Source organism: Diadema antillarum, unplaced genomic scaffold (assembly GCF_040938485.1).
Source record: "Diadema antillarum isolate AM-2024a unplaced genomic scaffold, OU_Dant_1.0 seq00000484_RagTag, whole genome shotgun sequence".
NCBI lineage: Eukaryota > Metazoa > Echinodermata > Echinoidea > Diadematoida > Diadematidae > Diadema > Diadema antillarum.
Genome location: NW_027271447.1, coordinates 314,175 through 436,070, shown reverse-complemented (window position 1 = coordinate 436,070; position 121,896 = coordinate 314,175). Strand labels below are relative to the sequence as shown.

General features: G+C 39.7%; 4 protein-coding genes across 4 annotated transcripts; 1 reads left to right on the top strand and 3 right to left on the bottom strand.

Annotated features, from left to right (window-relative positions):
- Positions 1-1,404: 1,404 nt before the first annotated feature.
- Positions 1,405-84,079, top strand: LOC139733615 (zinc finger ZZ-type and EF-hand domain-containing protein 1-like). The gene is made up of 71 exons (XM_071644425.1): positions 1,405-1,581; positions 8,846-8,888; positions 10,304-10,382; positions 13,101-13,254; positions 13,971-14,180; positions 14,959-15,085; positions 15,305-15,404; positions 17,544-17,756; positions 18,492-18,623; positions 19,440-19,571; positions 20,190-20,306; positions 21,036-21,142; positions 21,796-21,879; positions 22,714-22,812; positions 23,285-23,367; positions 23,923-23,978; positions 25,608-25,697; positions 26,547-26,609; positions 27,506-27,665; positions 28,686-28,787; positions 29,464-29,573; positions 30,556-30,673; positions 32,876-33,251; positions 33,926-33,996; positions 34,682-34,786; positions 35,322-35,562; positions 36,071-36,192; positions 37,057-37,179; positions 37,740-37,912; positions 38,414-38,579; positions 39,464-39,575; positions 40,529-40,674; positions 41,157-41,451; positions 43,071-43,159; positions 45,340-45,430; positions 46,996-47,069; positions 48,467-48,535; positions 49,470-49,561; positions 50,015-50,188; positions 50,887-51,012; positions 52,141-52,271; positions 53,731-53,903; positions 54,556-54,697; positions 55,983-56,034; positions 56,741-56,854; positions 57,710-57,753; positions 58,962-59,081; positions 59,673-59,762; positions 60,782-60,895; positions 61,739-61,814; positions 63,712-63,793; positions 64,617-65,038; positions 66,021-66,192; positions 66,829-66,960; positions 67,808-67,919; positions 67,955-67,960; positions 69,537-69,607; positions 70,791-70,895; positions 71,258-71,421; positions 72,516-72,759; positions 73,247-73,347; positions 74,278-74,430; positions 75,458-75,542; positions 76,230-76,325; positions 78,299-78,478; positions 79,031-79,174; positions 79,592-79,760; positions 80,641-80,728; positions 81,157-81,330; positions 82,199-82,577; positions 83,331-84,079. Exons 1-71 carry the CDS (start codon positions 1,513-1,515, stop codon positions 83,532-83,534), a joined length of 9,432 nt encoding a protein of 3,143 aa, XP_071500526.1. The 5' UTR covers positions 1,405-1,512; the 3' UTR covers positions 83,535-84,079.
- A 2,381-nt stretch (positions 84,080-86,460) lies between these two features.
- Positions 86,461-89,781, bottom strand: LOC139733614 (uncharacterized). The gene has a single exon (XM_071644424.1). It carries the CDS (start codon positions 87,868-87,870, stop codon positions 86,860-86,862), a length of 1,011 nt encoding a protein of 336 aa, XP_071500525.1. The 5' UTR covers positions 87,871-89,781; the 3' UTR covers positions 86,461-86,859.
- On the bottom strand, positions 87,749-91,315 carry LOC139733613 (uncharacterized). Its single transcript, XM_071644423.1, has 2 exons — positions 89,781-91,315; positions 87,749-87,861 (listed from the first exon to the last, which is right to left on the bottom strand). Exon 1 carries the CDS (start codon positions 91,115-91,117, stop codon positions 89,786-89,788), a length of 1,332 nt encoding a protein of 443 aa, XP_071500524.1. The 5' UTR covers positions 91,118-91,315; the 3' UTR covers positions 87,749-87,861; positions 89,781-89,785.
- A 4,776-nt stretch (positions 91,316-96,091) lies between these two features.
- On the bottom strand, positions 96,092-121,084 carry LOC139733602 (uncharacterized). The gene is made up of 25 exons (XM_071644416.1): positions 120,892-121,084; positions 118,432-118,462; positions 116,282-116,398; positions 115,541-115,658; positions 114,969-115,034; positions 114,711-114,776; positions 114,217-114,358; positions 113,592-113,631; positions 111,632-111,782; positions 110,868-110,978; positions 110,114-110,160; positions 109,319-109,523; positions 108,534-108,595; positions 107,595-107,654; positions 106,889-107,000; positions 105,505-105,663; positions 105,108-105,152; positions 103,763-104,824; positions 102,765-102,887; positions 102,203-102,320; positions 99,993-100,146; positions 98,712-98,774; positions 97,563-97,635; positions 96,718-96,771; positions 96,092-96,277 (listed from the first exon to the last, which is right to left on the bottom strand). The coding sequence occupies exons 1-25, from the start codon at positions 121,082-121,084 to the stop codon at positions 96,092-96,094; spliced, it is 3,558 nt and encodes a 1,185-aa protein (XP_071500517.1).
- Positions 121,085-121,896: the final 812 nt, after the last annotated feature.

Genomic DNA, 121,896 nt, shown 5'->3' with positions numbered 1-121,896 from the left:
ATAGAATTACATGCTCTTTCATATTTCATAAGAGGTTTCTCATTATCTCACTTAGAAATGTTCAAAACATGAATCCCCACCTCTACCAGTACTGTACAGTCCCTTTAATGTGGGGTATTTGCAATTAAAACTGTTTAAAAACATGAACTATTAAAAAACAACTGATATGCTGTATTTTTACTCATAACTTTGAATGTACTTCTTGTTATGTAACAAGTGAGGTATCGCTGGAAAGGTTTTATTTTGCTTTATCGTCTTGAAGGACTTTATAATTTATGTATATATATATATATATATATATATATATATATATATATATATACAGTACAGAAATGTACTAATTCTACTAATTCTTTTACTTTTATATATATATATATATATATATATATATATATATATATATATATGTATATATATATATACATACATGTTATCATTTTGCTTGTTCAAAAAAAAAATACAGCCACTGAACTAGATAAGTGAGTATAACCAGTAATGTTGTTAGTTGTTATTGTACAAGTACCGGTAAATGCAAAAACAAAACTAAAACTAAAAAGATGTCTTATTCATCAAGACAGCTTTGCACACTTATGATCGAGGAAACTGAAGATCAAAGAGGGGATGTGTGAGTACATCAAAAATGTTTATAGAGGAGGACATGGGAGTAGAATGATGGTTCATTCACTTGCAGAAGAAAAATTATACATTTTATTGTAAATGTCTGCTGATAAAAATTTATGTTTGCTATCATTTCATTTGAACTGATTGACAAATTGCCCTTCGATGATGTACTAATGAAGGGCAATTTGTCCGTATCAGTTGCAATAATTCAAAACAATCAATGTAAGAATTTAATCAATTTGACTGCTTAGCTAGTATTCTTTTTTAATTGTACAGTATTTCGTCTTTCTGTATAGACCTATCTGCCTCTCCCCTCTCACACACACCTCTCTTACACGCATGACTAGTATAGATTATATGTTGTAAATGAAATCATGTACACACACACACACAACACAAACATATAATGTGTACACATAACAGCTACGGGTATAGTCATATGACAAATTAATGTGATATGATGACACTATCACCTTGCCCCTCATGCCTTGTAGGAATACTAGTAGCATGTGGTATAGCGCCCTCTCAGCTCTGAGACGGGTTTTGGTGGTTTTAATAAGTATGGATGTTCCATTTGTTGAAAGGGGACATAAGCATAGAAAAGCCCTGAAAGCATTTTAATACCGAATCTCAAATGCCATCGGTTTATACAAATTATGAACATGTAATAAAAAAATTTCAAATGTGTTGTTTCAGTGAAAAACTGTTGCCTGCTATCACGCTCAATGACAGTTTTACTCCCAAGAATTTTGCTGATTCACCTCAGCCATTTCTTCATCGCCCAAAATGTCTGCGCCCTTGTAGCTGAACAGATAGGGAAAGACATTAGCAGAATCCCTTGTTTACAAAAAGAAGTATAAACTGATTAGTGATATTATCAGTTGTAATATCATGGGAAGCAGTGCCAGTAGTAGCGCAAGTGGAAGCGAAAGCGATGAAGAAAACAGTGACTTCGAGACAGTAAGTTATCTCGGGAATTTGCACCATGACTACAGAAAATATTCATTGCTTTGTATGCATTACCATTAGAGGTCTACATAAGACAGCTGGCGAGGTAGGCTACCTTATATTCTACTCTACTCGTACAGTGCAGTGCAGTGCATGATGCATGTGCAGTGCAAGTGGGCCGTGGGTGGGTGGCCAGTGTAACGTTAGTCAGTGAGCGTGAGTGTTAAGGGTAGTCGCTCGTCGTTCCTCAGTGTGAAAGTGAAACAATGTTCCACACTGTCTGGTAATTTATTCCCCAATTTTATAGATTTTTGGATACCCTTGTGTCTGTACTATGAAAGATGAAGCCTATGTAATCACAACACTGCATTACTAGTGGACAAAAAATGTATTCTAATTGGTCTTCTAGAAAATCTAGACCTTTTTATGTGTAACACTAACAGCTACAGCCGTCAGACTTGAGGTAAATTACGGCGCTAACGTTAGACTGGGGTTAGACAGAAAGATCCGTCTGTCAGGAGGAGTCTTTTATTTTATTGACGTTGTCGCTCTCCTCCGTAGACAGACGGAAGCTGGTATAGTGAGGTGCCTGCACCTCGTCAGGGGCCCGAATACCGTCACCCCACTTAAAATTGTTTTGAGCGCACTAAACAAAAATGTATGCCCGGGACTGTGTTCAGTACGCTTGAAACTTGGCAGGGCTACCACAACCAAGCAAATTGTGGTGAAAACCGAACAGTTTTTCGCGAAAATCTGAAATTTTCATAGGGCTCTAGCCAGTATAGGAATACGTGTTATAAGTCACCCGCACGCATCTTTTACGTGTATGTCTGTGGGAACATCACTGTCACCCGCACACGTCTTTTACATGCTAAGTCTATGGGAGAGTGGGTGACGAGTTGCGGGCCCCTTCCTCAGCGCGCAACTTTTTCGCATCGTTCGCATTCGACGATGATAGATGCAAATTTTCAATATCAATCAGTGAACTTGTGATTCCATTGGAATTTTCAGAATTTTTCCTGTATGTGAGTTGGATTTCAAAGAATTTCAGTAGCGAAATGTGATTCAAATATGGGCAATCATTAACTATGACGAGGTGCGGGTCACCCAAGTATACTCTGAGTCTATACATTGCTGTGTGGAAGCTCTACTACCACTGTCTCTATGGAGAATTGGGTTAGGTATCTCACCCTTCTTGATTGCGTCTAATTCACAGCCCTAGATTGGCAAATTTAAACTTGTATAGCAAAATCAACATTTCAAGAATGCATTGCACTCACCAGATTAATGAATAATTCAATATTTTGGTAGAATTTTCATGAAAAAAGATGCAACTTCCAGCCCGTCGCGTCGGTACGGTTGTAACAGCTCGTCAGCATATGAATCCGTTAGCCAATTACATGCGAGGTAGATTTTCCTAGTGTTTTTTATTAAAACACGTACCTCGCACGTGATTGGCTAACGGATTTAAAATGGAGACTTACTGCTAGCGAATGGTGATGTTGCGATATGGAAACAAATTTTTGCGATCCAACCTAGTTACTGTGAGTATTTCGATTGCACAATGTGAGAAAATTACCCCAAATATTACTGCATAATGTGTCATGTCATGTCAAACTTGTTTGAATGTTAAAAAGCGGTATGAAATTGGGTTTATCAATAACGTTTGGTCTGTGCGCGACTGCTGGCAGAACAGCCCTATAGGAGCGAGCATCAGAGCCTTCGGTCTGTATAGGAGGGGATCCGTGAAGCCAGACGCAGTCTCTGTGGAACATATCCCCGACGACCAGATACAGACCGATCTTTCGGTCAAGAGTGGGGTGTACTTCCACACCTCGTCAGAATGATTTTGAAACATGCACAAACTCACCCCAGTTTGTCAGTAAAGCAAGTTACCCATTTTTCGACCGCCTAAATTGCGGAAGCAAAATAACGAGCATGATTCGAACGCCTGCGCTCATTGTTCGACCCCATATGTCCATGCTTCGAATTCGCGATGTACCACCGTGCGCCGCCTATGAATGGATTAGTGCACGTGCCAGGCGTAGACGAAACTGTATACATCGCGCTATGAGATCTTGATACTCGATATACTCCACGCTGTGCGAGAGATTCAATGCATACACGTTGCGGTCGAACCTTGGCGATATCACAAATTCTGGCACAGTGGCATGCAAAATATAAATAGCACGTAAATGCACAAGTTGTCTCAGAAACTGCTGCCACCGTGGCTGTAGGTGTACACACCATACAGATTCATTGCAGATAAGCGGACTAGTAACCTTGAAACTTGGAATGAAATAAGTCTATATGTGTTGCTTAGATGCAACTTTACTTACCCCTTACTTACCCATTGAACTGCTTATGCGAGCTGACCTGGGAGGGTCGCGACAATGATTTCAGGGGTCCGGTGACGTGGCCCACTGTTGTGCTCTTCGGAACACGTGTGGAGGTAGATGCATAGTTTGAATTTCGCACTCGATTTGTGCCATTTTTTATTCATGAATGTCAGGGAATTTATATTCGTAAGAGTGGTCTATTCATGGAAATGGTCAAATCAAGGGTAACATATTGCATTTGAGTCTCCAAAGTTGAATAGATTGTAGAAGTTGAGTTTTAACACTTTTACAAGTGTCGGAAAATCTCAATCACTTGAAATGCTCTGTATATACTCAAGTGATCGACACAGTATGAATATGTTCAGCACATGCAGTAAGCCTTAAGGGGCAATCGTTTGTTCTGAATGCAGTGATCACAGCAGCTTTTTCTATGGTGACTTTGAAAAGCTAAAATTAGTTTTTCTCTTTTCCTCAGCCAAGTCTCGCAATAGCACTTTTGCTCCAATACAATGCAAGAGTGCGCGCATGTGCTGCCCCTTCTATCTTTCTCTTTTTTGTCCTATCTTCTCTTCTTTCATTTTCAGGCATTCCTAACTTTCCCTTTCCTTCCTATCAATCATTTCTTTGTGGCTTTCCTCTAGCCTAACTTTCTCAATTTCCTCAGTCTTACTTTCTGCCTTGACCATCTAACGCGTCATTTGTTCTTTGTTTCCAGTCTTTTGTTTGCATTCCAGTCATCGAAATTGATCATTGAAAAGAAAGAGAGAGAGAGAGGGTGCGTTCGAGCGCTCTAAAGCGAACCAAAGCGAACTGAACTAAAGCGTACCGTACCGTACTGTGCCAGTTTGGGAGCGTTCGAATGCTCTGTTGAGAAAGCGTACCTCTCGAGTTATTTTTAGAAAAGTTCACGCTTGTTTGTAGCAAGAAGGTCATTCACCTTGCGCTTGACCTACTTACAGCTGTCCCGAACAAAGAGAATGATGTTTTGCATTGTGACGTATGCGCATGATACGCGCATGGTTTACAACGAACTTTTGGTACGCTTTGGTACGCTTTTGGAGCACATCGGGAAGTGATCCACTTTTGGCTCGGTACAGTACGGTACGGTACACTTTAGGAGCGTTCGAACGCTCCTGTAGCGCGGTACGGTACGGTACAGTTCACTTTAGGAGAGCGCTCGAACGCACCCAGAGAGAACCCCCCCAACACATTTGTACAGTGAAACGGAATGCCATCATCTTGTAAATTGCCCAATGAAATCCACTCTCCCCACAGCTCTCCGCAGCTGCCCTTCCTAACCCAGTAATGTTTTTTTGTTTTTTTTTTCCCAGTCCCCATCTCCTCTCTTCCCCTCCCCTGCACCTGTCGACCTCTCCCCTCTTGCTATCTATACACTTGCTTTAACATCCGACACACACACACACACCCACACACACACAACACGAACAACAACTCCAAACCTCAATCAGTCACTACTGCAAGACGCGGTACACGCTGAGGAAAAGGCGGGGAAAAAAACAACAGGTTTACACGTATCTTTTTAAAGATACCATCAAAGAACTTGCTGTGATCACTCTGACATTGCTACATTCAGATCAATCGCTGTGCTCGCTGCTGTGCCGTGAAGGTGTTGTGAATACCATGCTGCGCCGTCTGCTCCTGTGCAACGCAGTTATCGCAGAGCGAACTAGCTGCGATCGACATATTCCAACAAGTGTAAAAGTGTCAAAAAAGTCAGATACAAATATTCGTGGCTGTTGGATTTTTAGAGTGAGTTTGTGCATGTTTGGAGATCAATTGACGAGGAGGTGCGAAAGTACATTAGCGCCTAAATTTACAGTAAATAGAATCCTAGATAGGCCTAGACTTTAGTTTTAGAATAGAACTAAATTTACACAGCAAATTCACAAACAGTTCGAACATATATCATTACAGATAGACTACTACATCTACGGGTTTATAATAGATCTAGGCCTAGATCTAGACTAGATATACAGTATAGGCCTACCTGTATTCACTGTAATTAAAATTTTCATGTTATGCTGTTTGTAAACATCTAAGTTAGTAAAGTAAGCATGGTAAGAAATCAAATAGATTTTACCTTGTAGTACCTATTACTACCAATCACATCTTGCTCAGTACTACATGACTATCTTGCACCCCTTAGGGCATAAACTTGCACCATTGGTACATGTGGCATGTAAATGTGTTCAGCTGAAAATGGCCAGCTAATTGTTGTGATGAGTTGTCAAGGTTAGCTACCCTTGGGTGCTCCACTGTCTCCACTGTGGGAGCGCCCTTAGTGAACAGCATAGTATTTGCATATGCTGGGAGAAAACAAATTCAGGCACTTACTAAAAGTGCTATTTTTCCAGCAAAACTCCAGTGGCTGGCATTATGTTTTACATATACCTGACATTAATCCAATATATCCAAACTGTTCTCATGGTTTTGAAAAGACGTTTTTCTTCCTTCATTTTCTTTCCGTAATTCACAACAGAGAGAGTGGTCGGGGGTTATGTCTTTGATGCCTATGTACAGGCGGTGATTGGTTAGCCCATGCGCATAGGTTCCAAATCTTCAATTTCACACAGTGAAAGTGTAGAGATATCATGGCAGTTTACATTGTAATCTATACTTGGCCAAATCAAGAAAATTCATAAATTTTGACAGTAAAGGGCTATTGGAGGAACCAAATTTCACCCATCACAAGTTATCAACAATTAACCTACATTCGAATAAAAAATGAGTCAACTTTTAAAGTATAATTTCATGTCCAAATACCACCATGGATGATATATGAAATGCTAACGTCCGCTGCCTGAACGCTACCAGGCTGGTCGCAGTTGAGGGTTAGCTGGCTCCTACTATGTTTTTGAACTGTGGGAGTAATACAGCAATTTCCTATAAGTGGGTTTGTTTTTTGTTTGTACATACCTCTGAGCTCCACTAAGAGATTTCTCAGGTGATGGTTTCAATATGTGTGCAGTTACAACCACCACTGTCCCTATTCTGTTAAAGGTGCATAGTCCCGGTAGTGTAGAGGGTGCTGTTGATGATACTGCCGATCACCGTTAGCATTGATACGAAGATTACCGAAGTTGAGCTGTCATCAAGAGTAAAGTGCGTAGGTGTTGCTAAGTAACGTTGCCTTCGTTGTCTTCTCTGCGCATCGCGCAGTCTGTAGTAATGCCAGGATGCGTGCATATGTGCTTCTTATTATGACATCACAAAAGAAGTTTGCTGAAGCTGCCATCCCCCTCAGCCGAATCATGAGCCGAACTATGATCGGACCATTGACTACAGTGAATCGAACTTCTTCGGACTCGGGGAAGTGGGCCACAGCGTAAGCGCTAAAGAGGAGTCGGTAGCGTAGGTCTCTATAGGAAACTTGTGCCGTGCGCCTGTTTACTCATTTGACTAAAACATCAGGACCATGCACCTTTAAAACTTGAGAAATATCATAACTCCATTTCTCTTCATACAAATTGTATGTCGTGGATGTTGATGAAAGATTTTACAGTGATTCTGTTTGTTGCATTTTATTTCTTGCTATACAAGTAGAGTCAACATCAATGTGACATGAAACTGCACTATGCACATGTGTATATAATGTTAGAGGTCATCAAATATACAGAAATAATGCTGTGTTAATGAACTGTAAAAAATTGTAGTTTTTGGAGTTTAGCCAGCACCTTAAGACTAGTGATGAAACACTTCATGTACCCGTAAAAGGGATTCTGGTTTATCGTATATGGGGAAACATGCCAGCGGAAGTCGATGCCTCCAGAGTGTGGAATGAAAATGTATTTTTGCAAATGCTAATGTCCTTTTTAGGCAATGGCATCCAGTTTAAAAGTTGATACTTAGAGAAAAAAGAACGAAAGGGAAATGTTGCTTAATGATGTATCTAGCAACAGCTTTCACTTTCAGATTACTTCTGAGCGACTGGTTGATATTATGGTAGCTCAATTTAAGTAATGGTCATTAGTGAGATTAGTGATGATACAGTAAATGCAAGGGAAAAAAAGAAAACATTCCAGCATATATGCAGAAGTACTGTCGCTATCAAGAGGTCTCCAGACAAATGTTATCATAATGCTGATAAACCATTTACTATTACAGTAAATGGTTTATTCTTGCATTACTCTCTACATGTGAGTGTGTATGAAGAGAGAGAGAGAGAGTGAGTGAGTAAGGGAAATCTACATAGTCACACACAGATTTGTACTTTTTTGAAGCGTTTAGGACTTATTTTCAGCACTCGGCCATTAAAAAAAAACCCAGATTCATATATGTATACAATACCAGAGACTCTGACTCTAGCGTGCAGGGTCATAGTTAACTCAATTTCTGTTTTTTGAACTGGATGCAATGTTGATAGGGGCCTTAAACACAATAATCTGTTATTGGTGTATGAGGGACAACTTAACATATTGTGTCAGCAAAGAGAGCTCTTGAAATCAGCAAGCTGCATACATGTTCATTATGTTTAGATTAATGCTGTAATCGGCACAAGTGCTGTGCAACCATAATAAGGCTAAATTTGTTGTCATTTTTCAAACTTGACACTCGGTGATCACACTCAATACTGAAAAAAAGATGTCTGGTGCATACTACAGAGTGTGACGTATGGGGAACATGCTAAACTGTTACAAGTATTATCCTTTAAATAAGAACCTGCAATATGATAATGTTTATTATGCCTTTTTAATAGAGCTGTTAAGGAAATTGTGAGATAAATCTTTTCATAGATGATCATACTTAATAATTTCCGTTGAGTTCTACATTATAAAACTTTGTACAATTCCCAATAATAAGGCAGAAAGGTCGCCTCAAACTTGCAGATTTAATACTTCATAGCACCTTGAAAGTTATGATTTCATTTCAAATGTAACATGTTTGTTTGTTTGTTCTCTTTGTTTTTTCTGCATCAGCAGGTCGATGAGAACAAACCAGTGCTAGTGGCACACCCTCCTGGTGAGTCTTGATGTACAAAGAAAGAGATGTACTGAACATACCATTCTCAATGTGCTTGTTGAACTCCTAGCCATAATGGGTTTACTGAAATTAGTTACTGTAAAACATGATATATTCGCGGCATGAATTTTTCGCGAATTTGAGCCGACAGCTTTTTTTGCGGCATGAAATTTTCGCGAAATGCCACTGGCACTCAATGCATATAGTGTAGACAAGAATTTTCGCGTGCATTTTAATTTCTCGAATCTTGGCGCTCGCGAAATTCGTGAAATTAAAATGCACGCGAACATTCCTCGTTTTACAGTATAGTGTGAACTCATTATATAACAGTCATTAGTATACTCTGAACAGAGAAATTAGCGAACATTCTGTTACAGTCATTGATGATCCCAGTAATGATATTGGATCTGCAAAATGGTTATATGATTATATGGACATAATCTGAACCAAGCACAATCCTGTATTTTGAAATGCATTTGTCTGGATGCGTACATTTTCGTACAGCCTTCAGTAATGAATGTCGACAGGATCCTAGAAATGAATTTTTTACATGATTGATATCACACTGAAATGGCACTCCATGGTCAAATTGAATCTGGCCATTGGAGTGCGATCAAACACAGATAAATGAGAAGGGAAGCAAATAAAATCAGACATAGAATAAATGAGTGAGAGCTTTTCAAAGTTCCTCCTGCTTTCACATGATGATGACTTGACATAAATATACATGTATGGTACTGTAGTTTATTGTAGATTGTGATCTTGAGTATCCCCATTAATTTACATGTACTGATCCAGTGTAATATTCTACCTGCCCTCTCATCTAGTGAAAGATAGGAAAAACAAGAAGTAAAGCTGTTATGCTCTTTCACTGTATCAGTGTAATCGTCTAAGCAAAAAACAAATCAAAACAAAACACAACACAACAACCCAACAACTACAACAAACAAAACAGAAACAAAAATAAAAAAGGCACCTAATTAGTTGCAAAAATTTAAAATATTTCAATGTAAAAGAAAATTGATTTTTTTAGTCAGTTACTGGTACTCTTGTTCTTGTGGCCGAGATATTTGAATACATTTCAAGTTGCATGAAATCTTTATTTAAGAATGTTTGTTCCTTGCTTAGTCATTTATGCAGTAAGTACTCTCATTTGAAAAGAGGAAAGGATCAGTCTGTTGTAAAATTGTTCAAAGCTGTGAATGACTGTAAACAACAAATAATGTATGAGAAGTGGGGGAAACTGAATGCTTTGTTTAGAATACTGCTTTAAGTTGCAGATTTACTTTTCTCAGATTTTTTAGAGTCGTTGATATGCAAGGGTACTTGTATGATGCATTTTGTATTAAGTTGAGTGGTTTATTTATTTCTTTTTTTGTGTCTTTATTTTGAAACGAAATTTCTGTCTTTAGCAGAATTGGACAACCTTAGTGACCTGGATCTAAACCAACTATTTGATCATGTGACCCTCCGAGAAGCAGCCTCCAAAATAAGGTACACAATAGATATGCATTGCTTATTTTATGTTTGTGAGCGTGTGTGCATGTGTGAGCGTATCTGTGCATATCTTTAAACAGGCATTGATGTTGTTTGGCAAGAATGCAGTACTTCAGTTTAGTGTAGTTCTGCGTGATTAATAGCAGGCATAAAGTGTCTCTGATGCCAGGATGATTCATGGTTTCCTTTCCAACCCACTGCTCAGTTCTTTTTGATGTAAAGAGTATTTATAGTTTCAATTATCAAACATTGCTTGTGAAAATATTCAGTGCAAGCACTGAATTTGAATCTTTGTGTATCTTTAACATTGAAATATTTTGCGCTGTCATTTTGGACTTGGCATTTCTCACGTTCCTGTCAGTAAAATGTGCTTGAGGTATGCTTTTCAGAAAATGCTCTCTCATGTGCCAGCAGAAATACACAAACATAGTTAAAGATATGTGAGTGTAAACTCTGTGGGAGTATGACCTGGTTACACATAGCAGGATGTGATGGCCTTCATGCTGATTTTAGTGAGCAATGTGCTTTTTATGACTGAAAGATGTGTTCTTGTTTTTTTCTTCAATTTATTTATTTTATTTATTTATTATTATCATTGTTATTGTTATTCGTCTTCTTCTTCTTCTTCTTCTTCTTCTTCTTCTTCTTCTACTTCTTCTTCTTCTTCTTCTTCTTCTTCTTCTTCTTCTTCTTCTTCTTCTTCTTCTTCTTCTTCTTATTATTATTATTATTATTATTATTATTATTATTATTATTATTATTATTATTATTATTATTATTATTATTATTATATACATGAAATACCAAAACATTGGCCAAAATAAATGGCGACACCCCGACAGGAGTTAGCCAAAAAAAACCAACTGAAATTGAAAAGCAGGTTAGTCCCAAAAACACCGCTCTCTTCATCAGTTGCCGGGGAGCGGAGGGTGAAAAGGGTAGAAAAGAATCGTTTCAGAATCGGGCATGCTTTTGCAAACATGACCGATCCCGGCAAGACGACTCTTCTCACTAACCTGTTTGATTCGAAATGATGCACGCAGCTCACAGTACCGTCTCCATGGTGAAAGATCGCGTATCACTATTGGCAACACAAGCGGTATATATATATATATATATATATATATATATATATATTTCTTTTTTTTTTTTGCTGTTGATAAAGTGCGCTTGATGAGTTATCTACAAGCGGGCTGGAAACCAAATGTATGTGATCGCCTGGACTGAGATGATAGTGATTGTTCAGTATGTGTTTTTGTGCCTGTGAACAAATAACAAAACTTGGTTTATGTATCTGCCACATGTTATCTTCATCAGTTCAGATAGTTTCACACAGCTTTACCACAGGCACGCTTCCCATATGTGTAGTCTTGTCAGAAACGTGTAGACAGAGGCCCTAAGTTGCAAACTTTTATATGTGTAGTCTCCAACCAAGCCTGATAAAATTTGCTGTGTCATGGTGATAAAATCTTTGTTAACATCATGAGACACACGTTGATATTGATATCATGAGACTCACAGAACACCTACACTTTGTACCCTCAGATTGTTGAAATAGAATTGTGTGAGAAAAGACAATTCTCTATGTGCATCACTACTTTAACTTTTTATGTGCCATGGTGTAAAGCCCCTGTGTGCGACATTATTCTGAGACAGCAACGTAGGCGTGCTTTGGGAAAATATTCTATTTTTCAAATCTATGTAACTTTAATGAATTTTTGTTACCCTGGACATTTAATGAGCAAAGCTGTAGAGAAAATGCCAAGCTTTGCTTTAATGTAAATTGTATAAAGAAGCAATGATTGTTTTTCTTTCAAATGACCGGCAGCTACATTATTGTAGAGGTATGACTTTTGCACACAAAATAGTGACAGATACTTAGAATTTACTCTAAAATCCTGTAGGGAACACCGCTTGATAGCCAATCACTGCTTAAAATGCAAGTTACGTGTGACAGGAATGGGAATGCAAGAAATGCTTTCATTGTACTGTGGCATTTGGTGATTTATCATTCGGTTTGGACGGGTTTGTGTGTTTGAGCAGAATGTGCAAACTTGGCACACCGACGACTGAGTCAGGTGTGCGAATGTGGTGCCCACATAAAGAGTTAAGTAGCATTATGAACAGGTATATGGTGCATTCCATTTCCAGGTACATTCTGACCTCGTTGACTGATTCTTCCTTCCCAAATATTGTATCAAACTTTGCAGAATAATTTGTGTAAGAGCTGATAGTTTTGTCAAACATTCTTTATGATTGTTATCATTTTATTCGTTATGAGGATTATTATTTTGATGATAATTTCTATTACTGCTACCGATCTTGCTGCTTCTACTGCTACTGCTCAGCTACTACTACCACCATAATTACAATGATAATTGTGATAATAATGCACATTTAGTGTGCTTCAGGCATGAAACCTATGCATGTGCTGAAAACTTATCGTCATTATCTTCATTAATATTTATAATTATTATTGTTGTTTTCTGGTATTTCTACAATCTTTGTTTTGTAATTACTGCCTTTTTCTCTTGCTAGTCAATACCTTAATATTGCCAATGTCATGGAGTATATGATTGTGCACCCACTATGCAGAAATATATAAATTGCTTCAATGGCAGTTGTAGCATTTTGATGTTAATGAGCTGAAAGTATGTTTAACATTGTGCCATTGATTCTGTCTGTCTTTCTCATTCCATTCTATCTTGTTCCAAGGGATGACATCCCAGAGACCGTTGTCCAGCAGCATCACGGCCACCTGCTGCGGTGGCTGGAGGAGCGGTTCCAGCGGAATGAGGAGACAGTTTCCCTCACCCAGTTCTGCGATGTCCTCATGAACAGGGGCGTCAGCCGGGAGGAGTGCACAATAGTCAGTATCTAAAGCTCAAAGTTGGTTTCCTTTTACTTCTTGTTTTTATATTGCTGGAATTATACAAATGTTCCGCAGGTTTCAGTTTGTGATGTCAGTGGAGATGTCAGGCACTCAAGGGTGATTATGATGGTGCATATTGCATGACAATGTGAATACAGGACAGTGTGTTGCATCTCCACCAACATCACAAACTTAAACCTGTGCATTATTTGTTTTATAAAATGGGTACATTAACTATGATATCAGCTGATAAAACTCATCATTGCAACACAATTTTGAGGCTCTTTGATCAGCTTTGCAGGTGACCGTGTGAATCAAAATAATTTTTTTTTTGGGGGGGTTTGTCCCAAGCACACAGCTGCACACAAAGCAATTGGTAATCTGCTACAGGATAACACTCTGTGCAATGTGTTCTGCTGCGCACTTTTTGCACTCTTTTGCATAAGTACAAAAAAAGAGCACATTTGACTAATTTCAGATTTCTGATTGGCTGCAGTACATTCATAAACTCATTCTATGATAGTTTTTTATATGTCCCAGTCATGTCTATCTTTGTGAACTGAGTAGATATCCCCATCTGATGATATCTCCATCAGCTTTGTGGACATGCTGTATGATATGTTCGGTATGTACATTGTATGTAACCAATGTCAATATTTCTTCAAGGGTGTAAGATTTTGACCTTTGTTGTCTGAATTTTACTGACCACTCAGGCGTTTGACCAGTTTGATGTGGATGGCGAGGGTCAGGCGTATGTGGAGTCCATGCTGGATGCGCTGCGATCGTCCAACGGTGCAAACCTGCGGGGAGAGCTCTCCCACGCCATACGGATACTGACGGCGTGCACCCTCATGCCGGGCCTCATCGATGTCTTCTCGGCAGAGAGGGAGAGCGTCGGGCAGCATGGTCAGAGACTGCTAAAGGTATCCTCCAGATATTTGATTGTGAAGTCAAGTGAATATCTGTGTGCAAAATGTGGCACCATTTTTGTTGTGTCCCATCAGGTACAACTGTTGTATTTTGCCCAGGGTATCACTGCTGTCAGTCTTTCAGGGGAATGACCGGAATGCAGGAAAAGGCAACGTTTCACTCATATTTTCTTTCAAGGGGAATTTACCTCAGATATACATTGTTGATGTGCAGATTCAGTGAATGCAGAAGTATTAGTAGTTTTGGTACGAAAATTGGACAATCCATTTAGGTTAAATTCATGTTCTGTCATTGCTAGATGAGAAGAATACAACAATATGTGATGTCACAGTATTTAAAGTCAATGATATGAAAAAAATATTCTGCAAATTTCATGAAATTCCACACAGTCCTTAGACTTGTTATTATTCCCTCTGCCTTCTAAAAGAAGCAAGTCAAGTGCTCATACATTATGCCAGAAATATGAAAATATCTTGACTTTGTTGTAACTGAATGTTGGTTAATCATCAATTAAGGCATTACATGGACATGTCATGTGTGTGACACAAGTACAGTGTAAATGTCTGTGGGCGATTATGGCTTGTAATTTCTGAGTGTTGGTTAATAATCAATTAAAGCATTACGTGGGCATGTAATGCATGTGACAAGAGGGGAATATCAATGAGCAAATATGGCATTAAGATCAGCTTGAAGCAAGAGATTAGGAGCTTATTGTTTACATCACTGTGATGATACATCTGACCTCTGACCTCTGAAACTCTTCTTTGCTAGTATCTGCTGCGGAACAGAGCCCCAAGCAGCGCCCTGCCTTACCCATCCCTAGACGGCTTCACTCACACCACCACCATGAGGCTCTCTGTGCTGGACCAGCACCTCCAGGAGAGGCAGAGACAGTCAGGTGAGTGGAAGGATGCGGTCTCTGTCACAGTTGCCATGGAAACCAGAAACTCCCCAGCAGCATCTGAGGGTTAGAGAAAATGATACCAATATTCAACAGCATGTTCTCTATCATGAGAGTCAAAAACTTTCTTGAACGCAGAAATGTTTATCTTGTGCATATTTCAGACTAACAAAAGATGTATATTTCTGTTTTTCTGCCACAAAATGTCTGTTTTAGCCTTGAGGGAGAGCTTTGAAGTGGGAGGAGGGGAGGTGAAGCTGACCACCAAGTGTTTCAAGAGTCTACAAGTGTCTACCAACCCCAAAGATGCATCCAGGTAAGCCCTAGACTGATAGTGATCAAACAATTTGCTGCTCATTTAGACAAAGGCAGATATTGATGTCATATGATATGTAAGGCTAAGGATGAGTATGCTGCTAGTGATGATGGTACTTGAATATATATTGTATCAAATCTCTTCTAGAAACCTCTTTTAAAATAAAGTTATTGTTGTTTTGGAAAAGACTCGGCCTATAACAGTAAAGGTTATAGTGTGACAAACATGCACATATTTTAATACCAAACTCACAAGTTATGATCAGTTGAAAATGCATACTGGTTCAAAGTCCACAACCCTCAATATCCAGTTAAAGTCAACATTAAGAAGAGAGGAGAGGGGGTTTTCCCCTCTTAACCCTAACTAGGCCGGGGGGGGGGGCCTCCGAGGCCCCCCCTCGACGTTTCACGCTATGTATCGCTATCACAAGAAGCTATTGCCGCGACGTTTCATGACTTTTTTCTTTCAAGTCTCCCGCATCTTTTGACACCAAATTTGCGATGCCCGGGCGCGCTTCCGAAGTTGCGCATAAATATGCACGTGCATGTCCGACCAAAAATTGCTCAAAAACGTGAATTCGTGTACAATTTCAATGCTAACTGTATTTACAGGCAAATTTCATAAAAGCATGATTATTTTGGGGTTTTATTGATTAAAATCAATTAATAACATATTTTTGTTCGGAACGATGTCGCGGACAAATTTTATTGAAAAAAACAATGAAAAACATAAAGTCGCAAAAACAAGGAAATACATAAGAAATTCAAAAAATAGTAAAATACTTAGGAAATTTTTTTCTCTTACATTTGCTAAGGACACTAAAAAGAATATTTACACAAAAAATGTGCCTGTTTTGAGCTTTATTTAGTGATTTATACCAAATTGTCTGATTTCATGCATCATTATGCATAAATTAGCATAATTTAGTGTAAGTGATAATTTTTGAAAAAATTAACTTCATGGTACTTTAGATTACATCATAGGCAATGTGTGTGCCAATTTTCGTCGCGATAGCGCGGTTGACGGCCGAGATCTGGAGGGGGGCCTGGGAGGCCCCCCCCCCCGGCTCTATCATCTACCTAAATAGCCCGGCCTAGTTAGGGTTAAGATTATGTTAACCCATATCGGGCCAACTACGGGATATTCCGTAGTTCGTCCGAACGCTGCAGAGGCCACATACGGAATATCCCGTAGCAAATGAAATGACATATAAACAACGTCATTCCAAAGTTCTTTCACCTTCTAACCTTTGACAACGTATCCCAGAATGCTTTGCTACACTGTCTGCGATAATTCAAGGAGGTTTTGTAAGTCGAATGCCAACAATATCATAAAATTCATCGAAAAAAATGTGTGTTTACACGGAATAACGTGAATAACCACGAAGCGTCAGTGGGTGCTATCTACAGCTGTACGGAGTGCTCGATTTTGGATTTTCTGCCGCAGTTTTTGAGGAGGTTTGGACACTTGCAGGGTGATGATTTGACTGTGATAATAGTCCCACATGTACATCCAAATGTATGTACAATATTTGTATAGTTCAGTCGAAACTGAAAAGCTGTAAAGTTTATCTATCGTGACGAGTTTCGCTTCAACAAACTATAGGATGCACACATTATACTATCGATTTCCAGTGCACTCGCAATGGCTTCATCGTCATAAACATAAACGTAAACCTGCAATTATTGTATCAATGGTCATGATATCTATATGTCCAGAAAGCTGACACTCCGATGATTTAATTTCCGGTACTGGATGTGTAAAATTACAACATTTGCTATTTTTAATCCATGAATGAAAGCAAACGAACTAATTGATTTCGTAACTTTTGGATTACTGTACTTCAATTCTGCCGAGTACTATGACTGCACTGTGCATTGAATGGCAGCATGTCATATACCATTTTAAAGGGAATTTATCCTCTTTCAAATGACATCTAACTTGTCTATGCTTTTTTCATTGTTTGCTAATGAAGAGCGATTGTTTGGAGAGTTGTCTGCCTGTCCGCGTGCGTGTGCAAACGGTGCTGGGGCAATGCGGTGTTTGTTTACGCAAGTGTATTGGCCCGATATGGGTTAAAGATGACGTTGTCTCACTGCAGATTTTTTATTATCATTTTTTTTAATGTTGTATGCACAGGTTAACGGACGGTGATCCCAGCACTCACTGGCAGTCAGATGGCCCCGCCCACACCCACTGGATCCGCTTCAAGCTGCGGCCGGGGGTGTGCCTGAAGCACCTCTCCATCCAGGTCGCCCGTAGCGACCAGAGCTACATGCCCCAGCACGTGGCCGTCCTTACAGGCCACTCCCCCGTTTCCCTCCAGGAGGTCACCGAAGTCAGGATAGCAAGGTATTGTCCCCCTGCCCCCCCCCCCTCCCCCAATTGTTGTTTTTTTTCTCTCTCTAGGGAGGTGCTTTTAAGCAAAGGATCATGAAAGTTTCTTCTCTGGCAAAGACTAGATGTATAGAACTTGTCATGTGGTCTAAACTAGCTAGATAAAAACATTTGTCCGCAATATATGTTGTGTGGCAAACTTTCGTAATTGATGCAAAGGAGGAAAGATGCAGCATAGCGGTAAAGATTTGTCCTTTATTTCATTTCACAAAATATTCATCATATCTCTATATTTGCTCGGATGCATACTTGAAATGTGCTCAGAACTACAGGGGTGTAGCATTCATGTGATTGGAGTAGATCTTAATGCACTGAAATTTAATTATTTGTACAAGCTTTTGGCACTTTCTATCGATTATAGAGTGAGTTTACATTCACAGAAAGTTGCAAAATGTTTGTATCCTATTGTTTTTGCATTGGTATCACATTGTAAGGAATGGATGATAATTTCTGCAGTGAGAACTATTTATGCCACATGTAGGGTAGACTGTTAATTCGTTGTGCAGATGAAGTGGACTACATTTACAGAAATGGGAAAATATTGTCGCTGAACTGTGTAGATGTTCACATATATCTAAGAAACATTTACCAAAAATGTACGGGAAAGAAAAACAAAATCCCACCAATGAATATCCCACACTCTAGTTACGATGTTGACATGCCTTGTCCCATCGGTTTACCGCCCTCTAGCCACATCACTGGAGATGTTACCCTTCTGGAGAATGCCAGGGTGATTCGGCCGTACGTCCAGATTAGCATCAAGAGGTGCCAATTTGAGGGCTGTGATGTCAGGATACACGGCATCAGAGCTTTGGGCTACAGGTAGGAAGAGTAGACAAATTGCTTTGTCTTTCATCCAGTTTAAATCACATGTATATGGGTTAAATTTTCAAATGTATAGATTTACTATTACTGAAAATGAAGAAAACAAATTGAAGTTTGTATTTTGTTAGTACCTTTGGCAGAAGTATACGTAGAATATTTTGTATTCTCAGTTGTTTTGAATGTTACAATGTCACTTGAATGTTTGGGATTATGTTTGATGATTTGTTCAAATAGATTAGAAACTTCATGATGGTTATTACAGTCATGTTTAACTCTTGAGGATCTGACTCATGAGCTGTAGAAAGATAAAGGTGATGAAGCTGTTTTGAAGTGTAGTGAGAATGATAAGGTACAGTGATATGGAAGAAGATTTGATCTCTGTTCAGTAAAGTCTAGAAAGGAACACACCCAAGGCCACTCATACCATTTTGAAATTTGATTGTTGAAATAATTGCTATCCATAGCTCACTCCAATGAAGGATGTGGCCATTCATTTGTACAGACTGTGTCAATCCTATGCTTGGAAAGCAAGCCGTTTCAAGTGTTTGTAGTGCTCTTTGCAACATTTGCTTCTGTGAGAATGAGGAAAATGGGTTGTTGAGATAATTATCCAATAGTCAACTTCAATGAGGATGTGGCTATTCAACTGAACAGACTGTGTTAATCCTTTGCTTGCAAAGCAAGCCCTTTGAAGTGTTTGTAGTGCTCTTTGCAACATTTGTTTCTGTCAGAATGAGAAAAAGTTATCCGTCAAAATACATCTTGCTTTATGCATCCATAATTTTGTTTTTTGTTTACTTGTACTACCCATAGGATGGTGCAGAAGTCGGAGGTCAGTGTCAAGGATGCGTCAGCCATGTGGTACTTCTCTGTCTTGGCGTCCACGGCAACCGCTGCCATACCGACGGCTCCCCATCTGCGCAGCGCCATTCTCAACCACACAAAGTATGTGCTGTTTTTATTTCAGAATGCTCAAATGGCTGTTATGCACATGCATTCATGCTCTAAATGTGTTTGGTAATTCAAAGTTAGAGTCATAAAGTGGCATAAACCATTGTGTAAACAGCATCCCTCAAATATTTCATTTTGTTCAATTTATTTGGTTTTGTCAGTGTGTTATATTTTTTGAGGGCCATCAAATATTGTGCCAGATATAATACCTTACAATTTGTTTGCGAAACAAAGAGAAACTACCCCATAGCTGCATTCACATCACCCTTAAAATTTCTTCAGAGATAAAATTCACAATGACACTCTTATGGCATGAGCTTCTGAGTAATTGAACTGATTTAGCCAAGCTTTGAACAAAAAGAATTATAACATCAGGACAAGTTTTCAAATTTTTATAAATCAGAAGCTGGACATGAAACTTATGTCGCGGGGCGTCTCAAGTCCAGTTTCTGATTTATAAGAATTAGGCGGTTACACTTCGACTAGATGAGCAATAATCTACATCAGGTCATGGCAAGTCATCAGGTAGAGCTTGGCCTTGACATGACAAAAGTGAGAGGTTTGAAATAAAGCCTGTTTTTTCCCCTCGTGCCCTGTCCCTTTTCCCTCCAGGATGGCGCTGTCCCACATGCCCCCTCTCTCCCTGATGCCGCAGCAGCTCTCCAAGGCCAGCTTCCTCAGCCCCCATGTCTTGGACCAGGTGGCAGAATTCCTGCACAACATTGCCAGGTACTATAAAACTAAAAACGTTCGAGTGCATTTTAATTTCAGAAGAGCCAAGATGGCTAGATATGCGAAATTAAAATGCACACGAAAGTTCGTGTCTACACTATATGCATTGAATGCCAGTGACAATTTGCAAAATTTTCATGCTGTGCAAAAGGCCGTTGGCTCCAGTCCGAAATAATTTGATGCCATGAAAATATCTTGCATAACAATGTACTTCGGGGATTTGCTCTTAACTCTGTGCCCTTCTGTAAAATTGCACATTTCAGTGGCTGCTTTGTTTTAATGTGATACTTTGCATAGCTTGATGTGAGGCCCAAATCTGCCCACAGGTGACTTGAGGAAAGCAAGTGAAACTTAGCAGGGCCATGAAAGCTGATTTTTTGCCGAATTTCTTTTTGGTATGCTCAGATTTAGATGACAAGGAATGGAGCAATTTAGGGAATGTCATACCCTCCCAACAACACGGGATGTCTTCTTTTCTTTGGATTCATCATCTGTAAGGCTAGCCATGTCATGTGGATTAAATTTAGTTGAACTGAATCACAATTTGTGAGGTTGTTGCAGGCAATCTCAGCTTTGTGATGTGTATTGTGAAGTAGCAAATAACTTGAGGCAAGAATGTGTTCTGGTAAAAAAAAAGAGAGGAAATGGTAGCCTGATATGTTCTGTGAGTTGGTTGATATTTGTCAGCACATGTTGCTACTAATTGCTGTTGTTTTTTCCCCTCAGAAATGATGACGGTGAGATGGAAATAGAGGGACTGAAAATCCTGCTGGAATTTGCCCTGGCACGAGGGAACATGGCAAGCATCTTGAAGGCTCTGAAAGATCTGTTAGGTAAGAGCAACACTGCCCTCACAATCTTGCTGTTTGGACCCAGGAGTCTTGGAAAGTGTTTGGAACATACGGATTGTCCAAGTAGTCGACAGGTTCTGTGAATGTTAAACTTCTCGGAAGGGAATTGTACGTAGCAGTTCTGATGGCTAGCAATCTTTGTACATTGATTGTCATTATAGAAGGTTTGATTGTAGGAGAGTTTTCCAAATGCAGGAAAATTGTCTGACAGAGACTGCATGTTATTCATTGAATAAAAGAGTTCCCTTTCACCATTTGTCCTAAGCAAGGAAGTCATCACTGTAAGTGAGCTCAAGATGTCAATGTAACAAAATAATTGTAGGCCAAGCTGTTTAATACTTAACAACTTGAATATATGTATCGTGTGCTTCAACCTTTTGTTTTGTCTTCCCTGATGTACAGGGGAAAAGAACAGAATAAAACACATAAACCTGTCATCTATTAAGTTTATTCTGTTTTCAGGACTTGAGCACAAATAATGATCCATACACTTCCATTTGATCTTTCTTGTGGTATTCAGGCAAGAATGAAATTAGATACACAAACTGTCAGACTTACGCTGTCTGTGAGTTATTTGCTTTGTCGTGTAGTCTGTGTGATACTAATGGATGTGTGTGTATGTTGTTTTCAAACAGATCACAAAGACAGAGAGATAAGTGGAGCTGTGAAGATGCTGAGGAATCTGAACACAGTGCGAGATTCCATCCTCAAGAAACATGGTAAGTGGTCATCCTGGGCAATGTTTAGGTCTGTGTTTTATATGTATCACCTAAAAGTGAGAGCAAATTGGAATGAAACAAGAAACATACCTAAGTCCACAAATAACATGATCAGAAGTACACAGGGTGTCATGTTTTTTTCTCCATTAACCTGTTGAAGACTAGTCCCAAGTATACCTGGGTAGATGGCTATGGGAAATGCATGTAGCAACAAAATCAGCTCACCCTCAATGATTTAAGACTTAGTGGGGTAGATGTTGGTAGCATTCTTCTGCGTTTACTGGTATTTTTATGTAATTGCAACTTATGACTTTGCTGCTTTAGATATCATTAAACAATTTTTTCCCCTCAAGGTAGAAATTTTTCCTTCATTCCCTTTTAATATTTGCTTGTCAGTGGCAATGTATACAAAGTACAGTGTATGGAGAGTATCTATTGATTCAGGCATTCTGTTGTAGCAAACACCCAACATGTAAAAATATTGCCATTACTCATATTATTGGTTATCTTTCTTTCTACGTGATTAACACAATTGAGAATGTGTACACTTTCAGTCATGATGGAAAAAAGACCCTTAACAAACAAGATTGAATGATCAAAAAGATGGATGAAATTAGGTATGCTTTTCAAAAATAGTAGGAGGGTTTTGGAAATTTTTACACAACCAGTGAGGAGTGTTGGAATCAGACTGGTCAGCATTCTGTGTGTCACACTTTGAAGGCCCTATGCCTAGCATACTGTAGCATTGCATCTCTGATTATCTCTGTCACACACCCCTCCCCCCCCCCACTCCATCCCTCCTTAACTTACCCCTTTTGTCATCATGATGTATAGGGACTCAAATCAGCATGACATTGGAGGGCTGCGACGGCGGTCAGAAGGACTCCACCACGGGACCCAGCAACGTCCTCGGGGGAAACTGGTCATCGACAGGTGAGAATGACCACTGAAAGAATGTCAAGTAGTGATCTGAAGAGCTTAGGCAGGACATTTCAAAGGAAATTGAAACCCAAACATCACTACTGTATATGCCGAATATTTTGCAAGATTTGTATTTTCGCGAACTTTGTGAGTTGGGTGCTATTTGCGAATTTAAAAACACACAAAAATATTAACTCTGAACCGACATGAATGTGAAGTGCACGCTTACATTTCTCCGTTCAGTACTGTACTCCACAATTGCGAATTTAACCACTAACAAAATTGTCGGCAATATTAGTAGAACACATCACTGAAAGTTTTAGGAAAAGCAGACAATCTGTTAGGGTAATGGTGTAATCATTAACCTGCTTCCATTAAGCAAGCACCACAGAAAGCTCAAAAGTCATCTCATTGATGTCAATAGACCAATGTCCAAATGGAAGACACCTCCACTATTAAATTCTGTTTTGTTCTGTGTCCACAGGCTATGTGTCTTCGGTTACGTCACGGGTAAACATGTTCTTCACAAAGGACACGCCCTTCCAGATCACAAAGGTCCAAATAAAGGTAAATAAAAGAAAAAAGAACAAAGCGCAAGAGAGCATAGTGACTGGTCAGTGAAAAAATATCCTTTTAATGTCCTAATATCGGTGAAATGTGACAGATTATTTAGTGCTTATATAGTTGAATGTGAAAATAGCAAGATTTCTGTGTTTATAGTGTGCCACTTAACGGACCCTGAACTAACCTATTAAGATGTACAGAACCTTTTACCAGGCTCACATTTATACACCTCACTGGAAAGAAGCATGTGTTACTGTGCACAAAGGCCAGTATTAAAAAAGGGATTGTTAATCTAGTCCGTGGATAATGCAAATGTTGATTGCGTAGATGCACGTGACACAGTGCGTGAAGACAGATAAACCTCCATTATTGAATGCAAGGCCTTGGATTGATTTAAACTGCCTGAGCAAATTCAAGCTAAAATGTTGCACTCATGTGCTGTGGCAAGGCTTTGAACCCTGGACCCACTCGTTGATGATACACTTTGCCATCCACAAGGCCACGATGCATCCTGATGCAGTAAACTTCTCATGTGCATGTTTCACTTTCCCCATCCAGGTTGCCAAGGGAGCCACTGGAGCCAAGTGTGGTCTAATCTTTGTCTACAATGATCCGTAAGTTGGTGTATTTTCTTATTTATTTTATTTTTATGCCTCCGCCAACGAAGTGGCCGGAGGCATTATGTTTTTCGGGTCGTCCGTCCGTCTGTACGTCCGTCCGTCTGTCCGTACGTAGTACGTACGTCCGGCCCATTTTGTTTTTGTCAATATCTTAAGAACCGTGTGGTGGTTTTACATCAAACTTGATATGAGGGTATATCCTGGGGGGATAATACTTTGTGTGGATTTTAGGGTCACGGGGTCATAGGTCAAAGGTCACAGGTTATTTTGTGAAAAAAAAGGTTGAAAATTCATGTTTTTCTCCATATCTCGCAAATGGTTCAAGGTATCTTCATGGAACTTAGTATATATGCTTGTTCCAACGGGCAGTGATTATCTAGGGAAGTTGGGGGTCATGGTTCAAAGGTCAGGGGGTCAAAGGTCAAGGTCAACTCCTCAAAATATCACTACTTTCCTTATATTTATGCAATGCCTGAAGGTTGTTGTTTTTTTTTTAAACTTGATGTATACATGTATTACCCAATATATATTCTGTGGGAAGTTTCTTGCCAAAAGGTCAAAGGTCAAGTGAAAGTGCTGAATTGCACTTTTTCCTCCATATCTTAAAAGTAACTCAAGGTATCATCATGAAACTTACATATTTATGCATGTTCAACCTAACAGTGATTCTCTTTGGAACTGTGAGGTCAAAGGTCAAAGGCCAGGTTTAGATAATGCTATTTTCCCATTTGATACTGAAATTATACTTTTTCTCAATACCTTGAAAATTACTCAATGCATAAACTTATAAAAGGGTCAAAAGTCAAGTAAAAATCATCAGTTCCCCAAATACCTGCACTCTGACATTTTAATCATTCATCCAGTTGAACCTACACTGTAGTTCTAGGAAAGTGAACATTCAGCACATTTGTGTCAAACCTGACATTTTAATATTTTGCCAATTGTGTGAAACTGTCATCACACATTGTCAAGACATTGTACTATAGACCTATTAGGAGAACCATGCATTATGGCGGAGGCATATCAGTCGCCGTAGCGATATATCTAGTTTTTTTTAAATCCCGGCACATCTCCCATGCCTCAACCAGAGAAAATTAGAAATATCTAGGGGGAGGAGATAAAAGCAACAACACTCCTCTTTACCAGCAGAGTCTACTTCTAGGCATTGGATTGGCACACGGAGCAGCAAATGATGTATGCAGAGTGGATTTTGACAACTGAAATGTTAGGAAGAGGAGGAAAGGGTGAAGGTGCTGGGTCCTCAGAGAAAATTTGCAAATATTAAAATACAGTGGTAAACTGACCAATTTACAGACTATAGCACTAAAGTGATTTTATTGCCCTGTTTCATGTAATGATGCCACATGTCATAGTGTTTTGGTTTTATTGCTGTATTGTCTCCTTATTAAATTATGGAAGAACAGAATATTTCTTATCAGTATCCTCCAAGTGTCTGATGAATTAAATCATATATGAATTCATATTGTAGCTTGCTGTTGTTTTACATATTTATCATATGGTTTCTGTGGAATATTTATCAAATTTTGCCCTATCAGTCAATATTTCTTATTAATTGATTATTTGATATGCATATTTGTGTATTTGTTGATTTTATAATTACAGGAAAGGCTTTGACCTTGACCGCCATATATCCATCTTTGAGAAGTACGACACTTGGTCCTCATCAGACTACAGGTTGTTCCAGGGTCTCAGGTTGGTTTCCTTTTGTCGACTTCAGTAGATCCTTGTTATGTGACAGGTCAAGACTTATTAAACTATACAACAGTATTCCCCCTTTTTTAAATTCCCTCTTGGTCAAAAGGGAAAGATTTTAACCCCACGTGACCATCTGCCCCAGACAGTTGAAGAAGTTTAGGCTTAGGGTAATGGGGGAAAAAAAATGATTTAATTCCAGTGTGATTTTTCATATAGGTGTCGAGTGATTGGTTTAGAATGTTTCTCTTCGGTCTCATATTATAGATAACTTTGGTCTTGATATTGTGATTACATGAGGTATAAAAGAGGCACCCGCACCGCGCCAAGGGGCTTAAAACTGCCACTCTGCGTAAAATGGCTACAAGCGCACTGACCATAAATGTATGCATTAGACTGTATGAAGTATGCTTGGAACTTGTACACAGTTACCACAAGCAAGCAAACTGAGGCAAAAACAGGCCAGTTTTTTTTTATAGCCTATAGGTGTGATCATTGCCCCCAACACACTTTTCCTTTTACATGCTTTGTCTATGGGAGTGCAGGGTGGTGTGGGGGGGGGGGGGGGGGATGTGGACACTTTTTTTTAGCACGCAACAAAAAAATTGCGTCTATCGCGTTTCACAATGATAGCTACAAAATTTGGCATCGATCACTGAACTTGTGATTCCATTAGAGAGCATTTTTCCTTGATGTGAGTAGAATGTCGTAGAATTTTAGTGATGTATTGTGTACAAAATATAAACAAAAAAATAAACTATGGCTATGTGCGGGTTACCCAAATATACATCGTGCCGCACCATTCTTTTTATTTGTAGTAATAACCTCTTGTTTCTTTCGTCTTCCCAGGGCTGCTTCAATAGGTGGGAAGCCAGATAACCCAGTCGCCTACTTCAGTCTAGACAATGACTGGTAAGAAGTTGTGTTAGTGATTCATCATGATTATTACATAAAGATTGTGTCCAGTTAGCAGAGTAATTACATCACTCCAGTTCATGAAGAGCTTAGAATGTTTTGAAGTAACATGTCAAATCTTACCACTCTGTATTTGCAATCTGAAACTCAGAGCAAGAGAACAATCGCATGAACTGAATTATAGAATGATAGTCCCAGTAGGTAGGAACTTCTCCATTTGACAAAGACAAAACGAAACAAGAAAATGAAAACAGAGGACCAATATCAATTGTTCACAAAAACTCCAAAAACAAAGCAGTGTGTGCCATTTATTGTAGGCCTAAGCACATCCATGCATTCTTCTTGTTCAAAGAATTGCATTGGTTACTCGTCAGAAAAGAGATGCAGTTTGAATCACTTACATAAATGTACAAATATCTCAACAGATAAGCCCCACACCCCTCATGACTGCATGACCTCCTTATCCCCAGTCAGTCTAGTTACAATGCAAGATCTTGACAGCAACTACTTCTTTACATCCCTAGAACACACAAATCTGCTGGTGATCATCCATTTTTCTCATGTGCCCCCAAATTATGAAATAATCTACCACACCATCTCCAGAAATCCTCAAAATCTGATTTGTTTTAGTCAGTGACGTTTGCTCTGTCCAGGAAACTGTGCTCCCATTGCTTTACCGTAATCTTAATGTCAGAGTACAAATCATAGGTCAAAATACATTTCGCTCTTTGTACTAGTATTTCAATTCTTTGTAATGCACTTTGTAATATGAGATAAAAGTGCTATGTAAATGAATTATTATGTTATGTAACATTACATTATGTTGTGTTGTGTTGTGTTTTGTTGAGTTATGTTACAAATGTTAATGCACTTTCTCTCTCCTGCCATCCCAGGGATGAGGTTGAGGTCTTGTTGGACCAGTGCTTTGTGGGCCAGTATGCCCTCATCAAGTTCCTGGGTCCGCGAGGGGAATCGGCAGAGAGGATAGGGATAGTAGGAGTCCAGTTCTATGGATTCACCCGCAGCTCATCAGTACTAGATAATGTGGACATCGTAAGTCAAGTCAAAATTCATCATCATGGAAACAGCTAGTAGGGTTTGTTACCTCCGCCAAGGGAGGAGGTCATGTTTTCATTACCGTTTGTTTGTTTGTTCGTGTGCAAAATAACTCAAAAAGTTGTGAACAGATTTGGATGAAACTTGCAGGAAAGGTTGAGAATGACACAAGGAACAGATGATTAAATTTTGGTAGTGATCTGGAAATTTTATGGATTTTATGAAAGATTTTTGATATTTTGGCAGGTAGGGTCAATGAACTTGGGAGTTCAAGCTGCACATTTTTGAGGTTTTCATACGCGCACTGAAGTGCGTGCTCTAGTCTCTGCTAGGGCAAGGCGCGCCATGCAGCTGTAAGTTGATGACGTAACAAAAGGCTTCTATATTGGGAAATCGGACAATTTTCAACGTGCATACGTATGGGGGAAATCACAGATCTCTATGGAAGAACAAGATCATTGGTGGAATAACTAGGGCCTACTGCTTGGCGGAGGTCTGCGCTCTCAGAGTGCTCCTCTAGTTTTGTTTTGTTTTTCTTTTTAGTTAGCTCTGTTATATAAGAGATTCAATTTAAGCAGAGAAATGTGAATGTACACAGGAGCAGTTACGCATATTATGAGGAATATTATTAGAAATTAGTCTCATGCTTTGTTGAAGACATACCATGGACCTATTTTCTGTAGGTGATATTTTGTGGATGTCTCCCTTGGAGAGTGTGGGACCATGAATGTGTGACAACGTATTGAAGTCAATTTGTAGAATTTCCCTTCATTCCTTGCATCATGACATTTAAGAAAATTTGAAATATTAGTATTTTATATTTTGCCTGTAGAGCTTGATTGAATGATTTGCTAAAAGGAGGAAAGAATGAAGACAAATACAGGGAATAAATCGTCCTACAATGGATCCACATGAACATATAGTTATGAAAAATTATGATGGCATTGTGAAGATAACATGAAGGCATTGTGAAGATAACATGTCTTTTATGTTCAATGATGCCATCTTGACTCACAGTCCAGCGTGGCCCCTCTGCCGTATGACATCAATGCCCCCATCAGGACAGTGGTTCTGTTCACTCAGGTCATCAGCTTCATCGTACGCATCTGTCAGGATCTGGTGAGTTCTGGAAATACTGTTAACTACGCTTCCTTGCTGTGTCATCTTCTGACATTACCTACTACAGTGGACTCCTGTTATAACAAAGTCTTCGGGACCGGCAGTTCCCTTTCGTTATATCGAAATTTCGTTATAACCGAACAAATAAACAATAAAAATACATAGAGTGAATGGTGTTGCAGCCTGAATTTTTACTTTGTTGTAACCGGAATTTCGTTATATCCATGTTTGTTATAACAGGAGTGCACTGTATAATGATATGTGGACAAACATCACAACGTGTGTGTGATTAGGGTTTTTTTTGTTGGTAATATAAAAAGAAAGAGGGGTGATTGATGAGTGTGATGGTAAGTGAACTTGCTGTGAAAGGCTGATATTATGTATGTCCTCACCAGAGTTATTCTTATAGACCAATCCAAGAATCGATTTGTGTATGACATAACTGCGGTGTCCTGTGAGCTAGCTGCAATATCTATCATGCATCCACCATCCATGTACATGCGTGGGACAAGGCAGTGAAGGCAGATTGTGCTGCCAAATCATATTGGTGTGTAGGCCCAGTATACTTTTGGTTAGAAAAATAAGAATAATGCACATCAATGTTTAAATCATTCGGTTGTCATAATCAATGAAGAGATGGTTTAATTTCTCTCTCAAAAAAATCATCTGAATATAGGAAGTGATGAAGAAACGGAAGGAGGGCAGCGTGAGTCGCATCCCGGTACCAGACATGCAACATCTCAGCCTCAACATCATCAGCCAGCTCTACAACACCATCCCACAGAAGTGAGTGCTGGTATTGGTGCTGCTAATCACTGGCACACAATTTTCATACTCGCAAGCAAGGCACATCACCCCTCACACTTCTTATTCACTGAAGTTGATCAGAAACTAAGGGCTTCATAGATTTGTGGATAAGATAGCCCCCTGACTTTGGGGAATGAATGTGGGGGTAGCAAAAATCAATGTACTTGATTTCAACAGTAATGGCACCAGCAAACTGAAATGCTTTGAGATAAGTTGTTGCTTTCTGGGTGTTGCAAAGCCCACTTTGGTTAGCAGACATTGGGTATCCAACAATGACCACTGCATCTTGAAAGAGAGAAGGGGGGGGGGGGTGGACAGGAAGATAGGAAAAGATGATTAGAGCAAGCAGCATTGGAGAACATTCTACTTAATTATAATAAATTATTTATGATTATAATAATGCTGAGAATTATCCTCATGATAACAGTGATAATGATGATGAAAACAGTATCAGCAGCAACAAAACCAGCATCAGTATCAGCATCAACTTATCAGCATTGACATCAACACCAACACCAACATCAACATCAACATCAACATCAACATCAACATCAACATCAACATCAACATCAACATCACCATCAACATCAACATCAACATCAACATCAACATCAACATCACCATCAACATCAACATCAACATCAACATCAACATCAACATCAACATCAACATCACCATCAACATCAACATCAACATCAACATCAACATCAACATCAACATCAACATCAACATCAACATCAACATCAACATCAACATCAACATCAACATCAACATCAACATCAACATCAACATCAACATCAACATCAACATCAACATCAACATCAACATCAACATCAACATCAACATCAACAGCTTTAGCATAAGCATCAAGATGTATTTGTCAATATTGGTAGGCATGGTCACCGGAAGAAGGAGTTAAAATCATAGACGTTGCCTTCTCTTTCTCTCTTTCTTGTCTCAGTGCTCCTGAATGGATCCACGCCAGAATCCTGTGCCTGGCCCTCCTTCACATCAGCCTCCCCAACCTGGCCAAGCACAGGGAAAGAGAAGCCCCTCAGTCCGGGGACCAATCCCAGGAGGTGAGTCAAGTCTTGATCCAAGAGGCTGCCGAGTCTCACTGGTTTAGTGGTAGGCTCCCTGAAACTTCTGTCTCTTCATATCCTGGCAAGTGAATACACAAAAACCATTCCGATACAGGAATTATTTTTGCCTGTTGAGATACTGATGACATGCAAGCATTTCCGTGATTGCTGTTTGGAATTACCCTGACTATGATTTGTGAATGTTGGCAGCCCCTTGGACAGATGTGATTGTATCGTGGCAAGAATTGTTGGGTTCATCGTGGGATGACACCAGTTGCTGTTAAGACCCAAGAAGATATATCTTTGCCATTGTGACCATCAATCCTATGATTTGTGGTGCAGGCGGGAGGGGGGACCTTTCAGTATCTTTTCATGAAGCTTTTAACTCTAAGACCCGAATTCACGAAGGTGGTACAAATGAAACCATGGTTTAAACCATGGACAAAAACCATGGAGCGCCAAGTGTCGCACGGAATACTTCGTTACAAAATGGTCATTTCGTTGACAAAATGATCGTTTCGTTAACGAAATTATGATTTCGTCGACAAAATGTTCATTTATTTACAAAATGTTGTCATTTCGTTACAAAATAATAATTTCATCGATAAAATGACTGATTTCGTAACGAAATATTCCATGCGACACTTGGTGCTCCATGGTTTTTGTCCATGGTTTAAACCATGGTTTCATTTGTACCACCTTCGTGAATTCGGGCCTTTATATATATGTGCCACGTTCGCACGCCCGACTCAGTCAACGGCGTGCCAACTTCACATATTCTGCTCTAATGCACAAACTCGCCCAAACCGATCGATAAATCACGTAATGCCACAATACGATAAAAGTGTTTCTCGCAATTCAATTTCTGTCACATGTACAAATACTGTATACGCTATAATTTTCGCGTACATAAATTTTCGCGAATTGCCGCTGTCACACAATTTCACGAGTGGTAAAATTCGCGATTGGGGGACTAGAGAAAATATAAAGTGGCAAAGAAAGTGTGAATTTTTAACTTACTAGCAAATAAAAATGATACTAGTTATACACTGCTTGAAAAAAACTTACCAAACTCAGCGAACTAGTAAGTTAGAATTCAACATTTTTGAAGTTGCTAAGTCCATCGCGCTAGATTCCTGACAAGTCCCCTTGCGATAATGGATTGGCTCTCTACATTCGTAAGTAGATGTGGACATGCTATATGTACGTAAACAAGCTTAGCCAGTATGGTCTGTTCGGTAAGCCGTGACATGGTATACTAGTACTGAAATGTTCGTATCATCAAGGCAAGGGATTCATTTTGGAAGGTAATATTTTCGCGTGTTGTTAATTTCGCGAATAGCTCCCGACTCGCGAAATTCGCGAAAATAAACCCCCCGCGAAATATATAGCGTATACAGTAGCTTGCATTTTATGCGATGATTGACTATCAAGTGGTGTTTCCTGTTGGATTTGCGAGTAAATTCTAAGTTTCTGTTATTATTTTGCATGCAAAAGTTATGCCTCTACAATAATGTAGCTACTGGTCATTTAAAAGAAATACAATCATAGATTTGCCATGCAATTTGCATCAAAGCAAAGCTTGGCATTTTCTCTAAATCTTTGTGCATTACATGTCCAGGGTAATAAAATCTATAAAAGTTATATTGATTTTAAAAACAGAATGTTTTCTCATAGCATGGTTGGGTTGCTGTCTCAGTATAATGTGGCACACAGGGGGTTTACACCATGGCACATAAAGAGTTAACAATGATGTGACTGTGCCAATTGTCAGAAAGAGTTTCGCAGTTGGCACGGTCTGGTTGAAATTGCATTGGATCCATGCTTTGTCTTTCTGCGTTCTAGTGAATGTCAAAACTGCCAAATCTCCCAGAATTTTGCAGGAGGCTTCCTGAAAATATTCAATATCTCTTCATGTTTGTACAGGAGAGTATAAAACTTCCCCCTGATTTTGAAATTATCAAAATGCATGTAACACATGAGAATCTCTCTTGATTGTTCTTTGGAATTTCCATGATTTTGATGTGGGAATTTTAGTAGCCGTGGATTGTGTTTTCTCATGTCCCTTTCACTGAGTAGCAGGATGTCACTATGTAGATTACTTGCATGAATTTCTTACGGTATACATTGTACCTTCATCTGGACAAGATTTCAGTTTGCTAGGTATAACTGTTGGAGAAGTCTTCCTTGACGTTTCAGGATCATGCCAAGCTTGAAAAGGTAAAGCAGGAGACACAACTTCAGGTGACAGTGACCCAAGCAGACGATCTCCCCAGTCTGCAGGCTGAAACAACGATTGGCCCGCAGCAACCTGAGACCTCCCGCGAGCAGAGTGACAAAGTGATGGCGGCAGCGGGGTCTGCAACCCCGGTGAGTGATGCCGCATCGGCATCATCGGCATCACGAGAAAGCGCTCCGCCGGCGGACGAGGCCGACTCTCCGGCAGTCAGGGAGCACCGACAAGCGAGGGAGCTGTTCAACCACTTGTGCAAACTGGCCAGCGACGACTTGGGGGAGAGTCAAGACGATCCCAAGGTGCTGCTCAAAATAGCCGCGCAAACATGCATCTTGGATGGTAGGTTGACATTCAAATTACAGTCAGGATTTCTTTTAACACCACATTTGAAGTCCTATTTTTATTTCCTTGTTAAACCTTATATCTTACTGCCCTAAACAGTTGTGATACATTAATAAGTGTGTATTTATGTATTGCTGATGATGATTAATGTTTTTGTTTATGTTCATTCCACATATGACAGTGTTAAGCAAAGGAAAGCTATTTTTTCTTGAAGGGAATTTTGTAAAATTAATCGTTTTGGTCATGTAGGAGCAAGGGTGCAGTACTGTCTAATGTGGAAAAACTGATATGCTTCATGAGAGTCTCAAAATATTTTCAGTGTAGGTAGCAACACAACCTTGTTGTGTCAGTATGTTAGATCATAATTTGACTCTGAATAAAAAAGTAGGAACTTTTCTTAAGAAATTTTGACATTTTTATTTTTTGACAGTCATTTTATGTTGTTCAAATCTGCAGCCGTAGCAAATCTGGGAAAGCTACCAAAAAAAAAAAAAAAAAAAAAAAATCCACTCTTCGATATTCTGTAGAATTACATGCATGTAAATCAGATTATGCTAAAACTTAGATATTATCATCTTTCCATCTTTTTGCACATTTGATAGAGTGCTTTAATACTCATGACAGTGCTAGTTTTGTTGAATTGAGTTTTCTTTTATTCCCCTCACTTTAAGGTGCTGCTGTGTTCTTCCCTGGAAAAGAAACAAGAAGAGAAGAACTCTTCAACATGATGAACTCAATGGTTGTAAGTAGAATAAGCTCATACACTGTATGTGACTGAATTATCAAATTTCAGTTTGTCATGAATAGTGTACGTTGTGCTATTTTCTGTGCTATCTCATACCTGTTCAGACCAAGTTTACTTGCTCACATTATCTGTTTAACATTCAGTGAGTCGACAAGAAGCATTCTGCACATCATCAGGAATTTGTGTAGGAGAATGTCCAAAGTTAAAGTCTCCATGTGCCTTTGAGACCATGAAATCAAACTGAAATCTTTCAAGGATGCCAAACAGAATCACCTTGTTGGCTTACACTGTATCTCTTTTCTAACTTTACCCATGTCACTTGCAAATGCATCATCATTTCTGTGATAGTATACAACTGTAGTTCAGACAAGAGTCTTGTGACGTACTGATCTTGAAACATCAAGCAACACCTAGTTCAATGGGTTTGGTGTGAGGAAGGTATCTTGTAATGTTAATATTCATCAGTTTTAATCAGTAATTCTGTGGACGCTCATCGATCAAAAATTTCAGATTGAAGAACTTCACTTGGTACTCTTTTTGATAGTTGCTCAGTCTGAAAAGGTGTTGTACATTGTACATTGCAGTCTATGAGTTGTCGCTATAGCAGCATATTTAATCTGTTCATTCTGCCTCTCATTGTTTGTTCACTTGTGGACCTTTCTTTTCATTGTTCACCATGCAGACGGGAGAGGACACAGCAGTTGGTCTCGTGTTCCAGTCTCTTTGTCGTTTCTTCAGTACTGTCGACCCAAGCGGCCTGCTGGAACTGCCTTCAAACTCTCAGGAGGTAAGTCTAAGTGGTCTCTGTAGGAATTTGGTTGATATGATGTTTTCATCTATTTGAGATTGACACAGAAGTCTGCCTTACACTTATGATAAGATCAATTTTAATTGTGCCTTTATGGTATATATGATACATAGAATTAGCCTTTTGTGAGGTACAGTAAATGGAATGAAAATGTCAAATTGTGGACAGCATTGTAGCCTACTGTAATTGATGTTATAACTTTTCATTATCATGTGTCATCATTATCATTTTCATAGACATATTCATAATTTTCATGGACCTCAGTATCAACATTCTCATCACCTACATTTTTAAATTCACCATTGATTAGCAACAGTGATGTCACTATGGTTATCACCATTATCCATTACTGTTGTTTTCATCAACATGGTCACGCTCACCACCATCAGGATTGTTATTTAGTTGTGGTGCATCATCACCATGATGACTATTTATTACTTGGTACCTGTTCGATATCTCATTCTAGTGTTTTTTGTTTTGTTTTGTTTTGTTTTATTTTTGCTGTATTTGTCAGGAGTTCAACGCCGGCTCCGTGCTGATGGTCTTCGACACCCTGCTGTCGGTCTCCTACAAGGAGTTTGCCGAGCTGGTGGACGAGGACGGACCGGAGAGTGCCACACCCTCAGGCCCCTCCCACGTCTGCAGCCTGCTGGGGGCCCTGCAGACCAGCCTCCTGGGCTGGGCCAAGCACTCTCTCACCGACTGCAAGGGAGACGCCAAGCTCAAGGCCATGGCCGGAGACGTCCTAAGGGACTGTGAGTTTGGAGAACTCCTCCGGTTGTGGGGAAGGGGATGGGGAATGTTATGACTGGTCTGTTCAGGTTATAGACTAAGAATAAGGGAAGGGCATAAATAGGAGAAGAAGTTTGAAGGAAAAGAAAGATCATTACTTTTACCAGTACTGTGCTTCGTTTATCATTTGGCATATGAGTTTAAATCATAGTTTCTTTGCCACGCGGCACAATTGTCCCCAAAGCAAATATTAATGGACGGGGATTTCTAATCTTTGTCATACCTATTGATTCATATTAGCATTGTTTAACATTAAAGCATTTTTTTTTTTGGGGGGGGGGGGAGAGGATTAAAGAATGGTTAAGTTTTAATGTTTATACCTACTTTTTAGTTTGCTTCACTTAAAAAACAAAAAGAATCTCTATCTGGTTATTGGTAACATTGTTTTAAAAATTTTATGTGACTATTTGTTCTGTGAAATCAGCCAGTCCTCAACGGGTTAATGTCCACATTCAATTCATTTTTGTACAGATTGCAGCATGCAGTGCTCCTGGGCGCGCAATGCCCTGTGCCTTCTTCGGAACCAGAGAGGGGCGAGCGGTAGAATCAAGGACCTTACGCACACCTTCATTGCTACTTCCTTCAGGCAGCTGGTAAGCACAACTCACTCTGCCGAGACTGTTGTTGGCAGCAAACCTTCCAAAGCGATGGAGAGTATCACCCTTGCCTCTGCTTACTGAATAATTTGAAAGGTCAAAGAGAGTGAATGGAGAATCAATAGAGGAAGATGTCATATCTTTGGTCATTTCGTTGAGAAATATGAGCATTTAAGTTGGCATTGGTTTTTTTTTTCATCTTTTTATCATTAATGCTTTTTCTAATACATGAATGACACTGAAGATTCATAATCCAGAGTACCAGTTAGTGTACCGTTATCTCATTTGTTTTAAAGTTGCATTTTGTTTGTGCAGGATTGTGACTTTAGACTCTTGCTCTAGTGCTGTTTGTTTGTTATTGAATTGACTAAAGGTACATTGTACAGACATGTTAAAAATTATCCGCTACTCTTGTAGTAGCATGTTATGTACTCTGTATTTCTTGCAGTGCCACATGGTAGACTAGTAAGATTTAGATCGTTCATTTTCTCAGATTTCAACCAATCAGACATTGGCTAGTGAGGTGGTGATTATTCAAATGTCAAAATAGGCCATTTTGCCAATGCATGACTTCTGTATGCCTCTCCGTCCAAAGTTGCTCATGGCAACTGGAACACTTTCCCCAGGTGTGCTCAGCGACTGAAGAAATGCCTACTGGGTGACAATTATCAAAATGCATTAAAGTAGCAATGGATGTCGTAGGTTGCTACTAGGTCGTTATTGGGACACCAAAAGGTTGTAAAAAAATAGCACTAAATATGAATGCTTCAAGGAAGTGCCAGTGGCCCGCTCAAGTGATAAAAAGATATCAGTTCAATGAAGATGTGACCCAAGGAAACAATTTGATGGCTACTTCCACAGGTTCTGTGCATCACCCTCCTGGCTGACATGGACCTTCCCTACTTGCATCTGGCCCAGAGACTGCTGAGCGTTGCTGTGGCGATTAGGGAACTCCAGATCAAGCTCAACATCCGCTTTTCAAAGGTTGGCTATCATGCCTTATTTTGAAAATATAGCTTTGTGAATAACTGTTAAAGTCTGTCTGTATGTATATATGTATGTATGTATATATGTATGTATGTATGTATGTATGTGTCTGTGTGTGTGTGTGTGTGTGTGTGTGTGTGTGTGTGTGTGTGTGTGTCTGTCTCTCCCTCTGTAAAGCAGAAGGATTGCTTGTTACTTACAAGAAACTTTAAAACAATGTGCCAGTCTCATCAAGATATTTCTTGCAATGACCTTTTGGGAGCATTGGAATTTACAATGGTGTGTTGATTATTATTACCTCCAACAAGGAAGGAGAGAGTTAATGTGATCATCAGTGTTGATTTGTCTGTTTGCAAAGAACTCAAAAGTGGTGAATGGATATGAAAGAAACTTGCAGGAAAAGTTGATAATGACACAAAGAACAGATGATTTAATTTTGATAGTAATCCAGGAATTTTTATAGATTTTTGAAGGATTTTTTTCAATGAGCTGCTTGGCAGAGGTCTGCACTTTACGAGTGCTTTTCCTTCACTATTGTTTATTTTTCACCCATCCAGGAGGGAACCCCAGTCCAAGGGAGTGCCAAGGAGGAGGTGGTAGTCCTCCGTCGGTGGCACGTGGAGTCAGCTCACAACTATGACAACAACCAACACGTGACCCAGATATTCACCTGCCCTGGAGCAGACCTCTTTGAAGTGACCTTTGACCCCAAGTGTGAAACAGAAAGAAGGTATGGGTATTCAATTTTTTTTTCTTTCTTAATATTATCAATTTGAAGTGGGGAGGAAAACTGATAGATGTTTTCCTGGCTTTGACTCTCAGATGAAAGAATGTATTAAGAGCAATATTAAATGAATCAAAATACTTGACTGTTCTCTAACTACTTTTTTTTTCTTTGCTTATTATGTCTGCCCACATCATGACCATACACAACAAAAGAGTTTAACTGTTTCAAATGTCACTGAAAGTTGTCTTTGGGGTAAAGTAACAGCTGCTAATGCATCATTGATGTTGACATGTCCTGTTCTTGTATGAGGCACAAAATACTAGGAAACCCCCCCTAAAACATTGCTTGAGATACAGTATAGTTCATCGTAAGCTAACTATGAGTCCTAACATCAATGACAAGCACCGTGTAGACATAACTGGTAGTTAGGAACTACTATGCCTATCATAGATAAAGCATGACCGTGTGAACATGCCTGTCTTTTTTTTTTATCATCTCGTGCAGGTATGACTACCTAGAGTTCACCGACTCCAAGGGAGTCAAGACGCGGTACGATCAGAAAGTTGGCAGCGAGAAGTGGCCGACCAACGTCACCTTCAACAGCGGACATCGTCTCCAGTTCCTCTTCCACTCCGACAGCAGCAACAATTTCTGGGGCTACAGCTTCTCAGTGAGTTGTGATCATTTTGTTGTGTTGTGTTTTCATTTTCTCAGAACACATTTGTCACGGTGCTTTATATGATGTAGTGTGTTCAGGCCTGGAAAAGAACAAGTCTGTTCTCCCCCTTTTTTTAATGATTATATAATTCTGTGTATCTTTTAACCCGTTAAGGATGATTTGATTTTTCTACAACACACACTTCCCATAGACACCTGCCCGAGTACACTCGGAACTTGTCCTCAACGGGTTAAGGCGAGGAGTGTAGCTGGTGTCATTCAATTTGACAAGATTCAGACTGGGTGCAAAGCACAAATGAAAGATTCTGCGTTCCTTAGAGTAATTCAATCAGACATATATTGTCACCACCACAGCCCTTGCGTCTTATTCGTGCAGTGCATACCCTATAATATTGCACACTGCTTCCCGACTTAATCATTTCTAGATGTATCACAACTAATCACTCTGTTCTCAGCATTGTACAGATACACAAACATTCGTTCCATCGATTGTGCGAAAAGTATCATTGTTGTATCAGACGGTATCATATACCATTTCTTGATGTGAAAATGTCCTCCTATAAGGAAAACATAACAAATGATCCATAATCACATGATCATGTTAGCTCTACTGTATTTCTGATTGCAGTATGACTCACCCTAATGATATCATGTTATGGTATGCTCCAATATTGTAACATGCGTGATATCATTTATTTAATCAATATTGTCTGTTTTCAATGAATATCAAACATAATGATTATAAGAAATGAAATGCTATCAATCTGTGCAAAAGACACTATCATTGTTTGTTTCATCTTTTTAATGATGAGCTCATCCCCAGTCCCGTCTCTGCTAATGGTCGTTGATGGCTGCACTTGTTTCTTGCCCCTGTAGGTGGTGGCCAAGGGAAAACCGGATGTATCCCTGCCCTGGCTCTTTGACCTCCAGCTAGGCCTAGCCAAGCTGATCGGGACTCTCGGCTCCCAGGTCCTGTCGCTGAAATCTGGTAAGGTCTTACCCGCCACTTGCATCGTAGTCTCACCGAGGCTTTTAGTGACCTTGTACTCCATGACCTTTGACCCCTCCAACTCTTTGAACCTCTGAAATAAGAGTTCAAGGTTCTAGTTGAATTTCAAGTGGGCAGAGTGTGTTCACCCGTTGAGGACGGTTTGATTTTGCTACAACACGCATTTCCCATAGACACCTGCCCGAGTGTATTCGAAACTCATCCAGTCCAGACTCAACAGTCCAGTTTGGGATGGGCTTATTTGTGGATTGCAGTGTTACATTGCAAACTCAGCTGAGACCCCGACACAGTGTAGATTTGGAATTAGTTACTATGTACTCGATATTTACCTTGCTCTCACTGTCCATGATATAGAATACCATTCCAGTCAGATTGTTTACTCAGACATAAATCAATGTTTTGATTGATTATAGGTTAGATATCATGCTGACTGTGTGTTCCTTACATTTTGCTGCCTTTCAATTTGAGGATGAATTGAATTTCATATCAATGATGTAATTGACTCTCAACTTGATCATAAACTGAATTTAGAATTCATAAATAGCCAAGCCCTAAAATGGACTCGACTTTCATTTGAAATCAGATGTGGATGTTGAGGTACTCATTATTTGAGTTGTAACAGGTTTTGATATTACAATGACTTGAATCTAGGGATAACCTTCAACCATGATATGAAATGGATCTCATGATTGGGTTGTCATTGTTTAATAGTTAATTATTATTATTGTTATTATTATTGTTATTATTATTATTGTTATTATTATTATTATTATTATTATTATTATTATTGTTGTTGTTGTTGTTATTATTATTATTATTATTATTATTATTATTATTATTATTATTATTATTATTATTATTATTATTATTATTATTATTATTATTATTATTATTATTATTAATTTTTATTTTGTGTTGTTTTGGTTTGACAGAGAGACAGATGTGTGAGGAGTTTTGGGAGAGTGAAGAGGAGAAGCACCAGGCACTGGAGGCCCTCTCCTCCCAAAACTTCTTCCAGACCCTCTTCCGTGGTGGCCACTGTGTGGGAAAGCCCCTTCGGTCACTCTCAGGGACTAAGGTGAGTCTGTCTTTTTGACCTTTGGACCCTTTTCCACTTTTCTTGAAGGCGGTGTGTACTCTGAAATTGTGTTGATGGTGGTTTTTTTTTTTTTTTTTTTTTGCTTTGACACTTACCTAGCATAATGTAGTATTACTATTCATTCATTGAACGTCTTTTTAGATCTGTATAGAGTTGTTTCAAAGTGAATGACAAGATCATGTCTTTTGAATCACTACCTCAATCTGATATCATTGCCCTGTTGGATGCTAAAATGTACAGTTTATGCGAACATTTTGAGAATGTGTGTATATGTGTGTGTGTGAGAAGAGAGTAAGAGATAGATTAATAGAGAGATGAAAACACGAATACATGCATTGCATTTGTGAGAAGAGAGCGAGAGATGGATTGATTTGTAGACAGATGATGAGATGGAGGAAGGGAATATGACAAGACTAGCACTACTGTATGAACTTGTAATTCTCCCTCACGATCTTTGACAGAGTCTGGTTCCTGTTGGAAGCAAAGTGCATGCATTCTTGCAGCGCGTCGCTGAGGGTTCGCAGGTAGAGGAGAATGGTGGAGCGAAGGATACCTCCGGGGGCAACCGAGACCAGGAGGAGGAGGACGACGAGGACGTGGCCCTGAGGGAGACAGCGCGCCTGTTTGTAGAGGAGTGCCGCAGCAAGGGCCAGACCCCCAGCATGGGTGGACCGGTCATCACCCGGGCGGTCCAGGCTGTCTTCGGTGCCCTGCTCTGGCACTCTCATTCCCTCAGGGAGTTCATTGACTCCCACGGTGAGCATTTATATCACCATCAAAGCTTTACATTTGCTTGCTATTTTCATTCCATTCATTCACCATCCAAGGGAGGAAAAGATACACACAGACATATTTGCAAACAAATGTGTATTTGCAAACAAACATACATGTATTAATCACAGAGATATAAACAATAGTGAAGTTTTGATAGCCCCACTGAGATGTGTCATATGTATTTTTTTGTGTGTGAAAAGACAGAGAGGTGCAAGTATGAATATGGTTGCACAATAAGCCCTTCTGTTGATGCTCCCTTGTCTTAAAATCATGTAGTTGACTTTAGAGAAGCAATTATCATCTAGGAGACAAGCTGAATAAAGAGCAAAAGACAGAAAGAATGTCTGTGCTAAATGTAGCTCTGAGAGCACACTTTTCTTATCGTACTGTTCATGGTATGGAGCGATGAAAGCATGCATCATTTATTGTATGCATTGAGAATCAAGAGAGCCAATATTTATATGATATTGGATGGCCTTGAGATTAATACAAGGAAATATTGGACGAGCTATGCACAAATATTGGACGAGTCGAAGACGAGTCCAATATTTTGCTTAGCGAGTCCAATATTTCCTTGTATTAATCGAAAATAGGACATTCAATATCATCATTATTATCCTACAGAGGATTTTAGCAAAGGAAGTTTTCACTTAGGCCTACCCTTTCTGTCTCCGACTCCGAGTGCTGTTCCTACTGTGTAGTGATCCTGACATGGGGTATGGTACATGTACACTCTTCAGTGCAAGTTAATCCACTTCAGTCTCTGATAAAACAGTGATCTATTATCCAAGGTAGCCGTCATGTTACTGTTAGACCGATATCTAGCTAATTTAGACCAGAATTAGATGTATTTGTATCCGAGATCTGAGAAACAATTCACGTCACATCTACCGTAGATCGTGAAAGATCGAATTAGGCTACTACTACCACAACTAGTCCTACTGTGCTGTATATAACGTACAATAATTGTACTTGTACACACGTACGTAAATGTACAGTAACTGTAATATGCATATCGCGCATGCAAATGCAAGCGCAGCGGCGGCGGCCGGCTACATTATATCGCGCGCGGGCTATCTAGCAGTAGCGCTGAGCATGCAGAGCTGCAGATCAATCGTCGCCTTGCGCCTGCATGCACAAAAAAAAAAATGCAACTTGTTTTCATCAAACCTAAATTTAACTTCCTGTTATGAAAGTGATATTTTGAAAAATTGTGTGAAAAACAATTTCAACTAATTGATATAGGAAATTTGTTTGTATAAACACAGAATTTTAGAAGAAACGATACTCTAGTTAATTCATGATTGACCAATCACAGACGTTTTTACTTCATATTTCAGGTCATCTCGTATATATCTCAACCAATCACGGTGCAGTTTATAAAAAACTTTGGGGAATCCCCTCTTGCCCTCCAATATTTTAAATATTGGTCGCCTCGGCCAAAATTATTGGTCGAGTACAACAAACCTTCTAAGTGGGTCGGAGGTTATGAGGTGCGTCGACAAAATAACACTTGTATTTGGGCTCTAAAAATCCTCTGTATGGATAATAATCTGTTTTATCTATATTCTATGTGTATTTTTATTTATTTATTTTTACAGTTGGTGGTGAGGACAATATTAAACCCATCCCAGTAACCGATGAGATACTGTATGCGTTCCGCACGGCTGAGGGACTGCGTCCTTTTCTGGTAAGACTCTCTCTCTTTTTCCCATCGATGTGTTTTGTCCAGATGTTTGTCTTGAAGGGATTTCTACTTTTATTTTCACATGGTCCTCCTCGATTGGGTCATGTGGGACAGCAGATAACGGTGAAAATTTCAGCAATATTGAACTGAAGAAATAATTTATACTCATTAAGTTTTATAGGTTCCCTGGTACATACAACTGTGTCAAGCATTGATATGCCTCATCTCAAGACCTTTCTCTTTTGTTTTGTCTTTTCAGATCTTATTTTTTTTCTGACATTTCCCCTCTCTACTTGTGTGATAGTGACTACCAAGAGAAGTGAGTTTTTTTTTCAGAATGTGAAAGTGGAAGTCCCAAAGTGTAAACCACATACATTTGTATGCTTGCTAAGAATTGTCCTGTACTAGGATTGTATGATGTTTTCGAATTTGATTACCGTAAAGTTCCGTGTATAGGACGCACCCGTGTATAAGACGCACCCCTAATTTCGGACCTAAAATTAAAAAAAAAAACAAAAACACGAAAATGTCCACGCAAATATTGCGTGTGTCATACATATTATTTCAGCTCAAAATTTCCCTAGAATGCAGCATGTATTTGCTCTATTTTTCGTTTCCTTTTATATTTTCTTTTAACTGTATTCATCGGACATCAACACAATATGGAAGACGCAAAATGCGAGACTTGTCTCGGTACTCACTTGCTATTGTTTCGCCTTTCAATCGTGGTACATATGTCATGCATATCGTACTCATGAGTGTACAGTACGATCTTTGCTGTCATACATAGCAGAGGGTGTCTCGCATATTGACGCATGTCAGACTGGAAGGTTCATTTCGAAAAATAAGAAAAACATCAACAAGTGTAGCAGAGGGATCATACGGCAAGACATACGGTGCGTACGGTAATTACACTCATGCACTGTTACCAGTAACATGTGTGTCTCTTGTACCATGCTTGTATGCACAGTGCTAGCCTTTTGCAAAAGGCAGCTCGCTATAATTTCAGCACACGCACACAGAGAGCAATGGACTTGCACACACAGCGCGCAACGGGCAAGCGCGCTTCGATCCGATCGCTGTGTGCACGCGAGTCCATTGCAAAAGCCTCTCTGCAGCTGCTGCCTTTGCCAAAGGCTTGCATGCTAGCTACAGTGTAGCTATGCTATCCTAGCTGGCCGGCCGGCCTTGCACTCGTGAAATGAAGAGCAAACGAACGACATGGATATGCATGCATGCTTCACACATCTTTCATATTTACGGTGACATAGTGTCGATCCTACTCCGTATTTTACAGCTTTTGTCTATGGCCATATCGATACTAGTACATTGATAAGTTTTACGGTATCGGTAATTTAGTAATGATACCTGTACATCGCGTATTCCAGCTACGTAGGTTGGCTGTTGGTAGCTTGGTAGACTGACATCGGTAGCATGTACAGCAGTGCTGTTAGTGTTACAGCTGTTGTCTATGGCCAGATTGATACATCGTTACTGCACAAGGCCGATGTAAGTTTATCTCGTATTTGCAGCTTTTGTGTGTGTCCAGATTGAAAGATCGCTCTTTTATCCGTAAGTTTTAGTGATTGCTTACCTTCCAAACGTCGATGGGCATACATGGCCCCAAGTTGGCCTTATAAAATTGGGTGTACATGACAGATTTTTTTCCGTGATTCGACTGTACCCGTGTATACGACGCACCCCCGATTTTCAACGTTTTCCGACGAAAAAATAGTGCGTCTTATACACGGAACTTTACGGTATTCAGATATTTTGCAATGATTATTTTACTAGATCGATATACTGTAAAACATGATATATTCGCGGCATGAATTTTTCGCGAATTGGAGCCGACGGCCTTTTTGGCGGCATGAAATTTTCGCAAACTGCCACTGGCATTCAATGCATATAGTGTAGACAAGAACTTTCGCGTGCATTTTAATTTCGCGAATCTTGGCGCTCGCGAAATTCGCGAAATTAAAATGCACGCGAAAATTCCTCGTTTTACAGTACTTCATATATATGTCATTATCTCACTTTTGATGTGCAATGTATCATGATTTGTGTACTGCAATCATGTCTCCAATGCAGAAACAAAATCATTCACAAAAAAGTACTATCTATTAATCACAATGTTCTATCTATTCAAGTGATAATTTCCTGTCTTTGTTTTCCTCCCCAAGGCTAATTTACGACAGTTGTATGTCTGTGAGGAGGAGAAGAAGAAAGCTTCCTCCCCCACCCCCAGCAGCAATTTTAACCCGGATCATCCAGGTAAGAGAGAGAGACTTAAAAGATATAAACCTCCAAAGCAGGGATAGAGGGATATGCTTCAAGAAATATTTCTCGTAAATAGAGATAGAATGAGATGCCCCAAGTTATATATGTCCAAAACAGGGATAGTGAGAGATGTCCCAAGATATATGTACCCCCAGAGTTGGGATAGAGAGAGATGTCTCAAGAAATATAGCTTCAAAACAGGGATAGCAAGATGCCCCTAGTTATATATTTCTAAATCAGGGATAGAGGAAGATGCCCAAATATATATGTATATCTCCAAAACAGAGAGAGGGAAAGATGCCCCAATGTATGTTCCTTCAGAACAGGGATGGACAGAGATACCTCAAAAATATACCTCGATAGCTGGGATAGTGTGAAATACTCTAAGATTAATACCTCGTAAATGGCAATAGTGAAAGATACTCCAAGATTAATACCTCCAAAATGCAATTAGAGATGCCCCAAGTTCTTAATCTACAAAACAGGTGAGTTGTAGTAAGAGATGCGCCAAGATATATATTCCAAGGGCAGGAACAGAGAGAGGTGCATCAAGAAATATACCTCCAAGACAGGGATAGAAAGAGATACCTGTAGTTATTTACCTTAAAAACAGGGACAGGGGAGAGAAATGCCCCAATACTTTCAGAGTAGGACTACAGAGAGAGAGAGATGCTTCAAGAAATATGCCTTCAATACAGGGATAGATCTTGTATGTTCCTGCTGATATATTTTGCTATAAATCATTTTTCCGTGGATTGTGCTTTATTTCTTTGTTATATCGTGATTAATAAAAACACAGCAGAAAATAAACTTTTAAGTAATTGGATGTACATGTATAAAGATAGAATAAAATGCAAACATGAAAACAGGTCTTCACTAAGTGTGAAGAACAAAATTGAGAATTTGAAGTAAGGCTCAAAAGTTCATTTTATTGATCATGCAAAGTAGATTGTGGTAATGTATGTGTGTTTGCGTAAACTATAATGTCAGAGCAAATTTCAGATGTATGATGTGTGCAGCTATGTATGTGAGTATATACATCAAAGATTGTAGATGAACAGCAGTTGATTATCATCCAGACACAGTTAAGTTTGAGAACCTTTCTAACAATGTCAACTGCCTTAAGTTCGTCAGTTGATGATACATAGCATATATTGATGAATAATAAGAAGGTTCTGCTTGCCCACTGGCAAAGAGTGTGATGCAAATACAATGTCATGTTTCATCTCATTCCCCGTTGGAAAACTAGCCTGATTTACACCGACCCCACACAGCCAACAAAAGTCAGTAAGAGGGAATCAACCAGCCGCATCCAGCGGTAGGAAGAAGAACTGAAGGAATTGGGGAGGGAGGAGGAGGAGGAGGAGGAGATGTTGAAGAAGATTCGCATATGGTAGACAGGTTGGAGAAGTTGATACACACAAAATTTCAAACATTCTAGGAGCATCTACCATTGTTTTTATACTTGAGGTTTTGCAACTAAGTTGAGAGGCAGTGACCCTTGTGAATATTTATTTGAATCTATTGTTTAATTCCTTCTCTTTCTTTTCTTGTGACAGTCAATGTGTGCAGAGAAAAGGCTCTCTTTCTCCTCCAGTTTCCACCTCTGACCAGACGTGAGCAAAAATCCAAGGTACGAACCTCACTCATTAATGAGCTGTTGTGGTTCAGTGGATGAGGAAATGAACCATCAGTCTTGAGGTTTGTGGTTCAAGTCCCCTCTCTGGCTGTGGTGATCTGAGCCCCTCGTCCCCATTGCCTTGTCCTTCAGAGGCATTTGAAAGCTGTTGGTTCTGTGGTTGCTTGCTTTCAAGCATTCACTTACCTCCTTAAAGGACAAGTTCACCTTCATATACAATTTTGTACATGTGGATTGAGTGAGAGCAACAATATTAGTAGAACACATCAGTGAAAGTTTGGGGAAAATCCTACAATCCGTTCAAAAGTTATGAATTTTTAAAGTATCTGTGCAATCACTGCTGGAGGAGAAGACTACTACAGTGCATGATGTCACATGCGTACAACAATATAAGGAAAATAAAAAGAGAATTTCACAAAACTTGACTTTTTGAATAAAGTGCACATTTCTTCGACATGTTACTGACTTATGTTAGGGGTAATATTATTTCCCCTGACTTCTGAAAGAGAGAAGTCGAGTGTTCTTTTATTATGTGAGAAAAGTGAGAATATCTTGAATTTTCTTTATACTTTCTTTATATAGTTATACTCATATGACATCACAAGCTATAGTAGTCTTCTCATCCAGCCGTGACTGAGCAGAAACTTCAGAAATTCATAACTTTTGAACGGATTGTCCGATTTTCCTCAAACTCTCATTGATGTGTTCTACTAATATTGCTGCATTCACTCAACCCACATGTCTATGAAGGTGAACTTGTCCTTTAACTGCCACAAAAAGCAAATTCTATTACAAGATACAACTTCAGTACCTTTTCCGTATATGCAGGCAATGATCACGTGTGCAGTGTGCAGTCACATTCAGTAAGTTTCCAGCACTCAAAACTTAAGTTATTGCATAAGAACAGCAGTGAAAGTAGTTTTAATGGAAAGAGATGTGTTCTTTTTTGTGTACAATTTGATCAAATTTTATGGTGCTGTGCTCCATGACTTTGTAAAGATGAGCTTTTGAGATGATTTCAGTACATTTCCTGTTTTGTGGATATAAGCAGATATATTTTTCTCTATATGCCAATTTGCAATTCACAAACTCCTCTTAGGTGCTCAAAATGTAATGAGGAATTATCAAGATTTCAATGTGAGAATACAACATAAAGAAGGAAAAAAAAAAACGTGAGAGAATAATGGTTTATGCCGATATAAAGTCCCATGTTCAATATATGTTTATTGTAAAAAAAACGATCTGGGTTAATTTCACTTGAATATGCAGAAGTCACACTGTACTCTAATTTTTTTTTATTTTTTTTTATGTACGCAAATGTCATATTGTAATGTATACTTTTGTTGGAAATTAAATAAAATGAAATGAAATGAAATTTTTCATTTGAATAGCCAAACAAAGGCCTGGTGCTGAGGAGCCTGTCCACAGCTAGCGTCACCACGGACCACGAGGGCTTTCCGGTGAGAATTTGTCTTTAGTCCTGTGTCCAGTCCATTTGCCGTCATTCATTGATGTCTTTTCAGGCACGACCAGAATGGTCTGCCATGTGGAGAAGCCACAACAGTACAGTGATTGTGCTTAAAGGGATCGTATAGTTTTGGTTGAGACCTAATTTCAGGTTTCCAAAAAATTTTTGGTGAGATAATGAGAAACTCTTTACGAAATAAGAAAGAACATGTAATTCCAAGAGGAATTCAACTTTTATTTGATAAAAATTGGCTTTGAAATGGCTGAGATATCCAAAACATAGCAATCCTAATAAAAGGTGGGACCCACCTTTCATTACGATCGCTTTGATATCCTTCCTTTTTTGATGTCTCAGCCATTCCAAAACCGATTTTCATCAAATTAACTTTGAATTTCTCTGAGAATGGTATGTCCTATACTATTTCATAAGTGGTTTCTTGGTATCTCGCAAAAAGTTGAAAGCCCAATCCTCATCTCCACCAGTACTATACCATCACTTAACAGTGTCTCTCTGTCAAATTGGCTCAAAGTCTGGACGGCTGGTTTGGATAGTTACTGACCAGCAGAGACGTTGATCAATATGACAAGTTAATCAGGCTAGAAATAATCAGGCTTAAAATACATATTGGTCTTTTTTAGGAATGGTGTTGTGTACCCTCTTGCAAAATTATGGCCAATAGTGCAAGATAATAATTATGTTTTCATCCCACCCTGCTACATGTACTAGTACTTGATTTGGGATGCATCTCGTTCATTATTGAAAACACAAAAGCAAAAAAGCGGTAGAAATGTTGTTTTATTTTACATTTTGGTTAGCAAGGAAGAGTGGAATGAAATGAAAGGAGGTAGCTGTTGGTTCGAGGTGACTTTGAGCACTTTTAGAGAGTATGATTCTTATACCAGATGTCCATATCTTGTTGAAAGCAGGGCCCTGTTGAAGAGGAGACTGTTCTCAGCAACTACCCAGAGTTCAAGCTGGTGCTAGACTTCATCAAGAACCCCCATCTTGACCATAAAAGGTAAGTTCATGCATTTTGTCAACTTAGAATGTAACGTCAGTGGGATGACGTGACCTCATATCTCAACCAGCATATAGTCAAAAACCTTACTCGATGTAAAATATCAAACATGCTGATTTGAGTTTTAAAACATTGCAATTATTAATGTATTCCAAAACAATTTTTTTTACTTTATTTGACGTCAACGCTGATGTTAATTTGCGAAAGAGTTTCTGAAATTAAAAAGTTGTTTGCCTCTCCTGAAAATTCATGATCTTTTAGGTATGAGGTCTTGTTACCCTAGGGACAGTACATGTATATGTGTGGCTTTTTTTTCCATCAAGAATCACTACCTTTCTAGATATGTTTATGCACAACATTGAGGATGCTTTCCAGGGGCTGTCCTTTAGATTATTAAAACCTCTGCTCTGTCATTCCATAATCTTTCTTTCTTGGTTTATGTCTTACCTCCAGGGTGCAAGCTATTCTCCAGACCAGGGTTCAGAGTGCCCGCAGGGTGTCCGAGGTCTACCAACTCGCCAGCGACTTCCTGACGGCACACAACCACCCAAACATCTTCCACGTCCTCTGCGTCCTCTTCCTCAAGGACATGCTGCTCCAGCGCCAAGTCGGCGGGGCGCCCCCAACGTGAGTTTTAAGTCCCGAGGCTGCATGCAGCTATGCCCTGCACACAGGTAGACTTTAGGGGCATCCGGTCCAAAAGTGTGATATTTTGACAAGCACTTGCATCCATACAAGCCGTATCTTGTGGTGCTAGTTTTTATCCTTACATAGGTACATGTACAACTGTGTTGTGATCATATATACATAATGTACATACCATAATGACACAGAGGGAGATTACTGTGTGTTCTGTTTTGATATTTTGATCAGGACTAAAACCTTGTGGTAATGTAATGCACTGATGGAAAGGTATTTGCCACAATTGTATGTTTACCATTAATGAGTGAATAACAGGATTAATGAAAGGAAAGCTGAGATGAATGAATAAATGAACTAGTAGATGACTGTCTTAATTGGCTTGTTGATGAATATGCAAAAGTAGTATATTGTCATAACATTAAGATGACCTGAAGATGGTTGATGGAGTGTATCCATACGCATATACGGATGAATATCATCCTTTTATTGAGTGAATAAGGGAAGTATGAATTCTTCGATGAATAAATGAGGATCAAATAGTATAAAAAGGGGACTTTTGATAAGGGGTACATTTTTAAAAGAGTTTGTGTGTGTGGTATCCGTTCCATTTAGCATACCTCTTCTAATGGGCTTGATGTTGAATGAGATACATTGTGTAAGTTCACCATTTTTTACTCTTCTAGGCACTATGCCTCCAGGCTTGAGGGTTGTGGCTTGGAGCTGGAGAACAAGGTCCGCTCAGCTTACTACCAATTTGTCAGGCAGCTCGTCACAGAAGTCAGGGCGGAAAATGCCGACCTTTCAACCGAGTAAGTAATTTTGTGATCCAAATGAGTGTATATCGGAGGAGTATCATTTCTTGCCCACTCATTGTCTTCTTTTTTTTTCTCCCTTCATTTTAATGTTAGCAGTGACAGTTATGACTGGGAGAAAACCTAACCTGTGCACGACTTCTACTTAAATACTTCAGTACATGAGTAATCTAGTTAGTCACTTCAGCCAGTGCGAAACATGGACACATGAGCTTCCTCGGAAGGCGCTTTGCTAGGTGGCTGTGATTTTTGCTGCCAAATGCTGGTAGCTAAATTTGGTAATTCTTGTTCTGGGCAGAAAGTTTACGAGTACAAGAGAATGAAAATTAAAAATTTGTTCATATTCAATATCTATTTCATTGTAGATACCAGCAATGGCAATGGACACAGTGGCCTAAGGTTATATTTCAAAAGAGAGATCCAGTTACTGTGGCAGTACTTTATTTGTTACCCAGCAGCTACAATTTGTACCATGGAAACTGAAATTTATCGTTGTTTTTTGTGTGACTCTGTAAACTGCTCCTTTGAAATGGAATCCAGATCAGAGCAGTCTTTGTAGAGGATTAGACCTTAAAGGGATCGTATAGTTTTGGTTGAGACCAAATTCCAGGTTTCTAACATTGTTGGGTTAGATAATGACAAACCTCTTATGAAATATGAAAGAGCATGTAATTCCAAGAGGAATTCAGGGTTTATTTGATGAAAATTGCTCTTGAAATGGCTGAGATACGCAAAATAGAGCGATTATAATGAATGGTGGGACCCACCTTTTATTGTGATCACTTTATTTTACTTTGTTCTTGAATGTCTCAGCCATTTGAAAACTGATTTTCATCAAATAAACTTTGAATTTGTCTTAGAATGGTATGCTTTGTACTACTGTATTTCCTAAGTGGTTTCTTGGAATCGTACAAAAAGTTAAAAGCCTAATCCTCGCCTCCACCATTGCTGTACCATCCCTTTAAGGAGAGTGTTTTTCATATCCCCTTCTCCTTCCCTATTCCTTCTTTGTGGTTACTCATGCTCTCCCTGTCCCCATCTCCTGTAAGTTTTGAGCCCCACACTTGTCAGTCACTTGACAACTCCTCTTCCTGTTTTTTTGCTCTCATGGTAACTCACACACAGGGAGAGCAAAGCCGCCTTCAGCTGCATCCTGAACCTCTTGCTGCAGCTCCTGGACGTGTCGTGGGACCCCAGCGACTGGCAGTTTGTGGCAAGCATCAGTGCTCCCAGTCTCCTCATGGACACAGCAAGGAGTAAGCCGACATTCAAAACGTTAAATTTTATTTCATCTGAGGTGTGAGGATTCCAGTCAGTTGTTGACTGTCTGTTGACCGTCGTGCGTCATCCCAAGGCCATTTTTCATGTTACATGTAGTTTTCTTTTTTTGGAAACGCATAGTGGCATTTTGACCAAACCTGTGAGGAAACTTTGTAAAGGGGGAAGGGAACACACAAAGTTGAGTTGTTATGTACAAACTGCTTCAGGTACATACCTCATCATCAGGTATTCACCAAACTGCATGAATCATTCTTAGAGACAGGTCAAGACAAAAGTTTGTTTTTTTTTTTTTTTCAAAATGTGCAGGTTGCCCCTGTGGGGGCCCCAGTGCCAAAAAGTGTGTGAATTTCAAATGTCATCTCTGTTTGTTTGTTTGTTTGTGTGTTTGTTTGTTTGTTTGTTTTCAATGTCCTGAAGGAAATACAACCAATTAGTATTGTACATACAGTACATATTGTTATATGTTCAGAATTGCTTCATACAGTGCTCCTAGTGACCCACCATTTGCACTCTACATTTTAAACATGTTAGGGAGAGGGTAAACCCTTCCATTCTCAACCTTAAGACTCATTATATCTTTGGACCTTTCTTCTTGTTAACCCCTCCATTCTCAACCTTTAAACTCATTATTTCTTAGGAACTTTCTTTTATCAACCCCTCCATTCTTGACCTTTAGAGTGATTTTTTTTTTTCTTTGGACTTTTCTTTTGTGAACCCCTCCATTTTCAACCCTTAAACTCATTGTTCTTTGGACCTTTGTTTTGTTAACCCTGTAAAGCTCTCCTTTAAAATCCTTATTCCTTTGGACCTTTCATGTGTTAAGCCTTCCGGTCTCATTTAATTTTGTTTGTTTTTTCTTTTTCTTTTCTTAGTTACCAGGCAGTTATCCAATTTTCAATTGTCCTACAGGGGCCGTAGAGAAAAGTGCTTTTTTGATGTAGTTGTTCTGCATCAGCCATCAAATTTGACATCTTCTTTGTTTATTAAAGGTTACTTGGTGTTTGGTTTTGATGTTGGGCATCCAACATTCATTCAGCATTGCGAACCTTTAGTCAGCCGTGGGAGGACATTACATTGAACTACTTCCAGCATAACAAAACCCAAACAATTATGATGATATAACTGGCGATATTTACACCTTCGTGTAGCTTAGATTTAGATGTAATGACATCACATTGTGACATATTTGATTCCACACTGCATTAACATCTTATTTCTTATTACCTTGAACTATTTGCTGCCTAAAAAAAGAAAAAAGAAATATCAAACAAAACAAACATGGTGATAGGGCTGGTGACATTCACACCTGTATGAAGATTAGATTGTAAAGTAATGACATAATATTGTGATATTATTTTTTTCATTTCTTGCCCCTCCCTGGATTCCCCTTCCCCACTTATCTCTCTGCCCCCCCCCCCCAATACCTCCCCATAGCCTGTGGCAACGTGACCCTACGAGACAGCACGGCCCACGACAGGCTGAACTACACCCAGCAGATGGTGGCCTATAGGCAGTGTGAGAAGTGGATGAAGGAGCTGGAGGGTGACAGTGTCTTCACTGCGTGGTTCGCCGACATCAGCCGCAATCCCGACAAAGAGGAGAGGAGGGTAGGGTGGCTTGTTCTTGGTCGTGTTTTAGGTGTATCCAAAACCTCGGGGACATTTCGCTTAGCATGATGCTGAGAAGGCCAGTTGACATGATGCATTGTAAGGAAAAAAGCCCTCAATGCATGTTCCATTGTATGACTGATTCATTGGTTGATCATTTGTCACATGATTATCAGCACCCATCAAGTTGCCAAAAAGTATTTTGCTATGCTGCATTTTACTTATAATGATTGTTACCTTTGTGTGTGTGTGTGTGTGTGTGTGTGTGTGTGTGTGTGTGTGTGTGTGTGTGTGTGTGTGCTTGTGTGTGCATGTGTGTTTGTTGCAATGTCTTATCATACATTGTATGTCTGGTAAGAAAACAATGAGCATTCTGTAAATGCAGGTGTGACTGTGATAGATATATTTGAAGGATACTGTCTTTTGTAGTCCAGTGCATCATTTCTTGACGATCTTTGCATTAAAATCAGAGGGACTGTTTATTCTAAAGGGCCTATTGGAGGAGAGGGTAATATAACACACTGCATCCCAGAGGCAAGACTATTTTGTGCACTAGCAATGTAAGTTTGACACATTGGTTTCTGGGAGGGTTAAATATTACTTGCTGAAGATCTGAATCTTTTCTCTCATCTATCTTTCTTCTCGTCTGCAGGCGATGCACATGTTTGTGGCGCGCTTCTGTGACCGGCTGGACATTGATGTGAAGTGTGACGGGTGCGAGGTGCAGCTCCTCGGCCAGAGATACAGATGCTTGGTCTGTGAGGACATTGACTTCTGCTACAACTGTTGCCAAGGTAACCGTCTCCATGACACAGCATCACTTCCGTGGATGTGTTATTGGCATACCAGAGTTTTGTGGTGTTGTGTCATCACTATGTTAACAAAAGAAGAAATAAAAGTGAATGTGTCCTAATACCATCTCAGTTTTAGAGCATCAAAGGTATGACAGTGGATATGAGAGAAACACTGTCTTAAGTGGACGTGTTCTGTCACTTCTGGTCAGTAGGTTCCAGAAGTTTTTGGATCTCCCACACCCCCCCCCCCAAAAAAAAAAAAAAAATATATATATATATAGAGAGAGAGAGAGAGAGCTGATGCTGCAATGTATTGTGCTGACTAGCATGTGAATGTACTCTGGGTGTTCCACTTGCTACAATTTAAAGCCAAGTATTTTTAGCTGAGACTAGCATTTTTATCTTTGCCAAGGGAGGAGGTTATGTTTTTGTTACCGTTGGTTTGTTTGTTTGTTTGTTTGTTAGTTTGTCCCTGAGCAAAATAACTCAAAAAGTTGTGCACGGATTTGGATGAAACTTGCAGGAAAGGTTGAGAATGACACAAGTAACAAATAATTAAATTTTGGTAGTGATCTGGAAATTTTTATGGATTTTATGAAGGATTTTCGGTATTTTGCCAGGTAGGGTCAATGAACTTGGGAGTTCAAGCTGCGCATATTTGAGGTTTTCATGCGCGCACTAAAGTGCGTGCTCTAGTTTCTGCTGGGGAAAGGCGCGCTGCGCATCTGAGGGTTTATGACGTAACAAAGGCTTCTATATTGGGAAATCGGGCGATTTTTCAGTGGGTGGAAATCACTGATCTCTATGGAAGAGCAAGATCACAGTGGGAAGTAGCTGCTTGGCGGAGGTCTGCACTCTCAGAGTGCTCTTCTAGTTTTTATTTGTTTTTCTTTATTCAAATTGTGTAGGTCATTGATCTTTTACCTGTATGAATTATTTTAGTCAATTTTACCAAAAATTGTTTATGTGGAATCAAATTTAGTTTCTAAATAGAGTTGGCATACCTATTCTTTTTCAATGATAATTGCCATTTTAATACCAAATCAATCAGTAACAACAACAACAACAACAACACTGTTTGTTTGTGGATATGGTAGCCCTCCACAAATTGACCATCGAGAGTAAATGGTGAGTGAGACATCTTTAGTCAGAGAGATGAGGGTAAAGATGAATACTTGCTCCATAGCTTAGCTAGTGCACAGATTTAAGAAACCTGGAGATTAGATTATGTAATCATAATTAGATTATCATTCCATTTGTTTGTTTGTTTGTTTGTTTTTTGTAGGAGGAGCAAAGCCTGAGGGACACACTGATGACCACCCCCTTGTCCATCTCATGTAAGTTTCCTTGCCAATGACATGACTGCCAAGTTACCAAGACACCTCATGCCATCCAGTTTGGTCAAGACATTAGCTGCTGAGTTGTGAATACTGCTTCTCAGAAATGCAAATTATTGTAACATTATGGTCAGCCCAAAGTCAGTTCATGAGAGATGTAGATTTCAATATGATTGCTAAAATCGAAAACCCCCAATCATTGTAATTATGAATCATGTTGGGGCATGTCTATATGTATATCTATAGTATGTATAGCAATGTTTATCAAGCTGTTTATCTAGCCATCTTTCAATCTATCTAGTATATATCTATCTATCCATCCATCAGTCAATCTATCTATGTCTGTATCTATCTATCTGTCTGTCTGTCTGTCTATCTATCTATGACTCTGTCTATCTTTATATCAATCGCTCTGTTATCTATCTGTCTATTTATCTACCAATTTATCAGTCTATCTATCTGTCTATCTATCTATCTATCTATCTATCTATCTATATATCTGCCTGTCTATTTACATTTATCTATCTATCTGTCTATCTATCAATCTGTCTGTTCATGGATCTATCTTTCCAGCCATCCATATAAATATGATGTATTTCATATGTGTATGTGTCTTGTGAAATAGGTGTATGTAAACAAAAATCACAGTTCTCTTGATGTTGCTGCTTTGTTATTTCCTCTCTCTTTTCATGGGCTTGCATTAAAGGTACAAGTGTGATGGCTGCCATGGACTGATTGTCGGGACTCGCTACCACTGTAATGTCTGCGAGGACTTTGACCTCTGCTATGGTTGCCTGGAGACAGGCCAGTATCCATCGAGGTGAGGTCACATCTGTGAACTTATGTCTTGTGTGTGGAGAATGACATAATACCTGTCAACTAGATAAGATTTCACCAGGGATTGCTCTGTATTCAGGCCTTTGCAATTTTCAATTGTGGTCTTATTGCAAGGGGAGAACTTTGGCACACACACACACGCACACACATACAGACTTTATAGCTAAGTGTTTAAAGCCCTTGCCTGAGCTCTTCTTTTTTTTTTTTAAATCCCAGTATGTTTTGTTTCAGTTGGACAGTCTTTGTGATGAACAGTCATACTCATAGCAGAGAACTCATTCAGGTCAATTTAATGCTCTTTATCAAAATGTATACAGGCTGTAAATCCCCATTTCAATGACTGTGTTCCTTTCAAAACTATCAACTTTGCTACTTTTTGATGTACAAGAATGATAGTTGGTTGAATAATTATGTGAAGAAATTTGTGGATAATGTTACTTTTGTTTCATCTCCTTTGCAGCATACCCCCTGTACATAGGTGAGCATTTAGATATTGTTGACACAAACATTGGCAATTCAGACCAAAAAAAAAAAGAAAAAGAAAAGAAAGATGATAAACCAGTGTCTGAATTGACCCTGCCGATTGAAGATTTCATCATACTGCATTGTGAATATGAAATGACTGACCACAACCAAACAATATTACATACCATTGTAAGTCAAACTGGTGGAACTGTTACGGCATCATGTTGCGTCCGAGGTATCTCTTACAAACATAATTATGTTTAGGTACAATTGCACGTGTTACCACGTTTGATCAGTTGTTGATATGTGTTCCTGACTTATCTAAAGTGCTGTTAATCTATTTCTTGACTTTATTTTCCATTCATTTTGACAGCCACAATGAATTTCACGACACAACTGAAATAATGATGAGAGTGTGTAAGTATTTTCTCTCTCAATTCTATGGTCTTCGTAAATGTTTCACTTTATATCTCTCATTAATGAAATCCTGGTCTGTACCCCTCAGAAAATAGTGCTATTCCTGCCTCTCTGGAATCCATAATTTCAACTAAAGCTCTCCTTGTGCTTGGTTTATTTGTTTAACATTCTTGTAATATTCTTCTGAATGCTTATAGACCGATCTGACCTGGCAGAAAATCATCCATTACTGCAGTATCCTAAGCATGTGTGCATGTGCTCGATGCACATATTTTGCGGCAGGCGCGAGCTGGTCGCAATATGAATCATACATTTGCATATGTGTGCACACATGGGACACCACTGTAATGGCAGGTTGGATCTGTCTATATGCTGATGTGTCCCTAAATACGCAAGTCTCCTTCTCTCTGTGCTTTTTTTGTGATGAGTTTATGACAGACGTCCTCAGAAGCCTTACCGAGATAGCTTTCATCTTGGTGTTTCTGTCAGCACTCATACATGCAATGCTAATGGGGATATATAACCTAACTTGGTAGCTAAGTTAAAGAGATGTGTCATGAAATTATGAAAGTGTTCATCAATCTGTCATTCAAAGTTGTGATAGTAGGCTTTCATTGATTAGTATTTATATTGATCCTTCATGCTTACCAAGTTTTTTTCCCCTGCTCGATTTTTGATAATTCTGTCTTTGTTTTGATGGTTTTTGCAACTTCGTTACATAGAAGAGCTTCGATAACCATATTCCTGTCATGGATAGAATCTTTGTGATGTGAATTTGTAGGTGTCCATTTTGAAGTATTTGTTTGATGGCTGTGGTGATGGGGATGAAGATGGTGGCAGCGAAGATGACGATGGTGTCCTTGCTGCTGCCTCTGATATTAATGATGATGGTGGTGATGATGATGATGATGATAGTGACAGAAGTTGTGTTGATGTTGATAGTGGTGGTGGTGATAATGACTATGATGATGTTGAAGGTGATTAAACATTTTTGGTGATGATAGGGTAATGACAGTTTTAGCAGCAGCAACTGTAAAGAGTACGCTCACAATTTACTGGTAAATATTTTCGTCCTCTGAATAGATGTGGTGTTTTCTCCTGATGTTTATACTGTGCCTACATCTGTAAACAAGCGTACAAGTATTTAAAATTTAGATCACCATCTATCACTTGTTTTTTTCCCCCTCTTTTTCCATGTTGTATTCCAGTGTATACAGGAAGTCAGTACTCAGCTCAACTCAACAACTACACACACCTCCACTCCTGGCTGCAGTTTGCCTTTCTCACTCTCTCCTTGGCCCAAGCTATCTACGACCAACAGGACAGAGGTAAACACTGCCAAATTCATTCAGCTCCAGATCTAAGCTTTTCCCTTATATGGCAGGAGATTTTGTGATACCCCATTAATCATCTGACCTCTCAGCAAGAGATTCAAATCCTACTGAAAATTATCATTTTTATCATTGTTGTCTTTAATGTGATGATTTAGTGTGTAGTGTGAGGTGAGCATTACTAAACTTTACTCAAGTTCATTGTGCTGGTGCTGATCATACAAAAATTACTCGTAATGTTTCATATGGGTGATCTTATGACCTTTTAAACATCTTAAAGTTCAGGATTATGTTGAGGCTACACTAAAAGGGTGCAAAGGTAGGCTCTGTAGTTCAAGACCACCCCTTCCCCCCTCGTGATCTCCTTTTGCATAAAGGATCTCCCTGACTACATGGTAAAGAGGAATAGAACATAGTGGCTGAAACTTCAAATAAATAGGTCCTTTTCAGGACATGCAGGAACGAAACTTTGTGTGTTGCATTAAAAACCGATGGAAATGGAACCCCTCACCATGCGCACCTTCAGAGAACATTGGGTGCGAAAACATTGGCAGGTCCATTATGTGGTGTCTTTTTTCACCCCATCAGGAGGCCTAACCCAATCCCAGTATGAAGTGGGCAAGACTTTGCTGAGGAGCTGTGTGGAGATGGCCATGGAGAGCCTGGAATTGACATGCTGTGAGTAGTGTTGGTGCGAGGGCACCATTTCGCATTAGAAATCTTGTCTCACAATGAAATGCATTCTGCAGCCTGTGTTTGTAGTCAGTACTCTCTTGTGAACACTACCATATGCATGTGTAGAGCACTGCATTTTTTTGTGTGTCAGGATTTGTCTTTGTGATGTGGGTCGGAATTACTCTCAACCTACAACTTTACATTAGTGCCCACTTATGAAATACAAGAGTGGTATCAGTAGATGCCTATGAGGAGTTAGAATGAATTCTTATTCTACTGCATTGAGTGGAGTATGATGAAAGTGTTCATTCTAAAAATGCCATTCCCACCATCTGAATGTTCGAATGATGAACGCCACTGGTACTGTCGTGGTTATTCAGATATTGATAGCTTTTGAAAAAATGATGAACAAGATTTTTTTTGCAGTGTATTTCTTTGGAGTGACAAATTTGTCGAAGTGTGTGATTTTGGGTAGTTTCAATTTCTCCCCACCCCCCCCCCCCCCCCCACATGTCAGAGTGGTACATGTCACATACAGCACTTGCATTGATTGAAGTAGCAATATTGAAAATGTATACTACTGTGTAAATGCATTGTGTTACATATGACATGTATGACAAGAAGAAGTAGGTTTTTGTATATCAGTATGTATATTATGTATGAGTCTGTGTGTTTGTGTTCAAGAAAAAAAACCAAATTTGCTCAGTTCCTCTTTAGTCAAAAGATCAAGCCCTACAAAGAATTTCAAAATTGAAAAGAGACAGTTGCTTCATCAAGTTAGTCTGAAGTGGCATTGTTTTTCTTGTGAGTTGAAGTGATGTGTATGAAGTAATGGCAACCAGAATTCTTTTTAGGCAGGGGTGCTTGGTAGGAATATGAGCTTGCCTCTATGCTGGATGAGTTTGTGAGATAGGCTGAGCATTGTGCCAGTAACATACATTGTAGGAGATACCATTGATCGTGCAGACCCAGGTGAAAGTGATAATGCATCCGCTGCTCTTATTTTGTTTCCATGACAACAGCAGCTGAAGATGGGGAGGAGGGTTCCATGAGCATCCACGAGAGAGTCTTTGCCGAGCAGTCACAGGAGAGGATGTTGGGATTGCTGGCGGCCATGTTGCCAGCTGGAAAGGTAAGCCAGACTTTACACTGCTTGCACTCCCTCCTTTAATAGAGTATGGTGTGAAAGTAGCTATTTTGAAGATGCATCTCCAGAAATGATGTCATCCTTTAATGTTGGAAGGCATAATAATGTTTGCCTTCACCACAAGTTTCTCTTATTATCCTCATGCACAGTAGATTCTACCTTAGAATTCTTTTGTATGTGAAGGATTTCTTGAACTTGCCTTTATTTTCATCTATTTCAGTTCATTCTACAAAGCCTGATTTCAACTGAATATTGGTAAAATTGTGTTTCAGCGTTCAGAGTGTTTGCAGGGCTAACTCTGTGTGTACTGCCCACTTGCCAAAAGCCACACTATAAATTTGACATGATTGTTGGTGTTGTTGACTATGTTTTGGAATGAAACCTGCCACTGTCTAAATCCAACATTTAAACTCCATTCTTGCCATGCCATCGCAGGTTGCACACCCTGTGCAATATTCATTTACATGGACTACAACGTGTAGGTTATATTCATGAAAAGCGGATGCCTTGCCTTGCTCAAACGAAAAGAGTCTTGTGTGGTTTGATGTAGGGTATTACATCTATGCAAAAAGGATGAGGCTGGAGATTAGCGTGTAAAATTTGGATCTGTTGCAACATTTGATACCTAGTACATATTCAAAGTTATATTACAATGATAAATTATCTTGAAAGGTGCTGACACAAAGTAATGACATTCAAGTTAATAAACCCAAAATGGGACAGGTGGGTATATTAGTCATTATAATTGATTGCAAAGAGAGACGGAGCGAGAGTTGAAAGGAATTCATCACCACATATGTCTCATTATTTGTTTTCTTCTGACAGAGCCGAGGAGACCCCTCCTTCCAGACTGCCATGGAGCTGCTCAACATTCACAAGTTCCTGCCGCTACTCTTCACCATCGCACAGTGAGTGATATTTCAGGGACTGGTTCACATACTTCTTGTCCTCCTGCCAGATTTAATGCCTCCCAATTCACCCCTGCCTGCCCCTTCTCTTCCCCAAGGTCTTCTTCCTCCTACCCCCTTCTTCCCATCCTTTCCCTCATGTCCTTTGCTTGGTTTAGAATGATTTCTAGCTTCGTTTCCCTCATCCTCCTGCCTCTTTCCCCTCCATCACAAAAGTGAGGACTATGGGACCAGCTCTCACACTTGCTTACCCTCTCGAAAGATAGTCTTTGTCCCTCACTTTACTATTTTTTTTTTTTTTGTCCTCAATTTGAGGGACTTTATTCAAATCAATTATTCAGAATCATACATAAGTCAATACAAGCATAAGACAATTGTAGTCATAGTTCAATTTACATCAAATGAAAATTCTGTATATAACGGATTTTATCATTGATTTCTCGAATACTTCTTTTTTTAGAGATATCATTACAGTATAACAGAAACTCATATTTGAATTCTTTTACAATAAAGGATACAGTAAATCGCTGATTTCTGTATTCTTCCATGAGATATACCTTATGAATTGCATATTCCATGAAATTGATAATTGCGTTGGTAAAGAAATAATCTTTCTCACAAATTTCATACCCAATTACTATGATGATTTTCTCATCTATGATAATGTTTTCTCTTGAACATTCAAAAATAAGGTCACTGGTCCTTGCCCAGATGTTTCTTATTCTCGGACAATATAACAAATTATGCATTAATGATTCATTTTCATTACAGAATTTGCACTGTGCATTTGTGGTAATTTTCCATTTCAATAGATTATCCTTAAAAGGTACAATATTGTTTATCACTTTGAAATTAAACTGTTTTATCTTGTTGAGTTTCACTTTCGACAGTTTAAAAGCAAATACTGACTCCCAATCAAATGTATAAAGCAGGTCGAGTTTACGTTGCCAAATGATGATCATATTTGGTTCTGAAACCTTCTTTTCTTTTAAACTGGTATAATACATTTTAGCTTTTTTGCTAAGGATATCAGAAACATTACTTCTTGACACTTCAAACATCTGTTGACTATTCATTTCATGTTCAATTTTTTGATTACGTAGTTTATGCAACCAAAAATGAGGGAAGGCGTGTTTCAATTTTTGATACTGAAAAGAAACAAGTAAATTATCAGTCTGCAGACTATTATTAACTTGGGTTTGATCAACCCAATCAACTTTACTATGAAACCCCCTTCCCTCTCCTCCTCCATTCCCCTTCCCCAACCCATCTCTTCTTCTCCCCCAAAAATCTCCTCCCCCTTATTCTCCTTCCCATGTCCCCCCTTGTCTCCCATGTTTATGTGACTTAGAACAGTTCCTTGTTCCCCATTGCTTTTCTTCTTGCCTCTATTCCTATGATTAGGACCACCTCAAGTCTGGAAATACTTTCCCTGCCAATGATCACTGAACAAACAAAATGTGAAAGAGCTTTTGATTTCATAGCAATAGCTATAAAAATAGCTATTGAAATAGCAATTGAATTGAATTGAATTGAATTTGTAATGTATTCTGCTGCCCTCGTATAGCTGTGTTTACCTCAACCATTGAGAAGCACCTGTGTTTGTTTTGTATGAAGACTGACTTGTTGTAAATGTGTGGAGACATGAATAGGTACAACCTAGATAGTCATTGTCATTTGACTATTAAAGCTAAATGAAAGATACCAGGTAGATAGATATGACAAACTCAAAAGAGTGTACTCTATTTATTCAGTCTTGACTGTTTGTCTCCTTTAAATCTTTGCTGTTGTCTCTAATAAATTCCAGCACTGCTTTGAAAACAGTCTGCTACATAGGTGATATTGCTCGTCATTTCATCGCTACATTGTCACTATTTTGCTCTGTATTTGAATTCAGGAAAGGTAGCGGTCACTACGTCCCCACCCAACATCTCTCCATGGGCCTCCTTGGGCAGCTACTACCCAGCATAGAACCGGAGGTAATCTAATTACATTTGATCCAGAATTTTTTAATCGTTTTTTTTTTTTTTCATGACTTGTCAAAATAGAAAGAATCTAATTGAACTGATGAGAAAGCTGATGCTGTGTACTGTAGGCAAGTGGCATGGAAAGTGGTTGTATAAAATGTTCAGGGTTAGGTGAACATACATGTATATCTCTGCTTCACAGCCTTTGATACAGCTTTGCAGTTTTAGTCACATTTTGTGGATTGTGGTTTGTTTGTTTGTGTTTTGTGTTTTGTGGGTTTTTTTTTTGTTATTTGTTGTTGTTGTTGTTGTTGTTGTTTTGTGTTTTTTTTTTTTTTGGGGGGGGGGCAATTTTGTTGTGTGACATACTGTTTTTGCTCAGGAGTGAATCTACCCACACTGATTTGATTTCAATCTCTCATTCTGTGTGTGTATGTCTCTGTGATAGTGTGTGTATGTGTTGTGTGTGTGTTCATTCAAAGATGCTGTGATTTTATTGGATGTGCCTGTAGAATGGTTGGTAGTTTGATGAGAAGTTATCGGCATGGAACTTCTTGGTCTATCTTGATGGATGTTAATGTTATGATCACAATATCATGCAGTTGTCAGACATTCAATGTGTGGCTCATTTCGTGCAGTTTACATCGATGGTACAATGTATGTGGCAAATGTTCTGAACTGGAGGTGTGCGAAAGACTCAGTTTATTAGCATATAAACAATGATATTCAATGTACTGTCATATTATAATACTTACTTTAAATTGTTCCTTGTATTTTGGGGTATCTGATTTGTACATTACTCATATTCTTGTAAATGATATCCTTGATATTCCAGATATCTGACCTGGCTCTGAAGTCAGTAACTCCACGCTCCACACCCGAGCCCCCGGATTCTTGGGAGGAGAGGGCAGAAGGCTCCTCCAAGGAAGCCTCGGCCGAAAACAAAGAGGATCAGTCAGAAAGTAACAGTACTATGAACAAAGAGGATGATGGTAACCAGTGGGATACTGACTCTGGAAACGTAGGAGAGACTGAGAGGACGGACGGAGAGGTAAAAGAGATGGAAGGAGCTCCCGGGAAGAGTGCCGAGGAACGGAGCGGGGGAGCATCGGATGCCCAGGATTGTGGGTCAGTGGAAGATGAAGAGGTGAAAGGGACGACTTTGTCGGTGGAAGGTACGGCAGTGATGGAAGCGCCGCTTGATGGGACCGGGACGATCCAGTTCCTCTTCTCGTTCGGTGCCTCCTGTCTGGAGAAGTGAGTTTGGTACCCAACTTTGAGGAGATGTAGAAAAAGACTGATCTCTGCCTTTATTCACACACACACTTACACATAAACACACACACACACATACACACACACACACACACACACACACAGAAAATCTGCCCGTATAACAAGATGAAATCAAAGGAAGGTGCATACCAGTAATACAGAATCTGAATCAATCATGTAGTCTTGTGTTTATCTGCACAGTAATCGAGTCAGATAACAATGAGCTAATCATACGAGAACTTCCTTCGTGACAGCCTCCTGGTTTCAGTCTCATACTGTATAAGCTGTTATTTTCGCGAGGGTTTAATTTACGCGAATTTCGCAAATCACAGTTGGATCGCGAATGTAACAACACGCGAAAATGTCTCCATGCGCCCTGTTGATAATGCATTAACGTAAGCATTGGCATCAATTCGCGTAAACAACATCTCGCGAAAATGTCTATGGCCTCGTCATTCGCGAAAATAGCTGTACGCGAAAATAACAGCGTATACAGTACCAGCCATCTTCTTGAGGCATGACGAGCTCATGTCTAGCATTCCAGTAAATTAAAGGGCTTTGAATTTATTTTCACATTTCACAACAAAACACAGTACTAATTCGTACTGGGCGAAAGCATGTGAAAATCATTGAAATACTGTCCAAATATAGACTTGTAATAATTTTTGAAAAGTAGAATAAATGCAGTAATGATAGGTTAATAACAAGAGGCTTTTTTCGAAATGTGTAATAGAACCAAAGCATTTAGTCTGTTTACAAGAAAGAGTGTGAAATATGACAGAACCAACTGCAAGCAATGCCTGAAATTCTAGATTCTTGATGGTGTAAATGAATCTCACACTGGCCCACCTTTGCACAAAAAAGGAAGAAGAGGAATGTGGTAAGTTGAAAGGTCGGCAGTTGTCAAGACGACAGGAATTTTTAATTGGCAGTTTTATGTAGTGTTGCTTTGTTGTTTTTCCAGGAGTAGACTGGAGTGGGCAGCACTGCTACCCACAATGCTTCAGAAGCTGTGCCGCCACCCCGACTGGAAGTCCAGCATTGCTCAGCAGATCAGCCACAGCATCGAGAGGCTGCCTGAAGACTCCTCACTTCGGTCTGTCTTCGCCCTCTTTGTAGTGGCAGGATTCCCTGAAGTAAGTAGCCAGTTTTACTACCCATTAGTGAAGCATGAACTTCATTCAAAGAGAATGTTAGTTCAGACATGAAAAACAACAAATTAACAAACTATGTACATAGTATGAGACAAAAAGCTTTCAATGCGATCCCGATCTTCATCTAAATTTGCAAAAGCTGGAATTCGTTGTTGTTTTGATGTAAAGTAGGTTTAATGGTAATTTGAAAAATGAAAAGGTAGTGTAAAGATTTTGCTGAATTTAGGCATATTGCTTAGAATTTCCTTGGATGTAAACAGCCCCAATATGTTGGCATAATGATAGATGATTTTTATGCTGAGTTACTCTTACATACCCACATCATCTTGATATGTGAATTTAATTTTGAATAATCTTCTGCTGTTGGAGTCTTCCTTCTAATATGATTTCACAAGAGTTTGGGATGATTCTGCCGTATGATGACACATATTAGTTGATGGTAAGAGTTGCAAGTCCAAGAATGATGGACAGTCTTTTAGCAGATGGTGACAGACAAACCAGTGATTTCAGAGCAATCTTCATGTAACTTGAATTCTCTCTTACTTTGTGATGTTGATATTGTGAATGCTATCAACTGTTATTTACGGCACTATGACATTTGTTTTGTTGCATTGGCAGGTCCTGGGCCACGGGAGCACGGCATGGTACCAAGATGCCAATCGGGAACTGAACCCGGTCCTGGTCCTGAAGCACTTCTTTGAGAAGGGGCGGGTCTGCGTGGTGGACATCAAAACACGCAAGATGAAGCATGTGAGTGTCCTATTCCATCTTGGGGAAAAACAAAGCTAAAGCAAAGCTTCCCTACCAACATGTATGAGAGAATGTAGCTGACCAGAAGCTTACATCATACCAGATTAGGATAAGGAGTATGTTTCGTGTGAAGAATTTCTCTGCTTGGATCAGGGGGAAGGGGTTGATGGTGATGGGGGTGGTGGCGAATGGTGGGAGTGGTTTGTTGGGAATGTCTGCAGCTGTACTTGATAAGATCCATTTTCATTTCCTGTGCAAGACTGGGTGTCGTGCTGATGAAATTGTTAGCAAAATTGACAATGATTAGACTCCTCTAAATGAGATTACTTGATTTCCACAGGCACCAAGAATCCATTTCCAAACTCATATCAACCAGGTGCACCTTATTTTGTGAAATCAAAATTACCCGGCACAGTGCATTAGGATCACTCTTAATGGTCACGTATAGAGGAGTGATGCTTGTTCATGGATTTCTATATCCATTGTAAACACTGCAGCTTTCTGTCTTCGATGTGGAGATTGTGCACTTTGTATGCAATAGAGTTGGTACTGTTATGACACAGTGTCATAGTTTTCATGTCAAGGAAATGATAATAAAAAAGGTATGGTTTATGTATATATGCTAGTTTGTAATACTTTCCCCAATGTTTCATATATTTAATAATGTACAGAGTAGGTGCTTGATAAATGTAGATAAAACCTAAATGAGAAATTTACCCATACTGTGATAACTCCTGACAGAGTATGACGATCCACAAGTGATGTTAATGACTGCATGACTAACAAACACCCGATTACGGGATCTTTAAATCAGATATTCTTCTGTGTTTTTTAAATGTCACCCCAGGTGCCTGAGTACCAGCTGCAGCTGAGGGGGTCAGGAGGCCAGGTCCTGGACGGAGAACGATTCACAGCCTTCACGTCCATTGCCAGACTCATCATGTTACAACTCAAGGATGGTAGGCTGTCATCCAGACACTTTTATGTCTGCAAGAGACTTGTGGCTGTCTTCACAAGTTCTGTCACACATTCTTAGAAGTGGAGGAGATGCAGCTTTTGCAACAAAATAACAACAGTTGGCTGACAGACAGCAGCCAAACTACAGGAAAATAATTTGCTCTCTACTCATTGCTACTCTCTTGTATGCCTTTAGCATATGTTGTATCTACTTCTGTATAAAATTCATCCACGGTAGCCTAACTAATAAAGTCACTGGTTCACTGCCACATATATGAGACTTGGCTGCTGTGATCGTGAGATGCGAAATGTTTTGAATATCAAATCACTGCCTTATCAAAGTCCTTGTTATGAAAATTTCTTGAGAGATGCATTCTTGCAGGAACAATCTTGAACCTTTTGTGTCAAGTTAAAAATTAATTGTTGTTGAATAGTGTTTCAAAGGGTGACCCTTTTCAGTGCAAAAAATCTAAAATACATATACACTTGTAAGCACACTACCCTGTTTCCTACTTTCATTTAAGTATTTAATGAAGGGAAACCTTTTTATGCCTCCGCAACGAAGTGGCCGGAGGCATTATGTTTTCGGGTCGTCCGTCCGTCCGTCCGTACGTCCGTCCGTCCCGTTTTGTTTTTGTCGATATCTCAAGAACCGTGTGGTGGTTTTACATCAAACTTGGTATGAGGGTATATCCTTGGGGGATAATACTTTGTGTGGATTTTAGGGTCACAGGGTCAAAGGTCAAAGGTCACAGGTTATTTTGTGAAAAAAAAATTGAAATTTCATGTTTTTCTCCATATCTCGCAAATGGTTTAAGGTATCTTCATGGAACTTAGTATATATGCTTGTACTGATGGGCAGTGATTATCTAGAGAAGTTGGGGTCGTGGGTCAAAGGTCAGGGGGTCAAAGGTCAAGGTCAACTCCTCAAAATATCACTACTTTCCTTAGAATGCAATATGCCTGAAGGTTTTTTTTTTTAAAACTTGATGTATGGCATGTATTACCCAATATATATTTTTGGGGAAGTTTCTTGCCAAAAGGTCAAAGGTCAAAAGGTCAAAGGTCAAGTGAAAGTGCTAAATTGCACTTTTTCCTCCATATCTCGAAAGTAACTCCAGGTATCATCATGAAACTTACATATTTATGCATGTTCAACCTAACAGTGATTCTCTTTGGAACTGTGAGGTCAAAGGTCAAAGGCCAGGTTTAGATAATGCTATTTTCCCATTTGATACTGAAATTATACTTTTCCTCAATACCTTGAAAATTACTCAATGCATAAACTTATAAAAGGGTCAAAAGTCAAGTAAAAGTCATCAGTTCCCCAAATACCTGCACTCTGACATTTTAATCATTCATCCAATTGAACCTAGTTCTAGGAAAGTGAACATTCAGCACATTTGTGTCAAACCTGTCCTTTTAATATTTTGCCAATTGTGTGAAACTGTCATCACACATTGTCAAGACATTGTACGATAGACCTATTAGGAGAACCATGCATTATGGCGGAGGCATATCAGTAGCCGTAGCGATATGTCTAGTTGGATGATGATGTTGAGTTATGAAAGTCAGCATCATCTTGAATGCCTCCCTCTCTCTCTCTCTCTCTGAAACAGGTGCATCACTCACTGTGGAGAATCTCTGGGTCCTGTATCTCGTCCTCAAGGCAATGTTGGCCAGTCTCAAGGTATGCTCACCTACACTGTATCTTGAGAAAAACCTTTCCAAACATTCACTTCCATCAAGGCAGATGTATACAAAAAATGCCATATGCTGGCTGTCTCTTTATACTCGTGTTCATGCATGCACTACTGCCATTAATGCGGAGAGGATACTGTATACAGATAATGGACGTAGGCGAGTGCATTCAGGGCCAAATAATGCACAAAGAGCAAGAGGAGCCCCCGGATATACCGCACGAGGTCTGCGGGACCAAGTGCGGTATATCGAGCACAGAGTGCATTATTTCGGCATGTGAATGCAAAAGCAAAAACTGAATGCAAAAACTTCCCCCTCCAAACTGAGCTATACTCCTTAAAAGAATATACTCCTTAAAAGAACAAACAAATAATATGTTGAGAATTGAATTGCATAAATGTACTATACTGCACTCACTGGAGTGCAGTATAGTGCATTTGGTATACTGTAAAAGGGATTTCTTTCGCGGTGGTTTTATTTTCACGCTTTTCGCGCTTTGAGGTTGAACCGCAAATTTAACATCACGTGAAAATGTTTTGAAAAGTCGCGCGAAATTAACCACGCAAGGAAATGTTTTGAACTCGCCGCTTGTTACAAGCTATCGCGCACATGCACACACAAAGATTCTGCGCATTGAGTGTATTGATGGTCAACACACACACAGCGATACCGTGCAATGTAGGTACAAGCATGTTATAAAGTACTCGAGAGACGGGATTTCAGGTAAGCCTGCATTTGATTTTAATTTGTATTTAACAAATAAGAGAATGATTTGATTATAGTTTGGGTTTTCATGTGCAGAATAAAACAGTTTTTGCCAACTGTGAATTCACAGATTTTGCTGACCGCGAATTTAAACACACGCAAAAAAAGTCGGCACCGATGGAAACCGCGAAAGTATCTGTACGCGAAAGAAACCACTTTTACAGTAGTGCGTTTCCAGCACTCCAATACAACTGCTTGCTCTCATAGTGCAGTCCACTGAATGTCATGTGACCCGAATTGAACCAATTAGATTACAGAACTTTCTTGAAGTTGTATGATTTCGTATGACATTCTACCAGCCATGATTATACAATATGTTAACCTCTCAGAGGAAATGTTTCCATTGCATGTGCAGATTCATCTTGATGAATGAAGACATTTGACATGGATTTTTGCCTCTCTTGCAGGTCAACTATGCCCAGCTGCTGAACAGTGACCTACCTCCCCTGTTGGTCCACCTTGCGGGCCAGCCGACCAGGCTCAGCAAGAGATGGCTTCTCAAGGACTTGGAGGTGGGTGACCCCTAGAGAAATTATAGCAATCATGTCTATTTGATAGCAATATTTCCTCTTTTTTTTTTCAGGCATAAAGAAGATGAAGTCATCCTTGTGTGCCCCTTTAGTCAACACCTGTTAGTACGGATGTATGGGAGATTGGTGATAATTCCTATAGTTGCAACATTTTCTCCCGCTTGAATATTTCTGTAAATTAAACTTCAGGGTTGCTGGTATGGCATACGTGTATATGAATAAGATGAATGTATGCTCCCTCAAAAATGAAAATATTTCCTCTACACCATCCCGAGTAATCCCCATAATATTCGTCACATCCATTATCTTCCCACCTTCCACCTTCCCTCCTACCACCTACCCAGATCCTGTCCATCAAGTTGTACACAAGGGGGAGAGCCAAATCAGGCAGCTCCATCCAGCTCCCCTCCGTACCCCTCGGGGTGAGCACGCTGGCGGGACCGGAGTACAAGGAGCCCATCCCTTCCAAGATGTCCCTTAGATACAGCTCGGACAATGGCGACTCCAGGTTTGTCCAGCTACCAGCATCAAGATTACTATAATTTGACAGTTTTATGGCTTGACATGTACATACAAGTTTCCTTCCTTCCTGCAAAGCTCCTGCTGATACTCTACAGAGATAGACATGGTAGTATGTGGTGAAAACCAGAATACTTTGTGCATAACCAGGCATTTGTAATGATGGACATGTAAATGATTGGGATTACTGGGGATGTGTTTTTTACATATCATTGCCTAGTTTGTGATAGTTCTATATGTATGAAGTTTGCTTGTTAAACTTGAAGAGAGCTGAAGTCAACATGCTTGAAGTCACAGACATTTTGATATAGAGCAGCATTTGATTTGGCACGCCGTACACCAGGTTTCATCGTAACCCTGGATATGGCGTTGTGTAGCGCCATCTCGTGTCCATTATCATGCAGTTGGGCAATATTGTCATGGCGACTATTTTCTCATCATCAGCGCTGGCATAAATTGGCTCAGCAATAATGATCCAAGTGCCGATTTTCCTACCATGTCAACTTTTTAACAGTGAAGATTTCAACAGAGCATGTAAACGAGGAAAAAAAGTTATTTGCATCCATTTATTGTTGCATACTGTAAAACGAGGAATTTTCGCGTGCACTTTAATTTCGCGAATTTTGCGAGCACCAAAATTCGCGAAATTAAAATGCACGCGAAAGCTTTTTTCTACACTGCATGCATTGAATGCCAGTAGCAATTCGCGAAAATTTCATGCCATGAAAAAGGCTGTTGGCTCCAATTCGCGAAAATTTCATGCCGCGAATATATCATGTTTTACAGTAATCACAAACAAGAGAATATTTTTGTGCAACATAATGCTAAAAATTATCTTTACACATTTTTTGGTAACTCAGGGTACAATGCTGACAACAACAAAAATAATTCAACAAAATTGTGAATTTTTATTTGGTACCCCAGGGTACCAAATATTGCATCATTTGTTCAGTGTGAAGAATCTTCCCGCGTAAAGGTTGGGGGGGGGGGGGGGAGGGAGGAAAATTGAAGACACTTCATACTGCAAAATTTAATGTAAGCTGTGGCTAAATACTCTGCTTTGTTTGTGGCATGCCTTGACAGCGAGGAGAGTGAGGATATTTTCCTGAACGACGCCCTCATGGACAGCGAAGACTTCAGCAGCGATTCGGGCGACAGCGAGAGCGGCCACTCCTACCTGACGGCTGACTCCCTGCCACAGTACATGTTTATGGACGATATTGCGGGCGGGGGAGGTGGAGTAGGAGGCAGCGCCGAGGCCGTTGGGGCGTCGGGGAGCGCCGACCCCATGGGAGGACTGGATGACAAGGCTAAGGCGTGCCTCCAGGTTCGTGTGTACCCTTCCCCATAACCCCCTCCCATCCTCTGCCTACCATGCCACACCCACATTTTAGTCTATGCATCTTCTTTTTCTTTTCTTTTTTGTTGTTGTTGTTGATATCATTAAACTTTCTCCTGTTTCTCAAAAGCTATCGTAGGAGTTGCTTTATTCTCTAAAGTGAAATTGTTTTACAAAATTGTGATTGCAGCGGTTGTTCTGTTCGGTGGTACTTTCATGATGTGCAGTCAGCAAAACGGTTCATGGCTACAAATTTTTACATCTGCCAAACCGACATGTATATCTCCATCATCGCCATCTAACAGTTATAGCGCCTATTTCTCTATTAGTCGTGATATATTATTATATATGTGCCAAGGTTAGCATATACAGTATACACACATATGCACTGAAAAATTCACATAAATATTATTGTTGTCACATAAATATTATTGTTGTCATCAGGATTATAATGAGTTTTTTTCTTGGTACACAGGCAACCCATGAGGCCATTTTGGCTCCAATGTCCATTCTAAGGGCCATGTATGAAAAGTGTGGACAGAACATCAAGGATCTTGTGGAGGAGGTGCAGAAATGGTAAGGACTTGACCCACAGCAATCAACTATATACATGTATAGTGAGCTAGAGACTTCATAGAACAATGTTGAGAGTCATCTTCTTTGACTTGACGCTAATTGTAGACATTTTTTTTGTGTGTGTGCGGAGATGCTGTTGTCCCAAAGTGAGATGACAAGAAAAAAAGATATGAAATGATCAGTTTGTGTAAGTTGCTTTTCCCTAACCTTATGTGATAATGCTACAACTGGATTATCAAGACCAATGTGATATTTGCATATCAATATCCTGTGTTTCTGCTTGTCAGTTTGTGTGTTTACTTTACTCTTTTGCAATTAACTCCATACCAGGATGAAAAAAAGCATCATTGAAAAAATAAAAGATATAGATGAGAAGGATATGATGAACAATGCACATAGCATGAAAAGTGGTCAGAGTGAACGTCATGAGAGGGCGATTTAAAAAAGAAGCATGAAAAACTGCAATGAAAGCAAAGTTTGTCTTCAGTAGAGTAGTCATTGAGATGCAATTAAATGTGCAGTAAATTTCTTGATGTACACTGGTGTATATTAGACCCTTTGCCAGACTAAGAGAGACATTGGTGCTAATTCAGGTATTGCAGGCAAACCGCTCAAAACAGTCATTCATGAGCAACATATTGATTGACATCTTGAACAATTGTATAACCAAACATTTCTTTCCCACTCACGATTGCTCCATAATTGGTAAAAACACTATACCTGTCCATGTAAAGAGGCTGTTTTGTATGTGTATTGATTTTGCCTCATTTCTTAGATACGGGCTTATCCTTTTCAGCTGCCGCTAATTCTGTCTTAAACTCATCACGCAAATGCAAGTAGTGTGCTTTTTCCCATCTAAGCAACATAAACTACTTATTATATTTCTGTCTAAACAAACAAAAACAAACAAAAAATTCACACCCAAAACAGTTTCCAAGGGGAGGAGCTAATCGTCGGGGATGAGATCAAGCAGCTGGCCAAACGTTGGGAGCCCAAGCCGTCGGGGGAGGGGCGAGAGGCGGCTGAATTCAAGTCCATGGATGCTGGTGCTGTCACCTACACACCTGTGGCTTCCCCTCCCAGGTCAGACGATGCTCTGTGTGATTGGGCTGGGTACTGTTTATGCCATATACTTAGCAAGTCCAATTTTTCACGAATTGGGGACTTTCCAACAATTTCGCGAGTGGATAAATTTGTCATTGTGGAGTACAGTACTTGAACAGAGAAGTGTATGCGTGCATGTCACATGTATTATTTTCGCTTGTTCTTGAAATTCATTGATACCATCAGGCTCACAAAATTTGTTAAAATAAAAAACCTTGTGAACATTTACCGTATTCATACTTTGTTGAATCTCATATCTTGTTCATGTGTAGAGCTGTATGTGTGTGTGTGTAACTGTGTGTGCATACTTACATTGTATGTTCAACTATTGTGATTACTTACACAGGCAATATGTTTTTAACAGCCACCTGTTTCATGCAACCACACTCACATCCCCCCTCATAAAACAAACAAACAAACAAAATCCCCAAACCAAATTATATTGATGTGTTGATGACTCTTTGCATAGTGATCGCCTGTATAATGTAGCCAAAGGCCACCTGGGCCTTGTCAATTGCAGAAAAGTTGAGATCAAACATAAATCTCAGAATACTCAATTCCGATTGGCTGGTGCCTGACTTATGTTTGATTTTCAGATTTAAGTTTGATTTCGTCTTACAAATAGTTAGTATTTCAGTGCAGATAGTGACCACAAATTGAGCTTCATCTTTTGTCATACGGAGTAGAATTCTATGTCTGCCAGGGTAGAAGTGACAATATTCATTCTACTCACAGAGCGACTACGTCCTCTGGAGTCTGAAGGGGGCTCCCCAAAAAATTGAAATATCTTTTTATGTCTCAACAATGGATTGTTAAAGCCTCTCTGCTTTAGGAAATCCTTTCCACCAAAATCACATGCCATGTAAGTAGATCTTTTTGTAACCTTCCTCTGATTTCTAATGTGTGGATGCTGACAGCCCTGCATTCACAGATTGAAAGATGTCTGGAGAGAGGAAATGTAACAAGATGTTTTGTTTTATTTGTATTTTTCTTGTTGTAAATACAGGGAGCAGGATGACAACTACGCTGTACCTGAATTGAGCCAACATGCCCCGATACTTGTTGCCAACAGTGAGGCAGAACTTCGAGAGGTAAGAACATTCAGTGCTGCTTACATACGGACATACACATGGACACATTCACCCACACAGACAAATACACACACAAGCATGTGGAAATACTCATGAAAAGAAAATATGTTCCTGTTTAAAAGTAATTTCTTCTTCTTCTTTTTCTTTTCTTTTTTTTTTGGGGGGGGGGGCAGGAGTATTGTGTTTTAAGAAACTACTGAACACATGAGACATCCAAAAACAAAGTAAAACAAAGTGATCATGATAAAAGGTGGGTTCCACCTGTTATTAGGATGCCTCTTTTTGGGATATCTTAGCCATTTCAAAACCAGTTGTGATCAAATAAACATTGAATTCCTCTAGGAATTACATGCTTTTTCATATTTCATAAGAAGTTTCTCGTTATCTCACCAAAAAGTGTTAGAAACCTGAAGTTAGGGTAACAAAACTATATGACCCCTTTAGAGTTAGCAAGCACACTAGGGTGGAGCGCTGTGTCTCAGACCATCATGAATGCCAGGGTTACACGATAGGATAACAGGGAGGTGTGGTAATCTCTCTTCATTGACAATTCAGATTAGTTTCCAGACATCCGTGCTAATCAGCTAGGAAAGCACTCCAGTGTGCGTACCAAACAGTGAACTAAAGTACAGTAAGGGTTTGTTTATGGCTTCTGTTTGATTTTAAATTCTGCTTCTCCCTTCACAGAGCTACAGAAAACATCAGAGAGCTAAGAGTGGAGAGCTGCTGAAGAAGGAGCTTGAGAAACATGGGAAGAGTGCCTCAAGGAATTACCTCCACACGGTGAGTTAGCTCAGTCGGTAGCGTGTCTGCATCACGATCTAAAGGACACCGGTTAGATTCCCTGGTCCCACTGAGCAACAGAGCCTCCAACTCTCCCGCTTTTGACTGGAGATCTCCCGCCGAAAGCCCATTTTTGCAGAATCTCCCGTTCTCCCGCTTGAGATTTAATTTCTCCCGCTTGAAATGATTTCTTACTTAATTTCATTGTATGTTGAAAAATAAGCCTTAAATAGCGCGAGAGAGCATCTAGAACCCTAGACCGCAAGGGACTTTGCGCTTGTGATGTGCGCTTCGCACACATCAAGTTGGAGTCTCCCGTTTGCTAGGGGTTTCAGGCGGGAGAATCTCCAGATCAGAAGGTGCTTGGAGTTGGAGTCTCTGGAGCAATGTTGTGTGTAATCATACTGTCCCCTCTAGTAAGAGGCAAAACACTCTGTCCCTCGGATAGGACTTAATTTGGATGTCCCGTGTGTGAGAGAGTCACAACTCATGCACGTAAAAGATCCCGCTTCATTTATTCATCGCAAAGAGCAGGGTGTTTAGCGTGGTGAAGTGGTCCCACCTCACATCCAACTGGACCCCATGGAAGACTAGTCATTGTAGTCCATGGGCCAAGACCCGAAAAATGGGTTGATGGTACCATCTGAGGTGGCACAACCTTTTTGGTGTCAGTTTGTTTGTCGGGCATAGATATGCTTATCAAGCTATGATAGCATTTCCAAATGAGTAGCTTAGTCATAATAAATGAATTTTTAACCAATTTGGTCTCGTTTTTATATCCCTATACTTCTGAATCGAAACTAAACCGCTATACAAAGAAGAGCACTGCCTTCTGTATGTCCACAGGTGTTTTGTTGTAAACGCGGTGTGCTTAGTCTTTAGTCAAGGCAGCGAAGGGAATATCCAAAGGGTTATGATGTCCACAGCTGTCACGCGGTGCGCTTAGTCTTTATCTAGACCAATGTACCGTTATCATATCCAAAGTTCCTCATAAAAGGGATTATCTATACTGTTTTTATACTACCCTATCAACAAATACATCAGTTTTAAACAAAAATCACTCTGTTCATTGACAATATCATTCATTATAATGTGTCGTAGTGTATCGGTACATTGTTTTTGCATTATCTTATATTGTTGGAGGGAAATAAAGCGACATTGGCGTGGTATCAGCGTTTTCACCGTAGCGTTTTTGTCGGAAAATGATAAATAATTGAAAGATACGGTAAAATTAACGAGGAATTGCTTTTGTTGTTGTTGTTGTTTTTAGATAAAAGGATATACACTGTATCATACGCTTTGGATATTCCCTTCGCCGTCTAGAATAAAGACTGAGCGCTGTGGACATCATAACCTTTGGATATTCCTTTCGCTGCCTTGAATAAAGACTAAGCGCACCGCGTTTACAACAGAACACCTGTGAACATACCACAGAGCTGCATTTTACAGCTCTATGGAACATACAGAAGACAGTGCTCTTCTTTGTATAGCGGTTAGTTTCGATTCAGAAGTATAGGGATATAACAACGAGACCAAATTGGTTAAAAATTCATTTACTATGACTAAGCTACTCATTTGGAAATGCTATCATAGCTTGATAAGCATATCTATGCCCGACAAACAAAATGACACCAAAAAGGTTTTGCCACCTCAGATGGTACCAATATCTGGCCTGGCCCATGGACTATTGCAGCTGAATATGGGCTATCCAGCCATCTTCTCAGATGGAAATGAAACAAACAAACAAACCAACAAATGACTGTAGAGTCACTGTAATATTTCTTTTGATGCATATTTATGTTTACTGGTCATGTCAGTTGTGTAGGAAACAAAGCCATTCATACTGACCAGGCTGTGCAAGTGCAGGATATGTGAAAAATTACAAAGACTATTGCTGCATACTGTTTTTAATCATGTATGGTATCACATGTATATTAATCCCCCCCCTTCTTTCCTGCCCCTTCTCTGACCAGATCAACAATGCCCTGACCGTGATGTGTGCAAGACAGGTTCTGGCTGCTCTATTGGCGGACTGGCCGGCCGACGGGGAGCACGTGATCAGTACGGCCACCTGTGGGTGTAAAGAACACTCACAGCTGGTCAGTATCTTGGACCTCCTGCAGAGGGTGGAGGAGAAGGAGGTCTTCCTCAAGGTAAGTAATAACCACAGCGAGCAGTCAATTTATTCATCCATCAATCCATCAATCAATCCATCCATCTATCCACCCATTGATTATCCATCTATCCATCTATCCAATCATCCATCCATCCACCCATCTATCCAGTCATCCATCCATTCATCCATCCATCTGTCTGCATATCTATCCATTCATCTATCCATCTATCCATCCACCCATCTGTCCATCCATCCATTCATTCATTGATAATCAATCTCTCCATCCATTTATCCATTCATCTATCCATTCATCTATCCTTCCATCTATCCATGCACTCATCCATCCATTCATTGATAATCTGTCCATCTATCCATCTGTCCATCCATCCATCCATCCATTGATTATTCATCCATCTCTCAATCCGTCCATCCATCTGTCCATCCGTCTTTCCAAATAAAAAGCAAAGCTCCACACAGCAGGGACTTATATTACATGCTGATTCTCACATTCATTGTGTACTGTAGAGTCACGTCCTGACATTCATCAATTAGTTTATCCTGTTATCTCTGTCTTCTCCCATCTGGCCAGGTTGTGGACAACGTTGTAAACCACTGTGAGGACGGGTTGCTGGCCCCGCTGTGTCTGGCAGCATGCTCCTTCATGCAGGAAACCATCATCATGCCGAAGACAATAGAATCCAAGCACAACTATGACAACAACACCTCTGAACTGGTCAGTTGAATGACTTATGGCTTTTCATCTCTTTTGGTGTTGATTAAAAAGAGGGTTGATGAGTTTAGTGACAATACTCATGTAGCAGAGTGTAATGGTGTCATGTGCTTTCTTACATTCAGATTCAATGCAAAGTACCATTGCATCATGTAACTGGAAAGCTTTATTTGAAAGCTAGAGTATACCCTCTTAGAGATGATGATATGGAGTATGGCAATGATGTTGGCAAATGAAATATTTTAAGCTTTTCTTGCAGTACTGTCCATACTCAGGCTGTCAAAGTTTTTGAAAAATAAGCCATGTTATGGAAAAGAAAAACTATTGAAAAGTGTATCAACTTATGCTTCTTGTAGTCAAGATTTTGTAAATTCATTTTTCATTCCACTGTCTTTCCTGTCTGCCATTGACTGCAAACAGGGGAGTGTGACGCTGCAAGGAGCGACGCACCTCAGCATCAAGTTTGACGACCGCTGCTGCACAGAGAGTGGCTGCGACGTCTTGACGTTAGCGTCTGACGCAGCCTTCAAGCACGATGTCCACTCCTTCAGTGGTCTCCACCCTAACTGGGCCGACTTTGATATACCCGGTATGCAGAGCAAGCCCATGTCTCCAAGGCTGTAGACTAATGTAATCATTAATGGAGAGGAAAAGTAAAGTGTAATCATAAAATTTCCATCTAAAAGTAGCATAGGCCCTACCCTCTGGAAAACCATGGGAATGACTGCCATATGTATGGGATGACAAGAGACATGCTGATGTTAGAAGGGATTGCTTTGTACAAAGGAACTATTAGATGGCTGTTTTGGTTGAGACCTAATTTCAGGTCTCTAACATTTTTTGGTGAAATAATGAGAAACCTCTTATGAAATATGAAAGAGCACGTAATTCTATGAGGAATTCAACGTTTATTTGATGAAAATTGGTTTTGAAATGGCTGAGATATCCAAAACAGAGCGATTCTAATAGAGTGTGGGACCCACACTTTACTACGATCACTTTGTTTTACCCTGTTTTTAGATGTTTCAGTCATTCCAAACCCGATTCTCATCAAATAAACTTTGAATTCCTCTTAAAATGGTATGCTCTGTACTACATCATAAATGTTTTCTTGGTATCTCGCAAAAAGTTAAAAGCCCAATTCTCATCTCCACCAATACTGTACCATCCCTTTAATCCTTACAATGACAAGAGATTTTTAAGACTTGATCCAAACTTTTTATACCATTCTTCTACTAGCTTGATTAAGTTTGTCTTTATTCATTTTTTCCCCCTCCATATTCTCTCTTTACATGTCCTACAATACCTGAAGTTTCTATGCCTGTTGCAAACATGCAAAATCAGTGGATAAGTGTAAATCTGAAAGCAGTGCATTAGTGGCTGTGTAATGGTATGAATAAGATGATGTAATGTAAAGTTATTATTATTATTTTTTTTTTTTGCTTGTTCTTGTCTTTGTTTCATGTCAGGTGACACACTGCACTACAAGTTCCAGTCGGACAGCAACAATACTGACTGGGGCTACAAGCTGACCATCACGGGCAACAAGCTGGGCAGGTAAGTTGCTTGCCTCATCAGTTTGCCCTCCTAAATATCCATTTAAGACATTAGGGTAGGCAAGACAACTCACAGTGCCGTTGACAACTAACAGCCCTAAATTCTGTCATAGGGGAATCGTTGGTGAGTGGACAAATATCATTATGAAATCATGTGCATGAGCTTGAGAGCATGCAGGGTTAGGAATGTCATTCAGTGTCCAACAGTTGAACAGAGACGTGGTTACAGTGCCTCACATGAAAGTGCAACCAGAGATTTCATTGTCTTTATAAAATTAGTACACATGTGCAGTGGGTACTCACAATAAACCTACATTGATAACATGTTCTAATGTGAATTGAATAAAAAAAAAAAATCATGTATCATTATAAAACACTGACTCACCATCACCCTCACTTGCTATCATCATCATCATTTACCGCCACCAGGTTTGAGACTGGATATGTGATCCTAAACACGGTGCTGTCCAGCCCCCAGCTGGCCCGCCAGGTACCCCTCCAGCAGCTCTGGGAGTGGGTGGTCCAGGTGGCCAGGAAGCAGATCGGCCAGAGTCGGCTGAAGGCCGTACAGCTCCTCCTCCGCATCCTCACCAGCATGCCCAGGTGAGGCAGTGATGAGAGATAGTCAGAGGTCTCCCAGGCATGGCTTTAAAGACCATCCCGATGTTATGTCATACAAAAGCTGCTGTTCATGATCTTTGAGCATTAGTATAAAAAGAAAAAAAATGAGACCTGATGCATCACTTTTCCTGTTGACCAATGATTAGACCCTTCCCAATCCTCCATTGACCAGTCAGAGTCTGACACAAGATTTGACCAGCTGAACTGTACTAGCGACTGACAACAATATTGTTTAGAAGGAGTCAAATGCTCTGTAGTAGAAATTGGCTGGAATGGTATTTACCAACTTAGGTGACGCGACATTTGCTGCTGCAACAATTGCTCCAGTATTATTTTCTCCAAGGATGTAGGGTTAGGGCTAGGGTTATGATAGGGTCTTCGGTTTAGTTTGATGTGAGGATTAGGATTAGGTATTGAGTTATGTTTGGGGGTAAAATTTGTGTCTGGCTTAGCGTGCAGATATTTCAAGGAAAATATTGTTGCGGGAGCAAATGTCATGGAATCGTTTACCAAATACTATATATTGACCACTTCCCATACCAAATTGTGTTGAGATGTGTGACACTTTATTTCATTCAAATGAGCATATGTGATTTTTTTTTAACTTTCTTTTCTCATGGTCACTTCCATAGTGCTCAGAAATCCATCTTGGGCTTAGTGCCATGATGTATGTGCATTTATAGGATTACATTTGCTTGATAGGACGCTTGCGGTCCACTGCATGTAACTTGCCGAAAACAGCCAAATAGCCTCAACCCAGAAGACTGTAGAGGAAAGAGGAAGAATCTGAGAGCAAGGGAACGGAAATGTGATTAATCTTTGTTTGTGTACTTCCACCTCTCCTGCACAGACCACCTGGGAGAGAGACCACGGCACAACCAGCAGGTGATATGAGTGACGATGTGGCTGCCACCAAAACATCCCCACAGGATGACAGCAGCAGCGGGCCAGAGGTGAAGAGTGCCTCCCCAGAGACCCCTGCTACCCAGTCGCAGACCAAGCCCCGCCCCCCGGTGGACCTCACCCGCCTCAAGCCCCTCTGGCTGCTCCTGGACTCCATGAACAACCGGCTGAGCGCCGACTCTGCCCCCCAGAGCCTGGCCGCCGCCCACCGCGCCCTCATGGAGCTCTTCCTGATGGTGGAGAACCTGGTGCGGGAGTGGGGCATCGAGGAGGAGTACGTCATCGCCATGAGCAACGACCACGCCATCAAGAAGATCTTCATGCAGGTGGGTTGATCATTGTGAGAGTGGCAGTTTAGTAGCTTCCCTGCACAGCTGTGAGTAGTAATGATAGTGATGGTGATGGTGATGGTGATGGTGATGGTAATGGTGATGGTGATGGTGATGGTGATGGTGATGGTGATGGTGATGGTGATGGTGATGGTGATGGTGATGGTGGTGGTGATGGTGATGGTGATGGTGATGGTGATGGTGATGGTGATGGTGTTGGTGTTAGTGATGGTGGAGATGATGATGATGGTGATGATGGTGATGGTGATTGTGATGATGATGATGATGATGATGGTGATGATAGTGATGGTGATGATTATAATATGATGACATGATATGATATGTTGGTGATGATGATAATGATGATGGGGATGATAATGATGATGATGATGATGATGATGATGATGATGATAATAATAAACATGGTCTTCTTTATACACAGTAGCCTCTTCAGTGTTGCCCCTGCTCTGCCAGCGGGCCTTGACGTTATTATTACCCTAGCACTTACAGGTACCTATTTACACACATTGGTTGAGAGCGACATGGTGGATAAGGACATCTTGTCCAACGACATGTTAAGCACTTGACGGGGTTCAAACTTCAGACCTTTGATTGAAATTTGAGTTTTATCCACTATACCACAGTGTCCCGACAGCATCTTACACACACACACACACACCTGCTGATAAAACTAATAACTACAATGCATGCATCTCACTCTCGCTCTCTCTCTTTTTTTGTTCTCATCAGGGAGTCGCCAATGTCAAGTGCATCCAGCTCGCCCTCGACAAGACGAAAGAGGACGGACCGCCGACGGAAGAGGCTGCCCCCGTGCAGCCCGCAGAGGGCGCCATAGGGGGAGATCCTCATCACGAAAACAGCAACAACAGCAACAACAATGCCGAGAGGGTGGAGAGAATTAGCCAAGTACTTTACTCGCAGTCGCTCAGATAACAGTGGTTCTTGCTTCCCCCGCAAGAGACGTAGATAATTAGGTTAATATATACGCATATATATAATTATATATGAAATACTTCTTACGCAGCTTGTGACAAGCTAAACTGTACCTGTCTCTTCACCTAGCACCTCACAGAATTTAAACGTACTATCCTTCGTATGCGAAGTATATAGCAAGAAAGTGTGAAACACTTTCAGAATCACTTTATTATTTTAAAATGATAAGTTACTAACTAACGAATACGCAACTTTCATCCATGGGCACGATACAATATAGCCACATGTATTGTAATTGACCATTGACATGAACACAGGGGCCACATGTGGATGGACTGGATGCTCAAGATACAGAAATTAAAGAAAATTAAATATCCTCCAGAATTTTTTTGTGTTGTTTTGTTTTGCTCCCAACATGGAGAGACAGTACTCTGTTGATGTCAGCAATGTCTGCTGTGTGACGGCTGCCAGTATCAAGTAAAATCCTGTATGTGAATATTGGACAGTCTTGCCAAACATGGTCACTAGCCTTAGGGGAGACTCAGCGGAGTAGGATCCATAATACATTTGACCTGTTAACGATGTCACCCTGATAAATCTCCGACACTGAACCAGAGAAAACTGTGAAATGAGGTGATTATGAATAGCAAACACATCAACAACTCACGGAATATGATCTCCTTTAAAAAAAAAAAAGTAAATATGTTCAATATCTTTCCCAATTTCTGTCCTAATAGGGAATTATATCAGGACGTTCTAAAGTCCAAGCTGTTCAATTTTCATGAAGTAGGCTTTTGGAATTGCCCCATTCTGCTTATATGCCTAATTTCCCTCACTCTTAGCCGTATCTAAGCTTCAAAGCTTTTTTTTTTTTTTTTTTCTATTTCATGTGGTTGTCAGCTTTCTTACCATTTCTGGTTAAGGTTTTTAATTAGAAAATGAGACGAATTGTATGTCAATGGAAAGCTTAGAGTCTTGGGAAATAAAGACAAAAAAAATATAAACGACATTACCAAATGAACATCACAGAACTAATATTTGCTAACTTCTGACTTTATTTGGCTGTAGCAGTGACTGTGTACATTATATGCCAACACAATGTGGTGTCATCAGTTTTGTATGCTCTTGTTAACTCTTTCACCACTAAATTTCTAGTAAAGAATATGAGTTAAGTATATTGTTTTTATCAGTTGGTCTCACCACAGTAGAAGTAGGCCAGGAATGCCAGTGTCTCTCCTACAGGCAGACTTGTAGAGCCAAATAGTTGTTCCCTCTCTACGCGTTACGATGTGGAACTTGTGACTTTTTGCCTCTCATCTGAAAATATAGATATCGTTATCGGTCCATAAATTAATATAGAATATATTAAGAGATTACTTATTGCCACTTCTTGTTGCCTCCACTTTTCTTAGTGCTTTGTATACTCCAAGCAAGGTGCTCTGAGTGGATGTGACATTATTTTGTTTCTTCTATTTTACTATATGATGTCACAATATATATAGTCATATCACAGAATATAATGATTGATCATTTTTGTAAGTTGTTACGCCCACAATGCAGTAATGTGTTGATCTTAAATGGTTTGATATATCCAGTTATCCTTATTCTTTATCATATCATTATAATTTTTTTAAACAAATGCCTTCTGCTGGAAGTTAGCTGATGAAATGAGGAGGAATATTCTGGTGCAATAGTGTGACAAGCATACTGGCGGTAAACAGGCCTTCCAAATTTGGGTTCACCTAGGTTTTGCCCCCTTCTCTGTGAAATGTGGCTCCTGTCAGACAAATTTCTAATACCCATGGGGTACACATATGTAGGCCAAAACCACACAAAACGGTGAAATGATCATGTATATATTCTACAGCTTCAGCATACATGCCTTCATTAGACATACGCTGCTTTAACATGCATTTTCATTTTTCAATCCATTTAAATGTTCACACATCCCCAACTCTGAATGAAAGGTAACAGTTTTTAAGAGTGAGCTATACTCATATGCAAGCTATGCTTTGCTCTCCTGTAAAATGATACATTATTATTCCTCCTACAATAAGCTATTGTTATGTGTAAATGCCTTCAAATTACACACACCAATGTATAAGTAAAATGACTTAGAATCTTCCAAGTCTGAAAGAGGCAGAAATAATCTGCAGAGGAATGAGAGGGGGAAAAAGGGCTCTGTTTAAGGAAGAGGAAAGAAAAAGACCAAGAATTGATCAATAGAATAGACACAGGTGTGTTATATTTGATATATGGGACAAATTTCCCCCTTTTAATGTATGCCAACATGCCATTGTTGAAAATATGAACATACATTTATGTTTAACCTTTATGTAATGCTGTTGCCATGTCATGATGACATATGCATTTTTTTTTATTATTAGGATTAAGGAATAAAATAACATTTACAGGCACTGTGTATAAAAAATGTGAAAATGAGATAGTTATTATGAAGGTGAGATTTATATTTTTAGTCCTTTATGTCATTTGGCCTTTAATATGGGAATTAAATATCCTGTACCTATTTTGGGAATATCCAAAGATGTACCTTGCATTTAAGATGTGAACCTACATGAGCCTGTATACGGGCCAGATGAAGTTTAGTTGTTCCTTTAAAGGTCCTCTGTTCATTCCAGCATGGCAATGACACTCCGTGCCTAAAGTATAGATGATGAATGTGTAAACGCCCCCCCCCCTTGATTACTTTTTTTTTGTGTGTGTATTCCAGTCTGATGCTTCCTTTAAGTGGCCTTTAAGAGATTACTTGTAAGTACTTGTAAGTGCAAAGATGAGGATTATACAGTTGTGTTAATTACGTCATGACAGGATTATATTTTTGATGTGATGAGGATAATAGAAAATTAAATGAAAAACATTGAAATTTAATTTGTATTTTATGAGTAATGGGAGGATAGAGAATTCAGCCATTGGCTGCGCATTAGCCATTGGCTGAATTTGCGTAATATGAGAGGCCGTTCCGCGCGCAATCGCCATCTTTAAAAGCTGATGACTACTGTGAAAAAATATTTCGAGATAAAATAGATCTTGTATAAGCCACATTTAAGGCTGTTCAGAGTAAGGGAGGGAGCGGAGGGTGCTGAATTCTCTATCCTCCCATTACTCATAAAATACAAATTAAATTTCAATGTTTTTCATTTAATTTTCTATTTTATCTCGTAATGTACGGTAGAGAATTCAGCCATTGGCTGCGCATTAGCCATTGGCTGAATTTGCGTAATATGAGACTTCAAAGATTTTCACAGTAGTCATTTTTCACAGAAATATATTGTCAGAGAAAGTTTTTGGGCAACTTTACCTATGTTTACAGGACTGAATCTTGTCCCTTCCTAGAGGTCTGTTGTCCCAGAACTGCTTGTCCAAAAGATGTTGCCTGGGATGCCGGTTTCAGGTAAAAATTCCTGAACGTGGATTCATTTTTCCACCCAGCATGCTTGAGAATGTCTGCTATTGGAAAATGATTCCTCTTGGCAGATGAGGTTGCCGCCGATCTCGTTGAATGTGCTTTGAAGAGATCGGTGTCGATACCTGATGCTCTCAACACAGTTTTTATCCATCGAGCGATGGTTTGCTTTGATGCCTTCCCATGTGGTTGCTTGTAGGTGACAAATAGTGCATTCACCTCCTTCCTCAATGTGCTTGTTCTGTTAATGTATTCTTTAACATAGTGTACAACACAGAGTTTCTTATCCTCGGGAAAGGCTTTCAGTGTTACTTTCACTCCCACATTCCCAGGTTGACTCTGCTTTATCAAATCAGCCACTGCTATTTCCACACAATCTTTGGACGCCTTCACATTGTCAAGGGTTAGGTATGAAAGTGTTTGCACTCTTTGGGCAGAAGTCAACGCTAGTAAAAAACATACTTTGTGTGTCAGTTGACACAGCGAAATCTTATGAGCTGGAGTTACTTGTCTGAGGTAGCTCAGCACCTTGCCCACATCCCATATGAAGCTGTATCGCGGAGTGGGTGGTCGGAGATTAAAAATGCCCCTGAAGTACCGGCAAATCCAAGGATGTGTAGAAATGGTGTATTTCTCGTCCCGTAGAAGAACAACTGATGCTAGTGCGCTCCTTGATGTATTCAAGGTGCTGTAGCTTGCTCCATTTTTGTACATAGAATTAAAAAACGCAAACAAATTTCCCACCTTCGTATGGGTCCAACGTAAGTGACGCTCATGACAAAACCTTTGCCACTTCCTAATATACACCATATACTGCTCCTTGGTGGATTTCCTCCAAGACGCTGCCATTATATCAGCAGTCTCCTCCGTCAGTCCTTGAGCTATGAAATGGTTGCTCCAACCCTGCAACATAAGAGGGAGAGATGTGTAAGTGGATGGGGTCTACCTGTAATGGGTTGGGTTAACAACTGGTGTTTTCGCAATACCCAGGGCTCCTCCAATAGCATGTTACGTAGTACGGTATACCAGGGCTGTGTTGGCCAATTTGGCACTATCAAAATTCCCCTAGCGCCATCTTGTCTGATTTTTTGGAGACACTTTGCAACCAAGCTAAATGGGGGAAACGCATAAAATACTAGGGGTCCCCAGTCAATAGTGAATGCGTCTACTGCCCACGCCCCTGGATCTGGTCTCCAGGAGACGTATGTTGGGAGCTGGGCATTCAGTCTGGTGGCAAAAAGGTCTACGTTTGGTAACCCATACCTCTGCACTATCTCATTGAATATTGTCTTGTCTAGCATCCATTCTATATTGTCATTGAATTTCCTTGACATCGTATCAGCTTCTGTGTTCTTAGAGCCTGCTAAGTGAGATGCTGTTATCCAAATTTGTCGTCTACTGCACCAATCCCAAATTTGCAACGCCATTTCGTTACATGCTTCAGACTTGACGCCGCCCATGTTATTCAAGTATGTCACCGCTGTGGTGTTGTCTAATCTCAACAGTATATGTGCATCTCTGACATCTGAACAGAAGCTTTTGAGTCCCAAACCGGCTGCTAGCATTTCCAGATAGTTTATTTCATTACCTGCTGCTCTTGCTAATTCTTGAGCATTCCATCTACCCCCTGTCTTGGATTGCAGGTCTGTGGCACCCCAACCTTGTCCACTAGCATCTGTTCTTATTTCTTTTGATACTTTCCCTAAGTACAGGGGTTTAGACACGAGATGTGCATGGGATGACCACCAAACTAGTTCCGCCTTGGCTCTATTTGATAGGCTCATATGTCTATCGAAATGTCCTTTCTGTTTTCTCAGGGCTCTGATTTTTTCCCTTTCCAGCTGCCTGTAATGCAAGGGGCCGTACTGAGATGCTGGTAAGGCAGCCACAATCTTCCCAATGACTTTAGCTACCTCCCGGATACTAGGTTTGTTATTAGCAAGTAAGGATCGACATGCATCTTGAATGTCATTGCTTTTACTGGCTGGGAGGGTGATTCTCATTTCAGATGTATTTAAATGGAAACCCAGAAATTCAATCTCACGGGATGGTTCAAGTACCGATTTCTCTGAGTGAATAATGAACCCTAGACTAGTCAAAAGGTCAGTGGTGGCTTGCACTGCTGAGCGAGTGTCTGCTTTATTGTTCCCAATTATCAGTGTGTCGTCCAGGTACGACAAAACTGTGTGCCCCTGTTGTCTTAGTAAGGCAAGCACTGGTTTCAGTATTTTGGTGAACAGTCTTGGGGCGGAAGATAAGCCATTTGGCAAAGCTTTGAACTGCCACAATTGGTTTCTCCATACGAAGCGGAGATATTTACGAGAGTCTAAGTGAATGGGAATTGTGTAGTATGCATCACGGAGGTCTACTGAAGCCATATAACACCCTTTTGAGAGGAGTAGAATACCAGATTGAATATTATCCATTTTAAAGTGTTGGTACTGAACACTTTTGTTGAGTTCGGACAGGTCAAGAATTAATCGAACTCCTCCGTTCTTTTTTGGTCTCGTGAAAACCTCTGAAATAAATTCCCCTTCTTCATGGGCACATTTTTCAATGACCTGTTTTTCTTCCAGAACAAGAATCTCATGGTCAATCTTGGCTGTTTCTTCAGCATTCCGCTTGTAAGAACGCAGAGGTTTTTCTCGAGAAGGGGGAAATTTTTCTGGGTCAAATTCTATTGTATAGCCTTGAACTGCTTGAATAATGTGTGAGTCTCTCGTGATATTTTCCCAAGCAGGGAAAAATGGCTTCAGACGACCTCCGACGACAGCTGGTGTTGTAACTAGATCGTTATCTATGTTGTGTTCATAGTCACCTACCTGTTCTATTTCCTCCCCTGGCTTTGGCTCTGCCTGTGGTAGGTTGGCTGCTTGTTGCCACCCTCCCTTGCTGCTGTCGGTGTGTAAGTGTGAGGAGGATCTCGAGGTCTCCCCCTCCAAGCCTTCCCTAAAAAAGGCTGTGCAGATGAACCGGCCATGGGGTTGGAATGTGATGTTCGGCGGTCATAACCCCTCCCCAACGGGCGGGTGAACCCAGTCGACGTGTATTGACGGCGAGATGTCACATCCGGTTTCTTGTACGGCTGGAACCGTGATTGCTCTCGTGTGAAGCGTGATTTCATCATGCCTGACATTGTTTTCCTTTGTTCTTGGATCTCTTTCACTTGACGCCCCAGGTCATCTCCAAACAAGTACTTTGTCACTTTGTGAGAGGGCTTGCACAGGTGGTGGAAATTTGAGTTCATGTCAGGCTTTATGCTGTCCTTTCTCATGCAGTTGAGGGAGAAGTTTGCATCGCAGAGAAAAGCCATAGCATCCTGCTGAGCTTCAGACAAAGTTGCTGGAAGGGTACGAGCAAACGCGTTTATCCCTTTCAAGAGGGATGATTGGATCATTTGTAGTTTCAGATCCCTGTGTCTCGTCCCCGTCGAGATGTTCTCCCAGATAGTGCTGTTCACTTTAGGGGTTTCTAGACATGTGCAGTTAGATGGGCAGGGGTAGCGAGTTGCTGCTTCGTCGAGAGATTTCTGGTCAAGTTTTTGTCCCATCATATACACAATGGTGTCCGCGACATCCTCATCTAGTGGTTCCCCTATCCCGGACGGAGCCACGAATTTCTGAGCCATTCGTGGTATCTTGAATTCTGGCCGTTTGTCTTTATCTGCCTCCTGTAGGCCTACGTCCGAAAACAAGCTGACCGCGTCATCGCGGTTTGCCGATAGGAAATCAGCCACGCTGCGATTATCCGCCAATTCTATGACGGGTGGTGAGCTGCTTCCCCTTTGTGTGTCGCAGTCGCCATATTCACTAAAACAATCCCGCGGCGTGTTGGCATGTTGTTCTCCATGATGAGGAGTGCTCAAAGTCTCGATCATTTTTTCGAACATTGACTCGAGTTTCCCAATGCGGGACATAACGTCCGTGCTATTTTCCGCTGTAGTCACAGTCGGGTTGGGAGCGGTAGCAGCTGGTGCGGGCGGGTTCGGCTGTGCCTTCCCCGAAGCCGCGGGGCGGGATGCCTTAGGCCTCCCGCCGCTAGACAGAGTTTTGCCTGCAGCCTTCTTCTTTGCTGCCGGAGCTGGGCTGGCCTTAGGCTCACACAGCTCGGTATCTTTTTTGGCTTTTGCCTTCTCCGATTTGTCAGCTGGTTCATCCATGCTGAGAACGATAATCACGCTTGTAAGAGAGCACGAATTCAGTTCCGTATTTCCGCAGATTTCGATGATATTTTCCGATTTTTCGGTCAGATAAAAATCGCTTCGCGATCGAACATTGCGCTGGAACGAAGATGGCGATTGCGCGCGGAACGGCCTCTCATATTACGCAAATTCAGCCAATGGCTAATGCGCAGCCAATGGCTGAATTCTCTACCGTACATTACGAGATAAAATACATAGTACTTAGTAACATTAAAGTGAAGAAGAAAAACAACTTGACTGTTCACAGAATACACCAGTGTATACCAACAGATGTAAGAAGTACACATCTTTGTGACATTTTTCATATTTTATATAAAGATAATTGCGAGCTAGATCAAGACAACAATGATATTATGGGCTGGTGTGATGGTGTTATTTTGTTGTTGTTGTTGTTTTTCTTTCATATCAATGCTTGAAGCCTAATCCAGTGCAAACTTATGTTTACATTATGTTTTTTATGAATTTACAACATCTATTGTATTATTTTGGCAGTATTCCACAGTCTCCAGTACCGATAGTTCTTTATGTTGCATTGATTGTTGCAGAAAGTGCCATCCAAAGATACTGTATAGGCCTACGCAGAATATTTCGGGAGGTTTTTAATTTCTTTAATTTTGCGAGTCTCTTTCTAATTGCGAATTTAAAAACACACTAAAATATTAACCAGGATCCCGACATGAATGTAATGTGCACGCATATTCTCCATTCAATGTACCCTGCTCCACAATCGCGAATTTAACCATTTGTGAAATTGTCGGGAAGTCACGATTCGCGAAAAATTAGACTCGCTAAATACAACTTAATGTATATGGCATATGCAGCATACAGTGTACAGAAATAACCAATGATAATAGTGAGCATCTGAGCATACATGATGCCCTATTGACTTCCCTTGCACTGACATATTTGCAGGTGGTTACACACTCAGTTACAAAGCATCAAACCGAGTTTCTAAAAGAAGCGGGATCACAGTAGCTTTAAATGGCAACCCCTGTTAACGATAATATCACCAACTTTTTTTTTTTCTTCAGTAGTGGTTACGATGCACTTTATGGGCATAACCACACACTTTGATTTCATACGGTGTGAGCATTTACAGAATGAAGAGGGTGGCTCTAATAATACAATATTGTCATCTCTCACTGCTTAACTTGCAGTTCTTGGATTTTTACTCTAAACTATTCTTGGATATACCAAACTCCATCAAAAGATGGACATTACATAGGGTCATAGAAAAGGGGGTGTGACTTACCCTGCAAGGTTTGATGCAGGGGTGATCGTTTATACACATGTTTACACCAAAGCAAGCACTAGATTATGTACAGCAGCACTCTGTTAATGCTCCATTTTGTCTATGTAGCTCTCTTGAAATTACATATCTCTGTGTATGTTGCCCCTCATTTATCTACTTTCATTACAAAGGGTGATTTTTTTTTTAAATTGCATTTTTTTAACAGATTTAAATTGTCAGCATTGTAGCGTGCCCGTCTTTTGTTAAAGCACTTTATCGTAACTTGGCTATGAACGATATATTGGCAGAGGTGCATGTAACACTGTGTGTGTATTTGTTTTTCCAAAATTAGACCTCTGTATTATGCACAAGCTGCATAATTTTTAAGTCCCAACTATTTTAGATTTTTTTTCCCCAGTGTGACATGTGAGTTAATACACTTTTGTTTTACTTCAAAAGCTTTTAGTTCCTGCTGATTTTTTCTTGGATTACAAGTCATTCTGTTATATTTTATTTAAGAAGTTGTTTTAATTACCTTGTTTAAACTTTTACAGGTGGAAGTACATGTGTAATCACAACCATATGAAAATGTGCCATTTCAGGTGGTTGTTTTTTTTTTTTTTTGGATAGATATAAATATTTGTGGAAAATGTCTTTGACAGGTGCTGCCAAATTGCAAAAAGATGTGTAGATTTTCTACTTGTTGCATCTACATGTAGGGATAAAAAATTAAATACTATAAAAAGAGACAAATAGTATATCCTCTGATGGTGTTTCATTTACCAAACATGTGGAGCTCAACGTCATATATCAGCTACATGTATTTGCAATTGATGTGTTACCGTCAGTCACACAAGGTTCCTGGTTCAAATCCCCTGTTAGCAGCGGTTGTGCACCTGGGCAAGGCACTTTATCCCTAATTGCCCAGTCCTTTGGAAGGGACTCGACAGTGACGGTGCCATGGTTGGTTACTCATAAGCATACAAGGCTTCCATAGCAGTCACATGAAACAAAATTAAAATCTAATATCAAATAACCAAGTGTGAAAAAGAGAGGTTGATGGATATTGGACAGAAATAGGGTAGCCAGCACGGACACTGACAATGATATCCTAGTCTCGTGTGATTTTCTTACCAATAATCCACCAACATTCTACAGAATGGGGGTGGAAGATACCCTGAACAGTGAGACAAACTACACTGTATGTCATTTATAGATAGAGGTTTCGGTGTTTTGTTTTGTTTGTTTTTATATATGCACAAAGTATGTCAGACAGGCCATACCAGCTAAATTCTAAATGAAGTCCAGCTTGTGCATAATCAAGTGTTGTCAACTCGAATCAGGAATGCCAAGATGTCAGAAAGCCTTAGAAGAATGTTTGTGTCAGAGATTGTTTTGTCAAAGATTGTTTGGTAGTATGTAATTGGAGTCTGCTTTTTTATTCTTTCACGCTGGTACACTGCATAAAAGAGTGGGTTTGTTAAATTCTTTCAACCCATTTGTGACTGTGAGAGAGAGCATTACAAGTGCTAAACATACCCCAGAAGCACTCACAGAAATCATAATAACATTGTTAAAAGGCATGTGTAGATCAGGTCAAAAGTGAAAATCATGGTGCATTTCCTTTGCCATAACAAGAGTTTGCCAACATAAATGAGTGATTTTTTAAGAGACCAAATGTCATACTTGTAAGTCAACAGTTTCTGAAGTGCATAATATTCAAAGAGGATAGGCATTTATGAATAATTCATGTGAGATGTTAACATTGCCTCTGACAGTGTAATAGTGAGTATAAACCGTCAACCAGTGAGATTTTGATGAGTGATTATGATATGGTTATATGATTTTTGCTGTTGGTTTTGGATGGCTCCTGTACATGTGAACTACATGACTGTGTATATTGTGACAGCAAGCTAACATTACTGTAATGAACACCGATTGGAAATAGATGATCTGGGAAATAAATGATCTTACATTTATTATATTTGATCTTTTGTACTTTGGCCTGTTTTATTTGAAACATGTATGTTTGTATGTGTATGCATACAATTTTACATTTGTGTGTTTGTGTATAGAGTAGTATGTGTATGCGCATATTTGTATATCAGTGTCTGCATGGAAGATCAACATTTTGACACACCAAAACATGAAAGAAATGCAGGAAGTGAATTCCAGACGTACACTTTGTTGAAAATGATGCTTAATCGATTTAATACTTGTTCAACAAAATAAGCATTATCTGGTCAAGAATATGTTTACCCAAGTAAAGATAGTGATCACCTTCTCCACATGTATATTTTGTACTATGTTATTTTGTACGGTTATAACGAAATTCCAGTTACAACGAAGTAAAAATTCAGGCCGCAACATTATTCGCTCTATGTACTTCTATTGTTTATTTGTTCAGTTATAACGAAATTTTGATATAACGAAAGAAAACTGCCGGTCCCAAGGACTTTGTTATAACGGGAGTCCACTGTACTTGGCCCAAATCTCTAGGTTAGTCATACTTGCTATCTCAATTTGTAAATGAGTAAGTGCAGGTAAATGCCTGCATGTCAACACTAAAAGGCCTTATGACAATGAATGCCCAGCTACTGCCTAGTCATAAATGCCCAGACTCATAGGCCCCAATTCACAAAGGTGGTACAATCTTTGTCCATGGACAAAGACTAGTTTTGTGTGGGGCGCCAAGTGTCACACGGCCTATTTTGTTATAAAATCGGTCATTTTGTCGACAAAATGACCATTTCGTTATATTTCATGATCATTTCGTCGACGAAATGCACGTTTCATTGACGAAATGACTGATTTCGTAACGAAATAGGCCATGCGACACTTGGCGCCCCATACAAAACTACGGTCTTTGTCCATGGTTTAAACCATGGAAAAAGACTGAATACCACCTTCGTGAATTCGGGCCATAGTGGATGCAATTGCCATGATACGTAACATTGCTTATCTGAATCCTGTCATGTATCACTGTTGATTTGTCCCTCAGATATGACATAAAATGGCTGTCCCATGTGTGAGACAGTCACTATCCATGCATGTCAAAGATCTTGCCTCACCCCTTGCAAAGAGCAGGATGCAAACCCTGTGAAGTAGTGCACCCCAAGTACACAAAGGAAAATGGGTGGGACTACACAACCCCTTGTTGGCTACTACAGGTGACTACCAATAGTCAACAAGCAGTATCAACCAGGGCATGTACAAAAGTATGTGGTGCCATACGAAGAAGAAGATCCCTGTCTGATTGTAGATTGATGATATTCCAATCCCTTTCTCTGTAGTTATTTCTTTTTTTAGAACATCATATTTCCCACACAACTGATTATCACCCACAATTATCGTTGCTTGTTCGGACCAGACTACAGGCAGAGAAAGAAAGAAAAAAATACTTATCCAGCACCATGTGATGACTGTGTTCTTGTGAATGGCATGGCATTATTTCTTTCTCCCCACCCCACTGCATTTTTCAACAGTGCAGCTTGGTGCAGCCCATTCAGGCCAGATCCACGGCTATTAAAGGATAAACCATCCTATTTGTGCCCTTCGTTGTCACTCAGTGACACATAGCAAAACACCTTCACTATTTTACGCCCCATGTGCTGTCACATTGCTGCTTGTTCAGAGGGAGATTCAAACTGAAAATCACCCAAACAATTGCGACTTCTTTTTTTTATCCTGAATCAATTCTTTCAGAACATCACATCTTCTTCATCCTCGGCTTGCTGCACCTTGCCACGGCCCTGTTTGTAGAGGCTGGATTCCATGCCTGTCTTACTCTTGGCCATGAGGGGCTTCATGGCTGCCTGAAGGCTTGGGTAGAGGCGTGGGAAGAGAAGCTCCTGTCCAGCCAGCAGCTGCTTCACCCGGTGACGCTCCTGTTGACAGAGGACAGAATTAGCTGTGGTCGTTTTTTAAAGGGGAAACACGCCTTGAAGATTAGTTTGTGGAAACGGAAGCAGAAAGATGGTGTTTCATAAAGCTGTTCTTAAAGTTACGAACAACTTACGAGCAACTGGTAATCAGTTGTGATGTGCTATACTTATCAGAATTCCAATAATTCAGCACAAGAATTGATCACCAGTCGCTCGTAAGTCGTTCGTAACTTTACGAACAGCTTTATGAAACACCCCCTGGAAAGAGAAAGTTTGAGCAAATTCTGAGAACTCAACATCCTGCATCTGTTCATGCTTCAAGGTCATTTGCACATGACCCGCACCTACAATGCAAACTTTTGGTGGATACTGAAAGGGTTTACAAGCTGTGCTCCCCATTTTTGTAACAAAGGCGCACCAATAAAACAGCTACATGTACTTACCTTTGGTGCCTCGAAACAGGCTGGGCAATTTTCTGGAATGACTGGAAGTTTGGCCTGAAAAGAAAGTTATGATTCGAGAGGAACAGATATTAGCAATCTCTAAAATCAACATACACAACATGTGCTTCTAGAAATAAAGACTATCAGCAAATGCAATTAGCACGCAGTGATGGACTCACTGCAAAAACACAAATGACTTTGTATGCTGTACACTGCCTATATTTCATGAGTTTTTCAATTTTGTGAATTTAGTGAGTCAGGTGTTATTTGAGATTTTTTAAACATGCAAAAATGTTAACTCTGAATGCAACATGCACACAAACATTTCTCTGTCTATTGCTGTACTCCAAGAGTCTCGTGAATTAACCACTTGTAAAATTGTTGGGATGCCCAGATTTGTGAAAAATCTGGACTCACTAAACATATGTTTTAGCGTATGCAGTATTTCAAACCGAATGTCTCGAGACCCAGAGGGACAGGTGGATGGTAATGTTGATTTTAACTTTTCAATATCTACTGGCACTATTCACTTCACGAGATGTCAATGTAATCCTGGTCTTCAGGGGGTTAACATTAATCTAATGCTGAAATCTGTCCCCAGGACAAGACATTCTGTGCAGGTAATGTGTGCAGAAGAAGCACAAAGCCAATGACGTTAGGCACATACATGCCCAGCAATCACTGCAATATCCTAATACTTCTGCAGGATGCTTTATATGCTGCAGGTGGTGAGCTGTGATTCTAACACTCTACAAACTGTGTCCCCAAGGAACAGAAAATTGATGTACGAAAGAGTGCTTGGGAGAATAGAACAAGCACACAGTGCACAGGAAAATCCATCTCACCTGTTCTGCAAAGTCTCGCAAGTCTTTCTCCCTGACGTAGACAAAGGGTCGTATCACTCTCAGGTCACCTTCTCTGTTGCAAAACAAACGGTAGCAAACAGAAGCGACATTAAAACAAAAAAAACTTCGACATGACTCTAAGCATCGTAATAAAAATATGCAGAGTACACCATATACCATTACAGTGCACCTTTTCAAAGTAAGATAAACAGCACCGATAAAACAGCAATGCATGAACATTTGGTGTGTCTCTACATGTCACAAGCAACCCTAGTGGTGTCATGGCATTGTGTAGGGTAAGATAATAATAATGCTACTTTTAAAGGCACAGGTGTATTAGCTAATTCCTTTTTTTTCTGTTTTTCTGTCTTAAGAGGACATGCAGGAAGTGTTCTTCTTGCTGATGTGTCATATTGTAGAAAATATAAAACAGACTCATCTATACACAAGGGAGAACGATAAGATATCTATCACTCACATCTTTACATCTGGTGTTATTGCCATGCTAATTTTCACCATTCTCTTCATACACACATGTATGTTGTAACTGTATGTTTCATGTGTGAAGGGAGTTGCAATATTTTGCTTCAACACTGCACAATAGTGTCATGGCAAGAGTAATATCCAAAACATCAAAACATGCTCTGAACAATTTGGTAAAGTATGAAAGCCCAACAGCAAAAGCTCGCCTTAAAGGTGCATGGTCCCGGTGTTTTAGTCAAATGCGTACACGGGCGCATGGCGCAAGTTTCCTATAGAGACCTACGATCGACTCCTCTTTAGCGCTTACGCTGTGGCCCACTTCTCCGAGTCCGAAGAAGTCCGATCCACTGTAGTCAGTGGTCCGATCACAGTTCGGCTCATGATTCGGCTGAGGGGGATGACAGCTTTAGCAAACTTCTTTTGTGATGTCATAATAAGAAGCACATATGCACGCACCCTAGCATTACTACAGACTGCGTGATGCGCAGAGAAGACAACGAAGGCAACATTACTTAGAAACGCCTACGCGCTTTACTCTTGATGACAGCTCAACTTCGGCAATCTTCATATCAATGCTAGCGGTGATTGGCAGTGTCATCAACAGTGCCCTCTACACTACCGGGACTATCCACCTTTAAAGTCTCATTTGATAGAACGAGAACCTACTTCACAGAGTAGTTGGCTTTCATAGTCCTCAGAAGTCCATTGTGAAATACTGACATCAGGAAGCTGTGTAGGAGAAAAAAATGCAGCCACAATTAGAATTAGCACTGTAATATCATGTCAGTGAGATACTGAAAGGACTTATTATGGTGATGGCAAAAACAAAACAAACTAGAAATGTCGCTACAGCGACTGGTTATACCCCCGCCAAACAACATTTCATAAGCTTTGGTCAAAACAACATTTCATAAGCTTTGGTCAAAAAACTGAGGAAGTAGTTAAATCCGCAAGATCTTTCCTTGATCTTCTGCCATTAATATGCCGTTACCATGGCAACGTACTTTCGGGTACTGTCGAAAAATGCGTCTTGCACATCTACAACCAAAGGCACACATCTGTACCAAGTTTCATGGAAATTGGGCAAAAACTGAGGAAGTAGTTTGCAACACAAAATTTTCCATCATTTTGGCTCATAATATGTGAGCTGTTACCACGGCAACATACTTTTTGTCACTGTCAAGAAATGTGTCATGCTGACCTATATCCTAAGACAAACATTCAATATGAATTCCATGAGAATTGGAAGAACACTGATGAAGCAGTTTTGCCATGAAGCATTTTGCCCTATATTTTACCAATAACATGCCGTTACCATGGCAACGCACTTTTTGCCACTGCGGAAATATGTGTCTTGCACATTAACATATTCAGATGAACATCTGTACCTAATTTCATAAAAATTGATCAAAAACTGTGGGAGGAGTTCGCGACGCAAGATTTGTACCCATTTTTGCTCATAATATGCCGTTACCATGGCAACGTACTTTTGGGTACTGTCAAAAAATACGTCTTGCACATCTACAACCCAAGGCACACATCTGTGCCAAGTTTTATGGGAATCGGTTGAAAACTGAGGAAGTAGTTCGCGACGCAAGATTTGCAACGGACCGACCGCCCGACCGACCGCCCGACCGCCCGACCGACCGCCCGACCGCCCGACCATCCGCTGATTCCTATATACCCCCTTCAAACTTCGTTTGGCGGGGGTATAAAAAGAAGAAAAAAGGTATGTGCAATATCTACGACTACAGATCTTTACGGAAACACTCAAACAACATATCCCCATGACATTCAATGCACTTTATAAAACTCAAAATAGAAAGAGCAAGAAATCAACCACTATTAATGACTTTACAAACAAAGGCCAAGGTCTTAGGATACCAAGCATATCAATAATTTTTTCTGCAGCCTTAAAAGCAGACAATCAAACAAATGGTATATCACCTCTCTGCCAAGTCATCTAAATGTTGGCCCATGGCCAGGACATTGTAACCCTCCCTGCGTGCACAGGCGTAGAGGCGGCCGCGCTTCATGCGGGAGCAGAAGCTACAGATTGAGTCGCAGCCGTCTGGTAGATTAGCAGCCTGCTCTATGATGCCTGGTGGTGGGAAAAAAATGGAGGCCCATATTCACAAAGGTGGCTCAAATTCAGTCCATGGATTTATGCAAATTTTGACTGCATAAATGTGTATAACATATCATGTTACTATACCAATGGACATTTGATAATAAATGTATGCTAACATACACTGTATGTATGTGCAAGTTATGCCTAATCTAAGCATGTCATTAAGTCCACAGAATCAATTTGAACCAACAATTTGATTTAAACTACCTTTCTGAATTCTGGTCAGAATTCTTCTTCCTCTTTTTTTCTACTTATTTCATCAAACCCATCCATTTCAAAACTACTTTTTATTTGGCATTTTTTTCTTCTTCTTCTTTTGGTGGGAAGTATTTCCTAACTAGATATATCGCTACGGCTACTGATATGCCTCCGCCATAATGCATGGTTCTCCTAATAGGTCTATAGTACAATGTCTTGACAATGTGTGATGACAGTTTCACACAATTGGCAAAATATTAAAATGACAGGTTTGACACAAATGTGCTGAATGTTCACTTTCCTAGAACTAGGTTCAATTGGATGAATGATTAAAATGTCAGAGTGCAGGTATTTGGGGGAACTGATGATTTTTACTTGACTTTTGACCTTTTTATAAGTTTATGCATAGAGTAATTTTCAAGGTATTGAGAAAAAGTATAATTCCAGTATCAAATGGGAAAATAGCATTATCTAAATCTGGCCTTTGACCTTTGAACTCACAGTTCCAAAGAGAGTCACTGTTAGGTTGAACATGCATAAATATGTAAGTTTCATGATGATACCTTGAGTTACTTTCTAGATATGGAGGAAAAAGTGCAATTTAGCACTTTCACTTGACCTTTTACCTTTTGACCTTTGACCTTTTGGCAAGAAACTTCCCCCAAAATATATATTGGGTAATACATGCCATACATCAAGTTTAAAGAAAAAAAAACCCTTCAGGCATATTGCATTTTAAGGAAAGTAGTGATATTTTGAGGAGTTGACCTTGACCTTTGACCCTCTGACCTTTGACCCATGACCCCAAACTTCCCTAGATAATCACTGCCCATCGGTACAAGCATATATACTAAGTTCCATGAAGATACCTTGAACCATTTGCGAGATATGGAGAAAAACATGAAATTTCAATTTTTTTTTTCACAAAATAACCTGTGACCTTTGACCTTTGACCCTGTGACCCTAAAATCCACACAAAGTATTATCCGCCAAGGATATACCCTCATACCAAGTTTGATGTAAAACCACCACACGGTTCTTGAGATATCGACAAAAACAAAACGGGACGGACGGACGTACGGACGGACGTACGGACGGACGTACGGACGTACGGACGGACGGACGGACGGACGGACGACCCGAAAACATAATGCCTCCGGCCACTTCGTTGCGGAGGCATAAAAATAGTTCAAATATTAGAAAGATATTTTGCATGACGGGGAGGGGGTTGGGTAAATAATAATATGAATCAAAACCAGTTTAATAAATATGCAAGACATATCCAACAGGAGGGTAGAGTGCGCAATGTCATATCTGCATGATAATGAAAACCACTGGGGCTTTTGTCTTCATGCTCACCATTTAAAATCTTACACTGACAACAACTTTTACATATCACAGACATATACACTTTTTTTATACAAATATAATTCACTACTTTTCCCTTATTTTTCCGAGGAATCATCTGCAAAACAGATGAAAATCACATAACATACATTGTAGTCTCAAATATTGTAAGTCAAAGAGACACTAACTGTGTGCCAACTCTAACTCAAGCCAAAGGTGATGACTGCTTTCATTTCACTCAATTCCCTCTTTCAGTTTTTTCATCGAAAGTAAGTATCTAACATAAACTGCGACATCAATTCTCAAGCCATCCTATGCAACACAGTGTTGGGGTATTGAGAATCTGGCAACTACTACAAACAAAATTCAGTATTCAAACAAGCTCAGTTAAAAAATACATTGCTGATATTGTCATTGGCATAATCATGACCTGAGTACCAAAAAATCTACGAAGGGATTGATGTGAGCTCATGAATCTTACACTGCTCTTCATAGAAGTAAGGTAGCCCCAGCTTGGTCAAATAGCCCTTGAGAGGACTGGGGTCAAATGAAGGTGTCTGAGGGTCAATGGTCACAGCTCCAAGGTCAAAGTTGATTCCCTGTCATGACACAAAATAACAAATGGAACTTATACAAAATTTGTACTCGCTATCAACAACAATTACTTTCAATAACTTTGACATCAAGTTGATTCTAAAAATGTCACTTCAATTACTACTCAAGCAAGATATCAATATAGCATGTGTCATAAATGTCTGGTGAGGAAGTTTTCATGATGAAGTGAACTTCAAAATAAACAGTTGTAAATGATGATTTTGAGTGATACTAGTAGAATACCATAAAACTTGCTATCTTTGTAATGACATATTATATACTGGTAATTCAACACAAGGGAAGTACACTGACTTCATGCTTGACAAATGCTGCCCAAATGCAAACATATCCCTAAAAGTAATGATCCTGCATAGCATGATAGCATTCGCGCAAGACAGTAAAAGTAAATTTGGAAAGATATCAAAGAGGAAGCTGAAGAAGATTCTGACCTTCTTTCTGGCGACAAACTGGTACTGCCTGAGGGTGTGTAGAAGGGAGAGACTGTCCTTACCCCCAGACAGACAAACCAAGACTCGGTCTCCATCACGTAACATGTTGTACTCTTCCAGAGCCTGTTGGCATGGAGACATGAATACTGTGACGATACCGTCAATGAGACCAACATGCGGAGCGACTACCAAGAGAACAAGAACTTCTCAAAATGTGTAGATATCATTAAAACAATTACTGTAAAACCAGAAATTTTTGCATACTGAAACTTTCGCAAAATTTTGGGAGGAGCCAAGATTCACAAAAGTGTTTGTCTACATGATGATTTGAATGCCACTGACGATTCACAAAAATGTTATGCCTCAAAAAAGGCCGTCGGCACCAATTCGTGAAAGTTTCATGCCCGTATGTTTCTGGTTTTACAGTAGCAAACGCTGTCTCGATTAGCTTCATGATGATGTGTGAAGTCTGGATGCAAGGGGATATTTTGGAAGCAAAGAGACGCCCCATGCATAACTGAATGGCTTTTTATCATCTGGTGCCCGACCTGTCAAACAATTATACACAATTAGATTTGCTCATGTGGAATTACCTGTTCACTGTGCTACATTGTCACTTTCCACTCCAGTTCCACTCCCTTTGAATAAATGAACACCTTACTGACATGCATTGAATTGACATCACACAGGTAATATGAGGGACAAAGTTTCAGCCAATTCATATCAAAAATGTAACTCAGTTGTTGAAATGCAAGGGCTTTCTGTTCGCAGAAATGCCACAATACAAGGTTGCATTTAATCATACTATGAGATATCTGATTCTGGAGAACCAAGGGATTTTTGACATGGGTAAACTTTGAAGAAATTGGGCAGACAATAATGTTGGAAAAAAAAGGTGTGAGAGTATAACACGCACCACACTGTCAGTGATGTGTAAAGAAAAGTTATGCCCCGTAATTTGTCAATTAAACACATTTGAAGTTGACTGCTATACATACCTGCAGTGTGGGCTTGAATATCTTTTTGGGAGGCACCTTGAATTTCACAGCCTGCACGTCTCCTCCACTCTGCCCAAGCTCTGTGGAAGTCTGGATGCTTCCTTGCTTCTGACATAGCTTATCTCTTTTGGATGCATTGGAACTACTTTGGTCATTACTATCCAAATTCTGTTCACAGCTCTCTGACTCCAGACCAGTTTGTTTCTGACATGGCAGGCAAGCATTGGTGCTGCTGGGGCCTGCAACGATTTTTGAACACTCCTCTTGACTGGTTCCACTTGTCACACACTCGCGCCCCTCTATGACTGTGCTGCCCTCTTTGTCACGTGATAGGATATTCACAGCTTGTCTTCTAGTATCTTGAGAGCAGTTACCGTCAGAGAATGTTTGGGGACAGCTTTCTGGGGAGCTTGTTTCGAGAGGATCTTCCTCGCATCTATCTTCTGCACTGCTGTTCAACGATTGTTCTTTCTCTGTTGCATGGCAACTTGGGACATTTGAATCATGTCTACACGGTAATGATACAGTGGAGTCCCTGACTGATTCTCCTCCATTTTCAGACAGATCACATGACTCGGGTGACGGGTCCTCCGAGGCTCCAAATCCTTCATTGACACTGTCTATGAACAGCTGAGTGTTGTTACTCTTTCTGTTCATATCAACTCTAGTCCTGTCATCTATTTTGTCACTCAACCTAGATCCACTGCCTCTTCCGGTTGCCAAGGCAATGGTGAACAAGTTCTGCTCCTGCTGCACTCCACGGTCTGCAGTGTCGAATGCATTACTGCCATTGCACAATGGTTCTCTGTCCTGAATCACACCAGACCTGGCTGAGCTTGATTGCACAGGAGGCTGGACACTGCTCAAAGCATCTCTCCTTTTCTGCAGTTCTGATTGGTCCAATGGGTAGGTTGGGGGTTCAAAGGGCAAAGGTTGTGTTGGTACTCTCTGCTCGTTCTTGGACTTGAGGATGTCGCTGGCCTCGCTCGGTAGCATGAACCATCTCAAGCGTGATGCTTCCTCATCAAAGAGAAGTGCCTGGTCGGGCAGGGGAATGTGACTCTGGAAGAAGACAATGAAAAATGTGTGACTTTCGCATGCTAACAATCACTGACACCTCTCAAACAAATTGATGATTAACCCCCCCCCCCCAAAAAAAAAAAAAAAAAAAAAAGTTTGTCCTTTTGACCCATATTGTGTTAGGCTGTGAAAGTGTGAAAGGATCCACAACATTACTCAAACTATACACACACAAACAAACAAAAAACCAACAACTCAGAATGAATTCATTTTCAAGTCCTCGAAAACTGGACAAAAAAAAAGATAATCTTGGAAAATATCTCACCTTCTCTGCTTTCTTGAATATGTCTGCTGCTAATTCCAAACAGTGCTATATAGGAAGGGAACACACAAAAACACAAATCACGACAGACATTAGAAGCAGGCACGCTATTGAAAAACTTGAAAAAAAATTACTGAGAAGACAACAGTTACACAAGTATTACTCACATGGTACAATTCATATGACAAAAGGAAAATCCAATAGTTTACAAGTATGTAACAACAATTCTTGAAGGTACATAATTATGGCTGTAATTGTTATTCATATTGCATAAGCTGCTCTATCCTGCTTACACAAGGATAGGCATATGAAGGGATAACCACCTCCCTCCCCACCCCCCCCCCCCCCCCCGAAAAAAAATAAATAAAAATGACAGGGTCATTATCTCATTGATGCTTACTGTGTAATTCTCTGGCAGGGGACCTTTTGTTTTGACCTTTGTCACTGCCGGGTAGGTCATGTGACCTGAGGAGTAGGAAATGGAGCCCAGCCAGCGTCGATCTTGAAACACCTGGTGGTTTCGCTGCTTCCACTCTCCGGTCTCTGGGTTGAATATGTACTGTGAGCAGCAAAAACCAGCAAGAAATGGCTCTCTTACAATGGTAGGGCAATGTACAGTACAGAGTAAAAAATTTGCATTTAACCCGTTGAGGACAGACTGATTTTACTACAACACACATTTCCCATAGACCCCTGCCCGAGTAAATTCGGGACTTGTCCTCAACGGGTTGATGTAATCTGTCACACAGAAGAAAAGTTGACAATGCCCACATAAATTTGAGAAAGTTGTAGCAGTTAAAAGCTACAAAGTCAGTTCCCCTGAGAGAAACATTTATTTTTGTCTTGTGTGCCAAAGTGTAGACCCCCTGTGGGCCACATTATTCTCAGATGATAATGCATGAGCACTTTTGGAAAACATTTTTTTTTTTTTTTTCAGTCATGTAACTTTTTACAGAAGCACTCATGCTAGAAATTCAATACAGCAAAATTGTTGAGAAATTTGCAAGCTTTGCTGCGAACATTAATTTCATGACAAAACTATGGCTTCGACATTTTCAATGTACAGTGACATACTGTATACACAGAATATTTTGCAAGGTTTTTATTTTCGCGAATTTTGTGAGTTAGGTGCTATTCATGAAATTAAAGACACGCGAAAATATTGACTCTGATCTTGATGTGAATGTGACGTACGCGTGTACACTTCTGCGTTCAGTACGGGGACTCTACAATCACGAATTTTATTTAACCACTCGCGAAATCGTCGGGAAATTCTGATTCGCGAAAATTTAGACTCGCGATATATATGGCGTATACAGTAGTTTAATTCATTGATTGGCTCGTGCATGGTCGTGTGCTTGAGCAATATATGCAAAGTTAGCAAGTCATTGACTGTGTTGGGCAAGCAAACATGGCACACACAGAGTTAATAAGATGTTTGATGTTTCAAATGCATATGAATCAAAAGTATGTCTGATGGTCTTCTGCAATGAAGGTGTATTCCAGAAGAGACAGAAATAATACATCATTCTGCAAGTCACGAATGCACACACTCATTTATTCCTTTAGAAAAACAGGGAACGCCATTAAAAAAACCCAAGAAAAACAACTCCCTGAATCCAATGCCAGTCAATTACACTCTTTCTAGTCTTAACAATAGATTCACTCAACTTTACAAAACACCTGCATGCAAATTCTGATAGGTATTTTGTGCTCTGATATGAAAGATATGAAGAAATACCAAAGTTTTACACTTTGTTTAAAATAATATCACCCAATGTTACCTGAGGAAGAAGTTTCCATCCATGCTCTGCTACCATGGCAACTGCCTCCACTACAAAGTTGCTCTCTTCTTCACTCATGAAGAATGGGATGTTGAGGCGGGCAAACCCAGGCCTGCAAACAACACAAACTATACTGCTGAAACACCAATCTCATTCCACTGACAAATTAGGAGAGAAAGACAGCTATGATGACATCCAAACTGTATCATAAGTTCCAGCAATATAAACTATTTGATACTGAGCATGCATCACCATTCATGAGAAAATTGCTATCTGTAAGTCTCTTGCATCACTAGCGATAGCATATAGTAAATCAAGATTTCTCTTTATGTTTCCATAAGGTTAGCCTAATGAAGAACCAATTTTTACCCACTCTCTGGAATTTACTTGTCAGACAAAGGTTCAGAGGGCCGACTGTTATCATGTGATTGGTAGAAACAATTCTGAAAGTGGATTCAAGGTGGTATTGCCAGAGACGGAGTGTCAGCCATTGGACTGCCGTCTATTCTTGCACAATAACATCTAGATAGAGCATCTCAATGTAGAGGTACAGTGTAGTTTTGTCAAATGGTACACTGTAGATATGATCTGAAGCGTAACAATTATTAGTTATTTGCTATACAACAGAAAACATGTCACACATGCCCCCAATCCTGAAATGTATGGTAATACCAAGAAAATGGAAGCAAAACAGGAAAATATTCACCTCAAAATTTCTCTCTCTGAGTACTCGCTATATCTCCTCAGATGAATCCTGTCCAGTCGACTGTAGATAAGATTGCAAAAAACAAACAAACAAACACGCAAACAATCAACATGCACAGTCTTTGTAACATGTGCGTCCACACCCATTTGAATAATTTATACTCAGTTGTTGGTTCCTTCAATGTCTTTGCTTGTTAGTAATGTTGTACTGTTATACTGTTCACCATGTGGCTTCTCTTTGTCTTTAATAAATTGAGGAAAAGAACACCAAAAAGATATATTTTGTACCTGAAGAGTACATGTACCAATACATCAGTACCACATGCATGATATTATCAAACCCGACTGTAGCAGACAAAGCATATTTTCACAAATGTAATTGAAATATAGAAAGCGATGAAGTTCATATAATATCAGTGACGGAAACAATTATTCAGTGCATTTAAAAAATATTTTGTGAGAATATCTCATGATTTCGACAAACATTTTGATGACAGCCTAAAAATGATATTGCTACAATTGAGGATTACAACTCAGTATCTTACTCCAAATATGAGTATGGAGTGAAGTGAGTATCAAGGAAGTGATATAAGATTGCAGTTGCCAAAGCTGAATCTTACCATATTAGCTGCATACTTTATGGTGTTTTTATTCTCACAAAATCAATGAGTCGCTTGACATTTGCAAAATTAATGACATGTTAAAAATATTTCCTCCTGTAACACAAGTGCATTGTGAAATGTCTCCAAGATTGGATATTGCTAACTTCTCATAATACTTCTTGGTCATTCCATCAATGTGGTTTTCAATCACCAGTTTAGCAACTCAGTGTCATAGAAGTCCCAATTCATGAAATAATATACTCAAGATATACACCTGGTATGTCGCATACGGTATTACAAAGCTATTTGCAACTTGTCAGATTATCCCCCTGGCTTACCTATCTTCCAGCAACATGGATTCAATCTGCTCAGCTGTGTTCTCATCTATACCTAGGAGATCCTACAAAATAAACAGAAACAATATAAAACAAAACATTTATGATGAGTGGGGTGTGTGATACAGTTGATGTACTACACACAACTTTCAACATTGTTCTTCTTCTTCTTTCTTTCTGATTCTACCTCCATTTCAGGATTCTGTGAGTAGAGCACATGAAATCAATAACACAAGTATTTACTGACATATCTCTGCTTTGCTGTTGTTACTGGTGAACTTCACCAGTGTAAAGAACTAATGTAGCTTACCAGTGACATGTGACTGTTCAAGTAATACAATCTTTTCTTGAGTTCTGGTGAAAGTGGCATCTGCTGATGTCAAACCCCTGTAGTGTTGTTCAAATATGACATGGTTATGGAGGTTTGAAAAGTAGATGGTGTTTTGTATAGTGTGGTGTAAAGTGTCAGTGTAGGATGCCATGGTGTAAATGGTGTTGCCCATTTACTTGTAAGATGCTTGGATAGTGCGGATTAATGTATGGTGTAAAGTGTTTTGACAGTATTGTCCAGTGTCTGGTTAGAGAATGGCATGATCAGTATTGTTTCGTTACATACAGGTGTAGCAACGCTTTGGTATGAGATCACAATGAATGCCTATATAATGTACTCTTTAACAAATGATCCAAGTGTCACTGCAGAATGTTAGAGTACAGAATGTCGACACATAGAGTGTAAAGTGTAAATGTTGGTATCTTGGAATGCATGACATCATCCCCCACTCTCTCACCTGGGCATAGGGACCAGCGCAGGCACACCCGCCCCTCGCCTGGATCCCAAACAGGTCGTTCAGGAGGGCACAGGTGAAGTTGTGATGGAGGAAGTGTCCAGTGCGGGGATGCCTGACCAGGAAGGAGATGATTGGTAGGCGTGGCTGGGAGGTGGGGCCCAGGATGACCAGGTTGGAGGAGGACCGGAGCCGCCCCAGCATTGATCTGTGCATGAAATGTTTAGGAATCATTGAATCATTGAATCCATGCATCCATCATATTGTAAGTCTGAGATGTGCTTTGGATAAATCTGAAACACAACAGGACTCGAGATGTGCACAAAATGCAATGTCAAGCTTTGCTTACGATAAAAACAAACTATTTCTTTAGTCAAATGAAATTGAGAACAGTAATGAATAAAAAAACAACAACAATGGCTATGATTATAAACTATTCCTTTGGATAGCTGATATGTTTAAAGAAAGAGAAAGTATACATTAAAATATCCAAAACATCATGCTTCTTTATTTTCTTTTGCATGGTACAGCAGTCATCAAGAGAGCAGGAACCACAACACTTCTGACTTTAAGGGAGGTTCAATTTTGCAGACTCCCCTGCAATGTATGTACAGATGTAGCATCATAGTCAGAACTCAGAGACTAACTTCAACAGCTGGCTTGCAACAAACACTGCAGACGAAATTCATGTGTTAAATGTACTGGAAAGCAGGGAAATCTTACGCTGTGACTGACATGCGGACAGAATGTCCACCTAACTTTATTCGTATCAAGCTGATTCAAGTTGCTTCTACTTACTGGCATATTTCATGCTCCCTCTTCATGATCATGTCTGGTCCAATAGCCTTTTGACAAAAAAAAAAAAAAAATCAAAAAACTGAATCACAATGACATTATGTAAGGTGGTGGGTAAAGACAATTTTACTCTTTCCAATGAAGGGAAACACACAGAAGCTGATTATAAGGCTTTACAGCAGACATAACAAAAGTATCAAAAGAGGAGAAATTCACATGAATTCAAATAATATCATTATAGCACACTGATTTGCACTAACTCGAAAGAAAATGAAAGCCACTACATAAGTAATGCAAGAATGGCAAAAAACTGTTTAAACTGTACAAGACATATATTTCATGAGTACAAATTTTGCACATTGGAACTTGTAAGATAATGTCACAAATGATTGAATTAATACTTGACAACCACAGTGCATATCATCCTTTTTCTGGAGAAAATTGTGTGACTTCCCTTCTCGGATTACGATATCCAGTGCATTTGCATTATGGGAGGGAATATGCTCGCGAGCTGCTGATTTTCACAAATACAAGTCCACTCACAAAATTCATTTATCAAAATACAGTGCAAAATGAGCCCTGTATACAGTACATTATAATGTACATATTTGACGATGAGCTGATGTATTTTGCATAATCAAATTTACCTCTTCTAGATTTCTTCATCTCACAAACCGAGTAAACCACTCTCCTCATTTGTAAACCTCTCTAAATGTCCTCAATTTAACCTCAGCATTTACCCACACTGGAGACTGACCTCCTTGAGCTGGAAGACCAGCCCCGCCCTGATTGCTCCAACCATCGACGGAGTCCCACCCTCCTCTCTCATCTCAACCTGCTTGAGGTATCGGTGACTCTCTCTTCTCACCTGTAGAGGCATGACACATACTTTCCAGCAAGATATCTGGGCAACGTTTCATGAAAGTTGTCAGCCCTGACAAGTTGTCAGTCTCTGACAGTCACCATAGTCACAGTCAGTGACCAGACCTTCTCAAACAATCGACACCAAGGATTTTACTGAAATTGCCAGAGACTGACAACTTGTCAGGTCTGACAACTTTCATGAAATGGTGCCATTAATGAATACTTATTCTAGAATGTCCAATCAAACAAACAACAAAATTCACGACAATAAATGGAAATATGCACTCATAAATTGTGTTTACAGCCCCACAAAATCCTAATGATACATCCACTACTACATTTCTGCCGTATTGCATATGACTTCACACCAAGTGTGTGGATGACAACAAGATTACAAATTTTAGATGTGATACATTTAAAGGGGAATTTACCCCAAATAAATAAATGGATTCAGTGACCTTAGCAATATTAGTAGAATACATTAGTGAAGGGTAGATCTTGTGTGGACAAATTCCAATAACTCAAAACTCATTTGAGATTATAACTTTTTCCCATATAAACAAAAAAAAGTTAATCAGTCATCCTGGATTGGGTGGAAATGTTATCACATACATTCAACAACAACAACAACAACAAAAAAAAAAGAGAGAAACTTACAAAGAAGACGCTACCACCGCCTCCCCCTGTCGGTCTAGGGTTGACAAAGAGAGATTTCTTGGCCACAAGGATACCTGGTGTCTCCACCCCGCCCACAAACTTGTGAGGAGAGAGGAAGATGGCATCCTTGTGGGCCACTGACTGGGAGGAGCTGAAATCAATCAGAGGGGAATTAATGACTATCAAAAACAGTCACAAGACATGGGAATTGATATACTATATCTCCTCAGTGACATATGGATGAATATCATACTGAAAGGAATGAATAAACAAGTGAGCATATGATTTATTGAAATGATGACATTTGAATGGGCCCAGGAATAAACTAGATATATCGCTACAACGACTGATATGCCTCCGCCATAACGCATGGTTCTCCTAATAGGTCTATAGTACAATGTCTCGACAATGTGTGATGACAGTTTCACACAATTGGCAAAATATTAAAATGACAGGTTTGCCACAAATGTGCTGAATGTTCACTTTCCTAGAACTAGGTTCAATTGGATGAATGATTACAATGTCAGAGTGCAGGTATTTGGGGAACTGATGATTTTTACTAGACTTTTGACCCTTTTATAAGTTTATGCATTGAGTAATTTTCAAGGTATTGAGAAAAAGTATAATTTCAGTATCAAATGGGAAAATAGCATTATCTAAACCTGGCCTTTGACCTTTGACCTCACAGTTCCAAAGAGAATCACTGTTAGGTTGAACATGCGTAAATATGTAAGTTTCATGATGATACCTTGAGTTACTTTTGAGATATGGAGGAAAAAGTGCAATTTAGCACTTTCACTTGATTTTTGACCTTTTGACCTTTGACCTTTTGGCAAGAAACTTCCCATAGAATATATATCAGGTAATACATGCATACATCAAGTTTAAAAAAAAAAAAAAAACCTTCAGGCATTGCATAAATATAAGGAAAGTAGTGATATTTGAGGAGTTGACCTTGACCTTTGACCCCTGACCTTTGAACCATGACCCCCAACTTCCCTAGATAATCACTGCCCATTGGAACAAGCATATATATTAAGTTCCATGAAGATACCTTGAACCATTTGCGAGATATGGAGAAAAACATGAATTTTCAACCTTTTTTTTAACAAAATAACCTGTGACCTTTGACCTTTGACCCCGTGACCCTAAAATCCAAACAAAGTATTATCCCCCCAGGATATACCCTCATACCAAGTTTGATGTAAAACCACCACACGGTTCTTGAGATATCGACAAAAACAAAACGGGACGGACGTACATTGTACGTACGGACGGACGGACGGACGACCCGAAAACATAATGCCTCCGACCACTTCATTGGCGGAGGCATAAAAAGAAATTATGCATACATAAAAAATGACTGATTATATAAATGACTGTATAGATTAAAGAAAATGTGATATAATGAACACTGAAGAATTAATCATATGTGAATGTTCAGATGTTGCCCACAACAGAGTGATTTTCTTGAATACTGATGTTTGTATGCAGACTGGTTAAAATGCATAGCTATGGGTGTTGGGACATCCTGGAAACAAACTTCCACACAGATTTCATCCACAATTAAATACATAAATTCAGTATTGCCATTTCTGTTCTAATGACATGAGTTTGGAAATGTTGCATCATCACATTTTCAGGTGCCCATTTCATTAACACAGCTGCAAATATCACAAGTTATGATTATTACTGCAGTTGCTATAGCAACAACTCACGGCTGATTGGTTACTTTGTAGCTACTGCCATACTGAGTGCAATCATGGCAGCTTACATTACTTTGCAAAACATCTATTATCTCTATGAAATGGGCCCCTGCAAAGACATGTATGTATGTATCTGGTTCTTTGAATGTCTTTTTTTCAAAATTATATTCACTTGACATTATATCTCTTTTCTATAGGTGAGCAGTTGCACAACACGTTTTCAAAAACATTGGAGAAACATCAACAGTACATACCCCGAGACCACTGGGTTCATGTCAACCTTTACATAGGGACCTGTTGGAATACATATTTCAAAAGACTAATTAACATTTTTATGATATGAATGCTTTAAATTAATATCATACATGTAATGGGGAAAAATCTGACCTCTTTCACAAAAGTTGAAACGTATTATAGATATGTCCCCTATTCTGAACATCACAGTGAATAAGAAAAATTTGATAATCATAACCAAGAAATGAACTACTTCTAGGACACCATAAACATAAACAATACACAGCCTTAATTAATTAGTATTTCTAGCTTTGAATAAATGATTCCCGGTAGACACATAGCAACATATGTATTCACAGTCATGCAGAAACATTACATGACAATTCAACCTCACAGTAATGGAAAGATGCTGGAAGCATACATCAAAAGAAATTCTCTTGAATCAGAAAAAAAATTAACTTATTGAAATATACAGTAAGGAATAATGTGTAATGGTCAATGTTATTTGATTTTTGCCAATTTAGCCACTAGTCAATAATATATTTTGTAAAACTGAATGAGCCCAGAAAAGGGGCAAATCCCACATAGCACTGACTCATTGTGTTTAGCTGACCAATGCCATGAGAATAGAATGAAAACGCTCACCAGCTGTGGCATAATCCCAGAAGGCGAGGGCCTTGTGGTGATGGAGGATGGTCGTCACGGCAACTGTATCCACCAGGATGCCCGTCACATTTGACGCTGCTGAAAAACAGCCAATCATTTGCCGCCCAGAGGCTGCCCATTTCTGAGTGCAGTGTAAAAGTCAAAACATATCAATGAATTGAGCAAGCAGCTGTCAGATTGCCATTGTACATTGTACAGGACTGAAATATAGTTTACATGAATGCACATCAAATAATTTTACCAAACATTTTGCTTTATTTAGGAATGTGCATATTTTTTCCCCATGAAAAATCAAGTGATTGCTATCAGAAAGTCACACATGCTCTTTAATTACCAAAAGAGATCGCATCACAGACATCTACCATCTTGTCTCAGCTTATCAATGCAATTTGCACAACTTCAGTCTCTCAAAATTGAGTGATTGTACAAAAAAAAAAATAATAATGAACAGGAAATACTGGCATTATACTCACTTGAAGTTCTGCTTCCAAGGTCTTGGTGTCAACTGAGCCTTCTGAATCTTCAGGTATCCTTACTATCTGTTTTGGGGTATTCAACATAAAGAGAAGAAAATACTTAATATCTTGGCTCATTGTTCATGATTACATGCCACAGGACGATATATATCAAGTACCATCTAAGCAAGCAAGTCATGAAGACATGAATATTACATGATTAGATTTAGAAATGACAGATTCAAACATTGCACGTACATAAATGTGAATGCTCACCTGGGCACCTGTCTCTCTCCATGGTAACAAGTTTGAATGATGCTCATAGGGTCCCACAAAGACAATCTGTTAAAAGTGAGAAAAAAAAAATGAAGCTGACAAAATGAGTTTTAATCCATCTTTAGAATCAAACGATCAGAGTGACATTTTTCAATGAATGTGAAAATATACACAGCAATATCTTTTATCTAGAAAATCTACATACCTAGACATTGCAACCATAGAAGTGCTGACTTCTGTTGTTCTTTAAAAACATTTTCTGCCGCTGAGAGAAACTGTGGCTTTGCATTGCAATTAAAAACAACATTTGTGGACACTATCTTTTGTTACTTTGCATCTGATATTTCTTTTTAATCTGGGAGTTTCACTAAATGCAGTGTAAAGACTTGCTGTGTCAATACTACAGGAAATATTCTTATTTCACAAACTAGATTAGAAACAGTAACAAAACAGTTTCCTCATAGAGACCTACAACAGGAGGATGTCAGAATAACAGTACCTTACATGCATAAATTGTATCATTTAGTAAATATATTTTTCAAATGAAAAACTTTGATTGGAGTTCTAATTACAGGTGGTTCTTGCAGCTGGAGAGCATTGACCAGTTTGTGGACTGCGGCTGTGCAGCCAGTGCCGGTGAAGATAACAGCATCATGCTCGCTGGCATTCACAGCATTGCGGACTATGTCCCTGCAAGAACAGAAAGATGGGGCAGAATTTTTAAAGCCTATATTCAACTTCATGTTACAAGATTTGACAGAGTCCATATTGAATATTCCCTTCGAAGCCTGGTAAAAAAAAAAAATAGAATAAAAAAATTAAAAAAGCAACATAGTTTAATCATTTTATCACTCATCATCAATGGTAAAATTATTACATAATTACTTTGAGGAGTAATATCTTTTAGGGCAATGAGATTGCAGTCAACTGTACAAAAACAAAAAAGAAGATGTAATTGTTAGTTTCTGTTAATAATTGGATTTCTAGCTTGAAAGCTTTTAATATACTTAATTTTTAAAAACTTTCACTTCAAGTAATGGTCTTATTCAATGGCATTTACACCATGCTAATATGCTGATATGCTTAGTACAAATCACTACATCAACTTTCCACACAGTTTGGAATATCACTCTTAAGTTCTTGTTCTTAAACCATTATATTGCAGTGAAGGCATTTAAAGACCATACTCTTTTTGTAAACCCCCTCTCGAACATATGATCATTAGTCCTTCCACACTCAAGCAATAATCTGCATTAATATGAGAGAGAATGAAACATTCATATAATAGAAAGCAGGTGCATCTCAATGCTTACCTAGCTTCATGTCTGAAAAGAGTTGTCTGTAAGGAGGTGACAGAGGTAGTGGTGTGCGTGTTGCCATAAGTTGGCAGGACCTCATTCCTGATGAAGTCCTCGATAAACCGAAGGGATCTAAAAACAAAAGGAAAACAAAACAGAAACAAGAAAAAGAAACTAACATTGTGCTGTGATGACTGATGTGATCAGAAGCCATGGTGGAATCTTAAGGAATAAGATATCAATATAGTGCAGAACTAGGCATTGTACATCTGTGCGAACAAAGGGTGAATAAGAATGGGAGTAAAACACTTGCTGGTATCATTTACAATTGCAGTTTACAACATATTTTACATTTGCATTAAGCAGTGTATGGATTAATCATCTGAAAATTGTATGTTTTCACTGGAGACAGAATGTCATGAATTATACACTCTGGGTACTCCCAGTCTTCTTTTATGCTTAGAGCAGCAAGACTCTATCTACTCTACCTTTAAACAAACTAACTAATCAAGTTCATTTCTATACAAGGCAAATATTCAAACTTTATTTGCATAATTTTTGTCACCTTTTACTACATAACTTCAAAATCAAAGGAAAATCACTGCTCATTTCTAGCTCCATCTTCACAAAATAAAATAAGGGAAGTCAAGTGAGCAGATATATCTGCTAAGATGCATTCTTATCATCATTTAACTTGATATTGATTACAATACATTTCAGGAACCTCATAGCACAATCAAGAAAGTCATCCTAATGTGGGGGAGGAAAGGGTAACCAGCCTGCCTCTTTCAAGAGCCAGGAATTTTTCATTTTGGAGGGAGAGTAAATTTTGACACAATTTCAGGCATTTCTTTGGGTTAGGTCAAGAATGATAGACCGCTTGTCTCGCTCTCTTGATGTAAGAGATATTTTTGTACATTGCAATATTTTCACTTCATTATGACGGCAGACCATTTCACCAACTTGGCAAGTGCATGAAAGTCTTTTAAAAACAAGTTACCTAACACAAAAAGAAAAACTAGAAATGTCGCTATGGCGACTGATGCCTCCGCCATAATGCATGATTCTCCCAATAGGTGTATAGTACAATGTCTTCGCAATGTCTGATGACAGTTTCACATAACTGGCAAAACACTGAAATGACAGGTTTGTCAGAAATATCTTGAATATTCACTTTCCTTGAACTAGGTTTGCTATAATTGTCTATCAAAGAGTGCAGGTATATGTATTTGGGGAATTGAGGATTTTTACTTGACTTCTGACAGACCCTTTTATAAGTTTGTAAATGAAGGAAATAGTAACATTTTGAAGAGTTGACCTTGACCTTTGACCCCCTGACTATTGACCCATGACCTCTAAATTCCCTAGATAATCCCTGCCAGTCAGTACATGCGTATGTACCAAGTTCCATGAAGATACATTGAACCATTTGCGAGAAAAGTAAAAGTGTAACATTTTCACCTGACCTTTGACCTTTGACCTTTTGACATGAAACTCTCCCTGGAGAATCTCTATGCAGCTGTACATGTCTACACTAAGTTTCAAGAAAATACCTTCGGGCATTGCATGGATATGGGGGAAATACAATGTAGCAACATTTTTAGCATTTGACCTTGACCTTTTGACCTTTGACCTCTTGCCAATGTCACTGAAATCTACTCAACTAATTGCCCCATCATACATCATCCTTGGACCACATTTGGTGAAAGCTGCTTCATCCAGTTTTGAGTTATCAGGTAAACTGATAAATTTCAGGATTTGACCTTGACCTTTGACCTTTGACCTCTGTCTGATTTCATTCAAAAATCAATCAAGCAATTGTCCCACCATACATCATCCTTGGACAAAGTTTGGTGAAATTTGCTTGATCCAGTCTTGAGTTATCACGTAAACAGATACAATTTCATGATTTGACCTTGACCTTTGACCTTTGAACTTTGGCCGATTTCTCCCAAAATCTACTCAAGTAATTGCCCCATCATACTTAATACTTGGACCAAGTTTGGTAAAATTCCAGTCAATATTACTCAAGTTATCGCGTAAACGAATGCGGACGGACGGACGGACAACCCGAAAACATAATGCCTCCGGCACCACTTCGTGGCGGAGGCATAAAAAATATCAAATAGCATGTTATGTCAACAGTTACCAAATTTTCCACTTACTTGCCAGAGGCTGTATAGTCGCAGTATGTAACTGTAGGATAACAAGAAATAAAAACAGTCATTACATAGGAAAGAACCTATCATTTGTGTCTTAGATTGCAAATGGAAATTTTAAAAAAAGTACATAAGGCTGCCTGGAGAGCATTAAAAGGAAGGCTCATTGTCATATCATTTCAAACATGGATTGGAAATGCAGCTGAAATCATGTGACTTTACAACAAGTCCTTCAGCACTAAACAGTGAGCAATTAATCACGAATACAGCATAGAATTAGAGCAAGTACAGCAACATACAAGTACAACTGCAATCATTTAAAGTCAGCATACACAGCAGTTAAATGCAAAACAATTAAACACATAAAGATCATAAACAAGACACTTATGACAACGCTGCACACTGGCACTAGTCTGACGGTCCCTGACCAGTAAAAATCACTGTCAGACTAGAACTTTTTTTCAGGAATGGACCTGTAAAAACTGAAAAACTGAGTACCTACTGGTCTAACAAACAGGTCGGACCAGTAGAAAAAATGGGTTAGTGTGCAGTCCTGCTAATGATGATATTAAGATGGCCATAAAAATCCAGCCTTTGCCTTTTAATTCTCACAAGTGAATAAGGTGGTTTGATGACACCACACATTTGTGACAGTAAACTTCACTTTGTGGAAAACCAGATGTGAACACCAAAACAGGCTGGAGTTATGCGACTAGGAATAGGATGTACATAACAGAGTCATGAATAAGCTAGACATTGGGCACCTCACCAGCTCCAACATGTGCCTCGCTCGCGATTTCTTATTATCTCCTGGACCTTCTTTGTGCATATTTTGAATTTCTGCTATTGTACACTGTATCTGACTTGTACCTCGCTCGGGTGATCATGCAACTCTCCAGAAGTTTTATGCCGCAACATTGTTTTCTTTGTTTTTTTTTTTTTATTCTTCGATGTTTATATTTCATAAATTGTTAATTCATAAATCATTAATTCATAAATTGTCATTCCTTTCAATTGTAAATATCAAATGAAGTAAGAATTAATCTCACATCAGCATCTGGGAATCTATACCCTATAATCAATGCTTCTATGTAGATTCCTCATATTTCACATGTTTAATTGTCTTAATGCTGTAGGGTACTTGACAATTTATCCATGCATTGGTATTGTTATGTTTATGGTTTACTTAGAACTATTTATTTGTTGAAATGTGGAAAATGGAACAATGAAAACAAACAAACAAACAAACAAGACATTGATTCATCACAAGATTTCATCGCATAATTTGTTTGAAATGTTCAATTTAGATATTTAACAGTACAATATAAAATTTGACCAACATTTGTCGATTTTCTCATTGTCATCCACTTGCTACAAATGTGTATGGTGAATTGTGGGTACCGGTATGAATTGTGATTCTGGTGCACGGACACGATGAGTCGATGTGAAAGACGTCGATTAAATTTATTCCATTTTTACACCTCACTAAAGGATAACTTTTTTGAGATGCTAACTTGGAAGTCTATTTTCAAAAAATCTGAGTGAATAATTAATATAATTTTACAAAATTCGTAATGTTCAGGAATTTGTTAACGACTGGACCCTGCCCCCCCCCCCTCCCCCCCGACTCCAGTGCGCTAGACCTTATTTATGCCTAAATTTATATGGCTGAAATTTAATCTTCTGAGCATAGAATTCAGAGCCTCAAAAAATTAATTTAGTGCCTGGTCAGTCGCCGCTGATGATCCAGTATCCACTCTCCTACCTAACATTAGTAATCGTTAGATCTAACAAGTTTAAATTTACATGAGGCAGATCCAGTTTGGCACATAAATTTACATGTAAATTGACGTTAGTTACCCATGATGGCAAGGGCCCTGATTTATAAAGAGTTAACATTGATTATAAAGTTGATTTCAACTGTAAGTCTATAGCAGCCTGTGTGGTAAGGAAATTTAAAATCGATTTTATCTTTTGATAAAACGGGGCCCAGGGGGGCATTTCATGAAGCATTTTGTCCGACAAAGTTGTCAGACAAATTTGCTCTCAGCCAATCAGATGCAAGGATTTCAGTAGCTTGTAACAGTTTGTCAGAAAAATATCCGACCAAAACGCTTCACGAAATGCCCCCCTGGTCATGATCAGGCGCGAGCGCCAGGCCCAGGCCCGGGCCCGGGCCCGGCGGCCTCGGCCCGGCGCTAGTTTGCAGGCACAAACCCTTGTTGGTCGTAAGAGAGTCTGCATGCGCCAAGACTAATACACGCTCCACTGAACTGCAGCCTCTTTGTTGGGAGAAGCTACAACACAGGGCCTATGGGACAGTGCCGAAGTGGTGTATGCAGTAGTCTTGGCGCAGACTCCTTTTACGACCAACAAGGGTTTGTGCCTGCAAACTAGCCCGGCGCGGCGCCGGCGCGCCCACACCATCATACCACGCAAGCAGTTGTTTCGTTGTTTCACACATACCTTTGCGACGGCCGTATGGACCTGAAAACGTCGAATCACTTCCAATGACGTTGCTGTCTAGATAAGCCATAAAGTTGTTGAATTCATCTTCGCTGAATTCTGTGCTACGACCGCCTCGACGTTGGTTGTCGCCGGGAATTGTGTAAAATTCTCTTTTGCCTAACGATTGTGAGTTCGCACAGGGCGCAGCCATATTGCTATCTGTGGAGCTCGTTCGTCAAGGAGTTTAGTTTAGCAATAATTATTAATCTCATGTGATATCAAAATGTGATTTAAAACATTAAAAAATATTTATAAAAACTTAAATTATTTATAATAAATTATCTATGGGAAATAAATACATGAAAAGTGTAAATTATTTTACTTTTATTTTAGCCTCATCGGCATTTTACTCGAGCTTGCAATGGTTTACTGACATTGCGCAAGAGACCGAAGCTGAGGAAATCGAGAGCGAGCAGAGCAGAGGAAGGAGCTCGAGCAGCCACCGCTATGCGCTAGCCAGTCTCCCCGGCCCGCCCCGCCCCGCGCGCCCGGTCAACGGCACACTACCAGCTACCAGCGGGCCCAGCTAACTCAGCAGCTCAGATATACCTTGTATCTTGTGTGAGTATACAGTATTAAAGTCCACATCGAACTAACGAACTCAGCCCAGCACTGACAGCAGGACAATTAACGTTAGATGAGTTGTAAAATATTTAAATTTAGATTACTGTGCCCATGTGAACATTTAAGAATGGCATTAGCCCCGGAGACCGCGCCACCAGGCGCGGTCCTGGCGGCTTCCCCCCAGTTTCGCTAATGTGAGAGCTCCCCTATTCTGTGTGCTTGTGCGAGTGATTGTGAATTCTGTGAACATCGGTGAGCTGCTTATAAGACATCATTTTGTGCATCACAAGCAATGAAATGCCTCAAACAGTCGCCGATGATAGTCATTTAGGTTTCATCGACCCATGTAAGTATTCCTAGTAGTTTCTGTTGAAAATTTAAGGAAATATAGCGCCGCAA

Excerpts from the sequence above, each read along its gene's own strand:
- LOC139733615 (XM_071644425.1), top strand. The coding sequence starts at position 1,513 with ATGGGAAGCAGTGCCAGTAGTAGCGCAAGTGGAAGCGAAAGCGATGAA. Across the intron at positions 13,255-13,970 it reads GCCGGGAGGAGTGCACAATA|GCGTTTGACCAGTTTGATGT; the intron begins GTCAGTATCTAA and ends CTGACCACTCAG. Across the intron at positions 81,331-82,198 it reads ATCCTCACCAGCATGCCCAG|ACCACCTGGGAGAGAGACCA; the intron begins GTGAGGCAGTGA and ends TCTCCTGCACAG.
- LOC139733602 (XM_071644416.1), bottom strand. The coding sequence starts at position 121,084 with ATGGCTGCGCCCTGTGCGAACTCACAATCGTTAGGCAAAAGAGAATTT. Across the intron at positions 107,655-108,533 it reads TCCATGTTGCTGGAAGATAG|TCGACTGGACAGGATTCATC; the intron begins GTAAGCCAGGGG and ends TCTTATCTACAG. Across the intron at positions 98,775-99,992 it reads TTAGATGACTTGGCAGAGAG|CTTCCTGATGTCAGTATTTC; the intron begins GTGATATACCAT and ends TCTCCTACACAG.
- LOC139733614 (XM_071644424.1), bottom strand. The coding sequence starts at position 87,870 with ATGTTGCAGGGTTGGAGCAACCATTTCATAGCTCAAGGACTGACGGAG.
- LOC139733613 (XM_071644423.1), bottom strand. The coding sequence starts at position 91,117 with ATGGATGAACCAGCTGACAAATCGGAGAAGGCAAAAGCCAAAAAAGAT.